The following is a 115,919-nucleotide window of genomic DNA, read 5'->3' on the forward strand; positions in this document are numbered from 1 at the left end:
ACACTCGCGCGTTGTACGATCAGCTTCTTGTCACCAAGTTGCATACCATTCAAACCAGCAATAGCCTGATCAGTTATGGTGTATTCCACATACTCAGCGAATGCGTAGCCCTTGCTCAAACCAGTCGCAGGATCTTTGACTAAGTTGAAAGCCTTTAACTGACCGAATGATAGCAGCAGTTCCTTAACCTGTTGATAAATTCAGGCAGTTGCAGAAAACGAACAAAAAACATAAGGAAAAGAAAAGTATTAGAATCCGCACGTTCACTCATAAATTGTATGGTGTGTTTTCATATATCCTATTGAAACCTAGTGCACCCTTTAGCTTCTTCACGAATCGTGTGGATAGGATTACAATCTTTGTATGTAGGGGTGAGTGGGGGCAAAGTGGCCACCTGCTTGTTTGGTAGCATAACTATTGACTATTGACCCCATATTGATAGTCACCTATACCATGTTTGAAGAGTTTCAAGACTTCTGAGTCACCCTGTACATCAGTAAAGCCGTCAAAATATAAATAAAATCAAAAATGGTTTTTTTCGGTAGCCATTCGGCCATAGTTTCGTGCGCATTGTATTTAAGGGTTTTCTTTCGTGATTTAGTTTATTCGACCTGCAATTTTCGCGAAATCAACAGTTTTGACGACTGTTCACATAGTCATAGTCTCGAAGAGGTAAGCAGATTTTTGTTTAATTCTAGCTAGTCATTTGCATCGAAATGATCTTACTTTTGGGAGGCAGAGTCATCACCTAAAAGTTAATTTCTGATTCTATAGCTGACTCGTGATTATAAGAGGAAAACTGATTGCCAAAGCCAGACACAAGAACAGTTGAAAACTGCAATAGACGCAGTAAACAAAGAAATGTCCAAACAAGCCGCTTCAACCACTTACGGAATTCCACTGAGTGCACTCTGCAGACGGATTGGTTCGCCGAGAAGAGAGAAGAGGATGTGTTCCAAGACGTCTGTCTTCACAACAGATCAGGAAAACGAGCTAGAGAAGCACCTGTTTGATATGTAGATTACATTTTATGACCTAAATTTACATTTTATGACCTAAACAAGAAAAACATCTAGAAGCTGGCTTTTGATGTTGAGAAAGGAATCATATAAAACATTATTTTAGCGCGACGAACAAGCTAGCTGCTCGTGATTGGCTGGAAGGGTTTCAAGATCGCCATTCAAATGTATCCTTTTGGAAACCAGAGGCAACGCCCGTAAAACGAGCCAGAGGATTTAACAGGTTTTCTGTCGACATTTTCTTCGATATGTTGGAGAAAACTCCCTGTGCAACCGGGAATCCCGCTTAGTTATACTGATGCAAAATTGCCTGTGGCTGCATTCAGTTTGTCTAGAAGAGTGCGTTGGCAAAATAAAGATACAAATTTCGACATATGACAGTTTGTTTGGCACTTTTCAGGGTCAAAAAATCTTTTACAAAAAAGTTATTACAATAAATTTCAATGCAACAGTTCGATGCATCCTAAAGTGATATCCGAAATAATAAAAAAAAGTAAACTGATTTTTGTTTGCTTGGTGAGGGCTTGTATTATTTTGGGAACGTTTTTGGGCTTATTGATGGAAGGTGATTCGATTCCGACCGATCATGTATTTTCTACGAAATTGTGTCGGAAACAATGGTTGAAAGTGACTTCGCTGGAAGTGTAGTGTTGCTACTAGGTACAGAAAAACTACTTGGATATTCGATAAGTTATTTCAATTGACAGTCCTTGGTGTTATCCTCTCCGTTTATTTTCCCGTCCCCGAAAATTTTATTTAGCGTATCAAACCGAAAATGAAATCAAACAATCAAACATCCTTAGATGTGCCTGCCTTGTGCTCTACAACGAAGGAATATTTCATCATGAAATCGTTTGCATCGTGAAGTGTAAACGGGAATAAAGCCCTTTTTGGAGGTATGAGAAAATTTCGCTTACTACTCTAAGTGAACAGATCCAACTTATTTCATACATGTATCTAATGTTTCAAGGATGATTCAAACAAGTTTGGACAAGAAACAACGCATAAATGTATCTCATTTTATATGACACTAGCTAACCCGGCAAACTTCGTCCCGCCCATTTACTTGATTAATTCTCGAGTAATGCAGAAATTTGTGTTTTATTTGTATGGCAGCCACCCCTAAGAGAGGGGGGAGGGGTATCTAACCACCATAGAAACATTCATTACACCCTAAAGTTTCCATATGCCTAATTTGGTTTAATTTGCTTGATCTCGGGTAATGCAAAAATTTGTGTTTCATTTGTACGGCAGCCCCCTCTAAGAGAGGGGGAAGGAGTATCTTAACACCATAGAAACATTTATTGCATCCTAAAACCTCCACATGCCAAATTTGGTTTCATTTGCTTGATTAATTCTCGAGTAATGCAGAAATTTGTGTTTCATTTGTATGGCAGCCCCCCCTTTGAGTGGGGGAAGGACTGTCTAACCATCATAGAAACATTTATTGCACCCTAAAACTTTCACATGCCAACTTTGGTTTCGTTTGCTTGGTTAATTTCCGAGTAATGCAGAAATTTGTGTTTCATTTGTATGGCAGCCACCCCTTAGAGAGGGGGGAGGGGTCTCAAAATATCACGAAAACCTTCCCCGGCCCCAAAAACCAAAAATGTCTCAAAATTTCAAGGCACGTCGAGATTTACAGTTATCTAGAAAATCGTTTGTCCCAGAATGTCGATTTGACAGTAGATATCGACGTTTCATGCAATTTTAAGATATTTGGCCTCAAAAAATTTTCTTTGAAAACCTCGATTTCCTTTACTTCCATTACTTCCACCATTTTTCGATTTTCAAAAAAATAGAACTTTGACCGCTTCGCGCCACTTTTCCTTATTTCCGATTGAGCTGACATTCTGCATAGCGTGTTTTTTCGAGATGGTGAACATTTTTTTATGGAGTAACTATTTGAAATGTTAGGGTCTATTTTTTCCCAAACATTCATTGGCACCCTAGAGAACCAGTTTGTCCTTACATTTAAAAAAGTTCGATTTTACAACTTTTGATCTAATGCTGAATATTATACTATTTCAAATTTTTATAATAAAAACCGGATGATATCTTAAAAAATAATTAGTTGAACTACAATATTTTTCGAAAAACTGAGATGGTAGCGGTATGTGGAAGCTGGAAATGGACATCTTCCTTTGCCTCCACTTCCCCTATACATAATAATGTCGCACGTCATCCTACAAGTACTTACCACTAAAGGGCGCACATAGAAAACCGACTCTAGCAATTGGTTGGTTATCCCCTGAAATAAGCCTAAAAATCCTAACTTCTCCCTGCACTAACCAACTCGCGCGTGTTAATGCTGAAATGCCCTATCATTCCTTTCAAAAAAAACCCCTAACTTTTACTTTAACGTCGAAATTTACACATGTTAAGAAGGGCGGCTGCAAAGAAAGTATTTGGACGGATGTTTCATTTGTTGGATGGAACTTGCCTTGCTTGCTCCCGCTGGCTCAAGTGGTCTCAACTTTTCAAAATAATCTTTTTTTTTTCATTGCTTTATACAACCAAATCATTCAACTTTTTTTTTCTATTTTGTTCAACATGATTAAATTTGCCTAAACAAGTGTAGTGCCTTTCAGCCGGACAGTGACCGAGACCAAGCCAGCCCAAACCGACCTAAGCATCTACAAACGTAGACATGGGAAACGAAAAAAAGATAAAAAAGAGTTTGATCAGTAACGGGTTTACTTGGTTTTCTGAGCTGGAAATTTGTATTTTTGCTGAAAATTAAATAGCTGCAAAATAGAGAATCTTCGGCAGACCACCAAACGCTTGAGCCTCTTTGGAAAACTGAAACAAAAAAGACGCGTCCTGTTGTTCGCCCTGGGGAAAAGAGAATGGCGAAAATTTTGGAGCAATTTATTGGCGGCAATCGGGGCTGAAAGGAACAAAATACATGTCCTGCAAAAAAAAAGAATCGACGCTCGACCTGCAAAAGATTCTTCACTTTTGTTCTTCCCCACACTGGATGCGGCGTTGATTTGATTGCTAAATTGAAATCTTGTTCCTGGAAATTTAAATCAACTGAAATAGGCAAAACCGTTCCATTCCGTATTTCTAAAGCGCTGAAAAACTGGAAAAGGAGAAATGTTCTTTGTTGGGCGAGATTTCACTAGAATGGAAAAAGAATATCACATTCTCGCATGAGGTATTGATGGACTATTCTCAATTCATCGTTCGAGAGCAACTTGGAGATAAACCAACAAAACTGCAGTTGCCGTCTTGAACACACGTCTTGAATCATCACAATAACAGTTTGAATAAACGATTTTATCAATATTATGAGTCCAAAATCTTTAAGACAGCACTTCATAGAAGAAATAGTCTTCCGCAAAATTCACAACATTGGCGGTAGCTTTCGAAAACAATACCACCATGTTGTAAAAATCAGCTGTAAAATAAATTTTACAAGAGAACCCTGCAAAGAACTATTGTGAATGTGTTCCTATAAAATCCGAAACCAAAGCACAAGGTAAACAAATCACCCAATCCCACATAATTCATCGTGCACTGAAACAGAACTTACCTGGTCCTCATTCAGGTAGTTTGGCAAACCACCGATGAAAATTTTATGTGGCGAGTCGGGAACCACTGTACTGATGACTCCGGAGAATTTCTCTGAAAATTGTAGCAAGAAACGGTCATTAGTATTCTATTTAATACAACTAAATTGAATCGAAACTCACCCGGAACAGGAATGGCTGCCGAATCCGTCATACCAGGCATCGGCTGATAATCATGCGGTCGCCTGATCTTCAAGCTTTGCCCTTTGAAATTGATCCCATCGAAAGCCATCGCTTGGGTGGTCTCATCGATTGAGCGGAACTCGAGGAAAGCAAAATTCTTGTCCAAATTTATCTGACACGCGAGCACCGGATTTCCGGCGGCCTGAGCTAACCCGGAGAGATGCATCTGTTGGTTGAAGAACTCCATCATTTCCTCTTCGGTTACACCGAAGGGAATGTTTCCGACGTACAAACGACGGGCCTGGCGAGTAATCGTGGAACCTACGACCGGTACCGCTGCCTGCGGAGTGTCCGCTACAATATTGGCCGGAATTTGTCCAGCCGCCTGCATAGCTTTATACTGCAGCGGGGTAATATGCTCGAAGCCTGGCGGTGGGACATCCCAGTAGAGCGATGGCTTCCTGCGGCGAGATCGACCCTTCCGGTATGGTGACCTGGATCGCGAACGTTTTCGCTCACCTCGGCTCCGACTGCGGCGCCTATCGCGGGAACGTGACCGAGAGCGATGCCTCCTACCCCGATCCCGATCGTTATTGCGATCTGGAAAAATACAAACGCATTAAGCAAAAACGGGTTCTATGGATGCACCAGTCTGACATATTGATTTTCCATGCTGATGACGGAAATTCACAAGCCGAAAATAATTTACAAAATAACTCACCCATTTTAGCTGAAACTGAACTCTATTATGCAGCAAACTATTTCTTCACTTTTTGCGGCAAAACTTTTTGTATTTTAAAGCTTTATTTACGTTCTATCGTAAATTGTTCCTTTTCCTCGCCGAATATATCCAACTTATGATGCCGAAGCCTAGATGCTGAAAATTGTATACGAGACAGACGACTAACGGCGAAAAAGCGAGCGAAAATGTCAAAACGAGGGGTACCACTAAAAAGGGATGCCAGATGACAAAACATTCTCTGTTTTGAAAACATTTCAAAGTATGTACAGTAAGTTACCTCTAATTCGACATACCATGGCACCACTCAGTGTCACATTTGAGGCGATTGTGACATATCAACAAACATAACACAATGTGAAAGACAAGTTTCAACATAAAAATTGCCTATTAGAGGTAATATTGAAAAATTAGCAAATAACCATTAGAGAAGTGGGCACAATACATAATCTAAGTTGAAAACACTCCTAAAAGAAAAATTGCACAAAAAAAAAGTTTTCAAAAATGTCCAATTAAAGGCGAAAATATCCACATATTTGCGTAGTATTACAGGACTGTCTAATTAGCAAGATGTCGAATTAAAGGTGAATCCCTGTATACCGTTATAGGGCCTGATTCTCGAATACACTTCACGGTGAAAATGAAATAAACGGCAGGCCATTGAACTACGTTTTACGAGTTAGTGAAGTGTCGAAGATAATAATGTGTTTTCAGGCAGAATGAGCACTTTTCAAATAAAAAATCATTAATGAAAATCAACTTCTTCGTATCAAACTGGTATTCAATGTGAGTGGAAAGCTTTGTTTTCTTCATGTGATATAATAATCTCATATAAAAATTTCATCTGAAGATAATTTGATTTTGTAATAAGTTAAGTGGGAAACTAATCGCATATACGTTTCATTCCGTTTCCACCGTGAAGTGTATTCGAGAATCAGGCCCATAGTGAATATAGTATAATCATACAAACATTGCATTTTATACTCATCGGAATAAACGTCAAAACATCAAGATAGATCTAATGGTTTATTGTATAATTTATCTTACATTATATAGGATAAAAATTATAATTGTTTCTATTTTCATTCAATATGATTGTGAAGGCCTTTTTCGGGCCAACATTTACAAAATCACTTGGCATCACTTCCGTAGAGGTACAAATACACGATAATTGAATTACTGAAAAACTACCCATTATCGGTAGAAAATAGCCCATCGAAGCGAAGGCGAAGCATAAGGCCATGTTCTCACTGCAGCGGGGCGTCAACGTGGCGTGAGCGGGGCGTGTTCACTTCCCGCAACGATATTTTAATTCACTCACATTGCACCGTGCCAGCGGCGTGTCTTCGGCGTGTTTTATACAAGTTGTCAATGTGTGTTTTTGAATGAAAAAATTAAAATTTGTTTATTTTTAAATATCCCAACATCGTTGAACGTATCCGGGACAAAAATCGGACGATGAAAAACGTAAAAATAAAAAATAAACGCGAAAAATTAAAATTATGCCACTACTACAAACAAACATATGCAAGAGAGAAACGGAGAAGTACAAATATCGCCGGCGTGAAGTGTTTTCGTTTGCACGCCAGCCACACGCGAAAACCACGCTCACGACACGCCAACCTGGTGTGAACACATTGGTAAGAACACACACGATTAATCGTAAGTATCACACGCTAACGCCCCGCTGCATTGAGAACAAGGCCTAATACATAAATAATTACGTCATCATTCGGTCACCATTAGTGGCGAGCGACGAATGTGAGAAGAACTAAAACGAGAAAGGTTTTGTATCTCACTGGTGTTGCTAGTAACACTTTGCGGTCTATTTCGGTGCAAATTGTGTCACAAGTAAATTTTATTTAGTTGTGTTCCTACTTGACACGAAAGTAATTTCTAGAAAGCAACACACTCTCAGTTACACTAATGAAGTTATTCGTTGTTTTTCTTTCTTATTTCACTTGAACATATTTTAGCGAAATATATGCGTTTGCTGACAACTATAGGTCAGATTTAGTTATGGTAACAGTGTATGACTAATTCAGCTCGCGTAGTTCGTATGATTCTGCTTCTCTATGATGTATGGAGAGGTTCGATACAGCCGGGTGCTATGATTGATGCTAGGATCGTTAGCAAAATCTCAAGCAGAATTGTCAGTGGGATACCCAATTCATATGAAAACAAAGGGAAAATGTCAGTGGGATACCCGATATGATGGCTCCTGTCAGTTCAATGAGGGTTCTCTAAAGACGTCACCCGGCTGGTTCGATATATAATGAATGAAAGGCAAAAAGAATATAAACTTTGTGCATCGAATCCGATATAGACGGTTTTGATTCGCATGTTCGTGTATCATGAAGTGCGGAACGAAGCAGAGTTGTCTCGTTTTCTTTTGTGTCATAATTCCTAGCATGAAACAACAAGAATACCACAAAGGTAACAACAAGAGGATATTGGTGAGATTGAAGAGCGGCGTTGAGTCCCGTAGAGTATTCCCCACAAATGCGAACTGTGCCATTCGCTTTACGGACGACGGCGATCAAAGCAGCCCATTCCGAGTAATCTACCGGTGTTATAACCTTTAACTGCTCCAACCGATCTAGTTCACAATCTACAGCATTGTACATGGCATACGTAACCGGATGTTTTGGACGGAAAACAGGCTTGCAATTTTCTTTTAGTTCCAATTTCACTTTGGTCTTCGTACATAAAGCCAGATTGTCGCTCGGAAACTCAGACTTGAACGAAGAAACAAAATTAGACAAACTCGAAACATGGTTGCAGAAAGTGTCCATCGGAACTGACCATAGTCCGAAACTGTCTACCACATCAGACCCAAGGAGTCGTAGCTGCTTTTCAGAAACACGGTGTATCGGTTGAAGAGCAACTTTTCGCCCATATTTTGACATGTTTCGTACATTAAGCCGATTGTTTGCATAATGTCAAGGGTTTTCATTGCTCTGGTATGCGAAGAACAACAAAATATGTTGCCTGTTACATATTGCGTATTGCAGTTTGCTAGTTGCTTATTGTTCCGGTGTGCGAGCCGCCTTAGACAGAAGACGCATTCGAATATCAACATCACTCTCTGCTCGCAAACTGCAGACGAACATGAGGCACTTGAATTGGTCTCCGTCAGTTTACCCAATTCGAACTCGACGCAATGTTTATTTACACGACAGGCAGAAGTGATGATTTTTCTGTCGGATTTTTGCTAATCTGCAAGCATTTGTAGCGCCTGCTCACTACCGTCTCTTTGTAACCAAACAGCATTTTCAACTTCTGGGTAAACTGAAACTGACGTACCTATCATGTTCTGAAACACCAAGCTTCCACATCAAAAGCCGCACTTTTTCATCATCATCCAGTCGTGAAGCATGTTTCTCAAACAGATAATCGTTTCGGGTGTACCATGCAGCAAATGTTATGTTGTTCTTGACATCGTAGCGGAAATCCTTGATGTTATTCGCCGACGAGTCGAGAATGTGCTCTGGATTCGGCGGTACTTGCATCTTGATTGACGATACGACGTTTTTCAGAGTTGTTATTGTTTGCTAGTGGTGAAAGAAGTGATGAAGATCGATTCCTTTTATGACAATTCGGGGAATAATGTTCGGGACTATAGTTCCGTTTTTCTCGAGTTGACGGAAATGTTACTTTGAACTTTTTCAAAAGTTACGCGAAAACTCGAGTTAGAGCCATTTTAATTGCGAAATGGGCTACCTACAGATCTTTACTATGTGCCAAAAAAGTGAATCAAAACATGTTGATGCTTGTGTTTGCGAATGTTTCTTTTTCTCAAGTTTGTATGAATTCAAAAAATTAGGAAGAAGTGTTCTTATAACTGTTGATTCCTTCTGCTGATTTTATAAAAGATGCCTAATGCTAGAATTCAATCTGTTGAATGCTTCAGCAGCGAAGATAAGGTTCGTTGTCGTTTAAATTAGTAACGGGTTTAAGATTAGATATATGGTTATTTTCTCAGGACTTTCCCGCTTCAAATCTTCTGGCAAAGGAAGCGCGTAAATGGAAGTGTCGGGAACAGGGAGAAAAAAGCGCTTTCGTCGTGCTGCGTCTCGATAAAGAGCTCTCTATAAATGGTATTGATATAGGAAATGAACATTCTGCTTTCATCGAGGTACTCGTAGCCAGAAGTGGCCCCAGCAATCCTGATTTCAAGGAGATACTCCTGACATCCTCCTTTATGACACCCATTGAGAGCCGTAATTCGACTAATGTAAATGGTGTGAGGTGCTTCACCCAGAGTTCCCTTGTCGCATCGGTGGCCTGCGAGAAATGGAATTTGGTAAAAATTATTTGTACCCAACCTTTCAACAGTCGTGTTCAGTACGGAATCTCGTTCATAAGATTACACTCACCGAATGCAGAAAAGAGTGTAAAACCCCTCGTTCCGGAAAACATTCAACAACAAATTAAAGCTGTTGCGGATCAGCACGTTCCAAAAGTGTTAAAACTTGGAAGATTCACGGTTCGGGAAGAATCACCTGATTCCGACAGTGGAAGCACATCAGCGACAACCCTTTTCGCTCGTTGGAAGCAATCCCGAATCAGTGAGGGAACGCAAAATGCAACAAACGAGAAGAATCCACCAGTTACCTCGATGTCAACTGCCGCGGCAATACGGAATGCTTCAACCCCTGTTGCGATTAGGAAAGCTCATTCTACACCGTTGGTTAAAAAAACGGTTACAACCACTCCATCGGCCAGGCCGCGCCTCTTCGACGATGATGATGAAGAGGTTGCGAAACCAATTAACCGTAATCGTGATTCGATATTGTACGATAAGGATGATGATAAGCCTAACGAGAGGTTGGACAAAAAATTGACCGAGGATCGAAATCGCCAGAAAAAGGAATATGAAGACAAAATGAACAAGGAAAAACAGAACCGCTCTTTGAAAGAAACAAAACCAAATCTACATAATACATCAGCATCTAAATTCAAGAATTTTTTATTCGACGATCCTGTTCCGAAAGATCAAGTTATTTCAAAAGTCGAACATAAGGTTCCAAGTGCATCTAACAATGTAAAGGGATCACCTCAGTCTGTTCCGGTGAAACCACAACCGGACAAACGATTGCCTGAAGATAATCGTAAGAAAAATGTCCAAGAGCACAAACCAGTAGAATTCGAGCGAAAGAAACGCGGTTCGGATTGTGGAGTCGCAAACAGCGTCTCGCCTATTAGCAAAAAACCCAAACTACAACTTGCCGACGATAAAGAGGATACCACAAAACGGAGAAAAATGCCCCTGTATAAACCATTCAATAAGCTTTTGGAGAATGTGGTATTAGTCATCAGTGGAATACAGGTTCGGAGTTCAATGAGTTGAGTAGGTGTCGTTAAATTGTCACTAAGTTTTCCAGAACCCTGATCGAGCAAACCTTCGGAATCAGGCGCTAGGGATGGGCGCAAAGTATAAATCAGATTGGGACTCGAATTGTACACATCTCATGTAAGTATTTTTGAAAGTTTTGTTTCATTTAATTCGTAATACACAATCGCAATATAATCACGGAGTTGATTTTTTTTGTTGATTTACTATGTTACCTAAGTTTCACGTTAGGTACGCTTCGACCAATTATTCGAGGTTTGCTCGAGTTTAGAAAATGTAACAGTTTTGAGGAAAAAAAGGAAATACAATCATTTTCATACTAGATATCTTAAGAATCCCAAAAATCGATTACATATAGCAGATATCGTAAAACTTTGGTTGAAACATTTCATTCATTCTGGCTTGGCGCCTTTACAACATGACCTAATTCACAATATTCCTCCAATTAACATTTTTGGCTTGTGGTTTGCGGCTTTCTCCCTCCAATTATGCAGACTTGACCCTTTGCAATCAGGTACTGCTCCATTGCTGCGCTCCTTGTCGTCCTGTACTCGCCGATGAACACCATTTTTGCAAGAATGTTATCTGGTATTCTTATAATATGTCCTGCCTAGCGTTTCCTTCCAGTTTTGGGCATTTAATGAATACTGTGTTTACCGGTTTGGTGCTCCCTTGGCCGAGTGGTTAGCGTCATAACTAACATGCCGGGTGTTCGGGTTCGATTCCCTTTCTGGTCGGGGGAATTTTCCTCCGACTCCGACTTGCACTGTGATCACGCGTATTCTAGAGCTTGCCACATGCATTCAAGGCGTGTTATTTGGCATAGAAATCTCAACTAAGTACTAAGGAAAATGACGCAAGTAATACTACGTTGAGACGGCGAAGTTCCTCTAGGAACGTTAGTGCCATTGAAGAAGAAGTTTACCGGTGAGTTGTGTGAACCTGCGGTTCATCCTTCGCTTCCATATGCCGTCCTTCTGCATACCGCCAAAGATGGTTCTTTACAAACGTTTTGACATAGGACTATGTCTTTGATTTCTTTATAGGGGGGGGGGGTTCACTCTACGAAAAATGTAACGATTCATTAAGAGTTTTCAAACGCATAATACGCAAAATCGTCATTGTGATATATGTTATGTTGTATACCATTACACATGAAATTTATCCAGCTTTTTTTTTCTTCAAACGTGAACAGCGATTAAAGTAAAATCATGTAAACAATTTGACGATTTAGATTGTATGTATGTACGGGCGATAGCTCACATTGTGAATGAATGCGTATTATGAGTTGTTCTCCATTTTTCGGACAAACAGTCATTTATAAGTTGGCAGAATCCATGGAGGGATGTTCCTGGAAGATGGATCTACTCTATTATCCTCGAAGATCAATCAATTCGGAATCAATTCGCGTCTTTATCGTGAAGGTCTTGCTACTAACAATTTATGTAATTGTGGTCCAAGATGTCATAATATTGAGCATGCTGTTTGGTTATGTAAAAATGCAATTAATGAATATAACTGGCTGCTGATTTGAAAGTTCGAAAGGATATACTCACGCATATCAGATTATGATAGTCTTAATAATATGTTCCCCATATATGTCTTTCTTAGAAACCAGCTTCACTTCCTCGAATGCACTCGCCCATTCACGAACTTCCCAGAAAATGGCCATAGAATACTCAATATACATCTCCTGGCTATAAAGTTATTACAAACAATGTTCCGAACAATTTAGCAACGAAGGAGAAAATACTATTTTTATCTATAGTATATTTCTGTAGTCATTGATTTATTTGACTTAGGCTTATTGTTCGGACGTGAAAAAAAGTCTCTGGAGCAGCGATTCGTTTCTCAATTGCTCAAAGTTGAAATATTTATTGAATCAATAAATGAATTCTTATTTTGAAGAAAATGCTTACATTGTTTTTTTTTCGTTTCAAATCGACGTAACGACTAACTACTTCGCGGGGTTCTGCTATGCTTCACTCCCTATGAACGCGCAACTAATAATAATAAAATGAGGTTAATTTCTGTGATGAAAAATTAAACTCCTACTCTCTCACCTCCAACTTCACCGCGGTTAATTCAACTTGGAGATCATTTGATCAAACCTACCGTTTTTATAGTTCAGTTAAATACTTATAATTTCACCGCTGTTAAAAAGAACAACCTGTCTTCAAGCGTGGTAGAAAAAAATGGTTCCTCTTTTCTCTTCCAACCGTTTCTTATTCTGCCAACGCTCGCTGCGACGCAGTTGAAGTTTGCAGAGCTGTGTTGCCAGAACATCCCCCGCCCCGTGGATCAGGTCCAGGCTCGTCCCGTCTTCCGGATTCACCACCATCCGATACCACCATCAGCACCAACTTCACCACTGGTCGCTTCAGCTTACCGGTAGCCGTCTGTACTACGGCTTGCCGCACTCTTCCATCTCTCCCACGGATCCAGTCTCTCCTGTCCTTATCTGCAACGTACACCAAATCTCCTGCCTTGACTGATCTGACCTCGTCGAGCCATTTTGTCCGTTTATTGATCGTCGGAAAGTACTCTGTCAGCCAGCGTTTCCATGCGTCGAAGAGTTACCGAAAATAAAATGGTTCGGCGTGAGTGCTTCACGATCAGCAGATGTTTGAGGCATGTAAGTCAAAGGACGAGCATTGATGAAACCCTCTGCTTCTGCCAAAACCGTCTGCAGAACTTCGTCGGTGAGAGTATGACCATCATTGAGAGCTTCCATAGCCTCCTTAACGCTACGCACCATGCGTTCCCACGCACCGCCCATGTGAGGCGCGGACGGTGGATTGAACGACCATTTGGTGTGGGAATCAGTGAACGTTGCGGCGACCTCGTTGTTAATTTGCCTCATCAGCAGCCGACTGGCACCAACAAAGTTGGTGCCATTGTCAGAAAATATCTCCACAGGTGATCCTCGTTTGCAAACGAATCGTCTCATCGCCATCACGCAGGACTGCGTCGAGAGACTGAACGCAATATCAAGATGCACGGCTCGAGTTACCATGCACGTGAAGACGACTACGTATCTTTTCTCTTTACGCCTTCCAACCGTCACATCTAGTGGCCCAAGATAATCTACGCCAGCATAACTGAATGGCCTGACGTATGGTGTCAACCTCTGCTTCGGCAATGGAGCCATTCTCGGGAACTGTGGCTTGCATTTCTTTACCTTACATCGCTGACAGTCTTTCATCACCTGCCTCACCGCGGAACGCAATTGAGGGATATCGTATCTGATGGGGCTTACCCGTTCCTGATCGAAGGGTTTTCCACCGTCAGTATACGACGGCCCAAAAGATTCTTGTTGTGGTGAATCACACCGTCGAGAATGGATTTGATGGCTGCGTATTGGATGGTTTTCCATAAACTTGAGAGCTGTCGTCACAAAACGAAGAATTTCCAAATTTTTTCGATTTTCTCCTGGCTTCTTCACGGGAAAAGAAAAGACGTCTGACCTCTGTCGGTTTCCAAGCGAATATATATTTCCCATAGCCTCCTTGCAGTTACAATATTTAAAAAATGGAAAAAATCATGACATACTTCAACATTCCGGCCACCTTGAACTGGTTTAGCTAGTTCAATTCTATTACTTAACAATGTTGTCGTTGTTTTTAAACTAAATATTTAAAGATTCGAGACTAGTCTCAGTTGTTGTGAAGACGCAACAGGAGCACGTGATTTGCCGGCAACGATCGGTTTGTTATGGTTCGCCGGGAATTGAACTCGATGTAGATTGTTATAAGTAGCCCAGGGTATCGTCATCTGGGGATTGAAAAGACCAGGTAGACCTGACAAGATAAAGATACGTATTGGAACCGCAATTACCTGCTTGGTTCCCACGAAGGCATCGAGCAAATTTTGGCGTGCTCTACCAGGTCTCATTTTTCAGGATCCGGATGATGATTTTCTGCTGTTGGTAATAGCGCAATCTTCGCCACAGGTCTGACGATTGCTTCGGATGATGCAGTCTTCAGGGTGACGACACGTACCACTCCGTCTTTGCCCGGATGAACCTTAGTGATCCTTCCGAGCGGCCATTGTATTGGTGGTAGATTGTCGTCTTTGATTACCACGACGGCACCTGGTTTGATGGTTACTGGTGGCTTGGACCTTGTAACGCGTGACTGGAGTTGCTGGAGGTATTCTGGTGCCCATCTGGACCAGATTCGTTGGAATCGCTTCTGAGCGAGCTCAAAGTGCGTCAGACGATTATCCGGAATGTCGCACAAGTTGTTTTCCGGAACGGCTTGGAAACTGGCTCCAATCAGGAAATGTCCTGGAGTTAAGACTTCCAGGTCTGAAGGATCGGTTGGAATTGGAACCAGGGGCCTCGAATTCAGGCACATTTCAATTTGGGCCAATAAAGTGCACATGTCCTCGTAGCCAACGTTTACATTGCCGATTTCACGTAACAGGTGATGCTTAGCTGATTTAACGGCTGCTTCCCACAGCCCTCCAAAGTGTGGTGCTCGCGGAGGGATGAAACGCCAGATAATCTCGTTCTCTGCACACCAGTCGAGGATCTGCTTTCGTTCGGTTTGGTTGGATTTTAACATGGCGTAGAGTCTGTGCAGTTCGTTTGCTGCGCCCTTGAAGGCGGTGCCGTTGTCGCTGTGGATTTCCTTCATCTTTCCACGGCGAGCGACGAAACGGCGGAGAGCGGCCATAAAAGCCGGTGTTGACATATCAGATACAAGCTCGATATGGACGGCACGTGTAGCGAAGCATACAAATATTGCGATGTACGCTTTAGTAGGAGTCCGGTTACGCACCGGAGATTTGATATATACGGGACCGCAGTAATCAATACCGCATACGGCAAATGGTCTGGTCGGAGTCACTCTTGTTGTAGGCAGGTCGGCGATACTCTGCTGCACCAGGGTGGGTTTGTTGCGGAAGCACGTGTGACATTGGTGGTACGTGCGGCGAACTAAGTTACGGCCACCGATGATCCAGAATTTCTGGCGAATCGAAGAAAGCATCAACTGGGGACCGGCATGGAGCAGCATATGGTGGTAGTACTTGGCTAGCAGGACGGATAACCGGTGCTTCGACGAGAGGACAATTGGGAACTTTACATCTTCGGACACGGGGGCGTTGCCGAGTCTTCCACCAACTCGGATGACACCTTCCTTGCTGACTTTCGGTTGCAACCACTTCAATGCTGACGATGTAGGAATACGTTCCCCGGATATAAGATTGGACATTTCTTCTGGAAATGATTCGCGCTGGGCTAGCCGAGAAAGGGCGATGTCTGCATCACGGAGGTCGTCAGTTGTTAAGGTCTCAAAAGGTTCGATGGTGGTCTTCTTGACGGCGGCTTTCAGGGCACGGAAATATCGCATCCAGTATGCAATAAATCGACGAAGTTTGCTGAAGCAGGAGTATCGGCTGAATAATTTATCGGAAAAGTTGGAATTGAGTGTGGCTATCATGGTTACGTTGTTTTTGGCCTCCGACATCCAATGTGGGTCAAGGGATGGCATTTCGTTAACAGGCCAATCGGATGGTGGCAGGGATAACCAGTTCGGACCGTTCCACCAAATGGGAAGTTGTTTGAGATCGATTGGATTGACGCCACGAGAGAGGGGATCAGCTGGATTGGATGTTCCGGAAACATGGTTCCAGTGGCAGGATTCTGTAGCTTCTTGAACCATAGCTACCCGATTAGCTACGAAAGTTTTCCATCGGGACGGCGAAGACTCCAACCAATGTAATACAGTTGACGAATCTGTCCAACAGAAGAATTCAGCAGGTTTCGGAATGGAATGGGCCACCTTTTTATAGAGATTGGATGCGAGTACAGCCCCACATAACTCCAGACGTGCGATGGTTTGTTGTTTGGCCAGCGGTGCTACTTTGGACTTGGAAGTCAGCAATTGGACACGAACAACCCCAGCGGATTCTGAGCGGACATAACAACATGCTCCGTAAGCCTTCTGTGAGGCATCGGAAAAGAAATGGAGTTGGAATGAGGTTGCGTTTGCTACGGTTACACAGCGTGGAATTCGAAGAGATGCGATAGTATCTAACGTTTCGTGGAACTCCTTCCACTTGGATTGCAAACGTGGAGGAAGAGGACGATCCCACTCATATGAATCTCCAGCTTCGGTTTTCAATGCCCATAGACGCTGCATGAAGAGTTTGGCGATGACTATGATTGGTCCCACCAGGCCAAGTGGGTCAAAAATCTGCGCCACGTACGACATAATCTTCCGCTTAGTTAAAACAGATGCTAGCAGTGGAAATTGAACCTTGAAACTCATCATGTCGATTCTCGGTTCCCAGATGAGTCCGAGTGTGGAAACGGATTGATCGTCCTGGAGATCATGGTACGGTGCAAAGGCTAGGTCTTCTTCGGGAATATCAACTAGGATTTCTGGTGAGTTTGAAGCCCACTTCTTCAACGGGAAACCTGCTGCTGAAAGCATGGCAGTCATTTCTTGGCGTATTTGGATAGCGGATTCAACGGTGTCGGCACCAGACAGGAAATCATCCACGTAGAAATCCTTCTGGGCTACCGCGGATGCGGCTGGATGGATATCACTTGCGTCCTGCGCGATTTTCTGAAGGGTGCGTGTAGCTAAGAATGGTGATGACGCGAAACCGTACGTTACAGTGTTCAGTTCGTACGTAGCAATTGGCTGGTTTGGACTAGGACGCCAGAGGATGAGCTGATATCGACGAAACGGCTGACGCAATAGGATCTGTCGATACATTTTTTCGACGTCGGCGACGAATGCAATTTGGTGGATGCGGAATCGGATGTGGATCGATAGCAGATCATCTTGAACGACGGGTCCAACTAGTTGCAGGTCATTCACAGAGAATCCAGAAGACGTCTTGCAGGATGCATCGAACACAACTCGAACCTTCGTAGTGGTGCTGGATTCCTTGAACACCGGGTGGTGTGGGAGAAAACAGTGTGGCTTGGTTTCGTCTACTGGATCCACGAGCTTCTTCATGTGGTTTAGGCGTTCGTATTCCTCCATGAAGCGGCAGTAGGCAACTTTGGTGGTTGGATCTCGCTCAAGTCGTTTTTCAAGGTTCAAGAAGCGACGCTCGGCGATTGAACGTGATTCGCCGAGAGTGACGAGCGGATCGCGGGTGAGTGGCAAGGACACAACGTAACGACCCGACGAATCGCGAGTGGTGGTAGTGGCATATTGATCTTCACAGAAATTTTCTTCAGCGGATAACATGGAGCAGGGTTCAACAGCTTCTAGCTCCCAGAACTTCTGGAGGGCTTGTTCCAGGTTTCGGTCTACAGTGGTGAGGTGACAAACACGTGGAACATCGGGTGATTGGATGACTACTTTCCCAGAAACAGTCCATCCGAACGAGGTTTCGACGAATACAGGTTTTCCTTCGCCGCAGGAAATCTTACAACCGGTGTGCAGGTCATAATATACTTCTCCACCGACAATCATGTCAACGTCGGCTGGAATGTGGAATCGTGGGTCGGCTAACGGAACATCAGGGAACTGCCACGAGGAAATATCAATCGGCGTAGTTGGCAGGCATACTGTGGGTTTCTTCAAAATCAGAAAATCGAGAGTTGTACTATACGAAAGCAACTTGGATTTAATCGTAGCAGTCAACTTGCGCTTGATCTGCTTCGATGCTTCACCGATTCCAGACACGGCGATGTCAACTTTCGTGCGGCGGAGGTTGAGTACATTGGATAATTTCTTCGTAATAAAACTGCACATTGATCCCGAATCTAGGAGCGCGCGAGCAGGATGCTCTTTGCCATTCTGGTCTACGACAAGGAGGTTAACCGTTTCCAATAGGACAGTGGACTGATATGACTGTGCCGACAAACTCACTTGGGGATTCGGATTCGCTGATCCAGGGGATTCGACAACAGTCAACGTGGGTGGATTCGGTTGCTGGGATGACTGACCAGACATGACAACTGGAGTGGATTGTACTTTCGGGACTGCAGATTCGTGCAGCAGCGTGTGGTGTCTCTGGTGACAATTTCGGCAATCATACTTGGACGTACAATTCCTACTTTGGTGTCCAGAACGGAAACAATTCCAGCATAGGCGTTTTTGGGATACCAGTTCTCTGCGTTGACAAACGGACATCTTGGAAAATGCTGGACATTGGAATAACAAATGGTTTTCTGGACAAGCAATACAATGCGGAATGAAACTCTTAGTTTCGGTCGTGGCGGAATTGGATACCATCTTGAATGGCTTCTTCTGGTTTGGTGTGGAACCGGCCACCTTGACTTGGCCGACTTGATTGGAGCGTTGCTGCAGATCGGTGACGACGGACTTCAACATTCGGACACGCTGGTACAAGAAATCAACCAACTCCTCGTAAGTGATGTCATCAGCGCTACTAGTCTTCTCCTCCCAGGCTCGGAGGGTTGTTGAATCCAGTTTGTAGCTTAGCAGGTTGATTAACGGTGTGTCCCAGTGGATGACTGGTTCGTTCAGCTTCGCTAAAGCCTTGACATGCCGTTGGTAATCATCAACCAGGTCATGCAGCTCTTGGGGTGACTCTTTGTTGAGTGGCGGGAGGTCATACAAAGCTCGGAATAGCTGACGCTTCAAATAACGTTTATTGTCGTAACGCTTCAATAAAGCGTCCCAAGTTAATGCGTAATTATCCGCACTTATATCGGTTGACTCGAATGGCTTATGAGCTTCTCCTTCCAGTGATTGTAAGAGGTACTGCATCTTCGCTACTGTCGGAATATCCGCATTGGAATGGACCATGGATGTAAACGTATCACGGAAGGAAAGCCATCTAGACAAATCTCCGTCAAACTTTGGAAGGTCAATCTTGGGTAATCGCAGGTGGAAATTCGCTGGAGGATGATTGGCTGTAAAAGACGTGTTCAATGCTGGTTGGTTGTGATCTATGGAACGTTTCATCAATAAAAAACCTTTAGCCGAACAGTATCGCGCCTCGAACGTTGCTCGTTCTTGCATATGCTCCTCAAACTTCTCAGGATCATCATACTTTTCGATCTCCGTTTGCAGGTCAATGAATTCGTTGTAGACTCTGTCCAACGCTTCAACACGAATCGGAATCTGGAAAACGTCATTCTGGTTGTCAAAATTATTGATGAACACTTCAACGGAATCACGAACGACGAATAGTGCTTTGCGCTTCATAAAGCATTCGACCAACTTCTTCTCTGGTCTGGACATCTTGGTTCACTACACTATCACCACTTCACTACCACCACAGATCGAATATACGGAATCAAAATTCGGAAGATTGGAACGTAAATTGTGCGTTGTAATGTCTTTTACACGACGCGGATATCGAAAAATGGTAAAAATCGAACGAATGTATCCTTCCCGTCACGGTTTACCACTTTTTAGGCGAACGAATAACTCGAGGATGGTGCACAAAAACGAACGTAATTATTCCCGACACGGGCATACCACCCACGCGAGTCTACTTGCCACCCAACACCACCAAATGAACTTGCAAACAAAATGGTGTACTCACCACACCTGCCCTTCTGGTCGGGGGAACCTTCGATCCGGTTCGAAGGACCAAATGATGGGGCTTACCCGTTCCTGATCGAAGGGTTTTCCACCGTCAGTATGCGACGGCCCGAAAGATTCTTGTTGTGGTGAATCACACCGTCGAGAATGGATTTGATGGTTGCGTATTGGATGGTTTTCCATAAACTTGAGAGCTGTCGTCACAAAACGAAGAATTTCCAAATTTTTTCGATTTTCTCCTGGCTTCTTCACGGGAAAAGAAAAGACGTCTGACCTCTGTCGGTTTCCAAACGAATATATATTTCCCATAGCCTCCTTGCAGTTACAATATTTAAAAAATGGAAAAAATCATGACATACTTCAACAGTATCGCTGACGGATCTCGTTGACAACCGTCTCCCTACTCGCATGTCCAAAACGACAATGATAGTGGTCGAGGAGTCTGAACGTGATCGGATGATTCCTGGGTAGTATTATTGGAAAACGCGCATCAAACGGTGCGAACGTAGCAGCTTCGGTTCTCCCTTCGACACGCAGGACTCCAAACTCATCTGCGAATGCGGACATCTTGTATAACGAACTGCTCTTATCGACGCAGCATCTCATCTCTATCGGTGCATCTCGGTTTTGCAGTAGTGTTTTCACTTCGTCCGGGTAACAATCGCCTTGAGCGATCTGCCAGAGCCACTGTTCAGCACGTGTAAACTCTTCTTGCTTAAGCGGAATTTTTACCATAGGAACAACACGTTTGAGCCATCGTTTCTGCTGTTCCGTTGCCTCTAGTGCTTCTATTGGCAGCCCTTTGATTCGCCGCCGACAGTTGTTCATAAATCTGTACACGCATGCCATCGTTCGTAGCAGAACGTTCCATCTCGAAATCCTATTAACGTCGACGATTCCTATCGGTAGCGAAATATGATGTAACTGATAACAGGAACGAGCGGGAAGTTGTCTTGGACGTTTTCAACAACTTCCCGCTGACGAGGCCATTGGCCCTGTGGGAGATACAGGAAGGAAGGTCCCGTGAACCAGTCATTATTAGAATCCAGTTCAGTGTTTCTGCCCCATTTGGTGAGACTATCGGTAATATTGGCTTTCGAAGGAACCCAGTACCACGATTCAGGCTGCGTGAGTGACAAAATCTCGCCGATACGATGAGCCACAAACTGTACTTCCTGTGGTCCGAACGTATCCAGGCAAGCACAGTGGCAGAATCTGTCCATAAAAAGCATTCTCCGATCTCGTACGAATGGCTGGTACGAACATTTTAAAGAAGCCTTGCGCCCAAAACTGCTCCCTCCAGCTCCATTCGTGGAATTGATAGATGCTTGAGTGGAGTCACCTTGGCCTTCGACATCACCAGAGCACATCGGACCTCCTCTCCATCTTCACAGCGAAAATATGCAGCACAACCGTAGCCTCTGTCGCTCGCATCGGTAAACACGTGCAGTTGCACCTTCTTGTAAGTCGTGGGTCGCGCACCATTGAAATAACATCGAGGGATCTGCAACTCACTGATATTGGGAAACAAATTTGTCCAGCGCACCCATTTCTCGAAATCCTCGTTTCGCATCTCTTCGTCCCACTGTAGCCCACTCCGCCAGAGATCTTGCACTAGCATCCTACCGTGAATAGTGAAAGGCGCGAGCAACCCCAATGGATCAAACAAACTCATGATGATGCGGAGAGCCATCCGCTTTGTTGGGCGCTGCTTTCCGATAACATATGGTATCAGTTCCGCTCGAAGGTTTGTGGAAAACGAGAGTACATCGCGGATTGGATCCCACGTTATTCCCAGTACTTGTTTCCACTTTATTTCTTCTTCGCAGCCAAATTCTCGAGGAGTTTGGGCCACAGGCTCACCAAGTCTCAGCAGCACATCAGATGAATTACTCACCCAATTCCGCATGTCGAAACCCGCGCTTAAATGAATATTTTTAACTTGTAGAGCTCGCTCGCCTGCTTCTTCCGCGGTATCGGTGCTGTCGTAGTAATCGTCCATATACATTTTAGACTTCACTGCTGCGACCGCGTCAGGATATTCCTCTGCAAACCGATCAGCATTCTTTCGTAGAACGTACTGTGCCGAGCAAGGAGAGCACGTTGCGCCAAAGGTCGCCACATCCATTAGATATACGTCAGGTGGCAGGGTGGTATCGAATCGGAAAAGGAATCGTTGGGAATGTTTGTCCACCGACCTGATTCGGATTTGGTGAAACATTTCCCTTATGTCGCCTCCGAACCCGATTTGTCGTTCTCTGAATTTGCAGATTACCGAGGGAAGTGATACGAGTTGATCGGGGCCTTTCAATAACTGAGAATTGAGTGATACTCCCTCGACCTGTGCCGCTGCGTCCCAAACAAGTCGCTTCTTTCCCGGCTTCCTCGGATGTAACACTACGTTGAGCGGCAAATACCATACGCGCCGACTGTCTGCTTCATTTAGTTCCTGAGTGGAAGCTTTATGGGTGTATTCCTTACGCACGTACTCTTGGATCTGTTGGTGGACATTTTCGCGTAGCTCGGGGTCCTTGGATAGCTTTGCTTCCAAGCATTTCAGCCTTCGCGTCGCCATTGGTAGACTATTTGGCAGGTTGACGTCATCAGTTTTCCACAAAAGACTGGTTTCATACCTCCCATCCTGCCAGACCGTCGTTTTCTCCAGTAGCTCACGAGCTCGTTTGTTTTCAGCAGATTCCGGTAACGCAAACCCAGGAGCAATTGCTTCATCCAGCACGAACTGTTGACGAATCATCTCATTCAACTTGGTATCCGTTTTGCATTCACACGAGTGCACATTTAGGAATTTCTCCATCGACGTATTAGTTTCACTTGGCCCATATATTGCCCAACCAAGAAGCGACCTCACCGCAATAGGGTCACCAGATTGACCCTTTTGACACTCTAGAGGAGCAAATAAATCTATATTGTCCAGTCCCACGAGAACTCTTGGCACAGCTTCTGAGTACGACTGAACTGGCACATTTCGTAGGTGCTCGTAACGTGCTGTTAGTTCGTCGACAGACAGGCTTTGTCCTGGAAGTTTTAGTTCATCCACAGTATGGGCTGCTTTTAATGTGTAGCGATTTCGAAGATCACGTCCAGCAATCTGGATATTAACACGCTTCGACGAATTTTCGTTCCGAACAACGCTCGTTGTCCATTTCAGTTGTAGCGGCTCGGGGGTTCCTTCGACTCCAAGGCTGTTGGTAATTCCTGATTCAATCAAAGTCAAAGATGAGCCTTCGTCGAAGAAGGCGTATGTGTTTAGGCGACGGTTACCGTTGAACAGCGTTACGGGCACCACTCTGAACAAAATTGACCGCCTGCCGTATCCATGTGTATGACAGTCCGAGGGCACCACACGAGTAGCTACTACAGTTGCCTCGTGGAGTAATGGATGATGGCGTTTGCCACAACTTCCAATGTTACAGTGGATTCTTGAACGGCATCTCCATGTACCGTGACCGTAAAGACATGTCTCGCATAGTTTATGCTGTTTCACAGCTTGCATACGAGTGTCCAGGCTCATTTGTTCAAATTTCTCGCAGTTTCTTACTCTGTGGTCATCCTTACCGCATATCGGACAAGGAGTACGTGTCTTGGATGACTCGGAAGATTTGGATTCATCGGTGTGAGTGTTGCAGTGTCCCTTTTCCTTTGGCCGGCCTTTTTCTGCCTTGTTGCACTGCTTAGGCTTCACAATTGAAGTAACCTCACTAGCGTCCTCGACCAGCCTCTCCATGAACCTACCGAATTCCTTTAGCGAGGGTTCAACGAACTTTCGTTTGTACCGGACCCAATCCAGCTTTATGGATGCAGGTAGCTTTTCTATGAGCTCCTCAAGCAATGTTGGGTTTGACAAATGTCCACGCAAATTAGCTGCTTCTAAATGGTCGCACAATTGCTGAACCGCCATCCCAAAATTCATTATGGTGTCCAATCGCTCCGGCTTGGGCGCTTCCAGTTGCCGGACTTTACCAAGTAAGTATCTTACCAGAAGCTCTGGTCTTCCGTATAGGCGACGCAGCGTCTCCATGATTTGGGGTACACAGTGAGGAAACATCAATTTCGTAACTACCGCTTCTCGCGCTTGTCCTTGTAAGCTTTCTCGCAACCGGATAAGGTTCTCAACCTCTGTGAAACCACACGCTGTGTTTCCGGTTTCGAAGCTACTGTTGAACATCGGCCACTCCTCAGGGTCACCCGAAAATATCGGTAGCTTTTTCGGCCAGATTTGCCTGGCTGCCAACTGATTTGAACTAGGCCCCACCCCGTGTGTCGTGTGTCTCACGGCATGCTGAGGATTTTCAGGATGAAAACTACGAGGATTTCGGCGGCGTTCTTCTTGGTGTGGTTGTATGTCAGGCTCTCCGACCGATGATGCAACATCACTTTCGATTTCGCTTGGGACCCAAGAGCCATCTTCGGTTTTTTCTTCGTCGGCTATAGTTTCATCTTCGGAATCTTCATATGCAGCATTTTCTTCGGCAACGGTTTTCTCAAAATATCTTTTTGCTTTCGTATCTGGTTGTTTATCAAGCCAGTCTTTCGTTTTTCGCCAGTCTCCCGCCAGGCTCATAGCCGAGCCCTTGAAGCTACCTCCTTCTTCTGCAATCTGCTCTTCCAAATTGTATTTCTCGTTCAACGATCGCTCTAGCAGATCAAGCTCTTTCTTCCGCAGTGCCTGTTCCTTCTTTCTCATCGCCTTTTCTTCTTCCAATTGTCGTCGCTCTTCTTTCAATTTTTGCTTCTCCAACCGTTGTTCGGCTTCCAAACGCTGCAGCGCTAATTGTGCGCGGGCTCGAGCACTGGAAATATTCGACTTAATCGACATCTTGTCAAAGGTATTTGGCTTTGGAACACCCGGACTCCGTTTTGGCGTAGTACGACCATCTGCACCTTTCTCACTCGTCGGCTCATTCTTTTTGGTTCCCCCGAGGATAGCAGTGGCTTTACTACGTGTATTCGGCTTTTCAAAAATGTCATCTGGCTTAATTTTGGAACTCTTCTTCTTCGTAGCATCAGTTGCTACAGAAACAGTATCTGACGGTAACAGGAGACCTGTCGAGCAAGTGTAGCACTTCCACTTACTTATGGAAACTCCTGGTGGAACATTGGTACACTTCGGATGAAACGGCACGTCACATTTACGGCATGAAATCATTTCTACATCGGGATCATCGGCAAGGGCGCAGGCTCCGCATTTACGCTTACATAAATCCTCCATCAAAGCAATCTTTGAGAATGTTCGGACGTGAAAAAAAGTCTCTGGAGCAGCGATTCGTTTCTCAACTGCTCAAAGCTGAAATATTTATTGAATCAATAAATGAATTCTTATTTTGAAGAAAATGCTTACATTGGTTTTTTTTCGTTTCAAATCGACGTAACGACTAACTACTTCGCGGGGTTCTGCTATGCTTCACTCCCTATGAACGCGCAACTAATAATAATAAAATGAGGTTAATTTCTGTGATGAAAAATTAAACTCCTACTCTCTCACCTCCGACTTCACCGCGGTTAATTCAACTTGGAGATCATTTGATCAAACCTACCGTTTTTATAGTTCAGTTAAATACTTATAATTTCACCGCTGTTAAAAAGAACAACCTGTCTTCAAGCGTGGTAGAAAAAAATGGTTCCTCTTTTCTCTTCCAACCGTTTCTTATTCTGCCAACGCTCGCTGCGACGCAGTTGAAGTTTGCAGAGCTGTGTTGCCAGAACACTTATATTTATGTTGATCTTAACTATTTAGACTTGTGTTTAATGACTCCTTATCTTCCCCTGTATAATTGAATAAACAGAAGAAAAGGATAGTAATGGCTATAATGATATTCTTGTGTACATTTTTGAACATAATATTTCCGAATTCTACCACTTTATCTCATCCAACCCGTTTAAAGGATACAAGTTCATACAAGGAACGTTTTTTTCGGGGCTTCATGTATCAAAAGGCTGATATATCAAAAGAGAAAAAATTACAGATTTTGAACAATAAAAAACTCAATTTAAATGCAATTACTACACACAATCACAGTCCCATGTCAAAATCTCGTCCGTGCCCCTAGGCATATACATATCATAGGTGTCGTGCACAAATTACGTAACGCTAAAAAGTCGGATTTTGTTATTAACAGTTAACAGTTTTTTGGACAACCACAGAATAACGCTTAGAATAACATTTCCTCTTAAATTTCTAGCCTCCATAACAAAGTCTTTTCAATAACATAATACTCCATTTCATGCAGTGAGCTTACTTCATCGGCAATTTCAGATTCAAATTCTACAAGAAAATGAAAAACAACACTATGTAGCGGCTAGACACGCAAAACTTTACTCTCTTTGCAGCCAGAGCGAACCAAGTGCACGCCAACTATTAACACAATATCACATACAACAACACATTGGTATTTTGTAACGACTCTTGACTAATTTCATAGATAGTATGTATGTTGACTCACTTTTGCAGTTTTTGATTATACAACATCCTAATAAATGAAAATAAATTGACTTAAAATGCATTACACTTGGTTGGTTTTGGCTGAACGCAATGTTGAAAATTAACACTCAACACGATTTTACACTTCAGGGCAGCCCTTTGGCCGTTTTTAACGGACGGAGTTTAGAACAGTTTAGTGGGTTCATGTCCTTCGGCACATAATCCCCAGAATTAATAGGATACCATTCCAGCACGGTTTTGAAGCAGTGGCATGAAGCCCGATCTGACCAAAACTACGATTTTTGAAAGCTGTTTTTAAAGGCCATCAGTTTTGTATATCCCACCGTAGAGACGAATGAACTCTCAGAGTTTAAAGTCTCTTTAATTCAATACCGTTACCGTATATCCCACCGTGTTGATTTGTAATCAACGGAACGGGAAAGATGAAATTCCGCAACTATAATACTCCGGGAATGAAACATGGAATTTGGTGTTGTATGATTGAGATTATAATTTTCATTTTTGTCGTATTCATAGAATTAATTCAAAAGCATTTAAATTGTGATATTTATGTGAATTTACGTTTATTCCCATTATTTTACTCTTAATCTTCCTGTGTCGAATATGTTACCAATTCAGTAATAAATTCTATTATTAATTGTTCAATCGAATCAGTTCTTTCAAGTTTTTGACACAAGGTTGGTTTTAGTGTCTAAATTTTTCATTACTTTATACGATACTGTAGCAGCATTCTATCCCTGCTTATTGTGTGTGCACATCTTAGATTTGTTATGATTCGCTTGAGAGTTCGCTTGTAACCATGGGGCTGCTAACACACAGTTTATGGTGTCTTTGGTCACAAATGGTTCACTCCATTACCCAACGTTACCCAAAGTATATGGCTTGCAAAGTCAGGAACTTCTGAGCGAATTTGAAATGGTGTTCGTGTCGAAATGTTTGGATTTAGCTTGAAATCATCAATCTCTGGTTTTTGCGCGGTTTTGGCCCGACAAGCTCCTAGCTGATCCACTGTCGTCCGTTCCTGGAGCCTTTCGAGGACCCTTGAGAAGGTCAAATTATGTATATTCATCAGTCCTTCCAAGGCGCGATGCTGAATTTTACACGTGGGTGAACAAAATACTTTCCCGAACGGGTCGCTGATTTTTCACCATCTGAACTGGAATCTCACTGATAACTGTAAAACATAGCGGATGTATACAAACACTCTAAAGAGAAATTGGTCGAATTTTGGTTAACTTCGGTCAAGTATGAAAAAAGATACGTATGAAAGTGCCGTAATAGTTATCTAAATCTTATAGTGGGTCAAAAGGAATTGCTCAAACAGTCAAAAAGATTCCAGCAAATCTACATCTGGCTCACAATCTGAGAAAATTTTAGTGCAAATGTCCAGTAATACTGGAACCAGTTCACATTTTATCAACAGTCATTATTCAATTTGGGAATGGGTTGATTTTGTCCCGATTCAGAAACGATTCGCAGATCGGAAATGACCTCGTGCCCTTTTTAATTCGTTAACTTATGTGGAGCCTATACATTAAGACTCTTTTCATATCCAGGCTTATTCTAGCTATTCAAACCTGTTTTTTCGTACAAAGTTCAGAAACTGATGAAATCAAGCAAACAAACAAATAACACTGTTCACTCAATGAATTTCATTATGTTATCGATATTTTCGATAATTGGTCGACCAGAGCGTGGTGCGCCATGAATTCTAAATCAGGGCCAGAAGAGACAAGGTGGCTTTTTCTGTGCACCGCTGTGTGTGGCATCTCTCATACTGCGCTGTAGCTTGGCAATGCGAAAACCGCGCAGAAGAGCCTTCTAATGTGTTTTCACGCTTAGCGGGGCGGTTCTGGAAGCGATTTCAAATCGAGAAAAAAAACCGTCGCGATATCCGCGGCGGCGAATCTGCCTAATGTGACATCAGCCTTACACGCGACCAGAATCGTGCGTGATTGGCTGTTACAGTATCAGGACCATAAATACTATTCATATTTTGATTTTTGTGAAAATATGGTGTTTTTATAGTTCACACAAAACACAGTCAAGTAATCAGAAAACTTTATGAGAGCCGTGTTTAGTATGGAATGTTACCTTTCTAACGCCGTCTTGCGTATCCCGATTATCCTTATGCAACGCGAGATGCAGACGCCATATATTGTTGAATGTTGGATTTATTTCTACTATATTTCCTGCATCTCATATTTTCGATATTCCGTTTGCAGCTGCGCTTTCAAGAACACGCCGAAATATAACCAAGTACATGGTAAAGGAAAAATTATCCGGAAATCCTGGATCGAACGTTGTCACGCTCAGCGTAAGCGACTTTCATGGCGCAAATTTGCCCTTGATTCGGACGATGCCGAGCGGACCGATTCGGAGGAAGAGGTAATCGATATTACCAATAAACCCAAGGAACACTCGGAACGAGAAAGTCACACCCCAAAAAGTTCCATAAAAGACAGCCACCAGCGCATTGAGAAAGCTAGGGAAGATCCGAAACCCAAAGAAACGGATGAGGAAGTATTAGCACATTATGACTTGGACGATGTCATAGTGGTGGAAAAGAAAACCGAAAATTATGATGTGTCCGGATCTGACACAGAAGAGGACATCGAGAAAGTTAACCGGAGAATAAACAAACAACCGGAAAATGCGAGCGAGATATACGACAAAAGTACCGATGAGGACGGGCAGAACAACATTATAGATGCAGTTACTTCGTTGAACTTTTTTAGTGGAAAGATATTCTTCCTGGATGAAGAACTTGGAGTTGTAGATGTGATTAAACTGGAGCAATACGTTAAATTGTATAGAGGGTAACATGATAAATACGCATAAACGCTCAGGATTCACAATATTCCATTCAATTTTAGCACCATTACAACCAATATATCAGAGGCACATTTCGTAGTAACACGTAACAAGAAATATGTGGATAAACAAATAGCAAGCGAATTGATTAAACCGCTCTGGATATATGAATGCCACGATATGGAATGTCTTATTCCTTATCAACGGTATCTTCTCTGAAGACAGGAGTAAATTGCTGTCTGAGGAATAATACAGAATAAATTGTTACATGTTTATTAAATTATGTGCTTTGAATCAATACAATGTTTTTTTTTAAATTCAGACCCAAACTCCACAATTAGACAATCATCTCCAGTTCGCGGGCGTAGAAAATCGCCTGTTCTGCCAGCTCGCGAGACGGAATAGGTTCCTTCGCCTTAACTAGCTCACTAACAAAATGATATAATCCGTCGGAATTCAGCTTCCAGCCTTTCTTCTCCCCGAACTGTTTGACTTCCTCCTTCGATTTGAGATTCAGTCTTTTGGCTGCCTCCTGAAGTGAAATCGTTTCGTAGGAACTCTCCAGACAAACTCCGATTTCATCGCGGACGGTTTGTAGAAGAATGTCGGTGAAAAAATTGTAACTTTCCGCGGGGGCATTTCCCTTTGCTTGGAAGATCTTATTGTACCGACCTTCCATAAGATATTGCTCGAGAGCAAGTGGATGCCGAATATATTGATTCGACTGGATGATATCGGCTGGGAGCAGCTCTAGCTCTGTGTGGAATTCAGCGACACGATTTTGTGATAGCAAAAACAATAGATTCAGTCCCAGCAGTTGATACTTATTCTTCGACTCTCCAAGTTCATTCCTGTAACAAGAAAAAAAAAAGTTGGCATTCGCAATATTAATCGCTTATGAAGATCCTACTTATAGTCGTAGTAGTAACATTTCAGCTGGGAAATATATCTCTCAAAGGCAGGAATATTCTTCGTGGCCACACTGTATTCTACTCCTATTTCTAAAACATCACGAGCAATAACAAGTTCCTGTTGCGAGGCGGGATTATTGCTTGTAGGAAGGTACGATAAATCAATCAATGCGATCTGAAAGTTTTGGGCAAAGTAGAATTTTGTTATTTTGAATGAATTTGCATAAATATTGTTGCGCAAACCTTCAGCTTATCGAGCAGGGAACCACAAAGTTTAAGATTGATTGGAGTCTTAATCCATTCCGATTTCAATTGCTTGTACAAAGCCACGACGTTATCCATGGCTGTCCGATTACCTTCAATTGTTGATTTGATTTTTATACCGGGCTCTTCCGTTTTGCGGAATAGACTAATGGAACAATAGTGTAGCTTTATATTATAGACTTAAAATTATAATGCAGTAAACAGAACGGTTGCAGTATGCGATTCTCCCAAAAACTCATGTATCATGCTGTTGACAGCTGTCAAAATTGATTCTTTCGCAGCGGATGTCGCAAAAATATACCGCTGTAGACAATTCACCTAACATTTAAAAACGGATAAACATTGTAAAACAATATTTTCATTATGAATTTACGAATTTGGAGAATTTTCCTCTAGGTATGCCAAAATGTTAATCCTGCTTTGTATAATGGTGAAGATTTCCACCACCTTGAAAGCCCAAAAATTATACAAAAGAACAAGTTCGCTTCAAGTTTATCGTGTCTGAACCTTGATTTATTTCACCAATAAAGAAAACAAAGAAGAGTTAAAATGTCAGATGCATCCCAGCAAACATAAAATCGTACAACTTTTGCACATACTAGGTCGCATATAAATTCGTATCAAATTACAATCGTATAATCACTGTTTGTCTTTTGAGCAAATAAATTTCCCGTCTAATGATATCTATATAATAACATATATCGCAATCTCGACTTTTCGTAATATAGCACGAAATCTTCCATATTTTTGTTATATATCTCATTTTATGTACTGTAAACTTACCTAAACCCCAGTTTTTGACATAGGACTATGTCTTTGATTTCTATATAGGGAGGTCACTCTACGAAAAATGTAACGATTTATTAAGAGTTTTCAAACGCATATTACTCAAAATGGTTATTGCGACATATGTTGTGTCATATATCATTAGACAGGAAATTTATCCAGATTTTTTTTTGCTTGAAACATGAACAGTGAATATAGTAAAAAAATGATAACAATTTGACGATTTTATTGGGTATGTTTTCTTTTGATTGCACTACCCAGCAAACATTAAATCGTATAATTTTTCACGTGCCAAGTCTTACAAGAAATCCGAATAAATCATAATCGCATATAATATCAATCAAAGTATGTATCGTGTATATTTGAAATCGTATAAAATGTAAAAACTCGATTTTATATACCATTATCAAATTAAGTCGCAATTCGGTATAATAAACATCAATTTTATGATGTACATTGTCGTAAAATATATTTAATCCGCATCATATGCGTATATTACGCTGATGCAGTTTGTGTGTCGTATAAGCGTATAATTTTAATCGATTCGGTACTGTAGTAAATCGTGTTGCATGCTGAAGAAAATCATGAAACAGTAAATCATATTAGATCCTAATAAAGAACATATTACATCATATTGAAATGTCAATGAAATGCTGATGCACTCGAAAGTTTTAACTGCTGTTGAATTAAATTTCAGATAGCCGCGCGAGATAGCTGGTGGATGATAATCCAGACGACCGGAGTTCGAACCCGCATCGGAGCAGTTTTCACCAAACATCAATCTGTGCCATTTTAAACATTCATATTCCACTCCCAACACAAGTCAATCAAACAATTATTACTTCTACAAACATAAATACTCATATATAAAAATGGCGATTCGTGAGGCTATAATAAATATTTAACGAAAATATTTTGCTTGTTTTTTTTCTATGTCTATAATAAATCGTATATGAGTGTGACAAAAGTCGTATTTGGTGCTTTGACAATTCATGAATATATTCATATTAGATCGCAAATCAATTCCAACATAATCGCTATAATAGCCGGTCAAAGTTGCATATTCATCCAAACAAATTCGGTAAGCATTTGCCATGTATGTATATGACCTCCACTTTTGCATGCATATGCCAGTTAGGCGTATTATAAGCCAACTAAATTTTAGGGCATATGATGTTATATATACGCTTGTTATGCGATTTAATGTTTGCTGGGTATCAACTCGCTTCCTCCCCGACGCAACGAGCAATCTTTTTGTCTAAATTCGGGCGTTAGCTCATAATGTGAGTTGATGCGTAAAATGAATTATTCTCCATTTACCGATAATAGGCATTAATTTTATATTATATTGTATGTTGTCCAATCAATTCGTGCTCAATTCATGTTTTTATCGTGTAGGTCTCACTACTAACAATTTGTGTAATTGTGGTCCAGGATGTCATAATATCGAGTATGTTTTTGGTTATGTAAAAATGCAATAAATGAATTTAAATGGCTGCTGATTTAGAAGATCGAAAGGGTATACCCACGTAAATCAGATTATGTTAGCTCGCGATCTTACAGGGCTATAAAGTTATTACAAACAATGTCGAAGGAGATAATGCTATTTTTATCTATAATATATTTTTGTAGTTGTTGGCCCAGCCAAAGAAAAAGTGATACTGTTACCGACCAGTTTATTTATTTACGGCTTCGATCGATAATAGCAAGAACATAATCATTGTATTCAATAATGTAGTTATAAACAACCTACAAATCAGTGGCCTTTATAAAGCACTGGCTTTTCTTTTCTGGTGACCAACAATGTCGGAGTTGTTTCAGAAATGGATCTGAATAATATTCAATTTTATAAACACATATACAAAGGAAAACTCTACATTTACCTCCGACAGTTCTTTACAGAAAATAATTTCAATCACGACAAACATTACCAATTTAAACAAATCAATTTAGAAATTTTCACCCGCACGCGTTCTGTTTACATTTTTTTTGACTTGTACCTTTCTCTTTCCGCTGAAAGACGTTTCGACGTTTAGAGTCCTTCAAACGTAGGCTGGCGGATCGTTGTGCGGTATTAGATGAAACTGTTGCCAGTTTGCTCGATGTCGCTGTGGCAACAGTAGTCATAGATTGATTTGACTCAGGCTTATATTTATTTAGGCCTTAACTAATTAGACTTGTGTTTAAAAATGATACATGATGATTCTTGATCTTCTTCTGCAAGGTTGAATAGACAGAAGAAAAGGGTAGTAATGTCTTTAATGGTATTTTTGTGTACATTTTTTAACAGAATGCGGTACCGAATTCTACCACGTTATATCATCTAACCAGTTTACTCTACTACTCGGAAATTAGTCAAGCAAACGAAACCAAAGTTGACATGTGAAGGTTTTAGGGTGCAATAAATGTTTCTATGGTGAATAGACACTGCTCCCCTCTCTCTAAGGAGGGACTGCCATACAAATAAAACATAAATTTCTGCATTACTCGAAAATTAGTCAAGCAAACGAAACTAAATTCAGCATGTGAAGGTTTTAGGGTGCAATGAATGTTTCTATGGTGAATAGATACTCCTCCCCTCTCTCTAAGGGGTCACTGCCATACAAATTAAGCCAAATTTGGGATGTGAGGGTTTTTGGGTACGAGAAATGTTTCTATGATGGTATGACACCCCTCCCTCCTCTGGAATGGAGAGTGGTCCCATAAAAATAATACACATATTTCAACCAAACATGACAATTGAAAATTTTCGGAAAACGGAAATTGGAAAAGTTCGAAAAATTCAATTCGCATATGTTCTACAAATACATATTGACAAGCGTTACTAGCCCATTTGATTTTTGCTTTAACGAAATTTATCTTCGTTCGAAAGTGGTAAGAAAACGTGGATGTGATAACGAAAAATAAATTTTGGGCGAGACGAAGTTTGCCGGGTCAGCTAGTAGTATATATAAAACGTTATTGAAAAATTAAATAAGATTTTTTTAATTTTTTTTTACATTTTCCATATTGTGTGAAAAAATCAATTGGCACCCCTGTGTGTGGGACTGAGGAAAAGTCAAATTAGTTTGTTATTATTTTGTTTCATGCTGAAGTGGCAGATGCACAATACATGAATTCATAATACATATTTTATATTGTAACTATGTAATTATACGTTTACGGGGCTGGAATATTTCAAAAGAAAACAAAATGTCATTCTTTCTTACGAAGACACGCCACTGGCACGGTGCAATGGGATTGAATTGAAATATCGTGGAGAGACACGCCCATGCCTCGCTCAAGCCACGTTGACGCCCCGCTTCAGTGAGTTTTTATAGCTTTGCCGCGATGGGAATCTTTCGAACTGCCCCGTGCGATTTTAGGATTGGAGAACTGAATTATGGACCCGGTTCATTGACGAAACAATGTTGTGGAAAAGACCTAATCTCTCGTGGGATGTAGCATCATTATAATAAAAAAATAAATAAACGAGTGATTTGACTGAATTTTTGTTCAGGACAATAAAAATGTGTTCTCCGTAGCGTATCGGTTTTTAGATTCTATGTGAGCACTTTATTGATGTTTTTTGGTACAATAATTGGCAAAAAAAATTATATTCGGCATTTCTGATTTTTTACAAATCTTGAAAACCCGTTACGCTTGCTTGGGAAAATGTATCGTTTGTATTGTTTAAATGCATTTTCAACTAAATCTAAATTTGACTAAATCTCAAATTACATAATAAATCGCCAAAAACTATTTTTTTAACCCAGATCGAAGCCCCTTTTAATAAAGTCGCTCATGTAATGAAAAAATAAAAACGAATACAAATTCCCCAATTATTTTTGTTTCTTTGTTTTTCCATGTTTGGATAACTCTAAAAAATATTCGAATAAAAGTCTTTTGAACTGGGAAGATTTTTTTTTTCTTGAAGGCATATCCAATTTGCATCGTACATTCAGTTTTTATTGTTTATCTTTTACACTTATAATTCTTCGAATGACCAATATTGAACAAATATGAATGTTACTGTATTCACTGTAAATTAATCATCTTCCATTTACAAAAAATAAGTAAAAATGCATACAGAATATTGTGTAGCTCATTGAGAATCTCTTGAGTAGTGATTGAAGACCACTTTGAGATCTATCAAATCTTAATCATTACAGAGATATTGGACTTTTTGTATAAGTTTTTTTAGCTCAACTTATATTATTTGTGGGTACCCAACTCATTCTTATTCAAAATATACGCTACTGAGCACAATTACAATACTTGCATTCGGCCGAAGAGGAGATTTTCTACAAAACAGCGAACAAAGAGCAGTTTGGTTCAAAAGAATAGTGGAGTAGTCTGAGAGTATTAATTTGATTGGTTAATACAACAGTATTTGTTAATTACGGAGTGAAACAAATAAACCCTAAACCCAGCCCAAAACTTTAATATTGCTCAACTCATATCGTACCGAGTGTTCGCGACTTTTCAAATTCGATAATTTTTCATGGCCTTGGAAAGCATAATATTGTAATGTTTTGGCTTCAATTGGTGACTTTGTTTATCAGTTACCACTTATCATCGATTCCGTTCAATTTATTATAACTCTATTGGGCAATTAATTCGGTTTAAAGCAACTATGTATGAAAAGTGCATAATTTCTTCTTCTTCTTCTTGGATGGCACTAACGTTCCAGTGGAACTTTTGCCTTCTCAACGTAGCATTACTTGCGTCATTTTTATTAGTAATACTTGGTTGAGATTTCTATGCCGAATAACACGCCTTAAATGCACTCTGGAGTGGCAAGCTCTGGAATACGCATGACCACAGTGTAACCCGGAAGAATTTTCTTTGATGAAAAATCCCCCGGCCAGAACGGGAATCGAATCCGAACCCCCGGCATGATAGTGTGGGACGCTAACCACTCGGCCACGGGAGCACGGGAGCATAATTTAATATCTATATATAAAAATGGAGTGATGTCTGTCTGTCTGTCTGATTCTTATAGACTCGGAAACTACTGAACCGATCGACATGAAAATTGGAATGTAGGGGTTTTTGGGGCCGGGGAAGGTTTTCGTGATATTTTGAAACCCCACCCCCTCTCTAAGGGGGGGCTGCCATACAAATGAAACACAAATTTCTGCATTACTCGGAAATTAACCAAGCAAACGAAACCAAAGTTGGCATGTGAAAGTTTTAGGGTGCAATAAATGTTTCTATGATGGTTAGACAGTCCTTCCCCCACTCAAAGGGGGGGGCAGCCATACAAATGAAACACAAATTTCTGCATTACTCAAGAATTAATCAAGCAAATGAAACCAAATTTGGCATGTGGAGGTTTTAGGATGCAATAAATGTTTCTATGGTGATAAGATACTCCTTCCCCCTCTCTTAGAGGGGGCTGCCATACAAATGAAACACAATTTTTTGCATTACTCGGAAATTAATCAATCAAACGAAACCAAAGTTGGCATGTGAAAGTTTTAGGGTGCAATAAATGTTTCTATGATGGTTAGACAGTCCTTCCCCCACTCAAGGGGGGGGCTGCCATACAAATGAAACACAAATTTCTGCATTACTCGAGAATTAATCAAGCAAATGAAACCAAATTTGGCATGTGGAGGTTTTAGGATGCAATAAATGTTTCTATGGTGTTAAGATACTCCTTCCCCCTCTCTTAGAGGGGGCTGCCGAACAAATGAAACACAAATTTTTGCATTACCCGAGAATTAATCAAGCAAATTAAACCAAATTAGGCATATGGAAACTTTAGGGTGCAATGAATGTATCTATGGTGGTTAGATACCCCTCCCCCCTCTCTTAGGGGTGGCTGCCATACAAATAAATCACAAATTTCTGCATTACTCGAGAATTAATCAAGTAAATGGGCAGGACGAAGTTTGCCGGGTTAGCTAGTAACCGAATAAATAACAGCACCTAATAAAATCCGAAAGTATGTAAACTTTACCACAGTATTATTTTGCCAAAAGAACACGCATTTTGATGTGTAAAAAAACATTCGAAAAACCTCCTACAAAAAATGCAGGAAAATTGAAGACTGAAAAGAAAATCTTGAATATTAGAGTTTTCTAACGCCAGTGATCAAAATTACACCAATGGCTACCGCAAAAAAAAATTTTAAGCTCAGTACGATATGGGTTAATTTTACTACCTGAATTACTATTTTTGGGTATTTCAAAACTCACCAACTGGGTAACTAATGAATGAATCACACATGTTTAGAGTCATATTTTATCATTGCTTTGAGTGACGCTAACAATTTACCAAATAATAGTTAAACAGGAATATAAGTAAAACTTCCACAAGCTAAACACTAAATTACACTAAGTTGGTACGAGGCTCAGGCTTTATATTAATAAAAAAACAGTCTACAACTGACCCAACAAAGGCTTCGTCCAAAACTTCATACAAATATATTCAATATTTGTAAAATGTAAATTTCAAATAAAATTATAATAATCGTTTATTTTACATACCTATTGAAGCCGAAATTGAAAAGTTTCATGGCCTTGAACAATTTTTTACAATTTTTTCACAATATAAATCCAAATCGATAAATGCGAGCAACGAATTTTCGTAAAATAATACAAAGCCGGCTTTGATCTCTAACTTTCTTCACATAGACATATTTTGACAGCGGTACCATGGACGCTATTTTAACACCAATTCAATAAAATGGCGTACTTATCTCTTTGACCGAACGGGAGCGCTGCAGTGTCGAATGCCGTTTCATTTGTGGCAGCCATCTTGAATTTTAAAATCGACCCCAGAAAGAAAACATCGCCCACAGGTAGCGCAGGAATAAGCTACTGTTAGAGGTAGCTTTTTGTGACATCATCAGGTCCATACTGGATAATGAAAAAGAAATGACGTAGAAGCGAATGCCAGTAGTGTTAGGGTATACGGGATCGATTCGATTATAAAAATTTACCCCACCTATATATATAACTGGCCTATCTTTCAAAAAAGGGACTAATCAAATCCATGAAGCCTACGACATCGGCTGAAGTTCGGTTGTGTGTTGTGATGAAGGAAGCAGAGTGACAAGTTAAGACGCGTTCAATTATAATTTTTAGTGAATTGTGACGCTAATACGATTGTTCGTTTTCTGGGATAGCTTCAATTCGAACAAACTTTGTGCGGATGAATGAAAATTGCCTCATTGTATCCGATCCAAGCCATTGCTATCGCTATCGTAGCAGTAGAAAAATCTTCAACACAGTGAACATCGAAGGGGTCGAACAAGCGCTTGGGAAAGTGAAGCGGCGGAGGTGGCGACACTGTGAAAGTTGCGAGCGCGGGAATTAATGCCTGCTTTGAAAACTGTCGTCAAAACGTAACCAAAACATCGTCAAATCGCTCGAAGTGGAAAGAAGTCAGTCGCCGAAACGGAATAAACAATAACAATTCGGAACGAAGCATTAGCTTTTTTAACTTTTGGCAAACGTTCCAAAACGTAAAAGTGAGTTTGGGTTTGTTTGATTTTGTATCTGCAGAGAAGTCGTCTATGTGTTGAACTCGAAATATTTGGCCTCTTCGTAAAAGTCTTGGTAGCCTGGGAAGTAGGCTACACATAAATGCCACGGTGTTTATTTTTCGCGGACTGAGTTCACTGTGAAATTAATGGGTTTTTGATTCTGATTTAAACTTCTGGATCTTTATTTGGTTTGACACTTAACTAGAATTCGAAACATTCCAATTAAAAATCATAGAAATTGGCTTGCCGGCAGATTCATTTTTAACGCGGCAAATAAATAAAAGTCTAATCAGAACATTATAATTGTGCTTTACAGAAGGCAATTGTTCCGCGAATTGAGGAAAACTGAAGTACTACCAAAATGCCCCGATTGAAGAAAAAAGAAGTGTCTTCGTCGTCGCCTGATGCTGGGTTAACGCTTACGGCGGGCCGGTCTCGTCGTACAATTAAACCAAACCGCAAATATCTTAACGATAGTGTAGTATTGGCCACCACCTCGAAAGGTTCGTCCCGCTCCAGCAGTCCGGATAGCGATGCTAGCGGAGATGAGTACAGACAGGAAGAGGAGGAGGATGATGAGGTGGTGCCGCGATCGGCAGCCGGAAGAAAAAGTTTGTCTGCGAATCCAGCGGTAGCTAGAAAGGGTCCCGCAAGCGCCACGCCTGGCGCAAAACCCCGTGGGCGGCCGCCAAAGTATGGCACTCCGAGAACGGAACCCGTAAAAAACTTACGGAAGGAAGTTTTGAAAAAGATGGATTTGACTACACTCAATTTGGGCAAAGCTCGGGTGCTGCTAACGCCAATCAACAAACAGGTTATCAAGCGGAAGCTGGAGTTGGAGGAGTTACCGGATAAAGGTAAGATGCTTTAATCTATATTATTTGTTTAATTATATTATTACATGATGAAGCGTAGTGTAGTACCATATTTAAAGGCAATTTAAATATTGCATCATGACTGTGAGATTATGTCAAATAATGTGTGCTTTGCGCAATACTTTTATTCAAAACTCAACAAGTCGCATTTGTCTAGCTGAATTTCAACGACAATAATTATGTCTCAATACTGTCGCATCTTAATAATTTGAAATATTTCATATTTCAATTAGAAAGGAAACTAATTTGACTAACGGCAAATGTAATAAACGGCACAAGAGCCTACCGGATAGTAAGTCGATCTACCAACTGGAATCTGATGTGAACGAATGATATGGTTCATTGTAGACAAAGCTGAACCGATGTTGCCTCATAAATTAAGAAATGTTTACTTCTCAATAGTATGTAGCAGATCACACAGCCAACAAATTTTCTGTAATAATTATCGTTAAACTGTTGAATTTTCTTTCATGTTCTCGTGGAAAATCGGAGCGAAATTCTATGCTTCTTACTTTAAATGGAAAATATCTCTAAGCTGTAAATTTGACAATTTAACATAAACAATGCGAGAAAGTTCATGCAAATAGTCGGAAATTCATTCGCGTTCATTCCAGCAGATGTCAGTGATGTCAGGATAGACGAATGATTGATCCTAGAATCAATAATTCGTTCATTTCTCAGAAAATATCAAAACTACGACTTTGCGATTCTCTCTAGCTTCGTTATTCGTCGTTCGGCATCGTTTAGCGTATCGCATGTTTTGGTACAAAGGGGTCATTTTCGGTCTGACACACCGACGCGAGTATAGGAGTAACTTTTTTGGACAAGTGCCTTTTTTCATATTCTAGAATATTGTTGAATGAAATGTATAAATTAATGTTAGTGGCGTGGAATATTTATTGAATATAATGCCCGGAATTACCGGACTATTCATATTTGATTTCAGTGCTTTTTGTAACTGGATTGAACGGATCCATATATTAACTATTCGTCGATATATTCGTCGTTAGATTTATACGTTCAAAAGCAAAATATAAATGTTTGGCTTTCGTATAGTTATTCGTTAAATATAATGGTCATACATAAACACACTTGTGAAAGAATTTCACTTGTGGAAGAATAGTAAACAGTAAACTTAACTTATCGGTAGCTGTGGTAATTTTTAACAGTTACAGTTTCGAGGATATTTTTTTATAATGGAAAATATCGACAAGAAAACAAGAAAAAGAAAAGGAAGTTCCTAGAAATTCTTTTATATCTTCTTTTTATGCCCCATCTAAAAAAAGCATTAATTCTTAGTTCACCAAGAAAACAGAGACAAAGAATATTAGAAATATGCAAACTTTATATTCCAGTATCTTTATCATCTGGTAATTATCTAGAAGGTCGTTATACATTCTTCTCTTCTATAAAAGATCAGAAAAATACGTAACAACTGCATGAAACGTAAAAAATATGTTTGTTTCGTGCATTCAGTTATGCTATGTTCTGATTCTTACTCCAATGAAACCACAATCGATTAATACGTTTCTATGTTATTTTATATCTCTTTATACTTCCATGAATTATATTCAGTTGCTTACTTTCAATTAATAACAATGAAAACTTCGAATTTCGTTATTTGTGTTGGAGCATCAAAAATTACTCCATTTTAAGGAGGCTGAATTAGATGACTATTAAAACATAATAAAGACGAAGAAAACATATTTTTCGGAGTTTTTTCATTCAATCATACACACTTCTTCAAAAAAAATGCCAATAAAGCCTGAAAAATACACAATGGAAACATTACAGAGAAGTTCAATTTTCGGTCTGACACCGTGCGCGAGTATACGTGTTATGATTTTGCACGCGAGTACAGGAGGGTTAATGGTGTGAGAAATGAATCTTCTGAATCACTCCGAGCACTTTCAGCTTATTGAAGTTTATTAAAAACAATTTTATATAACATCTTTTCCGCGTCCCTGATGCATCAAGGGCAAAAACTTATGAGATTTCGATACAAACTGACACGTCATGTTGGATTTGAATACAATTCAAAATAAAATTATTTTTGAATTTTGTATGTGCGTATTTCTAACCATTGTGAAAAAGAAAATATTTCAATCAAATATGTAAATAGTTTCAAAATCCTCGTTTTACCAATTAGATACATAGGCTCATAGAATATTTATGCTATATAAATTAAAAAATATTTTGGATAACTATCATATGGAGAAAATTTCCGCGAAATCGTAAAGGGTTCATTAAAAATTCATTGTTGACGATCGCGGTATGACTCCACACTTCCTGAAGTTCGAAGCTAGCATACCTCTGTTGTGCGGTGCTATTGCCTATTCAGAACACACTGAACACATCTGAATTTTTTGCATGGAAAAATTCTCAGATGTTAACTTGATTGAGGCGTTACTCAAAACCTGCTTCAGAATCTATAATCTATCAACGAGAATTATTTGTTTTCTCGCTGTTTCAACCGCTTTCGGGGCTAGAAAAAGTGCAAACAAACATAACGCTTTACCTTTTAACTAAATAATTTCAACGATAAATTGATGCAACTGCTGCTGAAACACGATTAATTAATTGTTGACACTAACACTAATTCTTTCTATATGACTTAATTTCCTCCACAGACGAACCACTTCCAACCAGAAGTAAGGAAGCAGAACGGACGAAGGCACGGGAGCCTGAGAAACAAAAGGCGAAAATACCGGTTAAACCAAGTGAACCTGAAAAATTACAAAAGGTGAAAATACCGGTAAAACAAAGTGAACACGAAAGACCACAAAAGCCGAAGGTACTGGTAAAGCAGAGCGAGCCCGAGAAACCACAAAAGGCAAATATACCGGTAAAACAAAATGAGCCCGAGAAACCACAAAGGGCAAAGATACCGGTAAAACAAAATGAGCCCGAAAAACCACAAAAGGCAATCCCAAGAGATGACAAAGCACCTGCAGTCCGAAAAGTACAACCGGTAGCTCCCGCCCCGAAGAAAGGTTCTCCAGTTCAGGCTAAAGTCATCAATCCCGTGGCGGTCAAGAAACAAATGGTGGAAAAGTCGATTCTGGATAAACGGTTCAAAAATGCCGAAAAAACAACGCCTTCGTATGAAGATGAGACTGATGAAGACGATGATGATAATGACTTTGATAACATCGACGATGATGATTATGTTGATGATTACGAGGAAGATGAAGAAGAAGATGATGAGGACGAAGATGACGAAGTTCAAATCGTTGGATTCAGCAGGGGTTCGTCGCAAAATAAGAAAACCACGCGGAAAAGTCCCATGGTGACGAAACCGATTGCAGCCGGAAATGAAACGATAGTGAAGCCGTACGTGAGGACAGTAACTCCTTCAGCGATTGGAAGCGGGCTAAAAAGGAAAGCTATCGAAATGGAAGCGGGAGAAGTATCTCAACAAGTAACGAAACGACCCCGAGGCAGGCCTCCGAGGATTGTTAAACCGTCAATTTCACTAGAATCCGAGGGCGAACATAATTCCACTTTGGATTCCGATTCTGAACCTCTTCTTCGAACCAGCCGTACAAGATTCTCCTCGGACAAAGGATCTGCCACATCATCTCCTCAAAATGTGACGAATGCTGATAAATCTATGAGCTCTTCAAAAACTACAAAAGAATCCGAGATAAACAGAAGTAATCTAACGAAGGCACACAGTTTGCCAGCATTGGACAAAACAAGAATCGTCGGAAAAACATTTGGTCTGAAGTCACCTCTAATTTCATCCGTTGGTAGGCCGATTTTGCCGAAACCAGCTGCCCAATCGACTCCCAAGCCTCATCACGGTGGCTCTCCGGTCGAGAAAAAAAGCAAATCGGAACAGAATCTTCTTGATCCGTTTTGTTCGCCCGAGCGCGACTTGAAGAAAACGGAATCTAACAAACCGAAAACGGCAACAATAAGAATTGTTGACATAGGCGATATAATGAACAAAAAGTCCATCAGTTCACCGGATGTTCGCAAGGTTGGAGCCAGGAAAAGCATGCCAAAATCGGATACGGATGAGGACGAGGAGGATTCAGATGATTTTTCAAGCCCACCACAAAAGGCAAACTCAGCGGAGAAGCCAAAGACTAACAACCAGCTGGTGGCATCGATTTTGGAACGGAAGCGACCGATCAATTTGGATCACTTGCGAGCGAATCGACCGGTCAAGCGAGGTCGACCTCCAAACGTCACCCGGAATCAACCTGCAGCGGAAAGAGCATCTCAGAAACCAACCCGACCGTTGGTTGCTAATGTTGCGGGGGAAGAGGAAATTGATTTTGAGGACATGCTACAAACCAACATAGTTACAGCAAACAAAGTTCAAAAAGTAAACACACCAGGCAGCATGCGAGATCGTCGAAGGCCTTCGCAACATGATGAGAACACCATGAAATCAGCCTCGGGAAATAGAACAGTGCCATCGAACAAAAGTTCTGGTGTGAAAACGCTCGCTTCCAGCAACAACAACAATTATGTGTACAAATCCAACAACAACGGTCGGTTTGGATCGCAAGGCGCTCTCAATCGATCCGGTTCCACAAGTCCCCAGAAGAACCCACCCCGAATTCTCAACTCGACGATGAAACTGGGAGATAATCGACAATTTGCCAAGCTGGTTCCCAATAGCGACAACAAGCACTACTCGATCGATCTGACGGATCCGGATAACAACGTGAAGCTGATAGCATCGCCCGATTCACCTCCTTCTTCTCCCCTCAAACGATCTCCGATAAAAAGCATTTCGCGACCGATTGTGAGCTCGACCGGGTTGCGGAATGCTTCCAATGCACTAAACAAGCCCGTTGGTGGTGCAGTTCAGCGATCAATTTCGTCGCTCACCAGTTCTGCTGGTAGCAGCCCCAAAATGAAGAAAATTACCTGTTATGAAACCTGGTAAGTTCGATGAGACACTAAGTGACTGACACAGAAACTGAATGTAACTTGTATTTTGTTTTCTTTTTTTCAAACAGGTACGTCATCAACATCCCGAACAATGAGAATAAACCGGAGCGACCGTCTTTCGAGATGACGATGATCGGACTGGGCAACGAGGCATCCAAAATTCAGCTTCCCTCGGCGGAGTGGTCCCACAAAATAATTCTCACGAAGCGGAAACTTCCACCGAACGAGGGTGAGGAAGTTTTCAGTGGGGAAGTGGAAGACCGGGCGATCACCGATGAGGAAAAGCGTAACTACGAACCATGCAATATCATGTTCCGCCGGAAGACGGCCACACCGGGCAAATTCAATCTGCAGTACGATCGGGCGGTCATTTTCAAGAACGACACCTTCTTCATAAATGTCGATGGCAAGAATTGTCAACTCGTGGGAGCACCCACAAAGCTCGATGGAACCGAAGATATCGAGACGCTGCTGGCCGTGGTGGACTTTGTTAATTTGAAAAATACCTGTGTCGAGTTGTCGGCTGCCTAGAATAATGGATAGGTTAATCGCGACGACGATATCCGAACAGGGTCTGTAAATAGCCTTCACTAAACATACCATCTAACAAGAGCACAGAGAAAATAAACCGAAGTGGTTTATCATGTCTATAAGAAGAGTGGTTTATGATCGAAAGTGTATCCGTTCAGAGGTAAATATCGTTTGTTTTTTTCTACCATAATCCTCCGTTTTTTCGGATGGGATTTTTTTTAAACATTTTTTTACTCCATTTGAGCAAAGTTTTTGAAAACGACCTTTTCTGATTGTACTAGATATTTATTAGCAAAAACGTAATTATAAGTGATTACGTTTACGAAAGTTTTAGTGAAAATGCAACGTTTAGTTTACAATAAAGATAAGGTGTATACGCATTTCTGGATGCGATATAGGTTATGAAGTAGAAAGTCTATTGAATGTTTTATTTCGAAGTCGATGTACGAATTAATAGCTAATCTGGGGAATTGCACTGCCGAAGTCATAATGTTTGTTGTCGATTTTCCAAATAGGATAATAGCTCTCGTTTGCTATATGAATACCTTTGAAGTTATTGATTGAGATTGTCTAAAAAAATCATTATGCGTTTCATTTTTCAATTTGTGTTTTCACATGTTCGCTGGATTCCTTCTTTTTTCCCCACTGGCTTCGATGCGAACGACGCCTTTGCTGAGCTTTTTATGGAATTCTAGCGAAATGTATAACCCATAGAACTCCAGTCTTGAATGCTTGATTAAATTGGCTATGTCGTTGAGCAGGCAAGTAGATGCTTGTCTGATAACTTCCCACAAATATAATTTCTATTGACGATGAACTGCAGAAGAAAAAACATGGTCTAGACATGTACCGCTGCGTCCATCTGCTGATGGGACAACTTACCGAATCCAGAGGCTTTAAGATCTACGAGTGCGAGTTTATAATGGACATAATTCGCGACGAATCTTAGAAATATTTCGGTTTCCAGGACCTTAGTGGGATTCCCCACTCCGACATCGAGACGAAGCTGAGAGACAAGTTCGTGAGTCGAGTGAACTTTGTTCTAAAGACTTCTGAAGGCGGGGAGGTACGTATGATCAACATTTGTGGTTCCACTGCTGACCTTCTGTTTCGGAATAGTCAAATGGAACAAAATTGACCTAGAAGAACGTGAGATTAGGATGTTAAAAGCATTCAGAGAAACAGACTGCACCATCATCAATCGGCACAGGAAAGAGTGACACTACCACGTAAATTGGAATCGTTGACATTTTTGCACTGTGTTACCCAGGTACAACAACAACGCGATTACTTCGCAGAACGCACTAGCCAAAAAGCGCTATACCAGGCTGTTTGTGCCGTTGACAGAGGATACAGCGCTCTGCACTCGGCGCAAGCGGAGTGTCAGCTCACCTGCCATCACAACCGTCCAGATATGGTTTACGGCAAGACTTAATTTGTCCCAAAGACGCTTCTGAAAGGACCAATGGTGTTGAAAATGGAGAAGGAATTCGGTCATCCTTAGTACCTGTGCGATTAACCGACAATTTCTAGGTCAGGGCCACAAAGCACCAGCATGGAGATACGTGCTTTCCGCACAGTTTCTCCGCAGAAAATTTCTGGTTAAGTTAGCTTAGTCATAAATTAACGAATCTCAGAAAAAAGAGGAATATAGTTCGGAACATTTAGAATCTGGAATCATAATTCATTTGGGTTTGGGAGTTGGTTGAAGGAACACAAAATGTGTTTATATCAATGCAGATAATGTATTGTTTTTTTCAAAAAAAAAAAATCAACAAATTATTCCATTAATGTTTTGACTAATGTTTATACTTTCGTTCGGATCTCATTTATCAAAATTTGGACTCTCTGTTGATCAATATCAGCGGCCATTGTATTCCACCATCCATTCACGTCTGCAGTATCTCTTTGACATCCATCTTCAATTCCGCCCAATATTTTTCGATTGGCAGTCTGACTTTTTTTTTGACTTTCAGCGATTTCTCGATTTTTCAAAACAAAACTGACCAATGAATTTCCAACATCGATAGATACAGTCTTTCCAAACAATTTGCGGTCAAATGATTTCAGATACGCCTACTACGACCACTGCTATGAAACGAACAGTGACTCCAGATTCTAAATGGTTCAAGCCTCATGCAACTTTCAAGTTGACGAAGATGTGATGTGTAGAAATTGTATGCTTGGAGGATCTGCGGTAGCGTACGAATCTCTTCTGCCGTCGAGCAATCAAGTAGATGCTTGCCTGATAACTTCCCCCAAACATACTAACTATTGACAATGAACGGTAGAAGGAAAAAACATGGCCCAGACAACTGACAAGTGCCGCTGCGCTCATCTGCTGAAGGGCAACTCGCCGAATCCAGAGACATTCGGAATGCAACGCGGTGCTGATGTGCAATTTTTTTCACCTAGTTGAACTCTCACTTCTTGCGCACACCTGCGCCCAGACGAATCGACGCGTAACGATACAAAGATGAAATGTTTTGTTGTCAACATCGTTCGCTTTAAACTTCGAACATCCTTACTGCACCGTATCCTTACGCCGGTTCATATATCCAATTTTAAACCGCGCTCAAATCTGGTTTGTCTACATTGCTTTATCTGTTGAGACGGTTGGTATGACAGCGCTCTATTGTTTTTACGCTTAGTTTAGAAAGAGCGAAGACAAAACGGGCGCTAGAATTTGATGTGTGTGTATATAGAATGAGGCGGGCATCACACAAGTAAGAAAGGATGTTTAGTATCTTAATACCGAACTCAAGGAACAATGGGGGCTAAGGGAGGTCCCAAGTATTGTTCCAGTCGTTTTCTCTCCAAGGTCGGTCATCCTTAGCACCTGCGCTATTGTCCTAGCATTGTACGTGTATTCCGCAGAGTTTCTCAATCCTACTTGCCACCTTCTTAATAAAACGAGATAGCTCACTCCTTTCCTTTCTTCTGGAACTGAAAGTGGTTTTGGGCTTACTTGTATTTCCTGAAAAGCTAAGCTGCGATGCAATATTTCAAGTTGCTTTGTGAATTTTTAAGCTGTTTAATGGTCTCCTTCACTTCACTCATCGTAGGAAGTATTACGTCGTTGTAGTTCACTATACCGGTATAGTCCTCCTCAGCATCGTCCTGGTTTCCTGTCTGTGCACTGTTCAAGTGCTCATAGTAGTGCTGTCTCTTTGCGATCACCTAGCGTTCGTGTGTCAAGCAGACGGTACAGATTTTTTTGTGCAAAGCGTTTTAACTTATCTTTTACAACTCTTGAGAACGATGAAGCTGCTCCATCTGCTCGTCTGAAGTTCCGTGATGTAGATGGTGTGTTCATATGCTAGAACTTGTGTTCGTGTTCGATGATAAAATATCTTTGTTAGTGTTCTGTTCATCGGGAACAGAACTTCATCAATGTTTTTTTTTCGGCTCGTGGTGCAGCCTACATTTTTTATCTTGCTTCCCAAAATAGGTCAATGTGTGACGTAATCAAATCCAAGTCGACCAATGCAAGGATTCAACTCAATCCGACAGAATCTAAAATAATGAGTTAAATCCTTGATTGTCAATCATTGCCAATCAATGTGTGGGGAAGGTTCAAAGGGGTTATTTGTGTAATGAACCATGCGCTATTAAGTTTCCAATATAATAAAAGAATCGACCGCATTATTGGATATACTTCCCGCTTTTAGAAGAAAAAATAAAAATCATTTTGAGTTAAATTGTTTTATACATTTTTAATTTTATGAATTCGCAAAACTTGTGAACGGTCAAAGAGAGACTAGCGTAGAAACAGAGTAGATTCATCAAACAACATAAAGACTGAAATAAATAATTTTTCCATACTGTTTGATTCCTTAATTTGCGTGTATATAAGTATTCTCAGCCATTTCGGATAGGCGTGTGCTAAATCGTTTGCGGTAGATCACAAAATTCTTCTTTCATCAAAGGGCCAAATTTGATGCACACTCTTTCAGCCCTCTAGAAACAGACACGATATCAATTTTCACATCGACAACTAAACCCCTCGCTGCTAGCTCTCCCTATGTCATTTCATGCAAGCCCCTCAACTGGACGGGGCAACCTGCGATCGATGCACTTAGTGAGTGTTACGCGTTATATGGACGACCCAGAGTTGTCGGTATTGTTCAAATGTTTTTGATGCAGATTAGGGTAGATTATAAATTACTGGGTTATATTTGTTATGAATGCAATATAAAAATTTTATCGTTTTTTTTCAGGATGCCGTGAACTGGAATGGAACACCGGAAATTTGACTGGATGGAACACCGGAAATTTAACAGATTTTTTGTTTTGGAAAAAAAAACTTATTAATTTAGGATTAGTGTGTTGTGTTTTTGCTGAAAATGTTTTAAGTTTCCAAACTTAACTCGTGAATTTGTAGTATGTAAATAGAAGCACTCAATTTCAACAGACCTATGATTAATAAACATATTCTGGATGCTGGATTTTGAAGATTATCGACATTATAGCACAAGCATCAACTGATAATGATTACTGATAAATAATTTGTAATAACATACTAAACTTTATTCAGTTACAATAAAAATAAAAACAATAGATGATTATAAGGCTACATTACTCGTATCTAAATGCATTCCCAATCCCCTTGGTCGGATAACAATTCGGTTGGAAGACCAGTTTCTTCGAATCTGGGGTAACTTTTTTGAGTTCCACGTTTTTGAACCGATATGGACGCAACCCTGTTTGCAGCAGCAATACAGCACGTGAGATCTGAAGTCGGATTTCGAGCGATAAAGTGTGCCAAAGCTCCGATGAAAGCATCCCCTGCACCCTACGGAATATATTATGTGAAAGAAAAATATTCTCTTACTTCCGTTGCATCACAATCAATATTGGAATAATTTGTTTACCGTAGTATCGACTACTTTGTCAACCTTATGTGGCTTCACGTGTTTGATTGTTGTGCTGATTTTTGAACCGAAAATAGCCCCATTTTCACCGAGTGTAATTATAACTGTTTGGCATCCCATATCGCGTAATTTCAGCAATGCATTTTTAGCTTGCCTAAAAGAAAATTACTTTCAATAACAATTTTTTAAAAACACAAATGAAGTCACTACATCACTGTTCTAACTTCCAACCCTGTAATAAGCGCTGCCTCCAACTCATTAACACAAAATACCGTGCAATACCTCAGAAGTTCATGGGGAATATCGTCCATCGCTGGCGCAGCGTTCATGATAGATACACCCGGAAATGTCCTCAACGCTTCAATTGTAGCAAGCGCAGGAGTTTCAAGCTGACAAATCAAAACTTTCGCGTCGCTCAGTAAGTGCTCACTTTTTTGAACATCCTCCGTTTGAAGCATGTTATTCGCCCCCGCGACGATCACAATTTGATTGTCCCCGTTATCGGCCACATTAATTTGGGCGATTCCGGTGGTCTGCCCATCGACAATTTCCACGCGCTCTAGATTTACTCCTTCGGACCGGAGGGCATCATAGTAAATATTTCCCCACGAGTCGTTTCCTAGTTTTCCGATAATCGCAGTGCGACTACCGAGGCGCGCTGCCGCAACACATTGATTGGCCCCTTTTCCGCCGAATCCCGTTTCGAACCGTGTGCCGTGCAATGTTTCGCCCACCTTCGGGAGGCGTGGAACGTAACTACGTGCGGAGGATTCATTAATGGACTTTCGGCGGCTCAATCATTGCTCTTACCTTATGAAATCCATTATACACGAGCCACACACTACAACATCGTAACTTTTGGACATTTTAACTTAACAACTATATTCTTTATACGGAAATATAGTTTTATCTCCAGCGGACGTAAATAATAATGAATGCAAAAACGGTTCTCCTGTGTGGCAAAAAGCGACAAGTATACTTATCAAATAGAGCTGATAAGAAAAATTATATTGGTTTATGTTTTTATTTCATTTGAGTGCCAAACCGAGTGTTTATTCGAAACGAAGGAGGACGGGAAGCACATCAACTTTTTGCAATGAAAACATTTTCTATTTTTGTCATTCCACCTCCGTTGTCTCGTGTGCTTATTCTACAGGATCAATTCATATTTCATCACAATTTTGTACTTTTGGGTAAATAACCAACATGAATCTATTCGGAAATATGAAAATCATATCGAGTTTTACATTACCATTACTGACGATGATGACGATAGTTGCCGTAATAAAAATACAACCAAAGATTAATTAGTTCAAGCATATTTCATCAGACGTGAATAAATGCATAAAATGTGTGCTGCCGTTTAGTAAATTATTACATTTTGATACCTGTTTGGCGTTCAAAAACTACGTAACAAAAAATTAGTATCTAAATCTGAAATTCCAATGTATTGTGAATTGAGGTGTCGATTATAATTTGTTGAATGGGTTACATTTGCATATAATGTGATCGGAATTCCTCGTAAATTTGTTTGATGTGCTCTATACTGCAATTTCCCAATTGGTAAATAGGTTAAACTTACTAAAATTCCAAGTATTTCCCATTTTTCCTTCTCGCCCTAATGAATTTTATTTCGATTGCTGTAAGAACAGTTATTGATGTTGAAACCATTAAAAAAAAAGAAATGTTCTCTGGTTTAAAACAATTCAAAAAACGCATAATCCTGCGTCAAAAATTATAGAGAGTGATGTCCAAGATACGACCGGATTGTGAACGTAGGAAAATAGAAATAGTTCATGTAGGGCCTGTTCACGAACGTCACCTCACGGTGAAAACAAAATGATTTGTATACAATGTTATACAGCATATACATTTTATTTCGTTTCCACCATGAAGTGACATTCGTGATCAGGCCCGCAATCTGCCCGCATTTATTAGTTGAAAAAGAAACGAAGCTTGAGAATTCAGGGGGTAGTAAACTATAGAAACTTGAAAAAAAATCTGGTTTAGAATGTTCTCTGGAATATCTACTTTACTGTACTTTTCGTCCCAGGGTTCGCCCGATGCTCCATTCCGATGTTACAAGCCAATTAGTGGACCTAAGTATTCACGTAAGGAGCGCGCAACGAATACATCAGTTGCTCACTGGAATGGATATCCTTCTGGCGATTCGTTCAATATACGAGGAGCTAAGTCGTGATGACTTACTGGAAAGATGATTGGGAGACTTCACACAAAATACAAACGAAAGCTCTAATGCTTGTATTTGGCCAATGTCTTCAAAACCCATTCATTGTTGAAAGTTAATTTTGAAAATTGCAGCAAATAAAGCAACTTGTAACTTCACTGATGGCCAACAATAGCAAATATAGCAACTTGTAACTTCACTTATGGTCAACAGGGCGTTTTGGAGATCATGAAATAATTTAAGCTTGAAATTGGACCGGAACAATTTCTGCGGAAAATCTGATAAGAAACGATTCGAACGAGTAGAGATGCGAGTGTCAAAAGCAGCTAGAGAAGCCTGTAAGTCCAACTTTGCGACAAAAAAGCGACAGGAAAATCACCTTTTAAGCGTTGGAAGACAGTTTTATAGTTCAGGGATTGCAGACTGAAGATACGATGTAAATAAACGAAATAAATGTATCCAAAATTTCAAACGCGTTTTTCTCGAAACCATGTTTTGCAAACTGGTGGGAGTTCAACCTCCGGAACGGTCCATCCGATTTTGATGATTTTTTTCCCAGATTCTCCACCAAATTCTCTGTTATCGTACATAGGATTTTTTTTAATATTTTGAAAAATAAATTTTTGGTGAATGTTTTTGTCTCGGTTTTTTTAACCAAGAACACAATTCCTTTATAAAAAATGTCCCCATTTCGTCCAAAATCAATATTTCGAATAAATGGCAGGAAATATACAGTTATACCTCGATATAACGCAACTTTATTTTTTTCTCGTTACGTTATATCGAAGCAAAAATTTTTTTTGTTGTTGATGCAAAACTGCTTATGATTACTAAAAAATGCGCAAAAACTAATTTTCTATCACCCTGCAGTATTTATAAACATTTCTTATGCCCATTGAGGATAATTTTCGTAGACAAACATAATCAGTTTTAAGTAGAGGAAAAGGTCTGAAAAAATTGGTATCAATTAGTGATGACTACTATCCGTTAGTTTGGCCGGATACCGGATAGGCCTGATATCCGGCAGTCGGACTTTTATTTGCGAATACGAAACTGGATGACTTGTTATGTTATGGCTTGATCACAATAATATTTTCCCCAACTCAACAATTTTATTCCAATAGCATTCGAATCAGTATGAATGAGAGTCATTTTATCATTCATATGTAGCGTGTAGTACTGCTTTCTAATGTTCAATCTACAGCGAAAAGATGCAAAAGAATGCGTTATCGGCTAGCATTATAATAAATAAATAACACTGTGTATCTTTTTCCTACTAACACACTGTCAATACGAATTTTTACGTGAATACCATCAACATCGTTAAATTCATAATAACTATGCCAATCAATGATACTAAAGCTAAGATTATGCTTCAAGATTGAACTTATAAATTAAACCCTTTACGGTCGTATTAAATTTCGACATGTGACTCGTACTGGTCGCAATTATGTGTTCACACCAGACACGTCAGTCTGGTGTGAACACATCGGTAAGAACACATCACACGCCCCGCCCAAGCCACGCTGACGTCTCGCTGCAGTGGGAACAAGGCCTTATGCTGCCTACGCTCAATTTGCATTGGTTAGGATCGGGTTGCCAGAGCCCCGGAGCCCCTTATATGGCAGATGGGGATAAAATTTTATGCTAGATGGGTTCCTGGCACCATCTAGTATAAGAATCAACCATTGGGCCCTCCAGGTTATTACGAACTTTTTCGCCAAAACACTATGAGCGTCAAAGTGTTAAAAGAGATTCAAGTTTTCTGCAAATAATCTTCAACAGGGTTTCTTCTGATTCAACTACTTAGAAGATCAGAATTACTTTATTGCAACCTTTTTAGATCCGAGGATCAAGCCAGACTATTTAGGCGTTCTTGAAACGTGAACAATCTTGCTGGCAATGTTATTGGAGTACATAAAATATCGTCAGATCATCGTCGTCTTCAAGACCTGTAAATGAAACTAACGAAATCGACGAAATGTGAATCACGTTTGCGTTCGATTCCAAATTTTGTGATCATTAAAATCTAAGCAGTCAATCGAGGGCAAGCATTGCTAGAGTTTAACTTACAGCTCTTTGAAGAAGTATTACAGCGAAGACTGTTCTCTGAAGTTAGCCTGGTTTACGAAGCAAAGTGTAATCGGTTGTCATCATCAACTTCCGAAAATTTATTATTTACTAGCTGACCCGGCAAGCTTCGTCCCGCCCAAAATCTTCAAACATTCACGTTTTTTACTAAGCGCAAGTTCATGGTTCAAATCGCAGAACTGTTCATTGATTGATCTTCTAATCGACCCCGTTGAATTTACCTTTCACTATAAAATTCCTAGTACTTCTACCAAAACTCATCATTCTAATATCAGATTATTTTCTGACACAATTCTTGTTGAAGATTTTTCAACCACTTGCAAAAAAACATGTTGCTCCGTTACATGGAATAAATGTTTGATACAGAAAATATGATAGAATAAAGACTGCCATAAATCGGACAATTCCTTCCTCGAGTTTTGCTCTTATCAACATATTCGGCAATCCATTTTTATTGGTATATAGAAGATAGATAGAAGAAGATAAAGATATTTCGTTAGAGCAAACATCAAATGGACTAACAACGCTTGTCACTATGTAATTGTAGAGCATAAGGGAATTTAATTTTCCGAATTTTCCCTTTTTCCTTCAGACTTTTGCAAAAAATTTCAATTGTCATGTTTGATTGGAATATTTTTGGTTGAAATATGTGTAACATTTTTATGAGACCCCCTCTTCATTTCAGAAGAGGGAGAGGTGTCATACCATCATAGACACATTTCGTATACCAAAAAACCCTCACATCCCAAATTGTGCTTGATTAGTTCTCGAGTTATGCAGAAGTTTGTATTTCATCAGTATGGCAGACCCCGCCTCCCTTCCCCATCTAGAGAGGGGGGAGGAGTGTCAAACCACCATAGAAACATTTATTGCACCCTAAAACCTCCAAATGCCTAATTTGGTTTCATTTGCTTGATTAATTCTCGAGTAATGTAGAAATTTGTGTTTCATTTTTATGGCAGCCCCCCCCCCACTTAAAGAGGGGGAGGAGTGTCTAACCACCATAGAAACATTTTATACACCCTAAAACCTTCACATGTTAACTTTGGTTTCATTTGCTTGATTAATTCTTGAGTAATGCATAAATTTGTGTTTCATTTGTATGGTAGCCCCCTCTAAGAGAGGGGGGAGGAGTATCTTACCACCATAGAAACATTTATTGCATCCTAAAACCTCTACATGCCAAATTTTATTTCGTTTGGTTGATTAATTCTCGAGTAATGCAGAAATTTGTGTTTCGTATGTATGTCAGCTACCCCTTAGAGAGGGGGGTGGAGCGCCCAACCACCATAGAAACCTTTATTGCACCCTTAAACGTCGATATGTCTGATTTGGTTTCATTTGCTTGATTAATTCTCGAGAAGTGCAGAAATTTGTGGTTCGTTTGTATGGCAGCCCCTCCTTTGAGTGAGGGCAGGAGTGTCTAACTGTCATAGAAATATTTATTGCAGCCTAAAACCTTCACATGCCAACTTTGGTTTGGTTTGCTTGATTAATTTCCGAGTAATGCAGGTATTTGTGTTTCATTTGTGTGGCAGACCCCCGTTTGAGTGAGGGGAGGAGTGTCTAACTATCATAGAAACATTTACTGCAGCCTAAAACCTTCACATGCCAACTTTGGTTTGGTTTGCCTGATTAATTTCCGAGTAATGCAGAAATTTGTGTTTCATTTGTATGGCAGATACACCCCCCCCACCTTTGAGTGGGAGGAGGAGTGTCTAACCATCATAGAAACATTTATTGCACCCTAAAACCTTCACCGACCCCAAAAACCCCTACATACCAATTTTAATGTCGATCGGTTCAGCAGTTTCGGAGTCTATAAGAATCATATATAGAATCTATAAGAATATATATATATAAATTTATATATATATATATATATATATATATATATATATATATATATATATATATATATATATATATATATATACACATATATATATATATATGTATATATATATATATATATATATATATATGTATATATATATATATATATATATATATATATATATATATATATATATATATATATATATATATATATATATATATATATATATATATATATATATATATATATATATATATATATATATATATATATATATATATATATATATATATATATATATATATATATATATATATATATATATATATATATATATATATATATATATATATATATATATATATATATATGTATATATATATATATATATATATATATTCATCAGAATAATATCCACTGAGTAATTCTGAGTACTTATTTTTAATTATGGTTTTGCTATGCTATGCTAGCTAACTAATGAGTTCTTTTGTTATGATTTATGTTGTTTTTTTTTATCTTCGCTTATTTTTTGTCGGTCTATTCGCGTTGACGGCGGAATGGTGTCGACATCTGGATACGACATTAGTTTGTATGAGGCCAACTCTTCTCTATCAGATTAGTCGGCCATAAAGCAGTTTTAAATTACTAAAATTTGTAAGATAATTTTTTCTTGGCGTTGTTTACCTACTAGAAGTACGTTGTTCTGACCCTAATTTAAACTATTTTCTATGAATTTTCCGGTTATCCTCACCAAAACTTACTATTATAATATAAAATTATCTTTAGACACAATTTTTGCATGACATTTTTTCACTAATTGCAAGTAAAAGTGATTATCATTTACATAGAGTACTAATTTAATTTGGGAACAATAATTTTCATTCATAATTTTTATTTTAATGGTGTGCTCATTTTCTCTGCAAACCCATATTGTCATGCTTACTCCCCCATTTCGTAATACGAAGCTCAATGCCGTCAACGCGGATTTCCGCCATTTCAGTGCTAATCACCGACATTAGGAAGGCGACTACAACTGTTCCTACCTATCAGACTCGACAACTCATGAGCCGGGCTTCTTTCACTTTCCTTCCGAAGGAAGATGAAACCGGAGATTTTTCGCCTCAGAAAATCCCAACGACGTCGTTATTTATGTTGTGTGAACGAGAAATTGTGGACTTTTCCAATATCCGGTATTTTTTGACGTAGAACTACGTCTACTCCCTAAGATCTGTTTGATATGCTATACACTACAATCCCATGGTGTATAAATGGTTAAAATTCATGAAAACTATAAGCGTTTCCATTTTCCCATACATTTGTTCTGTCCATTTGTGTGCTTTCCCGAACAGAGCTGTCAATAACGAGCAACTTGTGGACGAGCAACGAAGGGGAAATCGTAAGACTTAAAGTCTCCGTGAACAAAGGAAAAGAAGTAGAACGAAGGGAAATATTTGCCTAGAGTATAAACAGTGGATCTCATTGAGGCAAACTTTCATTCTTCGTGAGGACACCGACTGAACAACATCGTTGCTGGCGAGCTGGACGGTGAGGAGTGTAGGAGTAATACGAGAAAAAAGTAAAGTTTCTCAAGGACCTTTTTGAAGGTTAGAGACGAATGAGCTAAAACAGTTTAAAGTCTCACGTGTCTTAGTTTCGGATTGAGCTGTGGACGCGACCAAATTACTTACTCGCTGATGTCTATAGCACTGCAATAATTGCATAAAACCGACGCCATTGCATTAAGGTTCTAAGCTACACAATTGTGTGGGGAATCATCAGGCTAGGCTATCGTCAGCTCACCATGAAAATAAATGTTCTGGAATTTCGTCTGTGATTTGGTTTCGCATAACGGTAGCAAAACTCTCTCCACAAAGGATGACAGCTAAGCTTATCTGGACCGGAAATATTACCAAAAAGGGCTTCTGTTGAGAAGAGCGCAAAACGGAGATAACCCCCCGTTTGAGTGAGGGGAGGAGTGTCTAACTATCATAGAAACATTTACTGCAGCCTAAAACCTTCACATGCCAACTTTGGTTTGGTTTGCCTGATTAATTTCCGAGTAATGCAGAAATTTGTGTTTTATTTGTATGGCAGATACACCCCCCCCACCTTTGAGTGGGAGGAGGAGTGTCTAACCATCATAGAAACATTTATTGCACCCTAAAACCTTCACATGCCAACTTTGGTTTGGTTTGCTTGATTAATTTCCGAGTAATGCAGAAATTTGTGTTTCATTTGTATGGCAGCCCCCCTTAGAGAGGGGGGAGGGGTCTCAAACTGACACGAAAACCTTCTCCGACCCCAAAAACCCCTACATACCAATTTTAATGTCGATCGGTTCAGTAGTTTCGGAGTCTATAAGAATCAGACAGACAGATATCACTCCATTTATATATATATAAATTTATATATATATATATATATATATATATATATATATATATATATATATATATATATATATATATATTCATCATAATAATATCCACTGAGTAATTTTGAGTACTGTTCATAAATTAATGTTATGAGTAAATCTTAATTTAATTTAAAAAAATTGCCATTTCAGTAATGAAACCTTATTTTTAATTATGGTTTTGCTATGCTATGCTAGCTAACTAATGAGTTCTTTTGTTATGATTTATGTTGTTGTTTTTTTATCTTCGCTTATTTTTTGTCGGTCTATTCGCGTTGACGGCGGAATGGTGTCGACATCTGGATACGACATTAGTTTGTATGAGGCCAACTCTTCTCTATCAGATTAGTCGGCCATAAAGCAGTTTTAAATTACTAAAATTTGTAAGATAATTTTTTCTTGGCGTTGTTTACCTACTAGAAGTACGTTGTTCTGACCCTAATTTAAACTATTTTCTATGAATTTTCCGGTTATCCTCACCAAAACTTACTATTATAATATAAAATTATCTTTAGACACAATTTTTGCATGACATTTTTTCACTAATTGCAAGTAAAAGTGATTATCATTTACATAGAGTACTAATTTAATTTGGGAACAATAATTTTCATTCATAATTTTTATTTTAATGGTGTGCTCATTTTCTCTGCAAACCCATATTGTCATGCTTACTCCCCCATTTCGTAATACGAAGCTCAATGCCGTCAACGCGGATTTCCGCCATTTCAGTGCTAATCACCGACATTAGGAAGGCGACTACAACTGTTCCTACCTATCAGACTCGACAACTCATGAGCCGGGCTTCTTTCACTTTCCTTCCGAAGGAAGATGAAACCGGAGATTTTTCGCCTCAGAAAATCCCAACGACGTCGTTATTTATGTTGTGTGAACGAGAAATTGTGGACTTTTCCAATATCCGGTATTTTTTGACGTAGAACTACGTCTACTCCCTAAGATCTGTTTGATATGCTATACAATACAATCCCATGGTGTATAAATGGTTAAAATTCATGAAAACTATAAGCGTTTCCATTTTCCCATACATTTGTTCTGTCCATTTGTGTGCTTTCCCGAACAGAGCTGTCAATAACGAGCAACTTGTGGACGAGCAACGAAGGGGAAATCGTAAGACTTAAAGTCTCCGTGAACAAAGGAAAAGAAGTAGAACGAAGGGAAATATTTGCCTAGAGTATAAACAGTGGATCTCACTGAGGCAAACTTTCATTCTTCGTGAGGACACCGACTGAACAACATCGTTGCTGGCGAGCTGGACGGTGAGGAGTGTAGGAGTAATACGAGAAAAAAGTAAAGTTTCTCAAGGACCTTTTTGAAGGTTAGAGACGAATGAGCTAAAACAGTTTAAAGTCTCACGTGTCTTAGTTTCGGATTGAGCTGTGGACGCGACCAAATTACTTACTCGCTGATGTCTATAGCACTGCAATAATTGCATAAAACCGACACCATTGCATTAAGGTTCTAAGCTACACAATTGTGTGGGGAATCATCAGGCTAGGCTATCGTCAGCTCACCATGAAAATAAATGTTCTGGAATTTCGTCTGTGATTTGGTTTCGCATAACGGTAGCAAAACTCTCTCCACAAAGGATGACAGCTAAGCTTATCTGGACCGGAAATATTACCAAAAAGGGCTTCTGTTGAGAAGAGCGCAAAACGGAGATAAGTGTGTGCATATTTAATTGCTTCAAACCATCAATATATTGACATTTTTGTGTGTGTACGTGCGTGCGTTTTAATGTAATGCGCTGTTGCGGGTGAACATGTCGATCCGAACGTGGCGACAAGGAGGGGAGATAGCGGGAGGGAAATATTTGCGCTAGGCTATTAGTAATGAATTTCTGTGAGGCAAATATTCATTGTTTGTTTTCCGTCATCATAAAGACTTCGTTGATGCCTTTGACATTGAATCAATGCATTGAACTGACGCTATGGTAAAGCAGGTGTTAAGGTTGTGCCCCAAAAAATTATTGGGAATACCAAGTTATTCAATAAGTTATAATAAGTGTTCCATAGAAACCACATTAGACGATCATCCTAGAAGCCCATGAATAATCAAGCTGGTTGACAGCATAATTTTCACTATTGAGTATTGTTCCAACCTCCGAAGAATACAGACATACTAACAAACAAGTCTTTCCATTTGCTGGAGTCTGTAACAATTTTTGGCGACGAGGTCATTTCAACCCACTTCGAGACGATCCAGATCAGGCCCTTGCAAGATGTCCGACCAGGATTTGAGGAACGCAATTCTCCGGCTCACTGAATTGGTAGCTAGCCAACAAGAGCAGATTCAACTTCTCAACCGAACCGGTCAAGCCAACCAACCGGGAAGTGAGAAAATCATCGAATCGTTGAAGACTTCTACTATGATCCTGACGGTGGAGTGTTTTTCAATGCATGGTTCGCGCGCTACGAGGATATCTTCAAGGTTGACGGCAAGAATCTGGACGATCCGGCGAAGGTGAGGCTACTCTTGAGGAAGATCGGCACCAAGTTCCATGAGCGGTACGTAAACAGTATCCTGCCAAAGCATCCCCGCGATTTCGGCCTGGACGACACGGTGAAGAAACTTAAGAAGCTTTTTGGTCGCCAAACCTCGCTGTTTAACGATCGCTACCGTTGTCTACAATATGTCAAGAACGAAGCAGACGATTTTTCAAGTTACGCTGCCTCTGTGAACAAGCATTGCGAAGCATTCCAGCTGACCAAGCTCACCGACGACCAATTCAAGGCACTACGTTTTGTTTGCGGTCTACAATCTCCCCGCGATGCAGACATCCGAACTCGATTGATCGGTAAGTTAGAAGCTGAAGAGCATGCTCCGCCAGCAGACGGCACGAAGCTCACACTGGAAAATCTCGTCGAGGAGTGCCATCGGTTTAACAATCTGAAGCAGGACACCAAGATGGTAGAGAAGCCCGTTCCGGAAAAATCCGTCGTCAACGCCGTTTCTACCAAGCCTGCTGAGAAGAAGCAACCGAAATCTCCGTGCTGGTTCTGCGGTGATTTACACTTTGTGGAGGAATGCCCCTATCAAGACCACAGCTGTAGCAAGTGCAAACGGAAGGGGCATAAAGAAGGTTACTGCTCATTCGTGGAATCAAAACCGAAGTCTGCAATATGTGAAGTCCAAAGGAATATCGGTGAAACGCATCGATCTCCAAGGGAAGAGGAAATACGTTACCGTCGGAATCAATGGCAACGATTCTGTTCTCCAGTTGGATTGCGCTTCCGATATCACGATCATTTCTACGCAAACCTGGAAGGCGATCGGAAAACCAGCCATCAGCGAAACCGAAATCACCGCCATCAGCGCTTCCGGAAATAAGATCGACATGACTGGTGAGTTCCTTGCTGAACTAACCATCCAAAGCGTGACGAAAGCAGGCATTGTCTACGTGTCATCAAGCTCCGATTTGGATGTCCTCGGAATTGAAACAATCGACCTATTCGATCTGTGGTCAATTGTGACATGTCCCACTGTGCGTTCGGGTGGTTCAAAACTCTGTCCCCTTCTACGGTGCTTAACATCTATATATTAACGGTACATAGAGGGAGAACACACGGATATTTCTACGAATAAAGCTAGCTAGAATATTTGAAAACAAACATATACTGAAAGAAAATAAAATTTAAAATGATTATAAAGACATTTAAAATGAATAAAAGAAGGAAGATAGATTTAAATGACGGCACAGGGCTAACACCACACAAACCAGAATGTATAAACAGCCAAGACAACACTACACAACACAATTCACATCACAACAGTTGGCAAGATTGTATCAGAGGCGGTGTAACCCGACCCGAATGTGACCTGGCGGGTTTGAGAGAGTTTCGCCATACTCGAGGAGGACACTTTATCGAAACCATTGGACAAAGACGCACCAACTTGAACACGTTATACGATACAGTCGATACAGTTCGCGGAAAAGGGTAACATTAAATCCCAGAATATTGAAGTGAAGATTCCCTTCCGTTCCTTCCGAACAATCCATACCGTTTCTGGAGGAAGTTCGCGTAGCGAAAGTTTTACTGCTTCGTCGTCAATAACCATTGATGTGTCAACGAATAGTGAGGCTGACTCGTAATTTACACGTGTCGTATCCAAACTTCCGTTTCCTGTGCACCGGTCAAGGAGCGGAAATAGGACGAACCAACACCAGCAGACTGAACCAGTTTACCTGAAACAGAGCCAACTACAGTGAAGCAGTGGACTGGAACCATACCACGACAGCACGAAAATCCAGCGGCGGGCCCAGACACTTCAACACACCAACACCGTGAGTAATGTAAAAAGGAATAGGGAACTAGGGAATCAGGAAATTCAGGAATCACATAATAAATCGCCGTCGTAAACCAGAAGAAACACGTGTGTTTTCCCTATTGTACCAACCTCTTTCGGGTTAACCTAGTATAGGCTGTGATTGAGCCGACCCTGGGAAGGATCAGAGAGTCCATTGGGGCTGCTAGGGCGTAACAGAGACAAGTTACACAATTCCATTCAGCTCGCTGGTTAATGCTATCCATCATAAACCAGAAGACACTGAGCAAAAGCTACGTACGAAGTTTCCTGAAGTGTTCCAGAGTACACAAGGTTGGTGCACCAAAGCGAAGGTTAAACTCTACCTGAAGCCCGACGTCCGTCCAGTGTACTGTCCAAAGAGACCAGTTGCATATGCTGCCCTTCCAAAGGTGGATGCCGAACTTCAACGTCTTCAAGACAAGGGAATAATCTCACCAGTGAAGTTTTCCGACTGGGCAACCTCGATAGTCGTGGTCCGGAAGTCAGACAACGTTTCCGTCCGTATCTGTGGCGACTATTCTACAGGGTTGAACAACGCACTAGAATCAGATGCCCATCCGCTTCCGCATCCAGATCATGTTTTTGCTGATCTGGCTGGCTGCCGGTATTTCTCCCAACTCGATCTATCTGATGCGTACCTGCAAGTCGAGGTTGAGGAGGATTCTCAGAAGTATCTAACGATCAACACTCATCGTGGACTATTCAAATACAACCGTCTGCCGCCTGGAATCAAGTCCGCTCCTGGTGCGTTTCAAAGGATTATCGATAGCATGGTCGCTGGTATTCCTGGAGTGAAACCGTATCTAGATGACATCATGATTGCCGGTAGGACAAAGGAAAAACACGATCGCAGCCTCCATGAAGTTCTGGAACGGATCAAGACGTACGGTTTTCATCTGAGGATTGAAAAATGTCGATTTGGCCTATCGCAAATCAAGTTTCTAGGTCATATAATCGACAAAGGCGGCTTACGACCTGATTCAGCGAAGACTACCGCAATTTCGCAGATGCCAGCTCCAATGAACGTATCACAGCTTCGATCGTATCTTGGAGCTATCAATTATTATGGGCGTTTCGTCAAGCAGATGAAGGAGCTGAGAGCACCCATGGACTACTTGCTGAAACAAAACGTCAATTGGGAATGTGCAGTCCAGAAGTCATTCGACAAGTTCAAAACTCACTGCTCACTTCCGACTTGTTGCTGACGCACTTTGACCCGAACAAGGAAATCATCGTAGCAGGTGATGCATCCAAAGACGGCTTGGGCGCTGTTATAATGCATCGCTTCCCGGATGGATCAGTGAAGGCAATTTCGCACATTCCAAGATCACTGACCCCTGCAGAGAAAAATTACGGCTAGATCGAGAAAGAAGCTTTGGCGCTGATTTTTGCTGTGACACGATTTCATAAGATGTTGTTCGGCCGGAAATTTACCTTGCAGACTGATCACCAACCACGGAAGCAACAAAGGAATTCCGTTCGTGCGCACTGAAGAATTTGGACACGCGGACCTCCATTCAAGACTGATGAAATGCCATGCTGAAGAATATGTCATTGCTTCTGTACAAATGGAAGCCGATGTCAACGCCGTTCTCAGTGATTCTACTTCTAGTCTTCCCGTGACGTCTGAAATTATCGCTGCTGAAACATCAAGAGATCCTGTTCTCCAATCGGTGGTGTTCCATATCAATGAAGGATGGCCCAAGTATTCCAAGGAAATTGATGATCCAGTTGTTTAACAATTCTTCACTCGCAGATCGTTCAAGGTTGCATCATATTCAGTGATAGAGTCGTTGTGCCAGACCGTTTTCGCAAACGCATTCTCCACCAACTGCATCGAGGCCATCCAGGAATGGAGCGGATGAAATCCCTAGCGAGGAGTTTCGTGTACTGGCCCAACATCGATGACGTCGTCGAAGACTACGTCCGCTGCTGTAGATCCTGTGCTGAAGCTGCTAAGTCACCACGCAAGACGGACCTGGAGTCGTGGCCCATTCCATCGAAGCCGTGGGAACGAGTCCATATTGATTATGCTGGCCCAATGAATGGATACTACTACTTTCTGGTAATCGACGCATATTCAAAATGGCCAGAAATCTATCGCACACGAAGCACAAGTACAACAAAGACACTGGAGATGCTAGACGAGATATTTGCAAGATACGGCAATCCCAAAACTCTCGTCTCGGATAATGGATCGCAATTTGTTAGCGCCAGATTCAAGCAATTCTGTGAAGAAGCTGGAATCACCCACTTAACGATTGCGCCCTACCATCCACAGTCTAATGGACAGGCTGAGCGCTTTGTGGACACACTCAAGAGAGGACTCAAGAAGTTACGAGAGGGAGGAAATCCAGCAACTTTCCGACATCTTCAAAATTTCCTTTCCGTTTATCGATCCACGCCCAATCGAAGTGCTCCTGATCATAAGTCTGATCATATGAGCCTTAATAAAATATATATTTTGGATAAAACAAAATAAGTCTCCTGCAGAGCTTTTCCTTGGTAGACCCATCACTACTACTCTGGATCTGCTCAAACCCCGGAAGACACCGACACCAGCTGTAAACAGTAAGCAAAATAACCAGTTCAATCGACACCATGGCACCGTCAAGAGAGAGTTCTGCACTAATGATTTGGTGTATGCAGAGGTTCATCATCGCAATCAAGTCTCCTGGGTTCCTGGCAAGGTGATCGAGAAGAATGGTTCCGTCATGTAAGCTGTCCTCCTGGAATCCGGTCGTCTTATCCGTTCTCATACGAATCAGCTACGACAGCGTCATCTGGAATCCACTAGTGATACTACTGAGACAAGTTTGCCATGGACTATGCTGCTTGAGGAATTTGGTATGCAAGATTTGTGTACCCCATGCCCCAATGAAACTGCCGATCCTGATTTGGAAAAAGCTCAACAACCACCTGAAGTACTGCCCGAGATGCCACCCTCAGGTCAACAACCACCTGAAGTACCACCTCCTACCGAACCAACATTGGATCAAGAAGAGGTTCCAGTCCCTGAAGCCGTTGTTGAAGTCATTGAACCACAGTGCTCCAATCAACCCGTTCGTAACCGAAGGCTTCCAGCATGGCTTGCACCGTACGATCTCTTTTAAGGGGGAGATGTTCCATAGAAACCACATTAGACGATCATCCTAGAAGCCCATGAATAATCAAGCTGGTTGACAGCATAATTTTCACTATTGAGTATTGTTCCAACCTCCGAAGAATACAGACATACTAACAAACAAGTCTTTCCATTTGCTGGAGTCTGTAACAATAAGTTATAAATTTATTTGGGTTCGCGTGCCAGTTGCAGAACTCCCTTCAACTAAGATTGCATTTGCGCTAATCTTGATCATGATGAAGCAGTGCTACTCTTTTCGAGGTTGTTGAGATTAACAGGAAGAGTTTATTTCGTTAATTTAGTCACCAGGAAAGTAAATGTCGTTCCGGAATTTTGTATGTGATTTGGTTTCGCTTACCAGTAGCAAAACTTTCTCCACTAAGGATGATAGCTGTGCTTATCTCGAGCATGTATTGTTCTGAGAGGACAAGAATGAATCATCAAACAATAATCGTCAAATGATTCTATAAGAAAAAAAATATTTCGGGGAGACCAAACTGGTAGAATGATTATTTCTAAATTTTCGTAGCTTTATAAAATAATATTCGCAGTTATATACAAGCGACTTGAATTAAACTACAGCGTAGTTCTACGTCAACAATGCGGTCGTGTCTTGGACACAACCTCCTATAATTTTGACGTAGGACTACGTCTTTCATTTCTATACCGGGGTGTAAAATCAAAGTTTCGAAAACGAAAGCGTTACGCCGGAGACCGAGATTTTGAGCCTTAATAGCTCCTAAACAACTGAACGAAATGGTATGATAAACACTTCATTCGAAAGATAAAATGTCTACGCGTTATATACTTATTACTTTTGACGTAGAACTACGTCTTTCATTAAGGGTGCCAAATCAGAAAACAGGTCACGTTTTTATGAAATAAAGTTAACATTAATAACAATTTTTGCCACGAACGGATTTTGGCGATTTACATACTAAACGAATCGGAAATTCCGTAAGATTTGTTTATTATGCTATACGTTAGAATCCCCTGGTTTGTAAATGGTTAAAATTCATGAAAACTTTAAGCGTTTCCATTTTCCCATACATTTTTTCTGTCCATTTGTGTGGTTTCCCGAACAGAGCTGTCAATACCGAGCAACTTATCGACGACCAACGGAGGGGAAATCGTAGGATTTAAAGTCTCCGTGAACAAAAGAAAAATAGAAGAATGAAGGGGAATACTTGCCTAGAGTATAAACAGTGGATCTCGCTGAGGCAAACTTTCATTCGGCATCGGACTGTTGAGCAATCCAGTTCACTTTGCTTTCGCTGCGCTTCGATCTAAGATTGGACCTCACCAGAAGTAATCCAACTTGGATATCGTCGTTTGGTTTTTCTGTTCATTTTTCGCGTTATTCGTATCGTGTGTTTTTCTTTCCGCGTCATAAATTGGACGCTTCACGTAGTGTGTGATGGGCAAGAAGAAGAGGAAGGCATGCTCGAGCCTTGCAAAAAACGAACGCATTGCCAGGGGCAATAAAATTTCGAGGCAAGCGTCATCTAATGATGCACGCGATGTTGGTACAGTCAAATCAACCAAAATCAAGCTCCCCCCGCTGGTGGTGAAGGCGGTCGCTTTTGACAAAATCATCAGCGAATTCGCATCGATAGGTGTTACAGCAGAGTACAAGCTGTGTGGCATAATTCAGTCTTTTTCCAAGCAGTTAACATTGTTTGTTTTCCGTCATCATAAGGGCTTCGTTGGTGCCTTTGAGAATGCATCAATGCATTAAACTGCCGTTATGTCGAAGCAGACGTTAAGGTTGTGCGCCAAAAAATATTTGGGGAATACCAAGCATCTTGAATGTCTTACTGAAATGTTATAAGTTATTTGGGTTCGCCTGCCAGTCGTAAAACTGCCTTCAACTAGGATTGCATTTGCGCTAATATTGATCATAATGAAGCATTGACACTGTTTTCGAGGTTGTTATTAACAAAAAAAGTTTTTTTCGCTTGTTTAGTCACCAAGAAAGCAAATGTTCTGGAATTTTGTATGTGATTAGGTTTCGCTTGCCAGTAGCAAAACTTCCTCCACTAAGGGTGACAGCTGCGCTTCTCTCGAGCATGAGAAAGTTATGCAACTCTTTTCGAGGCCATTAATATTAACAGAAGCATTTCTATTGAGAAAAGCGCAAAATGCTAGAAGTGTTTATATTTCAGTAGTTTCAAGCCACCAATGTAAACCAAGAAATAAATTGCGACATACGATCAGCTAGTGCATTGTTTTGCGAGGGCAAGAATGAATCATCAATCAATTAACGTCAACTGATTCTACAATGAAAAAACCATTTCAGAGATTAATCTACTAAGCAGTTGTTTCTAAAGTTTCACAGCATTTAGAATAATATCCGAAGGTATAAACAAGCGACTAATATAAAATAACAGCGTAGTTCTACGTCAAAAATGCGGTCGTATCTTGGACACAACCTCCTATAATTCTTTTCGCCGCTTCAATGTCCATACAATAGGCATCTAGCAGCGGGTTTTGACATTTATGAAAAAGGTATGGGATAATATATAATAGATTTTGTATATTTTTTCTTAAAAGACTACAATATAGCAAAGTATTGATTATTTATCAATTGAAAAAAATAAAAAACAGCAAGACATCTAATTTAATATGACGTCTATTATTCACCTCTATGTCGGATCGGGTTTGAAATTAGCAAAATGATGCATTTTGTAACCCGTTCGACTTCGATTAGGCACATTTATCAATCCGTTCGACTTTCAATTATTTCGAAAATTGTTTTTCATCTGGACAAGGCTGCCAAATTTGCAGAGATGTTTGCAAATTTTCTTATATTTATTTTTTGCCGCAAACTTTATTCTGTTGTAGACTTCTAATTTCAGTTACATGCTGCAGGAATATAGTACAGTAAGTTACATTTAATGCAACACGTTAATTTGGACATTTTCACCTCTTATTAGACATTTTTGTAAACATCGAGTTCGGGGCCCAAATTATGGTCCCACATTGATAGTAGCCATCAGATGCGACACTGTACCACTGTTGGATAATACGTAATTCATCGTAGCAATAGACTCGAATCATAAAGACCATCAAAACAACAATCCTCGAGAAGGCGAAAGTTTCCTCCGTGTTTCATCACCCACGTAACAAACGCAAGCAGAACGGTAAAGTTTTGTCCACTTAAAGTCGGTCCACTTTTATTTTTAAATAGACGACCTCCATCAAATATCTGAATATAAATGGAGAATGGGATGGATTGGGAAGGATTGAATCAAAATATTTTTGGAGAGGAAAGAGCAAACCAAAAGTAGTCTGTTTATGTTTATTAAAACCCAAAGACTCTATCTCCGCTGAGAAAAAGTACTCCGTTCTAAAATATCCTTTTTGGAGGGTGTGTGGCATGCCCAGTTCTGGCAACACGGGCATCGTTTTTTAAGCGATCAAGTAGGCTGGGCACTCGGCACATCTTCCGTCATCTTATTATCCCGCGGACACTCATGGGCACACACAGGGAACGTGAAGAAGCGCTTCGTATGGAGTGTTTCAGGTGACAATTTTCATATAAAATTCAATCTGGTGAGAATGAAGATTTTTTCCAATTATTATAATATGGTAGTTCTATCAATGTTAAAATTAATTGACAAGTTAATGCTGCCAAATTTTAAATAAAAATCCCTTATCGGGATTACAATCGATATGAAGCATTTGTTGGATGGGAGTTTATTTTGTCCAGAATACTCTCGGATATGTCGAAGTGTTCCGTTAGGCTGTCCAGACGTTGGTCGAACTGTTCCACCCGTCGTGTGTGGGTCATCGAAGCCTTGTCCATAACACGCGTCTTTTGCTCTAGGAATAGAAAACACAGATCAATGGATATAAAACTGAATGGTATGAAATTTATCAAGTTTATAACTCACCATTTTCTCCTCATCTTTTTGAGCGATTCTTCGGCTTCCATAAGCACCCGATCCGGAGCATTCGGTTGTGACTGATTGGCACTTGTGACACTTTTTTGTTAATAATTCATCAGTCCATATATGAAACGCGGGGAAAACATCTTGAAACGATAGGAATAAACATTTTCTAGTTGAAAAACATACCTAAAAATAATTTATACAGTAATTTACATTTAATGCGACATTTAGCTAATTGGACATACCTGTAATGCGACACGTTTAATTCGGGACATACAAGGTATGGTGTCGCAGTCTAACGGATTTCATGGTTGTATGAGGGAAATGTAAACAAACCATGTGATTTTCAATTGCAATAGTCGAGTGTCGTTTTCATCAATTCTACTGCAGTTTCTGAAACGTACAAATACGTTGTGGTAGAGTCGAGTTTATTGAAACGGTTTGCACCTCATAAACTATTGTTTTTTTTCTGATACACAATACAGAACTCAAAAAGTGTACCTTCTTTGAGATTAGCATGCTGGAGTGCAGTTATAAAATTTGAAAAATTGAATGAAAATCATTTTGAAATGTTGTTTGCATGGTCAAATTACATGGTGCTGATCCTTATGTAAACCTTACTTAAAGAACTCCAGAATCTTTTTACTAAAGCCTATGTGAAGTGGGCCTAAAAAGTTGAACAAATTGCCCTAACAGTAAGGCCGTCTACACATTAGGCAACAGCAACCCGATCTATGTTGGCGATGTCAATCGCATCGCCAACTCAGCTCTGCACATTGTGACAACTCGAACGCGATGAATTCGTTAAGTTTTTATCCGTCATAATCGCTAACAGAGATGACATTTCTTTAATTAAATAAGAAGAGCGAATTATGATTTTTCTCTTGACATTTTTCCTGATATGAGCGAAAAGAAAAAATACAATTACTTGATTTTGCAAACGGCATCAAAATTAAAATTTGTGAGAGTTTTTAAAATCTAAAATGAAGTCAAAGTGGGCTGCTTTAAAATACAATTTGCACTATAACAGAAAAATCTGTTCATCTGGCATTCCTGAATGACATTCTATAGAAAGTGCTACAGCTCATATAACAAAACAAAAATTCAAATTTGATTTTTGATTTGAAAAGCATACCGTCGTGTCAATATTTAACAAAATTTAACGTAAGTGAATTTCAGAATCGTATTTTTGCGAAATTCTGTATTATTTTTATAGTTTTGAATTCTTTCTCGTAGTTACGATATCACAAATTTAACTATACGTTTGTGCAATCTATCTGTTAACTATAAATGATTACCCAATAGATTTTATACTTATTATTTTAAGTATTTTGTGCTAGAATCAAGAATATTGTAGATTTTCGAATCAGAAAACTTTTGGTCGATTATTTCTCGAAAACTATAACATATAAATGTTGAACTTGAAAAGGAAAAAGAACATGCGATAGAATATCGAACTAATGGAGTTAATGAACCATATGGACTTTACATTTTTGATACTTTGAGAAAACGATTAATTTTTTGTTTTATTCTATTGTATAAAATTTCAGCGACCGTTTTACTGTCTTTGTACTGCGAGAAACATGGCGTATAATAAAATCCAGGATGTACATGTTGTGGATAATGATTTTGATCCATCATTAACGTCAGATTTATGGTCTGACGGGGACGATTCCAGCGATGATTCCAGTGATGAATTACTATTTAGATACTACGTCAGACGAAGGAATGCCATTCGAAGAAAATTGTGGGTCCATCCCTATCTGGAAAAAAACTTCACCAGAAGATTATTTGTAGCTGCAAAGGAGTTGCAAATTCCGGATAATAAATTTTTGTGCTTCTACCGGATGGCGAAGAGCACGTATTCCAACTTGGTCCAACTAATTTCTCCTGCAATTCAAAAAAAGAATACGCAGTTGAGAGAATGTGTGGATGGAGAGGAAAGGTTGCTTATAACTCTGAGGTAAAACCACCAACCTATGAATACATTTTATTATCCATTATCGCTGTTATATACTCCGAATTTTGGGATAGATTTAAACTTCTATAGACTTCCAACTGTTTTGTATAGTACTAGCCAACAAAAAACAAGTACCTCGTCGTGCAGCGTGCAAGAAGGAGCACTACATTATAAAATGTAGTGCATTTGAAAAAATGCCGCATAAGGAAAAGATGAATATAATTCAAATGAGGAGATTATGCAGTAATTGTTTACTGTGGAACTTGCGGAAAATGCCACCATACGTGGTTACATCCGGGCCACGAGAGCCCAAGAAACAACACACAACACAACGTAGAACCACCGTGGAGACGATCAGCTCCACCTGCAACAGTTACAAACGAAACAAAAAATTCTTCAATAAACCAAAAACAAGATGGAGAGTCAGTAGCTTTTCTATTTGTATAAAATAAAGTTTAAATATATTAATCACATACCTGACATCTGTACTTTTTTTTCCAATTTCTATCCATGCCATTTCAGTTTCATCTTTTTTTGCATAGCCAGGAAGTGTGAAGTTGTACAGTATTGGATGTTTCTCCACTTCCTGCACTAGCATGATGTTGATCTGCTGCTCGTTCATGTTCCTGAAAATTCTTCAATTTTAGATCGCTTTATTAGAAAATAACATATATCATTTGTAAAATTATATATTGAAGTAGCAAAATACTTACCTTTTGTTCGTGTTTCTATGAAGTGGGCCTCTTTTGACTGTTTAATGCTGCTGGCTATCACCACTGACAAATATTTAACTTAACGACGCATACATTGAAATGTCAACAGAAATTGAACGAAAAGGTTGCCGACACAAATCGCGCGCGACTCATGTCTGAGCGCGCTGAGTTGAATCGAAAAAGTTGGTCCGACCAAAGTTGCCAGTTGCCTAGTGTGTATGCTCCCATTTGATTACACATGTTCTCAACTTTTTTGACAGATTCGTTAAGTTGCTTTCCAACTTAGGTTGCCTAGTGTGTAGATGGCCTAAGGAAAATTGCTTATGTTAGTGGTACTGAAAACTATGATCATAACGTTGAACATAAATGTCGTTGAATCGTCTTCCTGATTGTAAATTAGGATATTAACCAGGAATATCGTAGCTTTACATCAAAACGGGTGAGACCCGGTACCTCGAATGGTTTCAACGGCTTAGTAAAGAGAGTGAGCCGTTGATAAATAATCGTGGCTGAAGTATTTATATCAACGCGTTGCATTTCCTTCCACCAAGTAAGTAAAATTACCCTCAACGACCAAACGATTTCCTCCGGCAGCGAAATTGAAAATATTTGCCAGGCCTACAATACATTACAGGTTGTATTTCTTCCCAATAATGTCTCCTGAAAAAACGCGAAAAAAATTCATCAGAAAACTCGTTACATTTTACATACAATATATATATATATATATTACAATACAATATCATTTGATACGAATTTGATACGGTCAGCTTTTCGTTGCTTTGGGTTGCCTCGTGAACAACTCTATATTTTATCCGAATTATTTTGCTGAAGCTCGATGTTTATTTACTTTACGTTTACTAGCGAACATTCAATGTGAACGGGAACTCGAACAACATTCTATTCACCACGATTTTCTGAGATGTTTGTTCGCAATGTTGTTCACCGTGAAATAATCCTACTTTTTCACCACCTGTTCATGTTCATCTTCAAGGGAACTCTAAACTTGCCTTTAACAAAAACTGTTTTCGGTCGGTTCAAAGGGACCGGTGCGAATCAGACAAAAATTTCTGTGTCAGTTTTTGCTTTTGTTTCGGTTTCACAGTTCTCTGACTACTGCGATGGAATTTCTAAATTCGAATTTCACCGCTTTGGTGAATTTCCGCCTTGCATTTGAGACGAACGGATGACAGATGCAAAATATTCGAACTTGATCGGATTGTGAATCCAATGGCCGATCGTGTATCGGAATAGGGGTGATTGATACATAATTGCTTTTAAACACGTTTGTCGCCCCGTCACCCAGATATGGGTGACACTTTTCTCGTTCAAATTGAATAGGATTTTTTAACCGAATTTGAAGGAATGGGTATCTAAATACAGTGAGTAAAATTTAATACGACATCTAGCTAATTGTACAAATCTGTAATGTGACACATTTATTTGGAAATTTTATCTCTAATTGGACATTTTTGTAAACATCGAATTCGGGGCCCAAATTATAGCCCCACATTGAAAATCGCCACCGGATACGACACTGCACCACTGTCTTCGCGAATGTCCAATTACAGGACAAAATCGCCTCCAATGCGACACTGAACGGTGCCTCGGCATGTCGTATTAAATGTAGATTACTCTAAAATTCTTCTTTTACGCCATTGATGCGTGTGCGTAAAAAAAGATCGCCCCGTTATCGGCGCGCTTTCGTCACAACCAGTCTCGCACGAGCACTCGCAGAATTTAAAAAAAATCGCGAAATAGAACAACGCCAAAAAAATCCAGTGTATACTAATTTGAGTTCCCACCTTTTTCAATAAATTTTGAAAAAAAACTTATCTTCACTTTCACACCTGTCATTGTGTATAAATTCATTCAATTATAGAAAACAACAATTCTGGTATGATTGAATAATCGTTTATCTCAGAATAATATAATATATTTTCCCAGAGGATACAGCACAAAATGATTCGCCAAATATTGGTAAAAAACGAAATCCTTGTTCAGTTGGTAGCAGCTAGGACATTCAGCCAACCTGCTGGTGGACGACCCTCAGCTGGAATTGCGAAACCTGCGCCCCCGGCAGCCGCACCAGGCGATGTTCCTGGATTAAGTAGCAAATGTGTTCATAGCAAGACCGGTCCTGTAGGACCTGGCGCTTCTCGCGACGGAGAGTACAAGGTGCCCGAGTACTTCTGCTACGACAAGGGCAGCTACTTCGAAGCCGAAGTTGAAATGGAGAAATTCAGGCTGCCACAACCCAGCTCGAAGCAGTGAAAGACATATAAATGTTAGATGTACGCATAAGCTAGTGAAATAAAGTGCAAAATTTCAATTGTAATATTTATTCGAACCCATTCGATTTGGTCATGTTTCAAATAGTAAAATATTCTTATCATTTGTTTTTGATAATTCACTAGGAATCATGAAGTCAGTTGAGTTGCAAATGAAGTGTTCATTTGTGTATTGACATTTAGAGGCAGTGAATGAATGTCAACACCATAGTTTCCAAACAAGAGCAAGTGGAACGAAAGGAACAATATACCAGACGAATGTATATCGCGCTGTGTTATGTGGAATCATTTGAATAATTGAAGCGTAATTGTGCATTTATTCATCTTGAATTACGAACAACTTCGTAAAAAATGACTAAGATTGATATTCCAATGAATAATAAAGTTGACGCCACAGCAACCTTTATTCAAAATGAAAAGGATGTTGAAGTGCAGGTGAGAGCCCCGAAGAGGATATTGCATTTCAGCGACGGAACACTTGAGGAGTACAGCGACAACGAGGAAGACCAAGTGGATGCTGCCAAAAAACATGAAGCTGCATTGGATGAGGTAAGATTTGAGATAAAAGAAAAGATACAATGGTTAATTAAGAAAAAATGTGGGTTGGGTTGAATGATTCATGGCAACCGAGGTTGTTTACTTCGCATCGCAAAATGGGTTTCCAATACATGCCACTAGAGTACGCTTCAAGAATGTGTCCGACCGTAGATGGCACCACTTCTGTTCCGTGTGGTTGTTGTCATGGGAATGATTTATAAAACGTTTATATCTCAACATTAATAATAATCCCTTCTTATAATTAAATTTGAGTATCACTTTTACATGATATATTCATAATTGTACTTTTCATTTCAGACCAAAATGAATTGGAGCGATTGGATGATGCACAAGACCTGCAAGCTTGGCAGTTCGGTTCTAGCCGGCTGCGATTACGTCGGGGAAGGATTAGCTTCAATGCTCGGTATTACAACACCAAAGTATAGCTTTGAAATAGAGGAATTCAAGCGAATACAGGCTGAGCAACAGGCAGAGGATCGTGCTATTCAAAATTTCGTCGAGCAGAATCGTCCCACCAGTAGCAGTGCAGATCCATCGACTGAGAGCAAACCAGACATGATAGTCGAGTTTCAATCGCATGTTGGTAACAACCCTGAAGATCAGGCTACAGCATCTAAGCATGTCACAGCGGGCGATAATGAGATCCAAAAATACTAAATAATGACGGTGATCTTCACAAGTTATGAATCATTATGTTATTATATGATGCACATTATAAGTAATATATATTTATTGGATCGTGGAACGAATATTATGGACAGTGCAATGTGTAATGGAATTAGAAGGAATGTTTTCCGAATATTTTGTAAATTATGTTTGAATGAGAGTAGCGAATAAAGTTTAACCATATAAAAGCACAATTCGTTTGAAAGAAAGTTAAGTGCGATACACGTTTTTTTTCTCTTGATCCAGTCATCCAGTTGAATCCTAAAAATACCCATTTTTTATATTTTCCTGTTTTATCTAGTAATATTTTTGAAATGTGTTCTTCCGTTTTACTTATTTTATGTAAAATAGATTTCCATCCTGAATGGCGTTAACGTTCCCTGTGGAACTTTTGCCGTCTCAATGTATGCATTAACTAGCGTCATTTATTAATACTTACATACACCAAACTTGGGACGCGACAGGACACAACACTTATAGTTCTTACAAACGTAAAGAGGACGTTAAATTTACCTTTTTTAGTCGACCGGTTTCGGGCTCGATACTGCCCATCTACGGGACGATGTCCAACTGATTACACAAAACAAAAAACAGCTTCGTACTGTTGTCGTACACGTCGGAGAGAAATAGAATCAGTAGATGTTATTCTTCGTCAAGTTGAACAAAGGCGATATAGTTGGAGCTTCAAATTCATTCATCAGCGGCGGCTCAGCAGTGTGAATAAACATGGATTCCCATGCATTTAAATGGGAAGCCTTCCTGACACACTTTCTGAGTTTCGCGTTGTCCCAATCGATTTGATGGTTTTGTCCCGTAGAGTGAACTGCAACACTTGATTCGTTGGGTCTGTTGTTTTCCATGGCGTTCCTGTGTTCCCTCAAACGTACTTTAAATTTTCGCCGGGTTTGACCAATGTACACCGCCGGGCAAGATTTACACGGTATCTCATAGATACCAGACATTTCCTCCGGCGGGATTTTGTACTTGAGAGAACACAGAAGGTCTTTCAGCGTATGGGCACTCTTGTATGCTGTTTGGAAACCGTGTTGTTTCAGGATCCCTTGAATCGGGTTTGTCATTTTCGGGTAGAATGGAAGGCTGATCCTCTGAATGTCCTCTTTTTGTGTTTGTAGTGTGGTCGCATTTTGGCGGTGTTTTTTCCGTTCGTGCTTTCTGAGGATCTTATTTACAAACCCTTCAGTGTAACCGTTCAAGGAGGCAGCTTCGTGGATTTTCTTCTTTTCCGCTTCAAATTCTTGTTTTCCAGCTGCGGAGGGCTTCAGTGACCGGTACGTTTGGGAACAGCGCAGTGACGTCAAACGAAACAAGTATTTCACTCCGCCGCATCATGAAGTTTTTCAATTTTTCTACTAGATCTATGGAATTTTTCACGTTTCTACCGTGGGCTATCGGGTACTTTTTCATTTCTTCCACCAACCATGCAGCCATTTTCTCCGTCGGAGTGCATATGCTGGAGGAGATCGGTCGCATTGCCACCGGATTTTTTGTGAATTTTCGGTAGGCAATACAACAATGCTACTTTTGAGTTCGGAACGTGTAGTCTCCTCTCAAGTTTTTCCTTTTCCCCCCATCAACCGAGCCACTTCTTGTCGTGTGTTGTTTGCTTCCTCAACCAACGCATTGAGAGGATCTTTCGGAGGACCATTTTTGAATTTGAACTCCTCATACGGACCGGCGGCGATCATGTCCAGAACTCTGGTGTCATAATCTTGTTTGTCTAAGATCACCACAGCGTTTCCTTTATCCGCGCGAGAATAAATCACGTCGCGTGCTTTCAGCTGTCGTACCGTGCTTTCCGTGCTGGAAGTTGGTGGGTTTTGGTTGTTCATCTTTTCCACTATATCTCCAATGCAACGCTCGACATCGTGACGGAGAGCAGACTTCGAAGAAATGTTGTTATATTGTATGGCACTTTCGATGTTGTTATCGATGTCAGCAACGGGAGCACACTTAGGGGGAACAGCGAAATTCAACCCCTTATTGAGTAAACCTTTCCATTCAATGGACCACCGCCTTTTCAACATTCCAATGAATTTGAAGCGGAAAAGAAGAAAATCCACGAAGATGCCTCGTTGAACGGTTACACTGAAGGGTTTGTAAATAAGATCCTCAGAAAGCACGAACGGAAAAAAACACCGCCAAAACGCGACCACACTACAAACACAAAAAGAGGACATTCAGAGGATCAGCCTTCCATTCTACCCGAAAATGACAAACCCGATTCAAGGGATCCTGAAACAACACGGTTTCCAAACAGCATACAAGGGTGCCCATACGCTGAAAGACCTTCTGTGTTCTCTCAAGGACAAAATCCCGCCGGAGGAAATGTCTGGTATCTATGAGATACCGTGTAAATCTTGCCCGGCGGTGTACATTGGTCAAACCCGTCGAAAATTTAAAGTACGTTTAAAGGAACACATGAACGCCGTGGAAAACAACAGACCCAACGAATCCAGGGGTTAGACATCAATTGAATATAGGCTACCCAAAATCAAAATCAATATGGCGTCATTTGTTTATCAACATATCATTTACGAGGATTGAAATCGAAAAATGCGCTGCTTTATTCTAACTGCATGAGCGATATTCATATTTCAGTTTCACATGGAGGTGTTCACATTTAACATGGAGTTTAAAAGTAACCACTATTCGACTATATAACCGCACCGAGTTGTACACAACAGTAATTGATTGAACCAAAATGTCAGTAAACCGCAGCAATATTGGGTACACTGGCAATATGAGGGATTTGACGTTTTAGTCGTACCCCTGAACGAATCAAGTGTGGCAGTTCAGTCTACGGGACAAAACCATCAAATCGATTGGGACAACGCGAAACTCAGAAAGTGTGTCAGGAAGGCTTCCCATTTAAATGCATGGGAATCCATGTTTATTCAAACTGCTGAGCCGCCGCTGATGAATGAATTTAAAGCTCCAATTATATCGCCTTTGTTCAACTTGACATAGAACAACATCTACTGATTCTATTTCTCTCCGACGTGTACGACAACAGTACGAAGCTGTTTTGTCGTAGGACTACGTCTTTCATTTCTATACCGGGGTGTAAAACCAAAGTTTCGAAAATGAAAGCGTTACGCCGGAGACCGAGATTTTGAGCGTTATTAAAAAATAGTTCTTAAACAACTGAACGAAATGGTATGATAAACACTTCATTCGAAAGATAAAAGGTCTACGCGTCATATACTTGTTACTTTTTCATCCAAAAACTTGTTTCAATAGTCTGAAAATTGCTTTCAAAACAGGCTATTGAAATCACCAATCAGTATATAAGCGAGCGCCGCTCGTAAACCCCCTCAGTTATGATTGAACAGCGATTATAGCATGTTGTCGCTGTGTTGTGAAGCTATTTTCGTTTATCATGAAAGCGCTAATGAACGGTGTCACCAAGAGCCTGTATGTGCACCTAAGGCCAGAAGGGAATCCATCAGGAGGAGAGTGATGCCACGGTTCCGCTTGAAACATCGGCCGCCACACACACATATACACGCGCGGAATTCTCGTTGCTATCATCGTTGCTGAAAAATAATCTGCCAGTTCCCCTGGGAATTGAAAAATACATTCATGCGAAAGAGTTTATTTTAATGTTTTCGATCCATATAACACTGCAACCAAATACATTTGGTTTTGTGATTTTTCAATCAATCGCAATTAATAGGAAAGCTTCTGAATATTTTTTTTCCCATCAGTATCCAATATTGGATGCATAACATGAAAAACGTGAAACATCATCGCGAAAATCAAGTCATTTTCGAGCGATTATTTGCTTTCTACTCATATAATGCTGCGACCAAATACATTTCGTTTTGGATTTTTTCAATCAAGTGCGATCAACCTAAGACCACGTTTTTCTGCAATTTATTAGAGGTGCAATGAATCTTTAGGAATTCCCGCTCTACGCGCACTCGCAAACAATGTTTACTCAACAATTTCTCAAACGAGAAATGGGTGTTGTGAGAAAGGATTAGCGAACGCGAAAACGACAAACGGGAGAAAGATATGTTTGGAGGTTGAAGGAAATTGGCAGAAAACTTCTTCATTCTATCATTCAAATAATGTGATTCATACCACTTCGTTTTACCAGAAAGAGTTTCTTAATGCTCAAAGGAGGAATTGAGTCCTCCGAGGAAATTACCCAGCGCAAATTAGAGTCGACTATCGATTGCGGCATTCGTACACAAATAATTTTATAATGCAGTTACACCAAAGTGATTTCTTCGGATATATTCACTACATCATGTCATATATTTCATATTCTTCATTATGAAATCCATATCCATGGCACCTATCGGTATCGAATTATCATCGACACCACGATTTTCGCTAAATGCTCCTTTCAGTTCGGCCTGTAAAAAACTTTTCTGAACTCTAATCCATCAAATTGGGAGCCCTGAAAAGGGCCGTTGATTATATGCTAAGCTAATATAGCATGCTCTCCTCGGATACGATGGGCCAGCTGGTCCTTGGGCATGATGTGACGCGTTTTGCATGGATAACACACAAATTGGTATCTTCGAATAAGCCTCCTGCAGCGTCATAACTGCGGAACTTTGGAAGCGCAAGTCGGTTTTGAAGTCCTGAGCAATTCCACGATCCAAATGCTGCAAAGGTAGCTGCGGATCACCAATTCGGTCGACTTCTGATAGCGACGAATTTCACGCAAAGTTCCCGGTCGATAGCGATGTGGCTTCTTCACCTATCCTGCTGCTGGTGCGCTTATCCGAGCTGCTTTCATGTGCCTTACCACCGAAAGACTAACGAGCTGTCTGCGAAAGACTAACGAGCTCGAGTCCTCACGGTGCGAGTGTAGAGTAAGAAATGAACGAAATGATGATGATGTTGAATTAAAGAGGCTTTAAACTTTTCAGTTCATTCGCCTCTAGCCTTGAGAAAGGCCTTGGGTTTTTTTTTTAAATCAAATTTCGCGCATGCTTCCTCTGCTCTCGTTTCCGGTAAATCATGTATATAGTGTAATAATTGTATAACATATGCTGGAAGAGAAGTACGTTAGTAATGGGAGGCATATTTGGTCACCTGGTAGTAGAAATAAGAAATAATTATATCAAACACGCTGAAAGAAAATAAAATGAGAAATGATGTCTAGCCCAGGAAGCTGAAAGTGAATTATATGGTAATTAAAAGATGTTAATTGACTTGTGTGCCATCCACGCAAAATTTGAATTCGTATGTCGGAAAAGAGCCTTTTTTTTACAAAAAATTAAAATCTGTGTATTTTGTTGTGAGTGTGTGTCTAAGTGTGTGTGTGGGTGTGTTTGGTTTGTGATATCTAACTACATATCTAACTAATTTTTTTTTTGTTTTTTGTTTTTCTTTTTTTATATATATTTATTAATTTTTTTTTTTATAAATAAAATGTGTGTGACCTAACATATGTAATACGTTGGTAACACATATATTAGCTCACAAGCATTAGGTGTTGGTATGAATGATGTGGTTAAGTCTGTAACATATAGTAAATAATTGTATAGTGGTTAAATAAGCTCCAAAAGATTCAGAGAAAACTTCAGGAAATGCAGTAATTTGTCCTCCTCCAAGTTATCTCTTGCTAGGGCTGTCCTTGGGTTGTCAGCTATCTGAAACTTAGTTCTCATAAGGTTGTAACGTGGGCAGACAAGTAGAAAATGTTCTACGGTCAGCCTGACGTTACAGGTATTACAAATGGGTGGTTCGGTTTTTTCAACCAAGAACCTGTGCGTTAATTTGGTATGTCCAATACGAAGACGTGTTAGACATACTTGAAAAGATCTTTGGTTTCTATCCATCCAAGGATGGGTAGTGTTTTTAATTTTTCTCAAAAAAGTATCTCTGCAGATGTTCCATTCGTTCTCCCAGCACGTCATCAGAGATGAGTTAACCCATCTGGTTATATCATCAGATGGGACGCTTGTGCTCCATAGTTCGGATGTTCTCCCTTCTTTGGCTAGGCGATCAGTCTCTTCGTTACCGCGGATTCCACAGTGACCTGGGATCCAGCAGAAGGTGATATCATTTTGGGCAGTTTTCTCTTCAATTGCGAGTACCCATGGATGTTTGCTACTTCCGCTCTCAAGAGCAAGAAGCGCGCTAGCAGAATCGGTGAAAATAACCGTCTTTCTGTTGTGTTCGCACTTTGATGTAGCGATAAGAAGTGCCGCTAATTCAGCTGAAAATACCGAACAGATATTTGGGAGTTGGAACTTAACTTGCAGGTTATTAGCAAAAATGCCGATACCTACTTGTAAACCATCAAAGGATCCATCTGTAAAGATCTTGTGGTGAAAAAGGTATTTACTGTGGATGTGGTTGTTGAAAATGGCCAAAACTATGCTGCTGTTTTCACCAGCTCGCACAGAGTTTTTAATTGACCAATCAATCTGAGGTTCCCGTTTATACCATGGTCGAAGGTTAATAATGGGAATTGGTGCAATCGTTGGAAGAGTGGTTCGGCATGTATCCTGCAACCAGTTATTCACTCTCACAAGTGAGGATTCAAATGTTGGATGTTTCTCGAGCGTTCGTATCGCGCGCGTGCTGTAGAATCTCGTGAGGAACAATTTGAAGGGTAAATTGCCTGACTCAGCGAGTAACGCTTTACTTGGGCTAGTTCTAAAGGCCCCTGAAGCTAGTCTTATTATCTTTTGATAGCTAGGCCTCAGTTCTTCAAGCGTTTTCCAGGTGGCACGGCTGAAGAGTTCAATACCGTAAGTAAGTTTGGAATAGACTAAGCTTCTTCCAATGTTGAAGATAGTTTTGCGGGATCCTGTTCGGCTTCGACCGCTTATAACGCTAACTAAGTTAAGGCGGTTTTTAATGTCCGATATTGTACTCTTTATATGTTTATTGAACGTGAGTTTTTTGTCCACCATTACACCGAGAATTCGTGCAGAATTGACTCGTTTAATGGAACTACCGTTCAGAAGATAAGAACGTAGTTTTTTCCTGTGACGCTTATTGTTGCAGCAATGAAGAACTTGAGATTTTTCAGCTGAGATCCTAAATCCCACGGAATTCGCCCAGTTATTAACAGACGAGATTCCTTCCTGAAGTCTTCTTCTTGCTAGTACTGGGAATGGGTTTTTTGAGATTAGCAGAATATCATCTGCGTATAGCAAAGCGTCAATATTTTGGGGTATGGCATCAAATAATGATTGCATCGCTATCAGGAAAAGAGCAACCGATAGCACAGAACCCTGTGGCACTCCATTTTCTTGCAGTTTACTGGTGGAGGTGACTCCTCCGAGAAGAACTTTGAAGCTACGATTTTGTAGAAAACTGCGAATTATCTCGAACAAATTACCTTCGATACCCCATTGATGGAGTTGGTCCAAGATATTATATCTCCAGGTTGTATCGTAGGCTTTGGATATGTCCAACAGAGCGAGTTCCCCGTGGAGGTGGTCTCGCGTGATCACGTGAAGGTGTTGATCAAGTTGGCTGAAATACGTGTTGGTACCATTGCCTTGACGAAAAGCATGTTGTCGAGGATCCAGGAGATGACGTTCTTCAAGGTTCGTCATCAATCTCCGTTTGATCATTCTCTCGAAGACCTTACCTAGGCAATTGAGAAGGGTGATGGGACGAAAACTAGTGGCTAGTGGTTTTTTCTCCATCGGTTTAGGGATGGGGATGACTAGCCCTTCCTTCCATGAGTCGGGGAAACATTTGCTAGCCCAAAGGTTATTATAAATTTGGAGCAGCGACGTTTTGACGTGGAAAGGTAATTTTTTTAACATGCTGTATTCTATTTCGTCTGGTCCGGCTGATTTGCCTTTGGACTTACTAATGGACCACAACATTTCTTTCATAGAGAACCTGATATTGTAAATATGAGGTTCCCCTGAGTCCGAGGGAAACTCTGTAGTCTCCGCGGCAGTTTTACGAGCTTTGAAGTCGCTTTTGTAGTTGGAGGTGGCAGAAGTACTAGCAAAATGGTCAGCTAAATGTTCAGCAATGGTTCCGGGATCATCGGTAGTGGTACCATTGATCATAATGGAATAGCCTCGCGATCTTTTTTTGCCACTGATTGCATTAACCTTGCTCCACAGTTCACTAGAAGTTGTCTGAGGGCAAAAGCTATCAAGAAATTTAAGCCAGCTATTTTGTTTAGCTTCCGCTATAATTTTCCTTGCTCTAGCTCTAGTGGATTGAAAATCAGCTAGGGCAAGTACTTTTGTCTCACTACCGTCCAGTTGTCTTCTAAGCTTCCTCAGCGCTTTTCTTCTGGATTTAATGGCCTGTTTGACATCATTATTCCACCATGGGACTGCCTTCCGGCCGGAGATACCACTAGTGCGGGGTATATTAGCTTTCGCAGCAGCGAAAACGGCTTGGGAAAACTCCTCTACTGAATATTTACCCTGTGCAGGTAACAGATGCGAAATGGTTGATTCGAAACCATCCCAGTCGGCAAATTGGTACAACCATCTCCTTCGCAGGAGGATTTTTGGATTACTGGTCAGTGTTCGGATGTGAATGGGAAAATGATCACTTCCTCTTAGATCATCATCGACACACCATCTGACTCTGGGCGCTAGGTCCCATGAGGTAATCGTTAAATCAATTGAAGAAGTAGAGCCAGAGTGTTCATCCATACGAGTATGTTGGAAGTCGTTCAGGATGATGAGGTTAAGTTGTTCAACGATTTTTAAAATAATTTTACCTCTTAAATTGCATCTTTGGTAGGCGTTAAAATCACCCATGATTATGAAAGGGTGTGGTAATTGTTGAATGGCATTGTTCATTTCTGCTTCCAAATTACTGTTACTATGCGTTGGGGAAATGTATATAGAAGCGAGGGTTAACCGTAACGGTCCCGTGAGTTGGATTGCGCATATCTGTAACTGTGATGAAATTTGGATGAGGGTATGTGGGAGATGGCTCAAAACAGCGAGGCATACTCCACCCTGGCGTGAGGTAAGTCCCTCACGGAAGTACCACTTGTATTTACCTTGTAGTGAAAGGTTAAAATCGGGTGTAATCTTAGTCACTCTGGCTTCTTGGAATGCAAGTGTTAGTGGGAGATGTTTCTCCTCAGCTAACATTAATTTAATTTCATCCATTGACCTACTAAGCCCACGCAAATTCCATTGAATGGCAAGTTTTCGGTTGGATGTTGAATCTTGGACAACAGGTGTACTGTTTTTGTGTAGAGTGTTGAACTTGAAAAAATATTATGGAGGCTCTTGAAGGGTTTAATTAATGTGGAAGGAGGTATAACTGAAATTATTTAGACTGTTTGTTACCTTTGGAAATCTTGGTCTTCAGTCTAGGGTCAAATTTTAAGTAATTTGGTATTGTTCTATTTGTATTGGGTACTGTTTTGTGTGAAGTAGATGGTTGAGGGTCGGCCAGTTGTGGGGCGGCCGGTTGAGATATTTGAAGTTGTTGGTTTTTGTACCTTTTCCTTGTTTTTTCATTAACACGGAAATTTTCATCTTCAGATGATTTTAATTCATCTGAAGTTGTAGTTTTAACATTTTTAATTTTTCGTTTGTTTAATTTTGCTGATTCAGTTTCCATGGGAATTTCTGAATCAGTTTCGGAATCGGAAGTGGAGATGGTATATTCCATGTCTGGTAGATTAATTATCGGTGTGGAAACCGTTGGAATGATTGGGGTAGGGTTGGATTGCGTGCAGTTGCACTTGCAGCGATTGCATCCTGTGCTTTGGGCTACATTAAGTCTCTCTTGGACTTTGCTTGCGTAAGAGGATCCATTTATCTTGGCCTGGTAGCTTAGTTTGGCTTCCTTGTAGGATATTCCTTGGTCAACTCTCACTTTGGTGATGTTGTTTTCCATGACCCATGCAGGGCATTTTCTATTAGTAGAAGGGTGGTTTCCACTGCAATTTACACAGTAGGCAGGAGCGTTGCAAATAAAGCTCTTGGCAGTTTCTTCATTGCCTAGTTCTGGGTGTGCTTGTCCACAGTTTCGGCATAATTGGATCTTGGTCCTACATTTTTTCGAAGTGTGTCCGAATTTGTAGCAGCCGAAACACTGCATCGGATTCGGATAAAAATTACGAGTGGGGGCGCGGATAAAGCCAAAATTGATGTATTCAGGAATTACAGTACCTCTGATTGTCAAAATCAAGGTTGGAGTTGGAATTAATTCCTTCTTGGTTGGGTCCATACGGGAAATTCGTTTGATTGCTATGACTCTTTGGTCAGCAAGCTCTTTTAAAAGTGCAGCTTCTGCCATATCAATAACATCCCTACACGATACTACGCATTTGCGCTGGTTCAAGGTAGGGTGAAAATTTATCTCCACAGGGGTTTTGTCAATTAATGACTTAATACCCAGGAGTGCATCCACATATTCTTTGTTGCGAATATGGATAACATATTGTAGATTATTATTTTCATCTCGCTGTGGTCTCGCGTCCTTGAAATCGCGATCCGTAACAGCTTGGATGGTTTTGGAAACTACGAAAGGGTTTGATGGTAGAGTATTCTTGCCAGTTGCTCTAAGTAATAAAATTTGGAGCTCCCCGCATAGGGGGTCAGCCCAGAAAGGAGAGGTGCGTGTGGTGGGCACGCCATTATATAGGTTTGTTGACTTACTGGTGCCGGCGATGCCAGAGCTACTGGAAGCCATGATTGTGGCTGGCTATACCAGGGGGTACAGCCAGGAAGAACGGTGAAAATTTCACAAAATATCTAGAAAAAGCACTGGTACTACTAGAACAAAAAATCACTATCTTCGGAAATGGTATAGAAAAAATTTAGAAATGCACTGTAATTATTGCTTCAACACTACTGAAATGTCCTTATAATCACTATTGCCTTGGGAGGCTATGGGTAGAAAGATACTGTTTATAAATCACTTGCACTAAGTACAGCTGCTGGGGGGAAAGCCCCCCGCACCGGAGAGAAGGTAGTGTGGCAACACCACTAATCCGCAGCGCAGGAAACAACACCAGCTGTAAAGAAAAAACCACCACCAAATATAAGTATAACAATATAAACAGTTAGCGATATACGGTAGAAAAAATAAGCAAGCTATAAAGCGCGCCAAAAACAGGGACCGACGCTAGGGGCAGTGAAAACTGCCGGTATCGAAAGCCACCAACCGTCTAGGCTATTCGGTGGCCTCCTCCTTGTCCTCGTCTTGTACACCTGTGGGAAAAAACTTTATTTAGGACTGATTAGAGCCTCAAGGAATTTCCTTTAGCATAGAACCAGTTGTATGAGGAGAAAACTTCTATTTTCGCTACTCTTTTCCAAGGGGCGCTACAAATATGACCGTCTCGGTTGAATGTCAGAAGCACCGTGAAATGAACGAAAGCAAAGGAAGCGTCATTTTATAAACCATAAAAGTATAGAATCTAAACCCCACCCTTATTATATTCGTAAGTATACAGTAAGCTTATATAATAAAGAGGGTGGGGTTTACATTCGATACTTTTATGTTTTATAAAATGACACTTCCCTTGCTTTCGTTCATTTCTTACTCTACTCTTGCACCGTGACGACTCGTTTGTTTGGGACCAAGCAGACAGCTCGTTAGTCTTTCGGTGTTAAGGCACACGAAAGCAGCTCGGATAAGCGTACCAGCCGCAGGATAGGTGAGGAAGCCACATCGCTATCGACCGGGAACTTTGCTCAGGACTTCAAAACCGACTTGCGCTCCCAAAGTTCCGCGGTTATGACGCTGCAGGAGGCTTATTCGAAGATACAAATTTGTGTGCTATCCACGCAAAACGCGTCACATCATGCCCAAGGACATTCAGCTGGCCCGTCGAATCCAAGGAGAGGGTGCTATATTAGCTTAGCATATAATCAACGGCCCTTTTCAGGGCTCCAAATTTGATGGATTAGAGTTCAGAAAAGTTTTTTGCAGGCCAAACTGAAACGAAAATTTTCGTTTGGATGCCATACAGCATCGAGAAAATTCCGGAAAGATCTAATCGTTGCTGAAAAACAATCTGCCAGTTCCCTAGGAATTGAAAAATACATTCATGCGAAAGAGTTTATTTTAATGTTTTCTAACCATATAACACAGCGACCAAATACATTTGATTTCGTAATTTTTCAATCAAGTGTAATTAGCTGGAAAGCTTCGGAAGATTATTCTTTCCCATCAGTAGGATATTTTCGTATTCAATATTGTATGCGCGCGCAACGGAAAATGTTTCGTATCGCGAAAATTATATAATTTTCAATCGATTATTGCTCAGTCGCCGAAATTTTCATACTCAGAGAGTTCATTCTCCTCTAGTTTGCCTTCCAAATTGCCATCGTAAACCACACCTTCTCTCGATTCATTCACGCACGAAAAGCATACTTAAATGATATTCTGGTGGTGAAACCCATTCATTTTTCGTGAGGCGTCGTGCATAAATTACGTAACGCGATAAGGGGGGAGGGGGTAGATGTTGCGTTACTTTCTGTTTATTAGAGATAGGAAATTCCGTTACGTAAGGGGGGAGGAAAGGGGGTTCAAGATCCGGATTTTTAGCGTTACGTAATTTGTGCACGACGCCTGAGGACATCGACAAGACAACATCGTTACTGAACGAGCTGAACGGCGAGGGATCGAGGGATTCATTACCTGGCCTGACCTGACCTGAAATGCAATCAGTTTGTTTTAACTGTAAGGGAGCGCAGAAAAGCCGATCGATCAGAAGGAGAAGAGAAGGTGACCAAGAGAGCATCGAAATCAGCATTGGAATACGGTTCCTCGGGAAGACATTGAAGCAGCCGCCACACAAACACACACATACACGCGCGCAACTCTTTTCGTTTGCTGGTTATCGAGAAGAAACCTGGAAAGAAATGATCGTTGCTGAAAAATAATCTGCCAGTTCCCCATGGAATTGAAAATTACATTCAAGCGAGTTTATTTTAATTTTTTCTATCCGTATAATACTGCGACCACATACATTTGGTTTTGTGGTTTGTCAATCAAGTGCAGTTAACAGGAAAGCTTCTGAAGATTATTCTTCAGAACAAGGTTTTTTGTATCCAATATTGGATGCATATAACCTTGAGCCTCCAACGTAATGCTCTCGTTTTTGAAGCCACCCAAATATTTATTTATTCATTCATTCAGGATGGATTTAGATTCAACTTCAAACAAATGATCCCTAAATCAACGATAGTCCTACGTCACCCTTGCGGTTATACCATAGATATAACCCACTTCCTGTTTTTGTTTTGTGTAATCAGTTGGACATCGTCCCGTAGATGGGGAGTATCGAGCCCGAAACCGGTCGACTAAAAAAGGTAAATTTAACGTCCTTTTTACGTTTGTAAGAACTATAAGGCCGATTACATATTATCCGGTTTCAGCCGGACCGTCAAATTTTCCAAATGGCAAATTTCGACCCTACCAACCTCTTTACGGCGCCGTGATGCAGCCGTCTACTGCGACTACAATGTCCGGCGACCGGACAAGAATGATACGCGATGACAGTAGCACTGTGTCGACGTCTGGTGGAGACTTCGGTTTGGGTAAGCAAATCATTCTTTATAAGCTTAGCAGATCTTAAGACAATTTTAAGTTGTTTAAATTTTTAATGAAAATTTCTACTTTATGTTATTTGATTACTTAAAACCCGTAGTACTGATTCTTAATTAACCATTTTTGTATAATTTTCTTCACATTTTCACTAAAACTCATCATTGTAATATGAAATCAGTATCAAACACAATTCTTCTTCAGGGCGTTTTCCCCACTTGCAAAAGAAGGTGTTACTCTATTACATAAAGAACATATTTCATAAGAAGAAGTTAATTTTCATTCATACTTTTATTTTTCAAATATGTGTTTACTGCACCTGAAAATTCATTGTCACTATCATTTCCCAAAAGCGGAACACGAAACTCCATGCCATCAACGCGAATTGATAGTTGTTTGTTATGTCTGTTAGTATTAGTACAATTCAGGCAATTTTTATCCCCTTGAATTAGGATGTGTGTGTGCTTTTGACGTTTGTTTGTTGATTTTGAAATCAATTCAGAATTTACAAGTGATATGGATGTCGAAATTTTTATTTCGCTTCTTCGGCAACGATCTGTGCTGCGGAACAAATTCGGTGATACAAGTTGCTGCACGAAGGTAAGCAATGGTCACAGGCGCACGAGATCATCATGGAGCATATTGCCGTGGACTGTGTTATCAACGGTGGGTGGTGTCTTTCGACAAATTGAACGAGTTCTTAAATTAACTTCCGTTTTTGTTTTGTTCACAGATTCGCTACTGAACCAGTTCGATGATGTCAAACAAATTTCCAACTGGTTCATCAAGGGACATATTTTGAGTTAGCTTATCGAGACTTTATGAGGAGGTTAGTTTGTGGAAATTTGAGCACACAAAAATAGCTCTCTCCTAATATTATATTCATATTCTTTCAGACAATTTGACCTGACTCGAGACGCGATCGACTACGAGGTGGACGAGGCTCGGCTCGAGGATCTCAAGCCCTAAATGTCCGATCTGTGATCGGTGATCGAGATGTTTCCCTGTCCGACGCCGAAGCATCGGTTCTGTCAGAGCGAAATCACCCAATATATCTGAGTCGGACATTCTTTGCCCAAGATCCGCGTATATGAGATAGAGTTCGAAGGAAAATTATGACGTTATTTTTATCATAAAGACTGTCAGTGCAATGGTGAAATAAAGAAAAAACACAAAAATATGGGCACACAATACATATAAATAACTTCATCGAGCTGATTGTGAAGGTGAGTTTTTGTTGATTTGAACACACCAAAATAGTTCCCTCTTCTAATATTCTTATTCGGTATTCCAGACAGTTCGACCTGACCCGGAACACGATCGACGATGAGGTGGTCGCAACTCGGCTCGAAGAACTCCAACCCAAACTGTCCGATCTGTGCTCGGTGATCAAGATGTTCCCCTGCCCGGCGCTGAAGTATCGGTTCTGTTAGAACGAAATCACCCAGCTGTTGGCATATATGATTTGGCCATTCTTTGCCCACGATCCGATGTGCGTTGATGCGAAATGTGTTCCAGAAGCTGTCCCTGCCTCAGGGGAACGTGTTCCAGGAATTGCGACACATGCTCAGCGTGTTTCTGGACAAAGGTCTGCGGAAGCAACAATGAGCTAGTGTTTGAAGGGAAATTATGTTTTTTCAATTAATTTATTTGTAAGGCTCAATCGCGTGTGAAATAAACTATGCTATTTGTGTATGTTTGAAAATAAAATAATTTAGCGTACGAATAAGTACACCGCAACTGGACCAAAGTTAGTTTTTGTAATACCGTTGATGACACCTATGTGTTTTGTCCAGTAAGTTTTTTATTTTTATCATTACAAATTTACATTGCCGCTGTTGTGGGAACTGTTGTAGAACCATATGTATATGTATATGAATCATATGTATAACGTGTGTGTGTGCTGTGCGAATTACGGAAAATGCTCGTAAACGTATTCTGAAGTGGGCGTAAGAACACCGTCCTGATGCAGGGTGCGCGTAATGTCCTGGTGTGCCACACTCAAACATTCGGCCGTCTTCTCCAAGGGACGCAAATACGAGAAGGCTCGTAGTTGCCGCAGCAGCTGTGGTTCCAATATTTTTCGTATACAGTGGAACCCCGATTATCCACGAGCGGATGATAGTTTGCCTCATACAAACGTCTTAGATACAAACTAATGTCGTATCCAGACCATTCACCATTCCGCCGTCATCGCGGATATTTGCAGCAATGTTTATCTGTCATTCCGCTATATAAATGAATGCATGTATGTGTATGTGAAAGATGTACGGTTTTGTGTAGCGCGAGGTCTCTTTCACATTGTTATCCGGTTATCCGTCCAAACCCAGCGGCGCTTTTTGAAACCGGTCCGGCTGAAACTGGATAATGTGTAATCGCCCTAACGCTCTCGTTTTTGAAGTCACCCAAATATTTATTTATTCATTCATTCAGGATGGATTTAGATTCAACCTCAAACAAATGATCTCTAAATCAACGATAGTCCTACGTCACCCTTGCGGTTATACCATAGATATAACCAACTTCCTGTTTTTTTTTGCCTACAAGCGTAACCATGCAAATTTTCAATGGAATAATCTGTCCAGTTGAAAGATATTATCGGCGAGCAGAGGGCCTAGGAGATTTTGCGGCTTAAAACATATTTTTCCATTTGGAAAACGCTTGTGTCTATTATACGGACAATCAATCGTTTCAATGAACATTTGTTCGCATAGCTAGACGTAATCACCAGGTTGCTCTGTCTGTAGCGTTAGTATTTACATTTCCGATAATAGTCAAAACGTTTCCGTTGGTAGTTTCAGTTGTTATAGAATAAAATCAAAAAGCTTTGGAAGAAATTTAGTGAAATGTCTGGAAAAGGTGTTCTGGATTTTTTGCGAGTCTATGATAGTACTTTTTTCCTGAATGCTCTGGGATATGAACAGCAGGTTCGCGTTTTTTGACGTAGGACTACGTCTTTCATTTCTATACCGGGGTGTAAAATCAAAGTTTCGAAAACGAAAGCGTTACGCCGGAGACCGAGATTTTGAGCATTAACAGATCCTAAATAAATGAACGAAATGGTATGATAAACACTTCATTCAAAAGATAAAATGTCTACGCGTTATATACTTGTTACTTTTTGACCCAAAAACTTGTTTCAATAGTCTTAAATTTGCTTTCAAAACAGGCTATTGAAATCACCAATCGGTATATAAGCGAGCGTCGCTCGGAAATCCACTCAGTTATAATTGAACAGCGATTGGAGCATGTTGTCGCTGTTGTGGTGAAGCTCTTCGTTTATCATGAAAGCGCGGATGAACGGTGCCACCAAGAGTCTGTTTGTGCACCTTAGGCCAGAAGGGAATCCGTCAGGAGGAGAGTGATGCCACAAACGGTTCCCCGGGAAGAGTTCGGAGCAGCCGCCACACACACACATACACGCGTGGAACTCTTCGTTTGGATGCCATTCAGCATCGAGAAAATTCCGGGGAGATTCAATCGTTGCTGAAAAATAATCTGCCAGTTCCTCTGGGAACTGAAAAATACATTCATGCAAAAGAGTTCATTTTAAAGTTTTCTATCCATGTAACACTGCGACCAAATATTTTTCAATTAAGTGCTATTAACAGGTGGTTATTGAGTTAGCATTAACCACTGATGGGCTTCGAGTATCGAGGAAAATCTGGAACAAACTAATCGTTGCTGAAAAATACCCTGCCAATTCCCCTGGGAATTGAGAAATACATTGATGCGAAAGAGTTTATTTTAATGTTTTCTATCCATATAACACTGCAACCAAATACATTTTGTTTTGTGATTTTTCAATCGATCGCAATTAACATGGAAGCTTCTGAAAATTATTCTTCCCCATCAGTAGAAAATTTTCGTATCCAATATTGTATGCGCGCGCAACGGAAAATGTTACGCATCGCGAAAATTATATAATTTTCAATCAATTATTGCTCAGTCGCCGAATGTTTCAAACTCAGAGAGTTCATTCCCCTCTTGTTTGCCTTCCAAATTGCTATCGTAAACCACACCTTCTCTCGATTCAATCACGCACAAAAAGCATACCTAAGCGATATTCTGGTGGTGAAACGCATTCATTTTTCGTGAGGACATCGACAAGGTAACATCATAATTGAATGAGCTGGACGGCGAGGAATCGAGGGATCGAGGGATCGAGATATTCATTACTTAGCCTGACCTAACCTGAAAGACATGCAGTTTGTTTGGAACTGTGAGGGAGGGCAGAAATGCCGAGCCATCAGGAGGAGAAGGAAGGAAGGAAGGTATTGTATTATAGAGACTTTAAACTTTTTCAGTTCATTCGTCTCTAGCCTTGAGAAAAGCCCTTTGAAAACTCTACTCTATTCTACTCCAGCGCTACCACCTCCGCCCTCTTGCCATGAGAAAGGCACTCGATCCCTCGCCGTCCAGCCCGTCCAGCGATGTTGTCCAGTCGGTGTCCACACAAAGAATGAGGAGGAGAAGAGATAGTGACCAAGAGAGTATCAGCATCGAAAAACGGTTCTCTGGGAAGACATCGAAGCAGCCGCCACACACACACACATACACGCGCGGAATTTTTTTTCTCGTTTGGATGCCATTCAGCATCGAAAAAATTTCGGAAAGATCTAATCGCTGCTGAAAAATAATCTGCCAGTTCCCTGGGAATTGAAAAATACATTAATGTGAAAGAGTTTATTTTAATGTTTTCTATCCATGTAAAACTGCAACCAAATATTTTTCAATTAAGTGCTATTAACAGGTGGTTATCGAGTTAGCATTAACCACTGATGGGCTTCGAGTATCGGAGAGAATCTGGGAAGATGTTATTGTTGCTGAAAAATAATCTGCCAGTTCCCCTGGGAATTGAAACATACATTCATGCTAAAGAGTTTATTTTAATGTATTCTAACATATAACGCTGCGACCAAATACATTTGGTTTTGTGATTTTTCAATCAAGTGCAATTAGCAGGAAAGCTTCTGAAGATGTTCGTTTTCAATATTGGATGCGCGAGTTAATGATTGAACCCTAGACACAACCAGCCCATCGTCAGCATAATCGCGTATCGCATGAGAAGCGATATGAGCCGCCGCAGATAAACAAACATCATTTCTGCTGAGTGGACAACCACCGCGGGACTGTCATCAGTTAGTTTACATATAGCCTGGAGAGATGAAATAAAATAGTCTTAACTTCATCACCGACAAGTGCAGTCGAACTTTTATTCCAAAAAAGAAAACCCTAGAAAATATTTAACTGGCGCCCGAATAGGGACCTCGCCAGTGTGGGAAGAGTATAAGGTTTTGTGTTGTGAATTCGTAAAAAAGTGAAGAAATCAAATTCAACAATTAGGTTCAACGAGCCTTCATCACGAAACCGAAGCGGAACCAGGACACCGAGTTTGTTAAACTCAATCGCTATTAGGACCCCGAGTAGCAGCCCATCAAGGACGGCAAAAGGATTTACCCCGACGTAGCTGCCTGGTTTTCCCCCCACCAAGCGAGGTTAGCGAGGAATCAACACAAAAAGTCCAACTCTTGTTTCGACATGTTGGCATTTATGTAAGTCGTTTTTATTTTTATTTTTATTGTTAACAGTGAATAAATAACCGTGAAAATAACCGAATAAAAAGAACTAATATAGTGTTTTTAAATTTATCTTGTAAATGATTCAGTGAAAGATTTGATTGTTTTTAAAGTGTTTAAAGTGTATTTTATTTTTCCTCAATTTAAATTTAGTGAATGATTTGATAATTTTAAAGTGTTTGAATTGTGATCAAGAAATAATTTCGAAGATAATTTCTTCATAATTTCCTCAAATTAAATTTCATAAATAATCTTACACAATTTATTCAAAAAAGCCTCGAGTTGGTATTTATTTTAGAAATATCATGGCTCTCAACGAAAATCCGCAGCCAATGACGGCAGAAGATTTTGTAGGGATTGGGAAAATCCCAGATTTTGTGCGAGACGTAAAACAGTTTAGCGGAAAACCGACTGAATTAGTGGACTGGATAGCTGACGTAGACTCGATATTCCGGACATATCGGGAAAAACATGCGACAGCCGACCAAATTAATATACTTGAAAGAGTTATACGTCGAAAAATCTGTGGAGAAGCAGCGGATATTTTAAATTCAAACAACATTACTAGCAATTGGGAGCTAGTTAAAAACACACTTGTTCTCTACTATAGAGACAAGCGCGACGTCAAAACTTTAGACTTTGAGCTAACAACAATTAAAAAGTTAGCGACTGAAAGTATCAGTACATATTACAGCAGGGTCAACGAAATTTTATCACACGTAATTGCCCAAACACACACAGATGATAAATTGAAAATTAATGCAGCTGTACACATCAGCTATTTTCGCGAAAAAGCTCTTGATGCCTTTATCAGAGGACTCGAAAAACCTTTGAACATACTTTTGAAGAGTACTAATCCTGGATCTCTAGGTCAGGCCTACCAATTTTGCATGGACTACTATAATATGGATCTTCGAAGTGCCCCGTATAGGAATGAGTTTGGTAATCAGCTAATACCCAAACCCAAAGAACCACCAAAAATGATTCCTAGAATGCAAAATCCTAATTTCCGCCCAGTTCCACCTCCGCTTCCGCCAAGATTCCAAAATACATTCCCATTCAGACCGAATCCATTCAATCCGAATATATCACGACCAAACAATTTTAGACCATTTAATTCACCGCAGAGAACATTTCCTCCACCGGAACCGATGGATGTCGACCCGAGTTTGCGAACACGAAATGTGAACTATGGTAATCGACCACCAATCAACATAAAACGCTCACACCCTCCTTCCCAACAACATCCGAATATAAAACGGCAAGCATATCCACTTGAGAATACATATCAATCCTATGAAGAAGACTATGACTATTACAATCACTACGACTTTGAATCTCAACCTAACTTTGATACTGACTATGACCCTTACTACAATTACGAAACACAACCAGAAACAGAAAATCAAGATAGACCTGACACTAACGACCGACCAAACGACGGAAACAGTCCACCACAAAATAATGAAACCATTGCATCTTCCAATTTTTTAGAATGGACCCCCGAGTGGTAAGTATACCGTACATAATGCTCAAAACCTCCATTGGAAATTTTCCCTTTTTAGTTGACACAGGCGCTAATATTAATATTATTAGTCCGAAACTGGCTTATAGTTTTAAACACTCGAAACCATATCATTTAAAAGCAGAAAATATCTCTAGTGCGAATGGTAGCTTCAACGCTTCTTCAGCAATAGACATTAATTTCTTTTCACCGAAAATTGATTACACCGCACAGTTTATATTGCACAAATTTCATAACTTTTTCGAAGGGACCATCGGAACCAACAAATTAAATGCACTAGGTGCAATTGTTGATTTAAGGAACAAAAACTTGACACTACAATTAGACGAACAGAAACTGGCTATACCCCTTCAGTCCTACATTCCTCAACGTACAGCTTCGAACAGCTTAACTGTGACGACACCTGACACCACTAACAATGACCTAATCGAATCAGAATGCTCCGATCATGAAATTGAAAGCAAAAACGTTTCAGATCCATCTTTATTTAGAACAAATCACCTTTCAGACGATCAAAACAAAAAATTATTGAATATACTTCAAAACCACGACTCAGCTTTTCATAAGCCTGATGCTAAGTTAACATGTAGCACAGTTGTAGAGTGTAGTATCCATACCACTGATGATATTCCAGTTCATCAGAAGGTGTATCCTTACCCTGCAGCTTATGTTGACGAAGTGAACAAACAAATTAACAAACTTTTGAATGATGGAATTATACGACCCTCTCGGTCAGCCTGGACGTCACCTGTTTGGATTGTCCCGAAAAAAACAGATGCGTCAGGAGAAAAAAAAAATCCGCATGGTCATTGATTATCGGAAAATCAATGAAAAAACTATTTCAGACCGATATCCTATGCCGGAAATTAACTATGTATTGGATCAATTGAAAGGTCAAAAATTTTTCACCACTCTTGATTTGGCATCTGGTTTCCATCAGATTAGAATGAAGGAAACTGACATTGAGAAAACAGCATTTTCTATTAACAATGGCAAATATGAATTTACAAGAATGCCATTTGGTTTGAAAAACGCTCCGGCAATTTTTCAACGAGCTATCGATGATGTGCTCCGTCAATATATTGGAAAAATTTGCTACGTTTACATAGATGATGTAATCGTATTTGGCAAAACATTTGAAGAAGCTTTAGAAAATCTGGAGACCATAATCAAGGCATTGAACGATGCGAATCTCAAGATTCAGTTAGACAAATCTGAATTTTTGCATCATGAAATTGAATTTTTAGGATACGTGATCGAATCTGAAGGAATAAAACCGAATCCACAAAAAATTGTAGCAATTAAGAAATATCCACCTCCAAAAACAATAAAAGAATTGAGATCTTTCCTCGGAATGATGAGTTATTATAGAAGATTCGTGAAAGATTTCGCGAAAATTGCTAAAACCCTCACGAACCTTCTTAGGGGGGAGAAGAACATAAGTTCATCTAAGAAAATTAACCTCAACGAAACCGAAATAAATTGCTTTGAAAAAATGAAATCGTTACTATCGTCAACAGACGTGTTAGCATATCCAGATCACACGAAACCCTACATACTGACAACGGACGCTTCAGATTTCGCGATTGGTGCTGTGCTATCGCAAGGTGAAATAGGAAAGGACAGACCAATTCATTTTGCATCACGGTCATTAACAAGAGCAGAAGAAAAGCATTCTGTGCCCGAGAAAGAAATGCTGGCAATATTTTGGGCTCTAAAAACGTTTCGAAACTATCTATATGGATCCAAATTCAAAATATTTACAGACCACCATCCACTCACATTTGCCTTATCGCCAAAAAATACAAACGCTAAACTCAAAAATATGAAAGCCTACCTCGAAGAACACGACTACGAAATTATCTATAAAACAGGAAAATCAAATGTTGTTGCTGATGCCCTTAGTCGCATCGCATGTTCGATGACAGCAACCCAACATTCAGCCAATGACAGCGATGACATGTTCATTATATCCACAGAAGCACCTTTAAATGCATTCAGGCATCAGATAATAATAAAAAAGGGACCTGACAAAGTAGAGACTACCAACCCTTTTCCTAATTATATTAGAATCACTATATATTTGAATGATATTAACAAAAATTCTATTTTTCAGATACTGAGAGAACATGTAGATGCATCTAAGTTAAACGGATTATTAACTACAGAAAGTATCATGGGTAAAATTCAAGAAGTGTATAAAAAACATTTCGCTAGACAAAACATGTTAAAAATCCGTTTCACTCAGAAAATGCTCATCGACATACCAGAGGAACACGATCAATGGGAAATCATCAAAAAAGAGCACTATAGGGCACATCGTGGCTTGGAGGAAAACAAAGCCCAAATCCTTAGGAAATTTTATTTCCCACAGCTGAATAGCAAACTTCGTGAGTTCACGAAAAACTGCCAACTGTGTCACGAAAACAAGTACGATAGAAATCCTATTCACTATCCTCTCCAAAAACACCCATTCCTAACGCACCATTTCAAATTGTCCACATTGACATCATGTTTCTAGAGAAATTAATATTTCTTACATTCGTTGATAAATTTTCTAAATTTGCTCAAGTCCGTTTAGTACAATCAAGAGCAGCTATAGATCTTGTACCTGCTATAAAAGAAGTTTTAACCAAATACAAACTACCGGAGATTGTCATGATGGATAACGAGAAATCCTTCACTACAGGTGACCTGGTAAATTTCTTCAACGAAAATAAAATTACTCCTTATATAGTAGCTACAGGTCGAAGCGAGATGAATGGAGTGGTTGAAAGATTTCACTCCACCTTACAGGAAATTTTTCGGATTACTAAAGCTGAAAATCCAAATAAGAAACCAGAAACACTTGTTGTGATGTCAGTAATAAAATACAACTTCACTGTTCATTCCTGCACAAAATATACTCCTTATGAAGTAATTATCCCAAGTTCCCAAAGCTCAAATATTATTGAAGCAGTTCATAAAAAGCTACAGAAAAAACAAGACCAGGACTTAAAACACCACAATAAAAAACTGACTCTACGGACTATAGACCCAAATAAAGAAGCTTTTGAAAAGACACGACGACGAGTAAAAGCTGTACCCCGCTACAAAAAAATTAAAATCAAAAATGTCCATAATAGTACAATAACTACTTCAGATAACAGACGTGTGCATAAAAATGACTTAAAGATTCGACGCAATTAATTTCTTTACAGACTGTTACTGACGCAAATCTCTGGACCTGTCATGCCACAAACGATTTCGGTACATAAGGCAGACAACCTACCTCTTTTCATATACGACAAAGGATACGGCCGAATACAAATCAACTATCATTACTACATCCATCATTTTAAATTAGAGCCGTTCAAAGTTCACGTAAAAGATCTAAAGTCGAAATTCAATGAAATAGAAGCAAATCAGTTTACTAATCTTATACTAGATAAATTCAATGAGTTAGATACAAACATAAAAAATCTTTTGCCAATAAAGAGAAGAAAACGATGGAATCAATTAGGAACAGCATGGAAATACCTAGCAGGAAGCCCCGATGCTAACAATCTCAAGATTATCAATAGTTCTATCAACGGCCTTATCAACAATAACAATGAGCAGGTTAGAATCAACAGAGAAATTTCACTACAAATGAACGAAGCCGTGTTTAAAACAAAAGAATCTATTCAACTGCTTAATCTTGAGTCATCTGAATTGTATTCTGTAAACATACTCTTGAACTTAAAATTCCTGAATGACAAATTAAATCAAATTATACAAACAATAACGCTAGCAAAAGTAGGGATGCTTAATGAACAAGTATTGAGCCAGAATGAAATAGAGTTAATTATTGAAGATCTAAGTAAAGAAAATGTAACTGTCTGGAACACCGCTGAAGCATTAACTTATGTCACTACATCTATTGTAACCAACGAACATGAAATAGCACTTTTACTCAAATTACCAAAGCTAGACCCGAGAATCTTCAGAAAAATCTTCATTCTACCAACATGGTTCAATCGTCAACAAATCCACATCTCCAACCATAATTAACTTAATCATGAAGACCAGTACTATATTGTGAGCAGCCTGCAGCCAAGAATTTTCGATGCCAAAGACATTACACCTGACTCAACAATATGCGTACCATACCTGCTTAACGGAAAACCAGCAAAATGCGATTATCTAGCCAACCCAGCGGAAGAAATCATTTCAATTGACAGCCAACATCTCATCACGAATGTGTTAGACAATTTCACCCTGCACACCAACTGTGGCTTATCCGAGAGGAACCTGTCGGGTACTTACCTGATTTCATTCAACAACTGTGAGGTAACAGTTAACAACCAAACGTTTTCAAACTATAACCGGAACATAACTGGAGAACCTATTCATTTGCCGATGTATGGCATACCTATAGAAAAACAACGTATTGTTGTTAATCTGAGCTTACATCATTTGCATAATCTGCACCTAGAGACAAGAAAAGAGATGGAAGAAATCCGTTTAAACGCCACTAGTATACAATGGCCACATTGGACAATTTTTGGAGGACTATCATTTACTCCCATTGTCATAAGCATTATTTTCTTTTTGTTCATTTCCCGCCATAGAAGATCAGAAGTCAAAATCCAGATGAATCACCAAAAGCAGGCCCCAGATGAAGCAAAGAGATTCCAAATATTACCATTAAGTGAAATTCTTCGTATGGAACCTCACACTTAAAGGGGGAGAAGTTAACGATTGAACCCTAGACACAACCAGCCCATCGTCAGCATAATCGCGTATCGCATGAGAAGCGATATGAGCCGCCGCAGATAAACAAACATCATTTCTGCTGAGTGGACAACCACCGCGGGACTGTCATCAGTTAGTTTACATATAGCCTGGAGAGATGAAATAAAATAGTCTTAACTTCATCACCGACAAGTGCAGTCGAACTTTTATTCCAAAAAAGAAAACCCTAGAAAATATTTAACTCGCGCGCAACGGAAAATGTTTCGCATCGCAAAAAACATAATTCTCAATCGATTATTGCTCAGTTGCTGAAAGTTTCAAACTCAGAGAGTTCATTCGCCTCTAGTTTGCCTTCCAAATTGCCATCGTAAACCACACCTTCTTTCTATTCAATCACGGACAAAAAGCATACTTAAGCGATATTCTGGTGGTGAAACGCAATCTGTTAGAGGCAAATGAACTGAAAAGTTGAAAGCCTCTTTAATTCAACATCATCATCATGAAACGCAATCATTTTTCGTGAGGACATCGACAAGACAACATCGTTATTGAACGAGCTGAACGTGCTGGACGAGCTGGACGGCGAGGGATCAAGATATTCATTACCTGACATGAAACGCTTTTTAGAGGCGAATGAACTTACAAGTTTAAAGCCTCTTATAAACAAAGAAAGAAAGAAAGAAAGAAATGCATTCAGTTAGTTTGGAACTGTGAGGGAGCGCAGAAAAACCGATCCATCAGAAGAAGAGAAGACGACCGAGAGAGTATCAGCACCGAAAAACGGTTCCGTTTGAGACATCAGAGCAGCCGACACACACACACATATATACGTGCGGAACTTCATTCGTTCAAATGCCATCCAGTAGAGGTGTGCAAATCAGCTCATCATGATGAACAGCTCTGATCATATCAGCTCATCTAAATGAGCTGTTCTTTATGAGCTCTTCAGCTCAGTTGTCAGTGCCGACTTTCAATTTGGGTCCCAAACTCGATAGCCACGAAGCCAGTTTGAAAATGTTAAAATTCAAATGAAATTTTTCACACCATATTATTAATTACTTAAAACACGTATTCCAGACTATTATTTACAACAGACTCGGCGAGTACAACATTTCCGACATTTTTACTGAGGCTTTACATTACAATAGAAAGTTTTCTTCAAAAAAAAAATCTTATGAGATTTTTGCACCGCCTGCAAACAAAGTGTTTTTCATTGAAATAGAATACTCATTTGATACACAGAAGTTAATTTTCATTAATAATTTGAATTTTAAAAACGTGTTCATTCTGCCTGAGAGCCAATTATTATTTTTGGCGCCCCCTAAACTGGTAAACAAAGCTCAATGCCGTCAACGCGAATATAACAGTTGAAAAGACGAGGGACAAATGAAACTAAACTGATGTCTTAACACGAAGAGCGAGAGACGGTCAGTTCATTTGAATCTTACAGCTAACACACTCTCTTCAATTCTACAGCTCTTTTCTCTCCTTCATCATCATCAAAGTGAGCTGAAGAGCTGTTTGATTTTTTTTGCGAGCTGTTCCGCGTCAACTCACTTCAAAGAGTCGATTCTTCGGAACAGCTCATGAGCGGATGGCACATCTCTACCATCCAGCATCGAGAAGATTCCGGAAGAATATTATCGTTGCTGAAAAATTTTCTGCCAGTTCCCCTGGGAATTGATAAATTCATGCGAAAGAGTTTATTTTAATGTTTTCTAACCATATAACACTGCGACGAAATACATTTGTTTTTGTGATTTTTCAATCAAGTGCAATTATCAGAGTTTATTTCAACGTTTTCTATCCATATAATACTGCGACCAAATACAATTGGTTTAAAATACAATACAATTGGTTTTGTGATGTTACAATCATGTGCAATTAACAGGTGGTCATCGAGTTAGCATCAACCACTGATGATGGACTTCGAGAAGAATCCGGAAAGATATCGCTGCTGCAAAATAATCCGCCAGTTCCCCTTGGCATTGAAAATAACATGCAAGCGAAAGAGTTTATTTTAATGTTTTCTAACCATATAACTCTGCAACCAAATACATTTCGTTCTGTGATTTTTCAATCAAGGGCAATTAGCAGGAAAGCTTCTGAAGATTATTCTTCCTCATCAGTAGGATATTTTCGTATCCAATATTGGATGCATAAAATCTTGTACCTCTAACGTAACGCTCTCGTTTTCGAAGTCCCCCGAATATTCATTTATTCTTAATTCAGAATGGATTCAGATTCAACTTCAAACAAATGATCACTGAATCAACGATAGTCCTACGTCACCATTGCGTTTATACCATAGATATAACCCTATATAACCCACTTCCTGTTTTTCAATTAATTTAATTTGTAGAGGCAATCTGCAATGTTGGTAATTTTGGCAACATGATTCACCGATATCACGATCAATCGCATAAAGATGGTGGAGTGACTTACACCAACTGTATGAGTAAATGCTGAGTATGTGGGATAAATCGATGTCAAATCCGAGGAGTTATAATGCACAGAACCAATATTATTTTTATTTTTCTACTAATCTTATTATCCACTTGAAGATTCAAATGCATAAATTTAGGTAATTAAAAAATGAAAAATACAATTGCTTCTCTTTGTTCATCGCAGTGCAGTGTACAGATAATAGTAATTAAATGAGCAGCGATTCAATGGTTTCTTATATTCATCTATTAGGAAACACTAAGTAATAAGACACCATCGTAAAAGGCATGTTTGGACTCCACAAACAATGTGTACAATGTAGATTTAGTTCATAGCACATAATGTGACATTTTTATGAATTCGAGAAAAACGAACTTGAACTTTAACCTTTTCGCTACGAGCGTCGTCTATAGACGACATGACGGTGATACTGCACAGTGCTACTTTTCGTACTTTTCGGCGCAGTGCTGAGTTCAGCGGTAGCACTCCAACGGAGCACACTGCCGTAGTGAAAGGGTTAATGCTATAAGGGATTTCAATGATCATTAAAAACAATTTCGATCCGTTATTCCTACTGTACGCTTGATTTTCCTAATCTGATAAATGTGGTTCAAATGCTTGCGACTTGGTCCCCTCAATTCATAAATAACGCCAACGAAATATCATTTTGATCTGCTCAAATGATATGATTATTGAATGGTTTATTTACTATTCTATGAACTACATGCAAATTATACACGAAGTTTCGAAGAAGAGTTTATTTGTTATGCATTGAAATGGGTAAAAATAATTCTCGATAATTCAAAGCCGATCTTCTCAAAATATAATGGTATTACAGGATGCAGTTTTCTTCCAGTTCTTTTTATATGCATTCTACCAGTTGATTGAAAAATATTTTTGACAACCAGATAGTGGTCTGAATCGTTAATAGCGCTTCGATAGATTCTAACATCGATAATGTCTGAGAAGTGCCAACCATCGATCAGAACGTGGTCGATTTGTGTTTCCGTTTGTTATGATGATCTCCAGGTAAATCTGAAGATTAGTATTGGAGAATGTGCTGGAAGAAGGTACTACGTATAGCCATGTTCTTGGACGCAGCGAAGTCGATAAGTCTTAGTTCATTTTTGTTGGTTCGCGGATGGGCGCATACCCTACCTTACCCTACCTGAGCGCTTAAATCACCGATGACGATTTTGATGTCATGTCTTCTTCACAACCACCTTGAAACGATCGCACCATCAGATCTTTCCAGCACACTTTCTGCAGCGCTTCGATGTTGAATTTGGGGACTCTCGATAATTCCAAATGAATTCGGGTATTCGCAAAAAAGATCAAAAATTTGAGTTGAGATAGTAGTTCCATGTCTTCGGTTTCCTATCTCTAGTCCGTGCACTTTGCTTGGGTATAGTCCGATTGGACTGTTTCGAACCCGTTTGTGAATTTTCCGATACGTTACGTTGAACGTGTATCGCGCTTTGGAAACCGGAATTCTCAAAATGTTTAATGTGTAATTGGGGATTGGAATTTCAAAATGGACCATGTTAACCGCAAGTATGTCAAGAGGGTTGCGACGATCTTTTCAAAATTGCATTTTTTCTCGAAAAAGATGAGTTTATTTCTTTGGGAATCATATGAGGTTGAAATGTGGCAAAACTAGCGCTATGACGAATTGCCGGCACCAGCAGCGTTGCGAGACCGGGTGACTCCCGGGGCGAGTTACTAGGGTGTCACCCCCCATAATACTTAGTTTTTGTTTTCGAATGAAAAATCAAACTTATCTAAACAAGAAACGTATTTGTTATAATATTACATAGGACGAACAAGAAATCACAAAGTCTTCACGCGTTGGTCACTGGAACTGACAGTTACAAAATAAGAAAATAAAAAAATGAAATAAATATCTTTGGGAGCTGAGATTGACATTGATATTGTACGAGTGCTTCCCGTGCGCTTTCGCTCTCTTTCTGCGGGCTCAGTGGAATACGCAGCAATAACGGTACGGGGTTCAGCGTATCAAAAAAGTCTGACCCATCGTTGACCGCAAATTTTTAATTAATTTCAACTCTGAAAAGCTTTAAATTCACTGTGAGATTTGGAACCGATTCTTAGAAGTCCCACTTCATGATGAACTGTAACACATCCAGTGCAATCTTATTAATGACATCGTTGTTGTAATACCCGATGAATACCCGATGATACCCGACACCGTTGTTGTAATACCCGATGAAAATGGCCAATGCACTTCAACATTCGCTTTTTCATCATTGGATCGGGTCCGGAAGGTCTTTCGTATGGTTTGCTCAGCCTATGAGGAATTCTCCGTTTAGTAGCAAATTTTTAATCGTCAGATTTTAATGAAACCTTCTTAATGGTCGTTTCGACTAGACTGTTTCTTTCAACAGCGAAACAAACTACCAGTGCATTGAGCCTGATCACAACGTTACTCAAGGATGGTCTTTTGGTTTGCAAATACTCTGCGCTAGATCTACTTCATGAAGTACAACGCATCAGAAGTGCAGATAACACAGAAGTATTAGGTCATAAAATTCTGGCAGCAAGGACCGTGCACTTGATCCAGTATTTGAGTCGCACAATACTCCAGTGGCTGTGATCAGCCTATAAATTGTTTGCACAGCAGTATAATCTTTTAACAACATAGCTGTGTGGGTCAGAAACAGCGATCAGTTGAAACTGCGAAAAACGAGTAAACAGATTAAACAGCTCTAAAAATTTTACACACTGTAGATTCTTAGCAAAATCATGTTGTCTTCATAAGCCCCAAGAATTGTCTACAAACCCCATGGATACGACTTTTTTGTTTTGCTTTCTCAACAAAACCTTAATTCCTAAACTAAACCCTGACCTTCCAGTTGTTGAAAGATGTTATTATTCAAATCTGCAGCTTTTCCCACCCAAAACGAAAAAAACTACATCCGAATTATCTTTTCCGTGATATAAAAAATCATCACGGGAACCCGGTTAACTGTCCAAATATGTGCGAAATCAAATTTTACCTCTTGGGTGTATTCACAAGCAAACGATTTTGCATGTCCGTTCATCACGGCAGCAGAAGAGAAACGAACTGAGGTTGGCCAGTCGACGCATCATGCATCATGCATCTACCGCAGAATAATCGAGACTAAAACAAAAATTCAAGAAGCTATCGCTATTTAAAATGATTTAAATAGTTTCCTTTCGAAGCAGTTTTGAGCTATTGAATCAAGTTTTAGATCTTTTATCTTTCGAATAATGTTATTTTCATAAAACTTAGTTTATCCGGTAGAGAGATAATTACGCTCAAAACCTTGTACTTTGGAAATAGCTCCCTCGTTTTCGAGGCTTAGAATTTATACCCCAGGACAGGAATGAAAGATGTAGTATGACGAAATAATGAACATAAAAAACCAAGAAAGATTCTATAACATGGACTTTTTCATAGAGATTTTTATTGTTAGGTAATATCATGAGTAGTAACCGGCTATCTTCATTCAAAATCTTGTTTTTTTTTCAATATAATATGCTTGTCATGGTCATGGGTGTCACCCTTCTAAGGGTCAATTCTTCAAGATTCGCCAGATCCCAATCGGAGAAGTTTCGGCGCTTCATATGGCCATATGATTTTAGTTCTTGAGTCAATTTGATCCTGCAAGGATCTAGTCCGAGATTTTTCTGGCAAATACGTCATATGCCACAATGAGGTTGGGGAGATGTTCAATTCTTGAGAACGCCGTGCAATTGACTGATTTGGGTCATTTCAGATAGGGTTCACTTGCGGCTGCGATATTTTCGTTGCGGGGTGGCTTCTTGTTGGCACGGGAACATGCAATAACCAAAATGTTGACTCAAATTTGGTCACTAAACTATGCACAGCCTGCCGGCTGGGACGAAAACTGGAGTAAGCGCTTCCATTCCATTCTTTGTTTTTGAGAGGGTTTAAACTTTGCATTTCATTCGCCTCTATTCGCTCTCAAAGTTGCAACCACCGATACCAAATTTCGATAGTAATCTATATACAGTGATACAGTGATATTAATCGTACTCCACCATGCAGATCTTTTTTTCTTTCTTTTGAAAGTCGAAAACTAGCTTTTGAAACATTCTATTTAGATAAAGTCATAGTGTCATATGAGAGTGAAAGAGGTTTGCTGTTTTCAGAATAATGGTTTGTATTTCTCTAAAAATGTCGAAAGTATGTTCGAATGCATGAAAAATTACTTAAACTCAATTTCGAAGGCGTTGATCAATTTCAGAGTTCCATCTTTAGTATGGTAATCCATGTTCATTGCAACTATCTTTAGCTGCTTTGAGTCATTATCTAATTTTTCTGTGTATTCGATAGGAATATTTATCCAATTTTTCATCAAGTGGTTTCTAAAATCGTTATTGAGAGAAATTTGATGGTTTTTTACTTTATTACTTTCGGGAGATTGTGGAGGAGTATCAATAACTTTTGAACAATTGTAATGTAACCATGTGCGATCTTTATGTGCCTTGTGCTTTGGGTCATTGTCTTTGTAAAACTTCAATCCTCGATTCCATCCCATTTTGTTGAAGCTTTACTGCATATTTTCCTTCAGGATGTTCGAGTAAACATATTGATCTATTTTATTTTTTTGGAGTTTTGGAGTAATAACATATTAAAACCCACTAACTTCTAAGTGTTTCACTACCAAATGTCATTTAAATTAACTAATTCATACTATATATTAACATAAAATCATACTATATACTGAACTGAATTTCCTCATCTTTCAAATGGAAGCAACAAAATCCTCTTACGTAGCGTAAGATTCCGGGAAGGTGTTTGAAAGATTCCGGAAAGGTGTTTTCTGACTTTAAAGCGATGAATCAAAGATGGAATTCTTCTTTTATATTCAAAAACCAAAAAAAAGTGTGAGGTAAAGATTGCGGTTAAGACGGACAGTGGGGGTAAGATGGACTGGTAGTTGATTTGTATGGTTACATCATGTATTTCAAATTTCTGTTAATGATAACCCTTTCTACATATTACTCTATAATATTTAAACCGCCCTATGACAATGAATAATGATCAAAAGTGAAAAAGGGAAACAAAAACCGAAAATCAAACATGATTCCGCGTGTGGATGTAATGGTTGCGACCGCGATATCAAGCATTTTGAGTGGTTTAATTTCAAAATTCAATTCACTGATGGTTATATTATTTCGGATTGAGAGTTAGAGAGAATTGAGAGAGAAGCGATATTAGGTAAGTACGGAAAAGTAAATTCATTTGTGAATGGAAAGATTAAATTGTTGAAATAATTTTTCTGGTGGAATGAAAGTTGCCAATGGGAGTTAGATGGACTGCGAAAAGTCTGTTTATTCTATTCCTAAAGAATGCCCTGCTTTATAAATGGAAATCAAACCGTTAGAGGTGGACTGTCTGAAAACCTACTGGAACGAAAAGCAAAATAGTTGAGGGTCTGTCTGTTTATACTACTGAAAAGCACAATATCACTTCTAGGTAGATTAATTCAATTTTTTCATCATTTAACGGACATTAGCGATGAGTTCAGACTTTGGTTGAAAGAAATTATTAACCTGTCCATTCAACTCCTCCCTCACTTAATGTCTATATTACCCGCATGGAAAAAAACATTCTACTATTTGGTCTGTTTTAATTTCAGAAAAAAACATTGAAAAACACTTCTTGTTTGTAAAATATTCGGCCGATTGTTTCAAAAATACAGTACAGCAGAACCCCGATTATCCGCGAAATAGTCTGGCTAGATCACCGCGTATAACGAAACTCGCGGATAACGCATTAAAGGGCTAAAAATGAGGTGCAAGCAGGGAAAAAAAGATATTTTTCGCATGAAAACTATGTTTTATCAATATAGAAAATATTGAACTATCCATCTGTAAGATAGTGTACATCAGTGATCAGATAATGTGGGAGCCATGACCAAAACAAAAGAGCATGAGTCTACCACTCACTGACAAATTTCGGGAAGGTTTATAGATTTACTAGGGAACTCGTAGTCGCGGATAATCCGCACCACGGATCATCCGCTCGCGGAAAATCGAGGTTCAACTGTATATTGAATTGTAAGAAACTGAATTCAAATCGCGTCCGTCCACAAAAGATGGGGCAGCAGTTCGTAGTGCGTATTCTCCAGATTTAGCCCCGAGTGACTTTTTCTTTTTCCAAACTTGAAAAAGTTATTCGCCGGGCAGAAATTTGAGTCGAATTCGCCGCCACGGAGGCCTACTTTGCAGACCTCGAGAAAACGTATTTTCCAGGTGTATGGCACGATTCTCGCTATCTCACTCTACCTACCGTCACCGCCTATCTCACTATCCCTCTGCTGTAAAAGTTCACCATCGACATCACGATATGTCAGATGGTGGTAAATTGGTAATTCGCGATGACAATGGCATGGTGTCGACATCTGGTGGCGACTTCGAATTAGGGCCATAATTTGGGTCCCAAACTCGTTAGTGTAATCTCTATCAGATTAGAAGGCACGAAGCCGGATTTTGAATTTTAAAATTTGAATGAAAAATTTTTACATCATGTTATTTAATTACTTGAAACGTGTATTACTAACATTCATTCAACCATACGGCTATACAATTCCAACATTGTTACTGATTTTTTTCATTATAATATAAAGTTATCTTCATACACAATTTTCGTATGAGACTTTTTCCCTACCTGCAAACAAAAATGTTTTAATTTAAATAGAATACTAATTTGATATGGAAAAGCTAATTTTCATTCATAATTTTAATTTTGAAAACGTTCATTCCAACTGAAAATAAGCTATTCTCTGACGCTCCCCTAAACTAGTAAGCGAAGCTCAATGCCGTCAACGCGAATCGCTGTTTTGAAGAAAACTAATACTTTTGACGTTTGAGATGTTGGCACCAAAAACATGGCGGGTGTCATACAGCTGTATTTTTCAGATGGATTAAAGAAGTTGGAGCATCGCTGGTACGCTGGTACACGAGCTAAAAGGAGACTATGTTGAGAAATAAATCGCCACATTTCCAAAATTTTTGTTTTCTTTAAGGCTAAGTACTTAGGTCCTACGGACTGCCCTCGTAAGTACAAAGTATTCGAAATATGAATACAGATAAAGGTTTCCCGATGGTAAATATTGTAAAAAAAATATTTCATGTACGAAAAATGTATCTCTGATAATGCACTTATAATGTTCAGTATTTTATTGCTTTATATTTAGAAATATCAATCGATGTTATTCAATTATGTCTAATTCATATATTTTTTAATCAATGTATGAAATTTAAACATGAATATGTTCTGTATCTAACATAATGTAGATTCATTCTTCGGCATAAGCTTCGAGTAACCGGTCATGTGCTGTGAGCGTCTCCGTTAAAGCATTGTTTTCGATTACCGTTGGCTGTTATTTTTTTTTTATCGCCCGGGTGTGCTTTTTTCGCGCGTTTTCGAACTGTTCGAGATATCGTAAAACGCAGTGTGAACTCGGAATTAGTGAGAAAAGCAGAATCATCAAAGCCTGGCAAGGTCAGCCGGCTTTCAGTTTTCGCCGATTTGTCGCCATCGCAATCGAAGTCGGACATCGGTGCTCAGTTGCACGCACACAATACCAGCGCGATTCGCTGTTCACTTACAGCAGTGTGAAGGAGAGCATCACTTCTTAGTGGTGTGTGATAGTGCCGAGCGCTCAAGCGCTCCGATTGAGAAGCAAGCAGCGGTTGCCAGTTCATCAGCACTGGGTGCATTGTGATTAGAGGTACCAAATACGGAATGGCAGAAGGAGGGGGAGGATCTCCAGATATGGAGATCTCTGATGATGACTCCCCTCTGGTTGAAAAAACAAATAAAGGAACAGCGAAGACACTTAAACGCGTTCCTACATCAGAGGATGTTTCGTCCGGGGACGAGTCTGCTAACTCTAGCAAGCCCCCCTCTAAAAAACCTGCAAATATCTCCTCTCCAACCCCCCTCGCTCCTACCCCAGCTCAGATTTCGCCTCCCCATCCTGTTGTCCCCGATCCCCTTCAATCCTCGTCATCTCCTTCTCCTCCTGTTGTCTTCTCTCCACGTGTCAAGGTCTATCCTGAAGATGCACCTGGAACTGGTCCGTGGGTTGTTTTCTTCAGGCCTAAGCCAAACGGAAAAGCACTTAATGTTATTCAGATCATGAAAGATCTGGCAAGATACTCCTCCGTGACAGAAATTACGAAGGTTAGACCGACCAAACTGCGTGTTGTCGTGGCTGATCGGAAAGACGCAAACGGTATTGTCGTCGACCAGAGGTTTACCCTGGAATATCGTGTCTACGTGCCTTCCCATGACGTAGAAATCTCGGGGGTGATAACCGAAACGGGTCTGACGTGCAAATCAATTATGGAAGGAGATGGCAGATTTAAAAAGCTGCCTTTAATTAAGGTTAAAATCTTAGAATGCCGACAACTCGGCAAAGTCTCCCAGGAAGGGAAAGAATCGAAATTTACGCCGTCCGACTCGTTTAGAGTCACTTTTGCTGGCTCCGCCCTCCCTGACTACGTTATGGTGGACAAATTGAGGCTACCGCTGCGACTCTTCGTGCCAAAGCCCATGACTTGCCTGAAATGCAAGTCAGTTGGTCACACAGCAGCTTACTGCGCCAACAAGGAGCGCTGTGCCACTTGCGGAGAGCAACATGTGGACAAATCCTGCAGTGCGATTGAGCAAAAGTGTCCATATTGCGGAGGAAATCCGCACGTGCTCTCGGCTTGTGAAACTTACAAGAGTCGCTGGGAGAAGCAGAAGCGCTCTTTAAAGGAACGCTCGAAGCGCACTTTTGCGGAAATTTTGAAGGGCGCTTCTCCATTGGCCCAACAGCAACAACCTTTAACCGCAAACAATGTCTTCGCTTCGCTGCCAGTTGACGAAATGGAAGCGGATACAGCTAACGAGGGAACACCGTACATCTTCCAAGGGAATCCCCGGCGCAAAAATGTGACCACTCCCAAAGTTCAAGGACAAGCCCCTCCGGTTATACCCTCTGTTAGCATGCCTAAAAAATCGAGTGCAGCGGACAAGCAAAATCAGGTTCCTCCTGGCTTCCGTGGGAATAATTCACCTTCGAACGACCCAGCACTCGAAGGGACATCAAAAACCCCAACTGTCCCTATTTTACCGACCAGTTCAACTTCCCAATCGGGATTTATAAAGTTGACTGACCTTGTGGCTCAAATCTTCACATGCTTTAATGTTTCCGACTCCATCAGAACCATTGTCATATCAATGCTTCCAGTATTAAAGACAATTTTGCAACAATTGATGCAAACATGGCCCCTCCTTGCAATGATTATCTCTCTTGATGTCTAATTCAAATAGAGAGGTCGGAGATATCACTGTTTTACAGTGGAATTGTCGTAGTCTTATCCCTAAATTGGATACATTCAAATTTTTAATTCATAACTTCAATTGTGATGTTTTTGCTCTGTCCGAAACTTGGCTTTCTTCGCGAGATGATATCTCTTTCCACAATTTTAATATTATACGCTTGGACCGTGATGATAGATACGGAGGGGTGCTTTTGGGGATCAATAAGTGCCACTCATTTTTTCGAATTGACCTTCCACCTATTGGAGGGATTGAAGCTGTTGCTTGTCATGCAAACATCAGAGGAAAAGACCTCTGTATTGTCAGCTTGTATTGGCCTCCGAGAGCTGCGGTTAGCCGCAAGCAACTTGTTGACATGTGCTCACTCCTTCCTGAGCCACGATTGATCTTGGGAGACTTCAATTCTCACGGAACTGCCTGGGGGGAACAGTACGACGACAATCGTTCACTGTTGATATATGATCTTTGTAACAGCTTCAATATGACACTTTTGAACACTGGGGAAACAACACGTGTACCTAAACCTCCTGCTAACCCAAGTGCTCTTGACCTCTCGCTTTGCTCGAATTCACTATCGTTAGATTGCAAGTGGAATATAATCCAGGACCCCAACGGTAGTGATCACTTGCCAATCAAAATTTCCATCACCATTGGGTCGAATTTTTCTGAATCTATAAACATGGCATATGACCTCACAAGACACATTGACTGGAAAAAATATGCGGACGCGATTGCTCTAGCCATCAATTCCAGAGATGGTTTACCTCCATTGGAGGAGTATAACTTCCTTTCTCGTTTGATCTATGACAGCGCGGTTCGCGCTCAAACGAAACCCATCCCAGGCTCCACTATTCGTCGAAGGCCTCCCAATCCATGGTGGGATAGCCAATGTTCCAAGCTTTATCAGGATAAATCGAACGCATTCAAAGCTTTTCGGAAACGTGGAACCCCTGAAAATTTTCAGACGTATTTGGACCTTGAAAATCAATTTAAAAACTTGATCAAAGGGAAAAAACGTGCTTATTGGCGAAATTTCGTGGGTTGTCACGAGAAACGTCAATGAAAAAATTATGGAAAGTGGCTCGAAACATGAGAAATCGCTCTTCATCCAATGAAAGCGAGGAATATTCACATCGATGGATTTTGAATTTTGCACGGAAGGTTTGTCCTGATTCCGCTCCTGTGCAAAAAATTGTTCGAGATATACCACAAGATAGGTGCGATCTTGATTCCGAGTTTTCGATGGTAGAATTCTCTCTTGCTCTGCTTTCATGTAACAATTCTGCTCCGGGATCGGATAGAATTAAGTTCAACTTGCTGAAAAACCTCCCTGATGTGGCGAAACATCGCTTGTTGAATTTATTCAATCGGTTTCTGGAGAATAATATTGTTCCAGATGATTGGAGACAAGTACGAGTTATAGCTATTCAAAAACCCGGAAAACCCGCGTCCGACTTCAATTCGTACCGCCCAATAGCAATGCTGTCTTGTATACGGAAATTGTTGGAGAAAATGATCTTGTTTCGCCTTGATCGATGGGTTGAAACGAATGGCCTACTCTCAGATACACAATATGGGTTCCGCAGGGGCAAGGGGACGAATGATTGTCTTGCGTTGCTTTCTTCAGAAATTCAAATGGCTTACGCCGGAAAAAAACAAATGGCTTCAGTATTCTTGGACATAAAGGGGGCCTTTGATTCTGTTTCAATAGAGGTTTTGACAGACAAATTACACTCTCGGGGTCTGCCGCCTCTATTGAATAATATGTTATATAACTTGCTTTGTGAGAAGCATTTGAACTTTTCTCACGGAGATTCGGCAGTAAGTCGGGTCTCTTACATGGGCCTCCCCCAGGGCTCATGTTTAAGCCCCCTTTTGTACAACTTCTATGTAAGCGACATCGACAATTGCCTTACACAAAATTGCAGCCTAAGACAACTTGCAGATGATGGAGTGGTCTCTGTCGTAGGATCAACAGAATCCGACCTACAAGAACCCTTACAAGATACTTTGAACAATTTTTCAACCTGGGCCATTGGGCTAGGGATCGAATTCTCCACGGAGAAAACAGAGATGGTGGTTTTTTCTAGGAAGCATAGACCAGCAAAACCAAAGCTTCAACTTTTGGGTAAACCGATCACTCATGCTATGTCATTCAAGTATCTTGGGGTCTGGTTCGACTCCAAATGTACTTGGGGGGCCCATATTAGGTATCTGAGTAAAAAATGCCAACAAAGAATAAATTTTCTCCGTACAATTACCGGCACCTGGTGGGGAGCCCATCCCGAAGATCTTATAATGTTGTATAGAACAACTATTCTCTCAGTGATGGAGTATGGCAGTTTCTGTTTTCAATCAGCTGCCAAAACACACTTAATTAAACTCGAGCGAATTCAGTATCTTTGTCTCCGTATTGCGTTGGGATGTATGCCCTCAACGCATACCATGAGTCTCGAGGTTTTGGCAGGCCTACTCCCACTAAAAGATCGCTTCAATTTATTATCTCTTCGGTTCTTCATCCGGTGTAAGGTCATGAACCTAT

At 40.1% G+C, this 115,919-nt stretch overlaps 11 protein-coding genes and 2 long non-coding RNA genes across 16 annotated transcripts in view; 7 read left to right on the forward strand and 6 right to left on the reverse strand.

The window, feature by feature from the left end:
- LOC129777591 (splicing factor U2AF 50 kDa subunit) overlaps positions 1-5,611 on the reverse strand; it is a 6,994-nt gene extending 1,383 nt beyond the window's left edge. The window contains exons 1-4 of the mRNA XM_055783959.1: positions 5,439-5,611; positions 4,718-5,317; positions 4,558-4,649; positions 1-188 (exon numbers count right to left, since the gene is read on the reverse strand). The exon at positions 1-188 is cut by the window's left edge and continues 49 nt beyond it. Coding sequence (XP_055639934.1) covers positions 1-188; positions 4,558-4,649; positions 4,718-5,317; positions 5,439-5,442 — 884 coding nt within the window. The 5' untranslated portion in view covers positions 5,443-5,611. The remainder of the gene's footprint in view (positions 189-4,557; positions 4,650-4,717; positions 5,318-5,438) is intronic.
- Positions 5,612-9,185: 3,574 nt separating this feature from the next.
- On the forward strand, positions 9,186-30,249 carry LOC129775700 (DNA repair protein XRCC1). The gene is made up of 5 exons (XM_055780725.1): positions 9,186-9,382; positions 9,442-10,788; positions 10,844-10,932; positions 28,986-29,579; positions 29,637-30,249. Exons 1-5 carry the CDS (start codon positions 9,332-9,334, stop codon positions 29,791-29,793), a joined length of 2,238 nt encoding a protein of 745 aa, XP_055636700.1. The 5' UTR covers positions 9,186-9,331; the 3' UTR covers positions 29,794-30,249.
- On the reverse strand, positions 14,279-20,574 carry LOC129775698 (uncharacterized). Its single transcript, XM_055780722.1, has 2 exons — positions 19,727-20,574; positions 14,279-19,663 (listed from the first exon to the last, which is right to left on the reverse strand). The coding sequence occupies exons 1-2, from the start codon at positions 19,992-19,994 to the stop codon at positions 14,703-14,705; spliced, it is 5,229 nt and encodes a 1,742-aa protein (XP_055636697.1). The 5' UTR covers positions 19,995-20,574; the 3' UTR covers positions 14,279-14,702.
- On the reverse strand, positions 20,685-25,996 carry LOC129775699 (uncharacterized). Its single transcript, XM_055780724.1, has 3 exons — positions 25,804-25,996; positions 25,660-25,743; positions 20,685-25,605 (listed from the first exon to the last, which is right to left on the reverse strand). The coding sequence occupies exon 3, from the start codon at positions 25,528-25,530 to the stop codon at positions 21,568-21,570; it is 3,963 nt and encodes a 1,320-aa protein (XP_055636699.1). The 5' UTR covers positions 25,531-25,605; positions 25,660-25,743; positions 25,804-25,996; the 3' UTR covers positions 20,685-21,567.
- LOC129775701 (26S proteasome non-ATPase regulatory subunit 8) lies at positions 29,832-30,996 on the reverse strand. Its single transcript, XM_055780726.1, has 3 exons — positions 30,729-30,996; positions 30,485-30,660; positions 29,832-30,425 (listed from the first exon to the last, which is right to left on the reverse strand). Exons 1-3 carry the CDS (start codon positions 30,825-30,827, stop codon positions 29,912-29,914), a joined length of 789 nt encoding a protein of 262 aa, XP_055636701.1. The 5' UTR covers positions 30,828-30,996; the 3' UTR covers positions 29,832-29,911.
- A 7,467-nt stretch (positions 30,997-38,463) lies between these two features.
- LOC129777167 (uncharacterized protein DDB_G0283697) lies at positions 38,464-49,894 on the forward strand. 2 transcript variants are annotated; one of them, XR_008743207.1, is made up of 5 exons: positions 38,464-38,997; positions 39,329-39,869; positions 42,518-44,789; positions 44,867-45,489; positions 49,550-49,894. XR_008743207.1 is itself a non-coding variant. In XM_055783260.1 (4 exons), exons 2-4 carry the CDS (start codon positions 39,374-39,376, stop codon positions 45,327-45,329), a joined length of 3,231 nt encoding a protein of 1,076 aa, XP_055639235.1. In that variant the 5' UTR covers positions 38,464-38,997; positions 39,329-39,373; the 3' UTR covers positions 45,330-45,731. The 2 variants fall into 2 exon arrangements, 1 of the variants encoding a protein (XP_055639235.1); XM_055783260.1 differs by lacking the exon at positions 49,550-49,894 and having other exon boundaries at positions 44,867-45,731.
- On the reverse strand, positions 49,835-51,608 carry LOC129777168 (ribokinase). Its single transcript, XM_055783262.1, has 5 exons — positions 51,456-51,608; positions 51,014-51,155; positions 50,414-50,959; positions 50,204-50,357; positions 49,835-50,124 (listed from the first exon to the last, which is right to left on the reverse strand). Exons 2-5 carry the CDS (start codon positions 51,067-51,069, stop codon positions 49,918-49,920), a joined length of 963 nt encoding a protein of 320 aa, XP_055639237.1. The 5' UTR covers positions 51,070-51,155; positions 51,456-51,608; the 3' UTR covers positions 49,835-49,917.
- Positions 51,609-60,971: 9,363 nt separating this feature from the next.
- Positions 60,972-64,797, forward strand: LOC129773981 (uncharacterized protein K02A2.6-like). Its single transcript, XM_055777663.1, has 5 exons — positions 60,972-61,130; positions 61,181-61,806; positions 61,865-62,272; positions 63,261-64,226; positions 64,500-64,797. The coding sequence occupies exons 1-5, from the start codon at positions 60,972-60,974 to the stop codon at positions 64,795-64,797; spliced, it is 2,457 nt and encodes an 818-aa protein (XP_055633638.1).
- Positions 64,798-64,910: 113 nt separating this feature from the next.
- Positions 64,911-66,171, forward strand: LOC129773982 (uncharacterized protein K02A2.6-like). The gene is made up of 3 exons (XM_055777664.1): positions 64,911-65,390; positions 65,539-65,774; positions 65,856-66,171. Exons 1-3 carry the CDS (start codon positions 64,911-64,913, stop codon positions 66,169-66,171), a joined length of 1,032 nt encoding a protein of 343 aa, XP_055633639.1.
- Positions 66,172-69,711: 3,540 nt separating this feature from the next.
- Positions 69,712-77,246, reverse strand: LOC129779637 (uncharacterized). Of its 3 annotated transcripts, none has more exons than XR_008743726.1 (4): positions 76,777-77,246; positions 70,321-70,468; positions 70,079-70,218; positions 69,712-70,007 (listed from the first exon to the last, which is right to left on the reverse strand). It is a non-coding gene; the product is annotated as an uncharacterized LOC129779637 (long non-coding RNA). The 3 variants fall into 3 exon arrangements; XR_008743725.1 differs by having other exon boundaries at positions 70,079-70,261; XR_008743727.1 differs by lacking the exon at positions 70,321-70,468.
- Positions 74,526-75,080, forward strand: LOC129779635 (uncharacterized). Its single transcript, XM_055787222.1, has 2 exons — positions 74,526-74,645; positions 74,696-75,080. Exon 2 carries the CDS (start codon positions 74,711-74,713, stop codon positions 75,020-75,022), a length of 312 nt encoding a protein of 103 aa, XP_055643197.1. The 5' UTR covers positions 74,526-74,645; positions 74,696-74,710; the 3' UTR covers positions 75,023-75,080.
- Positions 75,254-76,483, forward strand: LOC129779634 (protein FAM177A1). The gene is made up of 2 exons (XM_055787221.1): positions 75,254-75,588; positions 75,895-76,483. The coding sequence occupies exons 1-2, from the start codon at positions 75,391-75,393 to the stop codon at positions 76,252-76,254; spliced, it is 558 nt and encodes a 185-aa protein (XP_055643196.1). The 5' UTR covers positions 75,254-75,390; the 3' UTR covers positions 76,255-76,483.
- A 12,984-nt stretch (positions 77,247-90,230) lies between the features above and the next one.
- On the forward strand, positions 90,231-91,491 carry LOC129779858 (uncharacterized). Its single transcript, XR_008743789.1, has 4 exons — positions 90,231-90,429; positions 90,497-90,592; positions 90,660-90,989; positions 91,058-91,491. It is a non-coding gene; the product is annotated as an uncharacterized LOC129779858 (long non-coding RNA).
- The last annotated feature ends 24,428 nt before the right edge of the window (positions 91,492-115,919 follow it).

Source organism: Toxorhynchites rutilus, chromosome 3 (assembly GCF_029784135.1).
Source record: "Toxorhynchites rutilus septentrionalis strain SRP chromosome 3, ASM2978413v1, whole genome shotgun sequence".
NCBI lineage: Eukaryota > Metazoa > Arthropoda > Insecta > Diptera > Culicidae > Toxorhynchites > Toxorhynchites rutilus.

What these genes read in the sequence shown, in the direction of transcription:
- LOC129773981 (XM_055777663.1), top strand. Translation starts at nt 60,972, where the DNA reads ATGTCCGACCAGGATTTGAGGAACGCAATTCTCCGGCTCACTGAATTG. An exon ending in CAAGACCACAGCTGTAGCAA is followed by an intron (nt 61,807 to 61,864) that starts GTGCAAACGGAA and finishes TCAAAACCGAAG; the next exon opens with TCTGCAATATGTGAAGTCCA. An exon ending in GTCCAGAAGTCATTCGACAA is followed by an intron (nt 64,227 to 64,499) that starts GTTCAAAACTCA and finishes TTTACCTTGCAG; the next exon opens with ACTGATCACCAACCACGGAA.
- LOC129775700 (XM_055780725.1), top strand. Translation starts at nt 9,332, where the DNA reads ATGCCTAATGCTAGAATTCAATCTGTTGAATGCTTCAGCAGCGAAGAT. An exon ending in GCTTCAGCAGCGAAGATAAG is followed by an intron (nt 9,383 to 9,441) that starts GTTCGTTGTCGT and finishes TTATTTTCTCAG; the next exon opens with GACTTTCCCGCTTCAAATCT. An exon ending in TAGTCATCAGTGGAATACAG is followed by an intron (nt 10,789 to 10,843) that starts GTTCGGAGTTCA and finishes TAAGTTTTCCAG; the next exon opens with AACCCTGATCGAGCAAACCT.
- LOC129773982 (XM_055777664.1), top strand. Translation starts at nt 64,911, where the DNA reads ATGGAGCGGATGAAATCCCTAGCGAGGAGTTTCGTGTACTGGCCCAAC. An exon ending in CACTCAAGAGAGGACTCAAG is followed by an intron (nt 65,391 to 65,538) that starts AAGTTACGAGAG and finishes ATAAAACAAAAT; the next exon opens with AAGTCTCCTGCAGAGCTTTT. An exon ending in GAGAAGAATGGTTCCGTCAT is followed by an intron (nt 65,775 to 65,855) that starts GTAAGCTGTCCT and finishes GGAATCCACTAG; the next exon opens with TGATACTACTGAGACAAGTT.
- LOC129775699 (XM_055780724.1), bottom strand. Translation starts at nt 25,530, where the DNA reads ATGGAGGATTTATGTAAGCGTAAATGCGGAGCCTGCGCCCTTGCCGAT.
- LOC129775698 (XM_055780722.1), bottom strand. Translation starts at nt 19,994, where the DNA reads ATGTCCAGACCAGAGAAGAAGTTGGTCGAATGCTTTATGAAGCGCAAA. An exon ending in GCGATACTGTTCGGCTAAAG is followed by an intron (nt 19,664 to 19,726) that starts GTTTTTTATTGA and finishes CGTCTTTTACAG; the next exon opens with CCAATCATCCTCCAGCGAAT.
- LOC129777167 (XM_055783260.1), top strand. Translation starts at nt 39,374, where the DNA reads ATGCCCCGATTGAAGAAAAAAGAAGTGTCTTCGTCGTCGCCTGATGCT. An exon ending in GGAGGAGTTACCGGATAAAG is followed by an intron (nt 39,870 to 42,517) that starts GTAAGATGCTTT and finishes TTTCCTCCACAG; the next exon opens with ACGAACCACTTCCAACCAGA. An exon ending in ATTACCTGTTATGAAACCTG is followed by an intron (nt 44,790 to 44,866) that starts GTAAGTTCGATG and finishes TTTTTCAAACAG; the next exon opens with GTACGTCATCAACATCCCGA.
- LOC129775701 (XM_055780726.1), bottom strand. Translation starts at nt 30,827, where the DNA reads ATGGATAACGTCGTGGCTTTGTACAAGCAATTGAAATCGGAATGGATT. An exon ending in CCCTGCTCGATAAGCTGAAG is followed by an intron (nt 30,661 to 30,728) that starts GTTTGCGCAACA and finishes CAAAACTTTCAG; the next exon opens with ATCGCATTGATTGATTTATC. An exon ending in TGTTACTACTACGACTATAA is followed by an intron (nt 30,426 to 30,484) that starts GTAGGATCTTCA and finishes TTCTTGTTACAG; the next exon opens with GAATGAACTTGGAGAGTCGA.
- LOC129779634 (XM_055787221.1), top strand. Translation starts at nt 75,391, where the DNA reads ATGACTAAGATTGATATTCCAATGAATAATAAAGTTGACGCCACAGCA. An exon ending in ATGAAGCTGCATTGGATGAG is followed by an intron (nt 75,589 to 75,894) that starts GTAAGATTTGAG and finishes TTTTCATTTCAG; the next exon opens with ACCAAAATGAATTGGAGCGA.
- LOC129777168 (XM_055783262.1), bottom strand. Translation starts at nt 51,069, where the DNA reads ATGTCCAAAAGTTACGATGTTGTAGTGTGTGGCTCGTGTATAATGGAT. An exon ending in TTGGAAGTTAGAACAGTGAT is followed by an intron (nt 50,358 to 50,413) that starts GTAGTGACTTCA and finishes ATTTTCTTTTAG; the next exon opens with GCAAGCTAAAAATGCATTGC. An exon ending in ACAAAGTAGTCGATACTACG is followed by an intron (nt 50,125 to 50,203) that starts GTAAACAAATTA and finishes TATATTCCGTAG; the next exon opens with GGTGCAGGGGATGCTTTCAT.
- LOC129779635 (XM_055787222.1), top strand. Translation starts at nt 74,711, where the DNA reads ATGATTCGCCAAATATTGGTAAAAAACGAAATCCTTGTTCAGTTGGTA.